This window comes from Chenopodium quinoa, unplaced genomic scaffold, assembly GCF_001683475.1.
Source record: "Chenopodium quinoa cultivar QQ74 unplaced genomic scaffold, ASM168347v1, whole genome shotgun sequence".
Taxonomy (NCBI): Eukaryota; Viridiplantae; Streptophyta; class Magnoliopsida; order Caryophyllales; family Amaranthaceae; genus Chenopodium; species Chenopodium quinoa.
Genome location: NW_018743175.1, coordinates 4,470,813 through 4,604,837, shown reverse-complemented (window position 1 = coordinate 4,604,837; position 134,025 = coordinate 4,470,813). Strand labels below are relative to the sequence as shown.

Sequence of the window (134,025 nt, the reverse complement as noted above, 5' to 3'; positions counted from 1 at the left end):
TTATAAAACCCCCCTTAGATACTAAATTAGAGGGATAAGAGCCAGTTTTATCCTTATCCCCCTTCCCTTCACAATCCCCAACCCCCTTAAACAAACAAAAGATTTTTCATATCCCTTACCTTCCTATCCCTATCCTTCCCATTTTGTCCCTTTAGACAAACAAGTTGTCATAGTTTGAACGCATTGTTTGGCTTGTTTAGGATATTCTTTCTACTATTTTTGAATTTTCGGCTTGCTAAATATGCAAGATTTCTCGTGGTTAGGTTGAACATGCTCACTAGTTGGCGTTGAAAGCTTGTCAATGACAATTTCATTTTTAGTCCTTTTTTTTTCTTTTTTTTTTTTTCTCGTGTTTCTTTGATAGTTTGAACATATTGATATTGGGGGTGTTTGATAATTGGCTTTTTGCCTAACTTTTGACTTTTTAATTTAGTCAAACAGCCAAAAAGTATGTTTGGTAGTTGGCTTTTTTTAGGTTTTTAAGCTGGCTTTTCCGCCAAAAGCTAATAGGATTAGTTTTTTCTATTGGCTTTTGGCTTGTTGGCCTACTTCATCACTAATAAACAGCTAACAACCATTAATAATTTTACCAAACACTTTTGTAAACAGCTGCCTTAAACAACTAACTTAAAAAAATCAATCCATACAGCTAATACTTCCAACTAATCAAATAAGCCAACAACCAACCGCCGATTGCCAAACAACCCCATTGATTAAGATTGATCATTAACATGTCCGGTCAATATCATGTGCAAACATGCCTATTGCACATGGTCTCATATTTTTAGGTGTGTTAAATTGTGGAAATCATGAATGAAAGGCTTGTTTTGTGTTTGGTATTTCCCAAAAAGGAGAACCTGTTTATAAATTTCACAAAAACTATTACGAGTTAATGGTAAGTATAGTACTTGCAATGCGTTTAATAATTTGTTTTCATATGTCATGATTACATTTCACTAATTTGTAGTATAAATTGGCCTGAATCCAAACAAATTTGTTGTACTTATGCAACATGTTTGTTTAGGGGTATAAAAGGAGAGAGACAGAGATTATAGAGCGGGATGGAACAAGAATAAAAAAAAAAAAACTCTTATCTCTCAAATTCTATACTTAAAGGGGAGGGATAGAGAGTTAGAGACTATATTTGAAAGAACATTATTAACCCCTCAATGAAAAAAAGAATAAAATTAGTCGGGGGTATATTACTCCCATCGTTTTTTTAAGTGTTCCATCAGGGATTTTAGCACTATTCACTAAACATACTTTGACTAATGTTTGTGAATTATACATAAGAAAAAATATAGTCTTGTGGGTACTTGTAAGAATTGTCTCAATGAGTAGATAATTAATATTCAATTGTTATAATTTATAGTTAATAATAATTAAAAATATTATTATTCAAAATTTTGTATCGGCATGCGTGTTATGTCACTTTGGGGCATTAAAATAAAATAAAATAGAGGGAGTAGTAAGTAACTTTGTTAATTACCCTACACTTTATTTTGTCCTTATCCCACCCAATAATTTTTGTTATCCCAATTCCTCTTACCAAACGCTTCGATAGAACAGACTCTAATAGCTCATCATCTTTTGTCTATCTAAGAGAAACATTAGCAATGTCTTGGAAATGACCATTTTTTTTTTTTTTTAAAGAAAATGACCCCTTCATCTCAAATAAACAACCTCAACTCAATTTTTTTTTTTTGTGAAAGCACTCAACTCCCATACTTTGTTCTTGTTCAGTGGCAGACAAAATCTCTGCACTCATCACTCTCTTTCACCTAAACCATTTACTATTTACCATACCACCCATTTCAAATTTCCAACTCCCCCCTTAAACCCTCACTCTCTCTCCTCCATTTCATCTTCTTCCTTTCTCCAAATCTTCCCCAGAAAAACTTCAAAATGCATGAATCTCTCAGAAGAAGATCTCCCAGACTCTTTCTCTCTCATCCCAAATCCCAGTCCCACCACTTAGCTCTCACATTGCATCATGATTCTAGATCAGACCCTGTTCTTGGATCATTCCAGAATGACCCACATTACACTCCTCAACCTCTCAAAGTTTATCACCCTAAAACTACTAAGCTTCTCTTGCTTAAATCTGCGTCTTCTTCGCCTGTAAGACGGTCACCGAGGTTCAATGGTGTTGTTCAATCTGGGAATTGTAGTGTTTCTGCTTCTACATTGTCGAAATCGAATGGAAAGACGGTGAGAAATTCGGAATCGAGGAAATTAGCTTTGAGTTTGAGCTCTGATTCTGTTGTTAATGGTGGTAAGAGGAAGCGTAATTCTATGGTTGATCGAGAGTTTGTGAGGCGGTCGCCGAAGTTTTCGGCTTCGAAATCGGAAACAGGCGATGGAATTGATGTGAAATTAGGGAAAAAGACGCCATTGAAGTTGATTGAATCTCCGAGATTGTTGCTATTGCCGGGAAATTTGGGGGAAATTGAAGAAGATAAAGTGTTAAGACGATCACCTAGGTTTTCAGCTTCGAATCCGGAGGAAGTCGTTGAAATTGGAGGTAAATTAGGGAAGAAAGCAGCATTGAAGCTGGTGAAATCGGTGGAATGTAAATTAGATGATAAAAATTCGGGGGTGAAATCTCCGAGCTCATTAATAGCGGAAAAATTGGGGAAAATTAAGGAAGATCAGGTGATGAGACGTTCACCTAGGTTTTCGGGTTCAAAATCGGAGAAAATAGTTGGAATTGAAGTGAAATTGGGGAAAAAGGCGCCATTGAAGCTGATAAAATCGGCGGAATGTGAGGAGAGTGAAGGAGAGTTGGGGACGGAATCTCCGAGCTTAGTATCGCCGGAAAATTTGGAATAAATGGAGGAAGATAGGGTTTTGAGACGTTCGCCAAGAGGATTGCCGTCCTCTTTGGCGGTAGATGATGAATGTGATGAATTTGAATTTGGATTTTCTTTGAAGAAGGCAAAGAAAAAGAAGAACAAAGCACCAAAAGAAGAGCCGAAGGCGAGTAAAGTGAAAGTTAAAGTGTGTGGTAGATGGGAGGATTGCTTCTTCGTCGGGGAGCCGGTTCCTGAGGAGGAGGCTCTTAAGAAATGGGGCTGGCGATACCAATTGAAGGTCATCTTCACTCATTATCTATTCTTTTGCTTTTTTCCTACTTGCATGATTCTAATGGCATGCTTTAAGAATCTTTTGAGTTTAACATGGACCAAAGTTATATGTATACTTAGTGTATGTAGAGTATTTTCCTTATCTAGTGTATCTCTTGACTTCACTATAGCTTTCGTGCTACTGGGATATTAGTCATACCAACATTGGAAGAAAGAGAATATTCTATGTTCACTAAATGTACATGCATTGTGGTCTAGCTAAACAATAGCCAATTCGGCAATTCCCTATAATTGGGATGGACCAATGCCATTGTAGTTCTCTAAATCCCAAAAAGAAAGTAAAAAACCCTTTAATGTTTAGAGTTGGATTTAGTCATCCGACTTTTTTTTTTTTTTTTTTTTAACTAGTCATCAAACCTTTAGTTGGGATATATTGGTTTCGTTTCTTATTCAATATTCAACTCTTAATTTACCATAATATCCCTAATAGTTGATGACTTTTTTCGCTAAAGAAAAAGAAGTATACCCAATTCTTGAAAGTATAGTTAAACAAGAACGGGTGCAAATTATACCAAGTCCTTAAGATTATAGGTATATGAGTTAGGTTATAAGTATATACTTCCTCTTGTTTTTAATTATTGCAACAATTGAAGTTTCACGCATACCAACACACAACTCTAACTTTTAACATCTTCAATTATCTAAGTAAAAATTATAAAACGTTAATAATGTGAAAATATACATCAATATGAATCTAACAATACCTTATATGACTACATTTTTTCTGGCATAAAAAGCACAATTGATTGTCAAATGGTATTGTGTGAATAGTGTTAAAAACCAATTGTTGCAATAATTAAAGAACAGAGGAAGTATATTCTATTCCAATAATTTATAAATACATCTATTATTTTTAATTTGGATCATGGATTGAATTTAGATTAAAATCATATAAAACCCAAAATTTACTCCAACCCTATTCTAGTAATCGAATTTGGATGGGTGATTAATGGGAGTGGATCCTTTACATTGCATCGTATCATGCTGTGCATAACTTTGTTAGAAGAGAATAAGACCATAAAGTTTAGCTCCACTCCTTTTCCCACAATGCCAACATGGTGTTGTGTAGAGCACGTGATCATGGCTTGGTGACCATTAGAGCTCATGTGAAACAATCTAATGGGGTCGATGATCGACCAGTGTACATTAGAGCTCATGTGAAACAATCTAATGCACTAAAGGGAAAGGTTGAAGATAGACCAGTGTACATTAGAGCTCATGTGAAACAATCTTCTAGAAACAAAGATATGATCCATTTATGCCATGTCCCCACACCTGTGTCTAATTTTTGGACAATTTCCTGTGTCTGGAATTATCAGCCTTGACTTGTCCAACACTTGGATATGTACCAACACTTGACACTCATATAATCATACCCATGTCTGAGTAACATAGATGTAGACAGGTGGTAAACTGGTAACACACATTTTTGGATAGTTTGTGACTTTTTGTATGAAATGTGGTAAAAACTATTTTTCATGATTTTTGTTTAGCATATTGGGGGGTTGCACTTCATTTCTAACCTCAAGCATCAAGTCTTGAGGTTCATCAGATAATTGAGAATTCTCATGTTCTACAGTACCTGAGTGAGTAAGGTTTTGTGTCTGATAATGGATCCTGGTTTGCCACAGTTTAGCAATTGATTTCTTTTATCCACAACGAATAGGTTGCCCTTTCTCTGGTCCAATAACTCTGTGGAAAGGTTTGCATGCACTGAAGTTGAAGTGTTCACTCCTCTTTTCACTTGTTGCCATATTTCTCCCTCCCTCCTTTTCCTTTCTATTTCTTTTGGTTTGGGGGAGCAGGGATATTAGCTTAGCAATGTGTTCCTAGAGTAAGAATTCTGATAATATTAACTGGGGGCTAAGTACCTTGACACAATGGAGATTCTTGTCATTCTATTATCAGTTTGCTTCTTAAAAGTAAAAATACCTCGTTGTTGATAAGTTTGTGAGAATCCTTCTTCTATCTTAGCTTATTATGACAAAGTACACAACCTCTTTACTTGTCTAGAGTAAGCCTGTGTGTGACTTAAAACATTTTACTTTCCTAGACTTTTACTTTGGCCAACAAACCAGTAGTACCATTAGGAGAGCATGCTACAAAATGTAATTTTATGATTGTAGTCAACCTTCAGGCTTCAGTCATTACTTTACCATGCAGTGGACATCAGGATCCCGTGCGTGGTCTTTTTGATTTGCGAATAACCTTTTTTTTGGAAATAAAACTTTATCTTCTAAAATATGACTTGATTTGTTAAGTTCAGTGATAAAATTAAGTCGTGCACTTGTGCATAATCCAAGTAGATGCTTTATTTGCTTTTCATGCTTATTCATATTTAGCATTTGCACCCAGTTCTAAAATTTGGATGCTTTGAAGCTATGCAGAATAGAAGAATTAACAGCCGAAGTTTGACAGGAAAGTGCGTGACTATTTGAACTTGTTTCTGTGATTACAGTCTCCTGTTTTTTCTTGTATTCTGTGGTTGCATTAACTTTTGTGCTTCTATGCTCAATATATAATGATTTTTTCGATGATGTTATCTTCTAATTTTGTTGATCCCTGCAGCGATAAGGAAGAGGATGAACCAATGCTAGAAGTGAAATGCCATTATACCCAAGCACAAATAAAAGGGTGCATATTTCATCTAGGAGATTGTGCTTTAATAAGGGTGAGCTTCTGATTAATATGTTTATCTTTTTTCTCTTCTATTCCTGCTCTTTTGAACACAGGCTATTCTACCAGAGGTGAGAGGGTGTTTTCACAGTTGCAATTAATAAATAAAAAAATGACTGTTTGCACAACAGAAATTATTTATGCTGAAACTTAATTAGATCATGGACTTTGACTGTTCAACTTTCTTCTGTGACTGAAAACGTGCAAGATCAAGCTAAAAACCACCTGCAATTTGGATAAATTTATTCCAAACTCCATGGTTTTTCAGAATCAGTCCTAGGCAAAATTTTATTACTCCAATTGCCACACGCCAAGGGATTTTTGGATTAAACAGTTACCAACTTCATCCCTTAAATAAATGCTACGTAGAGAAATGATGCGGAGATTGCAATAGTTGAGAGAAATTAGTTGGTGGGTGTGGTGTCCAACTTTAGAGAAATATTTGAGAGGAATACCACTTAATATGGGACATCTCAAATGGGTATTATGACTTATGTAATAGTGCCCCCTCTTGAATGAACTTAAATGATTTCACCCTTAGGTGGGAGTGAGACCGCTCTCTTTGCATGGTTGCATATATAATGAATGAGGAGTGAGGGTGTTGTAAGAATCAATTGTTTGTTTTTAGCAAACCCAACTAATATATAGGAGGTATGAAACAAAAGGGTCTTTAGAATAGGAGAGTTCAATAGTCTTGAATTGCAATTTCTGTAATTATGCTTTTTGTCGGATTATTGTGCACTAAGACGTTGAAACTTGATGTTGCAATCAAAATTTGGACTTACATTGTGCAAAGAATAAGGTTAACATTTATTTATTTTAGGAAATTTGTGCAAATCATCGTACTCCATGTGAGCAATCAGAATTTTCTGAGGAAGGAAACTAGTTTCTGGTAATTCATGTAATTATGTCATGTGGTATCGATAAATTGTGTACATGTTGGACCTCTTTTCAGGGTGAGGGAACACAGAAACATATTGGAAGGATTGTGGAATTATTCCAAACAACAGAAGGAGAAGAATATTTCAGGGCCCAGTGGTTCTACAAACCTGAGGATACGGTGGGTATTACAATCATTTTGGTGTACATCATGTATTTTTTTTGGTGTAAAGTACAAACCATCTGATCTCGGTATCTGTTCCAGGTGATGAATGAAGCCGCTAATTTCCATGACAAGAAGCGCATATTTTGTTCTTGTATTATGAATGACAATGTGTTAGCTTGCATAATCTCTAAACTGAATGTGATACAAGTGTCATCTCAGGTAATCATCATCTCCTTTTTTATTTACTTTTCTATATTTAATAAAGTATTTTACTACCTCTATTTTATTTAACTCACTGTTCATTTTGACACTCTTCACACACCCCTTCGAGCTTCTTTTGTGATTTATAGATAAGGTTGTAGTCATATGAGATCTTATTAGAGTGTTATATATATTATTTTATTATAGATAATTAAATTATTTTATGGTCAAAGTTGTGCGTTTAGCCATTGTGAAAGTCAAACTGAATAAACTGGAAAAAACAAAAGGAGTATTGTAGTATTTAATTATCTGTATATGTTTCATTTGTCAATATACTTGTTTCTCAACATGCAAGTTTCTCGTGTTCCTACTTCTCAATTTTGAATCTTACATTTACCCCTTTACTTTTCTATGGCTTTGTAGCTAAACTTAAATTCAAGTTCCGTTGAACCATCAGACTTCTATTATGATATGGAATACTGTTTGGAGTACTCAACTTTCCGCAACTTGCCTAGAGGTAAGATACTCTTTTTGGTCATATTTTTTAGTTGAAATTTCTGACTTGTTGTACATACCTATATCAAATAATAAAGCCAGAACCAAGAAGTTATGACCTTTACTTTGACAATGTTAAAAATTCAGTTTGTTAAGAGGAATATCTGCCTACGATGCATCAAGACTCCAGAAACCCTATGGATCTCTCTCTCCCAAAAAAAAAAAAAAAAAAATAAAATAAAAAAAACTGTGAGACTGAGTTCTGAATATCACTTTGCATACTACCTTATTTTGCTGGTAACTTATTCGCTTTGTCCTATAGTCATATTCCTGAAGTTATAGCTATTGATCATCGTTAGGTTCTGTTGGAATGCCATTTGGTTCAAATGATACTGAGTTGCTGATCAGTTATGTTGTGTTGTTTCAGAAAATTCTATTGAGGGCTGTGTATTACAGCCACTTGGCTGCAATGAATCCGCCCTGTCCCTTACCAGCTCCCCTGTAGTGGAGAATATGTCTATTTGTGAAACATACAATGGTGAATTATCCATGTTAGATCTTTATGCTGGTTGTGGGGCAATGTCGACTGGGCTATGCATTGGCGCTGGACTTTCTGGTGTTAATCTTGTAACGGTAATTAATCAGCATATTTAAGAAAGGAAGTAAGAAATTTTAATGAAGAATAAATAGGGAAAAACACTTTAGCATGAAAATGACTAAATATTAATTCCTTACTTATGCATTGATATTGCTGAACTTTGTGTTTTGAATCAGAGATGGGCAATTGATGCTGACAGCTTAGCTTGCGAAAGCTTGAAATTAAATCATTCTAATATACAAGTAAGCAGTTTCTAATTCCACTTCCAGAAATATGGCTGCTGCAGTGCCTACGTGATTTAGTTATTGACATGTTTCTTCTTGTAGGTTAAGAATGAAACAGCTGATGACTTTCTGGAGTTGTTAAAGCACTGGGAGAGCCTGTGCAAAAAGTTTGTCATTGAAGGGACACAAAAATCATTTCCTTCTGCACAAGAGGTTTCAGATTTAGCTGAAGTCCATTCGGATGTGCAACCAGACACCGACAATGCAGCTGATGAATTGGAGGTTTTAAGCTTGGTTGATATTAGTTATGGCGATGCTGATGGATCAGGAAAGCAGGGGCTGAAATTTAAGGTTATTGATGATTGATAATTAGACTTTCTAAATACTCATAATGGTGAAGTAATCATGTAAAAAAGAAGAATTGAGGCTGTACCAAGATTTTCCGCTATTCAAGCATTTAGAAACATCATTTTTGTGGGAGAAAGTTACTGATATCCTTAGTCAGAAACGTCTGCACAGCTAGTCAATTTTCTCTCAACTCTTCAGTGATAATTCAACTCTAGAATCTATTTTGATTAGACATTGTTATTAAATCATTAGATGAATGAGCCTAAAAGAGTTCCCTGTTTGGTCCACGGATTAACCTGACAAGCTTTTATTGAAGGCTATACATATATTTTAAATGGTGTTTTTCCTTCTGTTATCCTAGGTGCGTTGGAAAGGATTTGGTCCAAGTGATGATACATGGGAACCAATTGAGGGATTGAGGTATCTTCATGACCATGTTTGAGTTTGAATATTGTTTGGGTATGACTTTGAGATACACACGACTTATTTATGTATCTTTCTTCAGTAATTGTCAGGAGTTAATACAAGAATTTGTCATAAACGGGTTCAAAAATAAAATATTGCCACTCCCAGTAAGTTGTTTGTCTAAGCATTTGAATGTCGTTCCTTCACCCATTGTTTGAAAAGTTTTGCTCTGATATCCTAATTTTTTATGACATAATTTGCCAGGGTGATGTAGATGTTATATGTGGAGGGCCTCCATGTCAAGGAATTAGTGGGTATAATCGATTCAGAAGTGTTGATGCCCCATTAACTGATGAGAGAAATCGTCAACTAGTAGTTTTTATGGACATAGTGGAATATCTAAAGCCTAAGTTTGTCCTTATGGAAAATGTGATGGATATCTTAAGATTTGACAAAGGTTCACTTGGAAGATATGGATTAAGTCGTTTGGTGCATATGAATTATCAAGCTAGAGTTGGCATTATTGCTGCGGGTAGTTATGGTCTTCCTCAATTTCGCTTGCGTGTCTTCTTTTGGGGTGCTCTTCCTAGTGAGGTAAACTATTTTAAGCACCATAACACCGATCTTCATGGAATCTTTTTTTTTTTTTTTTTTTTTTTTTATATATATATATATAATGAGAATCTTATTTGCTCCATCAGATGTTTTCTGCTACTTAAACAGTGCTATAGAAATGCGATAACAGCAGATTGGTTTGGTCCTGTCCTGAAAAAGCTTCTCTATTTGCTTTTCTTTTGCAGGAACTTCCCCAGTTTCCGCTCCCTACGCATGATGTTGTTGTCAGATATTGGCCTCCATTAGAATTTGAGGTATTATTTTTTTCACTTAGCTTGGACTAATATGTTGGAGTGCATAAGGCGTTAAATTTTACAAAAATACATTGCAGCGGAATGTTGTAGCTTATGATGAAGGTGCCCAACCTCCTGAACTAGAAGATGCTGTTTTCCTGGGTGATGCCATCTCAGATCTCCCGACAGTAAGTATTCATTTCATTTCTGCATTTTTTATATTGTTCTTGTAATTTATATCATGGAATTTGATGATAGCTTCAATACCGAATATTGATTGCCTCAATTTGACATTGCAGGTTACAAACTATGAATCTTTGGATGAAATGCCATATAGTAGGCCTCCAGAGACTGAGTTTCAGAAGTACATAAGGTCAACAAAATATGGTAAATTTCTGTTTATTTGGAACAGTGCACTGTTATGTAATTTTTTTTTTTCCTCTTTATTTTCTCCCAGACTATGTTTCACCTTCAACGACACTCAGTTTTCTGTTTTTTTCATAAAGAGATACTCCGTATGTAGTTTCTACTTAGTCTCATTGTGAGGACACCTTGTCCTTGTTCTGATTACCCTTTTGGAGTTGTACTATCGTGTGCATATACATCTTTTTATATATGAAAGTATGTGCTTAGATTTTGAAAAAGGTGTTCCCTTAATTATTTATTTAATATTCTTTTTATATTGGTACTTTTTTTTTTTTTCCTGTCAATTAGATATGATTTGTTCTGCACCAAAAGCAGAAGAAGCTTTACTCTATGATCATCGACCCCATCAGTTATTTGAGGATGACTATATACGAGTATGCCATATTCCACGAAGAAAGGTTTGATCTCATTTACAATTAGCTTTAAACCATGTCAAGATTGTCATAATTTGTAATGCGCTTCTTGATTCTAACGATCATCTTCATTAGGGAGCAAATTTTAGGGATCTCCCTGGCATAATTGTGGAAGATGACAATGTGGTTCGGCGAAATCCAATGCTAGAAACTGTGATGTTGCCTTCAGGAAGGCCAATGGTAGATAAACTGTTTTCTTCGTTAATGATTAGTGCTAATCTAGTTTAGGCCTTGTTCTTTTGACCATAAAAAGTATCAGTAATGAGGGTTACAAAGTTCTTGTTACAATAGATAAAAGAGTTCTAATGGAAAAAATTAAGTTTAGATAAATTCTGATAAATGTAATATGGATTTTTTTTTTTTTTAAAAGATATATAAAAATCTGATAAATTTGTAAGAAAGACACTGAGCTATAGCTTTGATTCCCTTATACTGTTCTAGGTTCCAGAGTATGCATTCACGTTTGAGCAAGGAAAATCTAAAAGGTGAGATATGTCTCTTGGGAACTTGTTTGTCTCGTCGCTCAATATTTTGTTGTAAATATGAATTTGTGTAGCACCTCAAATACTTTCTGGCTGTATCTGCAGACCATTTGCGAGACTTTGGTGGGATGAGACGATGCCAACAATAGTCACTTACCCCAATTGCCACAGCCAGGTACCTTCTTCTCCCTTGTTCTTTCACGCAAAATCATTTTGGCATTCTTATGACAAATAGAAATTACAGGCAGTACTACATCCTGAGCAAGATAGAGTGCTTACAGTACGTGAGTGTGCAAGGCTGCAAGGTTTTCCTGATAATTATCGCTTCTGTGGTACTGTCAAGAAAAGGTCAGATTGAATTTATATGATAAAAATGCTTAAAATAATTAACATCATATTTAAGCCCATTTCTTAATTGAACTTTATTCTCTCGATCATGATGTGTGGAGATTATTGATTAATAAACACGATTTGTGTACCAGGTGCTAGTATATCTATAAGTAACAAGTTAAATATATGGATAGCCTGTATATGATTTTGGTGTGTGGGGAATTTGGGAGGAGGAGGGTTTTAGGCTACACCTGGCCCTTTGGGGTTCCCTTTCTATGATACGATCTTGCAAGCTCAATGCCCTCACTAATTCCCCCATGTGAAGACTCGGAACTCATGAGTGTGAGGTTTGCAATTGTCAGTAGGAGTAGGGGTGAGCAAACTGGGTACCCGGTGAAAATTTTAGGAAACGGACCCGGAATTGGTTGGGACCGGGTCCTAAAATTCGTAATTGGAATTGGAACCACTTCAAACGGATCCTAAAATATAGGAATTGGAATTGGAACCACCGGATACCGGTTCCGGTTCCGGGTACCTACTTATGTTCATAATTGTTAAAATTTAATACAAATTATAATACTTGTTTAAATTTATTTTCATTTTTAGCGTTTAATACTTATATTTATATATGCATGAAACTATTTTATTTTATGTTAGGTATTAATAATATATTTTTTTATTTTACTAACTAGATACATTTAAACATATTTTTGTTTTAAAATATATTTAGTTTAATACATATTGGGTAACCAGGTGCCTAACCGGTTCCGGGTCCAAAATATTGAGAATTGGAATTGGAATCGGTTGTAAGTTGTAACCAGCTCCTTGATTTATTACCCGGAATTGGAACCACCGGGTATAATTCTGGTTCCGGACCCGCCGGTTCCTAACCGGTTCCAATTCCAATTCCGGGTACCCGGAATTTTTGCTCACCCCTAGTTAGGTGGTTTTGATAACATAATATCATTAACCCCCACCCAATCCACCTGTGCTTCTTAATTCTAATATCCTAATTGATGAGCTCAACTTGATAGTTTTCCCTTTTTTTCCCAAATATTTCACTGATTTTCATCATATTGGATGTGTCCTTGTGTTAGAATCCAACTCCTTTTGATGTATTAGATTCCATTTAAGTGCTTTCCTAGAGTTTAGGTTATGTTTTCTTAGCTTGAGGTCCCATTATTGTGTTACTGTCAGATCAGTGTTCACTAGGGATTCTCCTTGTATGTCATTTAAAGCTCTTTAGAGGGCGAATGATTAATGAAATCTTAAAGCCTTCTACCAAGTGTTGCCTTGCTTTTATGCTTGTTTGTTGTTAGACCTTTATAGATATTGTGTCTTACTTGCATATTAGCTCCCCTCCAACCCAACTTGATGCGCTAAGGACTCGTGGTTCGGACCCGCTTGTGCCCGCTTTGAAGTATCGGCCGTCACAAGCCCCGACCACCCGCACTCCGTCGCCCAGATAGACGTGAGTGCTCCTGAGATTCTATTGCCCGCTTGTGTTGCTTTGTGCTCACAAGCCCCTCTTCCGCTCAAGGCTAGCATTCTTGCCGCCAAAAGGCTAGAGCGCGCCGCACGTTTCGGGGTCCAAACTCCCGGACCGTGACACCTTGTCTTCCTGGTGAACAATTGAACCATTCTTTGTTAGCTACTTCTTTAATTGCCCTGTCTTCATCCCACCCTTTATTTGGGGTTGAGGGTGTGAGGAAGTAGGAATGTAGGATCATTTTGGCTCTATGATAAATTATCCCTACTGTCATGCATATAAACTTCCGTAGAGCGATTTGGAAGAGAATCTTGTAAGTAATATGTTTTTAACCAATATTCTATGTTTCCAACAGGTACCGGCAAGTGGGAAATGCAGTAGCTATTCCAGTTGCTAAGGCCTTAGGTTATGCTTTGGGGATGGCATCCCAGAAGCTTATTGGCAAAGAACCTCTTCTAACCCTCCCAGCAAAATTTGCCTATTCAAGCCATCTCTGATTGTCATGTTGATAAAATCAGTGAAGCACTCAGAATTTGGCATAATATTAGTTACATCATGTATGTTTCTGTTATTTAATCCAAGTGTTCCTTTGTGACAATGTAACATATTTGCCCGGGCAGCCTTTTCTGTGGCAGGTAATGGTAACGTATGCAGTGCCTTAGCAAAAAGATTAGTTATATCGTGTAATTTAGCTCTCACTAGCAGCGTTCCTTTGTAACATATTGCCCGGGCAGCTTTTTCTGTGACGGAATAATAATAATAATGTATGCCTTGCCTCAGCATTTTCACAAGCTGGCAGTGATATACTCTTTGTAAGCTGGCAATTTACTTGCTTTCACTTGCTTTTTTCGATATATTGAAGTAGTTTCAAAAGGTAGTCAGGTAGACGTATTTTAAGATCACCCACTAGGGTAGGTTCTCGAGTCCACTCATCGAGATGATTTTTTCCATTCCCTACACCTACAACGTGTGTTCTCTCATGATTGAAGTTTCTCACTAATCATGACAGTAAAACTTGAAAAATTAGTGTAGCTAATCAAGCCTTCCTACATGAAACTCGACAAATATCAACAAGCCTTTACAGATGAGAAGTTAAAATACAAAAAGAACTGATTTAATCGACATTGATAAGTAGTAACCAAATCAGCCTTAGCCTTTTAAGCTTTCTGGGCTTCGCATACCTCAGACATACATTTACACAATGTTACATACACATGATTCATTCTTGCCTAACAACATAAGGAGAAGAACTCATGTCAGTGCTATAAAAGGAATCTTCAGCCCCGCCAAAATAGTTCTCATCCTTCTCTTCATCCCACCTCAGAACCTCCCTTACATATTTAAACGCCTCATCCACGTTCACACGATCCCTTGCCTTCGATTGCCATACAAAAAGCTTCCGACCAGTAACTGACGCATAAAGGTCCTTGAACTTCATTGCCACATAAAAGTAAGCCTGGTTGGCTAACGACTGGTTAGAATGGCTAGTTCGAACAGGGCAGAAGTCATTAAACCATTCACATGTACGTAAGGGCACCCTGCCAATCTTTTCCTCAAAGAGATCATATTTGTTCAATACCAGAATAAAAGGGGTATCCCTGAAGCATGGGTGTATAATCATCTTCTCAAAGAGCTCTTTGCTTTGTATTATTTTGTTTTGAAGGAGAGTTCCGCTGCCAGTAGCATCTGGAGCAATCCATGTTTGGTCATAGTCACTCAGAGCCACACAGAAGACCACTGCACGTACATCTTCAAACATTTCCACCCATTTGCATCCCTCACTCATCCCCTTAGCATTCAACCTGATCAATTGGTACCTGTATGTATGTAGCAGGATTAGAATCGTATTTCACTTCACAGTAATTACATGACTAAAAGAAGAAAATGAGGGTAAAGACTAGATAAGACAATCATCTTTTTTTAAAAGCTCAATAAGACCATCCAAAATTAATAAAAACAACCCTTGTAATGCAAAGGTAGTAATGAACAAATTATATGAGAAAGACGTCAGCATCACGTTTTGTAGGAATTCTGCATGATGAGACATAGAAGTAAGCTTTTGCTCATTGCACTATGCACACAAATGTAATAGTGCAAAAGGAAAAACACTTGCATTCTGTGATAAATCTTTACCCACTCCTAAAATAAGCTAGGACACTTGAATTTATTAGAAGCAAAGGACACTGTCATTTCTAACCAAGCTTGAGATTTAACCAAATTTTGACATAGCCAAGCTTAGGTAGCTCACAAATCATACGTAGAGTAGGATAGGCTTATCAGGCTTACTCATAGAAAAGACTATGCATTTTCATACTTAATTATTAAGCATAAATGAAGGAGATAAGATTTATAGTTGAGCGCTTATTTATCATGCTCATAAAAATAATAAATATACATGAAATGGCTCCAATTGTAGCATTTATAGGAATTGAAAAGGTAGGGTAAGAGGAAATCATTCTCCTTTATTTCAAATACAAAAACCTCCTTATCTGTATCATGAAACTGATGCAGAATGTTCTTATGCTCAACAAATTGAGGCTCAATAACTAGCTGGTAGAATTCAAGTAGGATTCATCCCAAAAGCTATTGCAAACAAGGCTAACCAATCATAGTCATAAACTGAAATCAGAAATCTAGGTTAGAGCATTTACTTGGTCAAAGGTGGGGGTGCATCCAGATTTTCTGTATAAGACTCAGACATTGGGCTACGGTCATCAAGGGAGAATTCAAGAAAAGCCAAACCATTTCCTTGAGTCACGCCTTCTGCATACAAAATGTCTCTCTCTGAAGGTTCGTATTCATTGCTTGACACCTCAACAGCCTGAAAGGTTGATCACATGAGCTAGATGCAACACCAAACAATACAAAGATTACAACCAATAACACATAGAATTTTCTAAAAAGAGGTCATGTCTCATGTCACAATCATGGTCCAACAATGAGCAATAAATTAAATACAAACATGTAAGAGTAAGACCAACAACTATGTATGAATCTTGACTCTTGAGTTTCTAATTAGCTTAAAATTTCAATGAGGGAACACGGGAAATCTATAACCTAATATATACAAGTATGTAGACAAAAGATCTGCTTTTTGTAAAAACCTACATAAAAGGGATTGAAACTCTTTAAGAAAGAAAAACGGTGATCTATCTTTCATCTATACATATATTGTCTAACTTTCTCCCTTTCCAGCTGTTTTCTTTTACAGCTCAGAGCTCACAAGGTGCTGAAAAGTTCATGTTTCACAAAGAAACAGCATCTGAATTGATATAGCTGCACTGCCTGCGCATAATTGAACCCCCACCATAACCCACCAGACAAGGCATTAGTGCACATAGTCATAGAGTGTTCATAGTTTCGTACTACAAAGTGAATTCTCATATATTTCTAATCCTCCGCAGCATGAAAGAGACAAAAAGGAAGTCCTAGTACAATCAAATTTCCTATTGTATAAAGATAGACAGAAAATTTTAGATATGTACCCGGCTTAAGAAGTAATCAGCAACATCCGGAAGAAAGTGGAGCCCATCCTTTCTTTTATATGTTTCTTGAATAGCAGGATCCTTCCAAACTTCTTCAACTAAAGGAGCATACTCCCGTGTTGCAGCAGGGAAAAACGCATCCAAATCACCAGTCGCAATGATGTCCAATAGCCAGTCAGAAAAATGCTTGATTTTAGGGTTGATAGAATAGATGCTTTGACTAGTCCCAGTGGACTCTAAATCTGAAGTCCCACCTGAAAACATAAGCAGAACATATCACTAAATGAAGAACTACTCTATAGTAAACTCATTCTAGTTTCTAATTTCAAGCTTCAAAAGTGTTAATAATGTTAATGTGCTTATCAGGCAGGTAATATCTCAGTTGCCTGGCACTACCGCCTCCATTAGCATAGGACTTTAGGTGGTAGTGCCAGGCAACTGAGATATTACCTGCCTACATTAACATTCATTTTTTTTAGAAAAAATCAATACATTGACATAAAGGGATCTGTTTAGAGCTCTATATGGCTTCAGAAAAGATAAAATTCCAAGGCTAAAGAGCTGCTGCAGCATTGCCTATAAGACTTGCTCTCTGAATAGTCCAAATCTAAAAGCAAAAACAAGTAAATTACAAAAAAAAAAAAAAAAAAAAAAAAAACTAGGTGGAAAAATGTCATCATCTTGATTGTTAGATCTTGAAGAAAGAGGTGCGAAAGAAATTATGCCTTTTGGAGATCTTCAGGCCTTGTGGCTGGAAAGGAACCGTATAACTTTCGGAAACATATCGGCCGAGCACTCTAGAGGTTTCTGGCTGGTATCCTAATCTGATAGGTGTTAAGCTTAAATCACTAATTATTGTTTAAAAGTTTTTTTATTGTTATTTTTGTTGATATAGAACGTTTTTTTTTTTAAAAAAATTACAAAATTCATTGAAATATTTCGAAGAATATGATTTGAAGAGCATAAAAAGAATAAAATGAGTGAAAAAAGTTACTACGTATATTTTCCATCCATAGTTCACAAGATAACGGAAGGAAGCAAACAGCTAAATGTTATTTTTACCTGCTTCATTATTTTTGTCATGTGTCCCTTGTGTCTGCATCTTTGCCATGTCTTCTTCCTCGAACCGCTCTCTTGCATCAAGTAATATACTTAGATATTTATACATATTGCTCTGAATCATCAATTTGATATCTTGAAGTTCTTCTACAGTGAAAGTGTTCCCATACAAAAACTTGGCCTGTCATGCATAGTAACATGAGCTCAACAGACTGATAAATTGCAAAATCATCTTAAAAAGCCTACATCTTTCATCCATACATATATACAAAAAATTAACTCCAGCAAGTCATCCATCAAAGCAAAATAGCACAAGTGGTGAAGTATAAGTACAGATACATTACAGATAACAGCAAACTAGAAGATATATTATAATAAACTAGCCCTACAATCACAACTTTTCCTTCAACCAAAATACCCGTAAAGAAAAATACAGGTGTAAGTGTGGGAAGGAGGGGGAGTATAAATTGCAGTAGGAAATGAAGGGGCAGAGGCAAGCTGAAGAAAAAGGAAATCTTGCCTACTAAAACCTCTTCCCTCTATCCCCAACTCCCACCAAATAAAAAATAAAAAAGGAAAGTCAGTTTATGGCAAGCTCATGCAAATGCTACAATTAAGAGAATAGATCATACAAATTGCAACAATACGCATGTTAAGCACTGATATATCAATAGCCCACTAAACCAAAAAACTAAATTTACAGGTGTCATGTGCAATCAAACAGAAAAACTTCCTCCAGAGCAAGAATCGCTTGTAAATACCTGCTTGAAGATTGTGCTAGTTCCAGAACCCTCAATTCCGAGGAGAAGAAGTTTCTGTACTCTTTTCGGTTCAAAATAAGTTGGCACAATAGTAGCATAATTGCTTGCCTCATCCCTCACTCCAGATTGGCCTTGGGGAAATGGCAAAGAGAACAATGCACAGACAAAGCGAGTTGATGCCTGTGTCAGAATGAATTAGTAAATAAACTTTTGTTTGAAATTTGAAATTGTATGGACCCAGAAACTAGACAAATGACAATCCATACCTTCTCCCAAATATTCCCTCTGATATTGTTTTGACCTTCCTCCTCATAGCGGCCATCATCATAGACCCAAAAATGAGTTTCACGGGGACACTGGACATTGGCCAACTGTGTTGATAACGTTAAGATATTTCCATCAGATTCAAAGCATAGTGATGCATAAGGAAAAGCAAATAAAAGGTGAAAACTCTGTGCACTAATCAAGCACTTACTAACACAAAGCAACAAAACATAATAGAAAATCAGAACACAGCACAAAAATGCAAACAAATTTTAAAAAAGCCTTAAGCACCATAGGGAAGATAGGAAGAAAGTTGTGATCACATTAGAGAAAGGGGTAAAAGAGGCCGAGAGAGAGAGGTTAGCAAGAACCAGCCATCACCCAAAGGACATAAGTCTCTATGTGGGCACTTCTTTTTAGCATGTCAAGGCTCACACACAAAGTTTTCTTCCTTTATTCAGGATTTATAGATTCACTTCCCTCGAAGATATTCCCTTATTTTTTTGGGTGTTTAGAGAGAGCCACAAGGGCAGGTGATGAGAATCGATCCCAGGATCACCTGGAATCGGTAGGTGAGCTCTAACCACTTGAGGCCTTGAGCTATTCCTCACTCTCAAGATATCCCCTTATTTATTAAACAATCAAATTAATATGAATGTTCTCTAGTCCTTTCCAAGTCTCTCCAGCTTTAGTCCATCTTGTTAAGTGTATCCCACCTAAAGTTCTAAACAAAGTGGAAATCCTGAGCCAACTATTGTCAGTCACTGTTTTAAGTTCTACATTTCCCCCACACTTGGACCAATAATAACCAACTTACACTGCACCTCCAAAAAAGCTCTCTACTGAGTCCAAGGAGCCGTGTATTATAATGTCTGTAAAGTACAAACTACTATAATGAGAATAGAACAAACCTAAAATCTGAGAAATGACCCAGTCCCAACTTATTCAGCCAACAGGCACAAACTTAATATTGTTCTCCTAGCTTGATCTATGTATTCAAGCTATTTTCTTACAAGACTTTACAGTTTTACCCATTGCACCACTAAGGCAATAGCAGGCAATAGCCATCATTTTGTCCATTCAACTGGTAGAGATCAACTCTACTCTATTCATTTTTTGGCAGTTTTTTTTTTTTTTTTTTTTTTTTTGGGGTTTTCAATATAAAGCTGGGACCAAGAAAACCATCTATCACTTCTTAACTGTACATCCCCACCCCTGTTATTTTCTTTCTGAGGTATCCCCAGTATCAGCATTGCCTTCATTATTTTAAACTTTAAATCTGAATAGATAGAATCAATTTGGAAAGAAGACGTTGATTTTTCATGATACACTATAAAATGAGAACAGTGAACACATTCACTTTCTCTGCAAACTAATCATAAAGCAGAAATTTGAGGCAGTTACAATATGTGGCCATATTGTTTCCAAAATAAAATATCAAGACCATTATAGGGTTTTCTTACATGTAATTTCGTTCAAAGAATATTTTATGGTCTTTTGGGGAAAGAGATATTCATGTTTCCTAAATAAAGAACAAGATTTCAAAGACTCAATCACAACGCACTAAACAATTAGATTTACATTACAATTTCAGAATTAGCCTATATGCCTCACCTTTAGCACTCTTAACTCAAGCTTTGTAATCTCACGGCCATTTATGTAAACTCCGGTGTTTCCTCTGCTGGCATCAGGGCTCAATTTTCCACTGAAACTCAGATTTGAACTTATGATTCTGTCAGGCTTCTCTCCCTCCTGTTGCATGAGAAAAGCATGATCAGTAAAATTACATTATTGCTATGGTGCGTGTAACTACGTAAAAATCTCCAAGGGAAAGAAAAAAAACTGACCTTTCCCCAGAGGCCAGACTCTTTGTCATACCAATATTTCCCAGGCTTCAACTTTTGAGGTGGCAAAGGACAGGCAAGTAGCTCAGACATTTCATCTGGCTTCAAAGGATATCCATTGACGATCAGCTGCTCTGGTCGTAGCTGATTGGCAGAACATTCCCTCTCAGCTATCATTATCTGCTTAACTTCCAAGGGACTCAATAACCGAGAAAGTACCCTAGAATTCTTTCCAAGTTTTGGCCGCTTCCATTCATCAATTGGCTTACCAATGCAAGTAACACATTTACGCCCCTCAGGCATAGAGCCCATAGCTCGAAGCACACAGTTACTACAAAACTTGGCATCACACACCAAGCAGGCCTCTTTTGTTTCCCACTTTCCCTTTCCACATCGATAACAAACCTTTACATTTTGCTTTTTCTTCTTTTCTGTAGAAAATCCAACATACTCAGGATAAACTGGAGGTTCAGCATCAAGGTCTTTACTTTCAGATCTATCAACAGTATTAAAGGTGACCACGGGGACCCTTCTCCCTTCATTAGCTGTCTGATAACTCTGATTTACAGAATTACTTTCAGCGTTATGAGCTGAACCAGGAGAACGAGAAGGAGAAGCTGAAGAATAATCAGGATTCTGCAGGACAGACACAACCGATTCTGAGCTTAACGATACTCTAGGACTTTCAGGGAGTGAATCCACAGCCCTTGCAATATGAGACACAGGTAAAGGGATTGGCTCAATGACCGGAGGATCGGAATCAAAGAGTTGTCTCTGTGACTCTGAAAGTGGTTCCGCAATGGACGCAGTTGGAATTAACCGTGCACTTACATCCAAAGGTTCAACTCTAGGAACTTCTTGAGAAACTGCTGGACCTTTATACTCTATAGCTATTGAATAATCTGGATTATCTACTTCCTGAGGCAACGATGCACCCGGCGGAAGCATCTTCCTAAGCATCTGCTTCCAATCATCTCCATTGTTATCCTCCATCCTCTCCACCAACCAATTCCCAGATCAAATTTACTTATAATCCACAATATGTCCTTTTATTACTCAAAAGTTCCTAAACATCAATTTAAGACTAAAACCAATGTCATGTTCCAATAGGATATTCACCATCAACCAAAAGAAGACTTTTCCAAATGTCTACCCCTATGAAAGTAAAGTCTACACCAATATTTCTCTAGTTGACAACCACAAAACAATCCACAAATAATGAACACAAAAGTACCAAATTATCCTTCAAAATCAACAAACTGAGTAGACAATCTTGACCACTAACTGAAAACCCAGATCAGATTATGAGTGCTGAGCAAATGCAATCAGAAATTACTTCACCTTACCCGCCGCCGCGTCGCAATAGGACCATCACCATTGTTCTATCCACACCTTAGCAAGCTTCATCTTTCCAAGCTACACACAAAGCAACATTTTAGCAATCTAATTCAATCCAATCCGAATTGTGAGGCAAAATTCAAAGCTGACCAATTCTTCTTCTACTCAAATACCCCACCTCAAACCCAATTAAAAAAACAGAATTGAAGGTCAAACCCAGAAATTCAAATCAACTATGAACACCTCCTGAAAACAAAAATTGCTAATATTTTAACAATTAAATGCTGGAAATAGAAAAAGGGACTTCTGGGTAGTTGGAATTTTGCTGGGTCAAATAAGAACACAACAAATAAAAAAAGGGGAAACTCCAACCAATTTATTTTCCAGAAATTTAACTACACAGCATAGCAAAAGTGGGTTCAGTGCAAAAAAGAGAAGAATAAAACGAAATTTCCTTTTAGGTAAAAATCCGCAAACCCCCCTTTTGTAGAGAGAGAAAGATAGTCAAAATACCTAGTGAAAGGGACATATTTGTATTGGTATTCTTCTCAAAACGAATCTAATTTAATCAGACTTTGAGAATTAGAAAGTTTCATGCTTTTACATTTTACCAACTCAAAGATTTAATTTTTTTTTATTAACCCATTAAAAAATCAAATCTTTTCACATGAAGATGAAGAAGAAGACAAGAAGATGAATGGGTAAATAATACAGTATGCTGAAAACAAAGCAAATGCAGAAATATGGAGTTTTTTTTTTTCCTTTTATCTTTTTGTGGAAATTAACTGTTAAAAAAAAAAAAAAAAAAGAGAGGTTATTATGTGGGCCCACAAAACCCACGAGAAGAAAGGGAGAGAAAGAAGATGATGGGTTGGGTTTGGGTTGGTAGCTGAGAGAAGGAGCATGATGATGATGATTAATTAAGACAATGACTGTTATTAGTAGTAATTGGTGAGAGTTTGACTTTCTACTCCATTAACAAGCTACTCACTTTGGATTTCTTATTTTGTTAGCGATACTCACTTTGGATACTTAGGCATTTTCAATTTTAATTTTTACACTAAAAAGAAATGTAATATCGAGTAATTGTGCACCTCATTTGTGTTATAACTAAAAAAGGTCGTGGTATGAATGTGATAGATTTTGTAGGATAGACTTTTGTTTGTAAGAATATTTTTTTTTGAAAAGTCTATATGTAATTCAAGATGTGAATAAATATGGGTTTAGGAGTGTTTAATACAAAGTGTGATATGTTTTCTAGTTTGTAGTGGGTTAGCTAGTAGATTTGAGATTTACTACCGGGACAAGGCGACAAGCTAAGGTGAAAAAAAATGTCCAAGTTCAACATTTTGGTGAGTTTGATGATTTGAGTTATTTATATCATCAATAAGATTACGGACAACTATATTTAGAGTTTGAATTAAATTATTGAGCTAAACAATTTAAATATTCGCTATCACTCAAGTGAACTTTTCTAAATACTCCATTTTGAGTTTAAAAGATAGAACTTGACTCAACAACAAACGATAACATAAATTATAATACCTTAGTAGTCTCAATTGGAGTGGAAATATATTTTTCCTATGGGCTCTTATCATTGTATTGAAAGAGGCTTTTTATCAACTTTTTGAATAATAAAATCAATATCATCATTTTACAAATACTGATACATCATTTCACAACAAATTTACCATATTGATTATTTGAAACATCTAACCTTGATCATGCATCATTATTTATATGTAAAAATTTATGTAATTATTTTAATTATTGTTGGCTTACTCTCATGTATGATTTTAAAATAATTTTATTTTATAACATGTAACTAAAATTATTAATGATTAAAGTAGTTTTATAGATAATCATAAAAGTCAAAATGGTGCATGTATTGCGAAACAAACGAATTATTATTGATTATAAAGTACGAAATAATTTCTATAGACAATCATAAAAGTCAAAATGATACAAAGATTGTGAAATAAAAGAAGTATAACTAAACATTTTCTATCTTTACACTAGTATAATTTTACACTATTAACATTTTTTTTTTCAAGAAAGAGGATGTACGAGTTTGTAATTATACACTCGAATGTAAGTTGGATTGCGAATTTGCAAATTGCGATACCCCATTATGGGGCATATGTGGGCATCAAATAATTGTAGAACAGAGAACAGACCATATGTGGGCATGGGCTGTGGGAATACCAACTTGAAAAAGGTATGTAAACCCAAACCCAGAAAACATTATCCTATCTAATTTTACACATGTCCTGTTAATTGACATCATTTCTCTGGCTCAAATTATCCCTCCTAATTCTTATGGATCACATTCAATCCTCATTTTCCAACCTTTTTTCATGGAGAATTTTTTCTTGTACCCTGATTTTTTTTTTGAAAAATCAAATTCACTTGAAACTTGAAAGTGATTTTAGTCAACTTCTTCTCCATTCATTTATAAAATGTTGTATTTTTCCTTAGAAAAAGTTCAGCTTTTGCTACATTAAGCAATTTGTTCTTGCTTCAAAATGTGATTAAAAAGAAAGGATGATTAAGCTACCAATTCTTCATCAACCCCAAATATTATTACCATTAGAAGATTGCCCACAAATCCCAGATTGCAATTTAAAGAGGAGAGTGAAAGAATGTGTTTCCTTGTTGAAGAAATGCAGAGCCATGGAAGATTTGAAGCAAATTCATGGGCAAATGAACAAATTGGGATTGTTTTGTGATTCTTTTTGTGTTAGTAATTTGCTAGCTACTTGTGCTATCTCAAATTGGGGAAGTATGGATTATGCTTCATTAGTTTTTAGCCAAATTGATGATCCAGGTACATTTGAATTCAACACCATGATTAGAGGGCATTCTAAACATAGTGATTTTGAAAGTGCACTTAAACTGTTTGATGAAATGCTTGAAAGAGGAAATTCACCTGATAATTTTACTTACCCTTTTGTTTTAAAGGCATGCGCTGGTGTGGGTTTGATGAAGTTTGGAAGAAACATTCATGGGCAAGTTTATAAATTTGGTTTTTCTGATGATTTGTTTGTGCAGAACAGTCTGATCAATATGTATGGGAAATATGGGAATATAGTGGACTCTTGTGCTGTGTTTAAGGAAATGGAACAGAAAAGCGTTGCGACTTGGAGTGCTCTTGTTGCAGCTCATGCTAATTTGGGTATGTGGTGGGAGTGTCTAGAGATTTTTGGGGATATGATGGAGATGGGAAGTTGGAGAGCAGAAGAGAGCACTTTGGTTAGTGTGATTTCTGCTTGTACTAATCTGGGTGCCCTCGATTTGGGAACGTCGATACATGGGTACTTGATGAGGAACTTGAGTGGCCTAAATGTTATAGTTGACACCTCTTTGATTGACATGTACATAAAATGTGGCTCTATAGAGAAAGGGCTCGGCCTTTTCAATAAGATGAAGGCAAAGAACCGATTGTCTTACAGTGTGGTGATTTCAGGCCTTGGGATGCATGGGCATGGTCACAAGGCACTTCTGCAGTTCTCAGAAATGGTTGAGCCAGATGATGTTGTGTATTTAGGTGTGCTAAGTGCTTGTAGGCATGCCGGCCTTGTAGAAGAGGGACTAGAATTATTCGAGAAAATGAGGCATGAGCATAAAATACAGCCAACAATCCAACATTATGGTTGCATCTTAGATCTCCTAGGCCGAGCTGCCATGTTTGATGAAGCTTTTGACCTGATTGAGAAAATGTCAATGTCACCCAATGAAGTAGTGTGGCGAAGTCTCCTAAGTGCTGCTAGAATTCATTGTAACCTGGAAGTTGGAGACAAAGTAGCTAGAAATCTGATGCAACTAGGCTCAGACAACGCTGGAGATTATGTAATGATGTCAAATATGTATGCTCGAGCTCAGAAATGGACAGATGCAGCTTCTGTTCGAAGTATGGTGTCAAACAGGGGATTGGATCAAGCTGCTGGATTGAGTTTGGTCGAGGTAAAAAGAAAGATGTACAGATTTGTATCACAGGACAGATCGCGAAGCAATTGGGAAGAAATCTATGAGATGATCCGCCAAATGGAATGGCAATTGAAATTCGAAGGGTATGTGGCAGATACTTCAGAAGTTCTTCACAATGTAGATGAAGAAGAGAAGAAACAAAGGTTGAGATATCATAGTCAAAAGTTGGCCCTTGCTTTTGCACTTCTACTTACCCCTGAACATACAACTATCCGAATAGTAAGAAATGTCAGGATGTGTAGAGATACTCACACATACACAAAGTTTGTCTCTGTTGTCTATAACCGCAAAATAATTGTAAGGGATCGAAATCGTTTCCACCATTTTAAAGATGGAAATTGCTCTTGTAGAGATTACTGGTAAATAAATCTTCATTCTTCTCAATTTTTTCTTCTTCTATGAGCTTAAATTTCAAATGATATGAAATAAACAAAAAAGACAATGGAATGCATCGATCTTCGAAAGTTAAGACCGAAAGTAGCTCAAAAGATGGAAGATAGACTAATAGAGTATATGTAAAATTTAAATTTTTTGGCTAATTGGGCAGTAGAGTGTTACATTAAGCACTAAACAGTCAGATGGGGTTTAGGGGTATAAAAATTGAGTGAAAAGACGAAAAGATACAAAGTAAGGGACATTAGGAACATTGTGCAATTTGCACCCCTCCTTAAGCTGTATATGGCGGAAAAAAGGGCTCAAATGACCGCCAAAGCTTTTCAAAATACAAGTACTATATTTTCAATTCAAAAGTATGAAGGAAATATGAACCCTGGAACACTTACAAATTCAGGCCTTCCAATTCAAATATTCAAATGCTATAACCAATCGAGTTTCAGTGCCCACACCAAAAGAAGCAAATACACTGATTTTTAGCCCGCATCGTAATGCTACAGTTTACACATATACATATCTTGGATTACTGCATTAGCCCATGGTCTGCTAAAGCAGACAATTTTCAGCATCTACAATATGAAGTTGGACCAGAATAGACAAGCACATTGTTATTAAAAAAATTAAGAATAGACCACGCACGTGAGGAAGCAGGTATTAATTATTTGGGTGAACAGCAACTTGGTGAATGTCCATCTCTTTCAGCATAACCGAACGCCCACAGGAATCACATGGTGCAGTTCTAGAACCACAAACACTCTCATGCTCTGTAAGTCCTCTAAACCTATCTCGCATATCCATAGGGGAACTCCCAGCTTGAACTATGTCTCCGCAGAACCGGCAAGTAATCATTCGCATAGGACAATCTGAGGATTGATGTTGAACCTGCACAAAAAGATCAATTACAGGTGCAGCGAATCAGAGAACATGCTCACAAGTGAACCACCCAGCAGAGTGTTCAATACCCAACCTCAAATAATATTAGTTCATGCTAGCGTAACATAAATAATACAAAGTAGTACTTAAAAAGCTAATGTTCTAATATCTCCATATGAAATTAATGTTTCAATTAAATGTAAAACATTTGAGATGAAGATAATATTTCAATACTAGGCATTCCTTAATTTAATGGTTTGATGATTAATTGCCATAATCTATGTCGAATCACTGGTAGATTTACTAATATAATATCTACATTTTGAAAAACTCACCATTTCTTCCTTTTCAAGAATTACGCCGCATGAACAATGAAGGGGCTCATGGAACACGATCATGTGCTTCTCCATCTCTGCTTGTTGAAAAGCCTTTCCACATTTATTGCAATGCACGTGGTTCTTAGCATCCTCCAATCTTAGAATGACACCGCAGCCTGCATACTGGCACGCAACATTGTGTCTACGGCAATAAGCTTCATGCAAAGCTATACTTCTACTAGGTATATAGTGCTTGCAATTCCCACATTCTACAGAGTCCACATCAATAGATGAAGTGGACAACCCAGCTTGCTGACCACAGTTAATACTATCCTGAATATTCACCAATACCTTGTACTTTGTTGTTCCCTTGAAGCCATAAATACCAACACTATAAGTACCCAACCCGAGATTCTGATCCTGAGAGTTAAGAATCAAAGTCTTGGAACCCATATCATGGGAAGACCAGTGGTGCTGATGGTGTGTGGGAAACATCAGCGGATGTTTGGATATGTACAGATCAGTATCCCCAGAGTCTGTATCAGCCTCCAACTTTACTTCTATTCTGGCATTGCCAGGAGCAATTGTGGTCCACATATCATTGTCAAGCGAGAATTTGTAATACATATATACCCCTTCCTCAACAACTCCAGATTCTGGTGCTCCAAAAGTGAGCGGTATCAGGACCTTTTGGTTACTCTTCTCAGAGGCTGCATCAGGATTGACAATGTCAACCTCAATATCTGTCTCCAAGACAGAAACACTTGGGGAGGGCTTTAATTCAAGGACACGTATCTTGAATGTAAGCTCTCCATGTCTAACTGTAATCACCTCATCTTGAGAAAGAGTAGCATGCTGGCGAAGGCTTGTTTCAAGGACAGCCTTGTGATTTGGTAAGTCCAAAAAACTAATATCCTCTGGTTGAAGTTTTGCATATGATCCTTTTGACAATCGAACATACTGGATCTCAATCAATGGGTGAGCTGGTGCTTCTGAGGGAAATAAATTACTCCATACATGTGGAGGAAGAGCAACAAACCCTTCTTCTGCTGTAAACTCCAACACACCTGAATGTGTCACTCCATGACTATCGCTATTAGCAGAGGTGTCAGAGGAGCTCTCTTGACCAGCGATGGACAACCGGAAGTATACAGGCCCTTTGTCAAAAGCACCTTGGTCAGACAATCCAGTGAAGCAGGATGGAGGCAGCTTAATCTTATCTCCAACACCTGGATAAAGAATGGCTTCTAAGATGCGATGAAACATGATTCCTCCTCCAGACAATAAATTTTCGGCTATTTGCTCATCTGCCTACAATACATAATTAGATAGAGTTTAATAAATATGTGCATGTCAATCAAACACTAAAACTAGAAGAGAGGACAGAGTAGAATCTCTGCAGACTAGCCAGTAGACGAAGTGAAAGATTGTAATTACATTGGTTATATTAACTTTTGATGATTAAATTCATCAGCAAACATTAACACATATCAACTACTCATCTTTTTAAGTCTTAATTACAAATAATCCTCTTTTTCCTATCAAGGTTTTGAAGCATTTTGAAGCCTAAGCTTATACTTTCTTTGTCCCACTAAGATTGCCTCATATCCTGCATTTTTTAAGAATTGACCCAATTGAAAACACATGCTTTCCAAAAATTTCCCACTTTATGCCAGTACACTAAGATATTGAACTGCATCATTAACAAAGTATAGGCACAACAATGGCAATTAATAACATCACATCCACAAAACCAAAACTCGTAACCAGAAAAGGTCCAAATGCTGGGGAATCAGACGTTCAGACCCCTAGATTGACAAACGGATGGCAAATTCTACGGTATCTTCAAACCTTAAAACCTAATTAAAAATCCGTTGAGGCGGTACACGAGATTACAAGCTAACCAACCCCTAGATTGACAAGCGAATGGCAAATTCTACAGTAACTTCACAACCTTGAAACCTAATTAAAATTCCGTGGAGGCGGCACGCGAGATTACAAGCTAACCAACCCCTAGATTGACAAACGAATGACAAATTCAATGGTACTCTCAAATAGCATTCTTCATCAAAGCTGATGGCACCAACAGAAGCAAGTGAACACTCTAGAAACATCCAACTTCATATACTACACCATTCTCACACCTTAAGACATCTAATCAATCAAAAAAAATGCCTAAATTGATTCCATTTGTTCTTCTATAACAGAATTTCACACCTAACAAACACAATCTCATTTTTTCTGTAACTTATTAATCAATTGAAATTGAATTCAATCGATTCAAACAATCCACAATTTCTTCAACAAAATCGCACGCCAATAAATTCCGAATAAAAATGAAATTAGGGCAAAACACAAACCTTAATCTGAGCTTCGGCAGCATCAAGACGACGAGCTCGCTGAACTTCTTCAACGGCTTGACGTTGTCGAGAAGCTTCTTCTTTAGCCTTCCTTTCTCTTTGAAGCTTCAATTTGGCCATCTCTTTCCTCTCCTTTTGCTCTTTCTGCAACTTTTCTCTTGCTCTTCGAAGCTCATAATCCATATTTGAGGTTTCTGGTTCTTTGAGTCTTCTGGGTTGATTTTCGATGAAGAAGAAATGAATGGATTAGATCGCAAGAAATGAAGCTTGAAGAGAAAGAAATAAGAGAGAATTGTATTGTTAAAGATGTTTTGGTGGGAGAAATTAAGAAGATTCTACAACTATTTGTTTGTATTTACCACCTTCAAAGGGGAAGGGGTAGATTTTAACGAGTTTGCCAATTCATTGCTTACATCACTTGGAATTTATACCCTTACTCCCTCCATTTTGTAATAATCGCAACACTTTGACTTTTAAACTATTTATATGCTTAATTTGACTATACTTTTTATCTATATAAAATACATATATTATCAGGTAAAATATTTTTGAATTAGTCTTATGTATATTTGTATTAGATTAAGCTTTAAATACTACGTATTAATGGTCAAATTTGTGTATTGGCATGTGTGCCACTTAAAGAGTTGCGATTATTCTGGAACGGAGAGTGTATAACTACTCCCTCTGTCTCAAAATAATTGAGTGATGAGAGAGTCAAATTTTGCACATATACATGTCGATGCATTAGTTTGACCTTAATTATATACGAATTATAATTAAATATTAATAAAAACTATAAAAACGTTAATATTTTGAAACTTTATATTAATATATATCAAATAACATAGTTTATGAAAACATTCGTGTTTAATTGATTACCAAAAATTTGTGGTCAAAGTTAGTATATGTTGTGAAAAAAGTCAAACATGTTAATTATTCCGAAACAAAAGTAGTAGTATATTGCTCGCATAATTTATACATGTATGGAGTAAATCATTGTGTTAATTTTGTAGGTAATTTAAAACAAACTTAGGCCCTGCTCATCTATTCACATATTCCGTATTCACAAACGTTCAGACTCGTTACACTATTCGCATATTCCGTATTTTATTTACATTAGGAGTACCCCTCGTGAGGAGGGCATCCTAATGTTTTTTTATCTTACCTTCAAAAAAAAAAAAAAAAACCGTATTTTACTTTTATACGTATAATTTAAATCAAATTTAGTTTAATACGAAGTACCAAACACTATCCCAACTAAATATAACTTCAAATTTATGGAATTGAACCCTGCACCACTCTTTTATGGGAAAACATGCGGTTAGATTTGAGTGCTTAAGATATGATCCATATTCATATCAGAACTATATCACATTATCACTAAATTTCTACTACTGCAAATTTATTTTGAAGTTTCATAAACAATAATGTATCTTTCATTTTTAGCAATATTCTACTCTTTATTTGAGGTATTATAAGCAATCAAATTTAATACTCAGGTAAGTTGATTAACAGAGTATTACAAGTAGCTAAACTCGAGTACATGTGAATGGATTTCACCATCGAGGCATCGAGCACAAACCCAAATCCTGTTCAGGTTAAGTTAAGATTTAGTTGATATTTGCTGAAGAAATTCTTGATGTGATCTCCTGCAACCGTGGATCACCATTTTCCAAACTCACGCCATTAGGATCTTCTCTAATCGGAAGAGCCAAAACATTGAGTGAGCTCCATGCATTTGCAACTTTGCTGCTTATATCACTTAATGTTACTGCAAAAACTGCATCAAATCCACCTGCTCCAGGAATTCCAGCCAACAAGACACCCTCTATATCCATGGTAGTATCCAAAAGCCGAGTTTGTGAATCTGGTTCAATCTGTAATAAGAAGAATTATATAAATACGTGTACAATATAACCAATACAACTGAAATTTTATATGTTTCTTTCATTGAGTGGCTTTGTATGCAACCACATTTAAAGAAAATGTTTAGGAAATGAGAGCCCTTTGTCCATCTAACTTGATTCACCCTGAGGGACATGGAGCTTCTCATTAGCAATCAAGGCGATATACAATGTATTGAAGGCATGTCAATTAAAGACTAAAAGTAAACATAAGATCATGATAGTCAATTAGATAGTCAATTAACACTTATTGGTTCACTTGCACTTCTGAGAGGCAGAGCAAGGAGGAAAAAAATGTTACACATTAAAAATAAATAACTGGATAAAATCCTCACCGGGACACCAGCAGCTTCTCCCATCCGACGCATATGACCTCTAATGTCAAACATCGCATTCCTAGCTCCTAGTAGTGCTTCAACAACTGCTTGCTCACTTGGGGCAACTGATTGTTCCATCCACTGCGTTCAGAAACTGTTAGATTCTTTTCTTTTTGGGTAGAAAGCAAACTACAATGGTAAAATCACAGTATTGAAGCAAAAAAGGTTTGGTATGCAAAGATAAGAGAAATGCAGAAAACAACAGAATAGATAACAAATCCACATGCCATGCACTATTCATTCCCATACAACCAATCTTATGAAGGCATGTCTAACCAATTGATTCACAGAAAAAACTTATGTGAAGAAGTACGCCATAAGGCCCCATAACCATGAACAACAGATATCCACTGCGAAAAGTAAATCTATCGGAACTAATGTGAACCATGCACTTCTGCACCACTCAGCAATCATTAAATATTCACCAGGGGTTACCTTTTCTGATTTATGCTGGCAACATCTATCAATGATGCTGTCATATCCCATGCGTTCTTCCTCTGCTAGTTTCTTCAACTTATTTAACTGTTTCTCAAGCATTGAATTTGCTTCTGACAATTTTGTGAACGTGTAAAGAGATTTTTCAGGTTCAGATTTCTGCCACCTCTTAACAGCACCAACCATTGATGGTGTGGAAGATCCGCCACTTCCTGGCTCTCCAAGCAACTGCAAATGACAATAATAATCAAGAAGAAAATACACATAAAGCCTTATAATGTATAGCATGCGTCCAGCTGTCCAGAGTCTCCACACAATTCCTCTTCCATTAGAGCTTTTGGCCAACTATATATAGGTTTAGGTTTAATGAAGATGAAGTTGAAGTCACCTATGAGGGCTTTACATGCAAGAATTGTTTTGTAGGCTAGTGTGGAGCATGGAAACCACTTGGTACAGATTGGCTGGTGACTCATGGCAAGATTCAAGCCAAGGACAGTCAACAACCACTAACTCACTAAGAAGGCCCGACGAGAATTGGGGAAGCAAATCCATAAAAGTCTCAGTTAAAGCAAGAGACTGCAGGCCTCCGTAAACAAATTGACACAGACACTCTTCACATCAAACGTTTTTCATGATTTTTTTTTTTTATCGAATATGAAGTCTAAATGGATATCAGTTTCTTCAAGCCCTTATTCATGTAGTCCTTCTTTAAACTGATGTTATTTTATACATAGTATGAGAGGATTGAGCTGATGTTATCGAGCATCTCACAAGGAAAACGGCATAGGATAGGTCATTTGTGCTCCAGTAGAATACAACATATCATAGGTGCAAAATAAATCTATCAACTGATCCAGTGTGGAGACAAGATCCAGTAGTAGCTTATAAACAGATAAAAAGAGTTGAGCTACCCAATTATCAATGGGGACCAGCCTTCACTAGAAAGAAGTTTAATAGAGAAACCGGAGGGTTTGCACGCTCATAAGGGCTGGAAGGGGAAACCAAAATAATGGGAGAAGCTACTTGATCATACAAAAGGAGCAAAGCATATCACCCCCTTATTTAGTATGTTTAGGGTGTGATCAACATACTAAATGACTATAAAGTACAAAAGAAGAAACACTATTGTATAGTTAAAACACATTTAATGTTAGAACTCATTTTGATGCTTAGTAGCTGGGGTGGGGGAACAGAGATTAAGGAGGGTGGAAAAGCAGGGAGAAAAAAGTGGGTGGATGGGTATGGGTCTAAGGAGGAAAAAGTTATAGCAGAAAAAAATTTGGAAAACAGAAGAGTGTTAAATATGAGTTTAAACATTCTCTTTTGGTATATGTCAACCTTGAGCTTACAGAAGAAAAAGGATTAGAAAATACGAAGTATATGATAAGTGCGGGTAGAGTAGGCCAAAGACAGCCGCTAGTGAGAGAAGTACTTCCCCTACACACCCAAAGGGAGACCACACAATAGCAAAACATCTATCTATATACAGATCGAAATATTACAATGTGCTCATGACCATTGGTTTCCTACCAAAACAAAAACTAGGGACAGTAATTGCCATATATGCATAAAATCATATATCTTGAGGAATCAAAACTAGCTATTAGTTCATGATGTACAGGAAACTGATAAAAATAAATCAAATGTCTCAAAGAGGTGGAATAAATGAGATAATGGGTGAATCAATTTATTGATGGAGAAATCTACAACATGATAGTGAAAAACAAAGGAACAGAAAATGACGTTTTTGCTTTAAGTTTTTATCAGCTAATCTGCCATGCAAAGAGATGAAGTCTCTACTTACAAGAGTCATTCGTGGTGGCAAAGCAAACCTAGTCATCTCATGATCCCACTTTCCTTCCATGACATCAACAATGACTTCACGAAGTAGTGCTCCTATCCCTGCAACCTAGAGATTCATGCAGACACTGTCATTTCTCCATTTCCCCTTTTATCTAGGATCAAAATACAATTCTATGACACAGGTGCATCAATATATATAATTCCATTAGAGAAAAAGATTGCATGCATAAATTCTTACATCAGCTTCAACATCTAGAACCTCAGCACATTTATTTACAAATGAGCACTCGATTTATATTTTGCTACTCCAAACCGACAAGATATTTTTACCTATTACATACAAGAATCTATGGAGAACATAAAATGTCAAACTCGCATTCTTATGATCTGCCCATTTAATAGTCCCTATTTTAAGGGATGGTTTGGAAGAGCGAATCTTTGAAATTCTCACTTGCCAAACTGAAATATGTCACTTTAAACTGCTAGACGACCTGCCTAAAGTACAAGCGTTCACTACGAGTCTAGTATAGTTCAAAGAGGCAGTCATATTGTATACAGCTAATTCGTTCAAGGAATAGCACATACATTCAATGAATGTCTATTAAGAAAAGTTCAAGCCATATCCATGTCAAAAACAGAATACACTTTCATCAACAAATTTGTCCTCTAGAAGTCTCAATATACATCTCAGGTCTCAACCAATAGCAAATCCTATCTACCAATTACTAACATCTAATAATTATCAAAGGAATTAATAATCACTAATCCAAGAAAGGAGAGTATGAGAGAGCAAAAAGGGACCTGAGCAGATGATAGAACTTCTGGTGAAAAGCGGACATAACGTTGACTTCCATAAACTGCACAGCTAACATCAAACCCACTGCCAACTTTCCCTTGGGCAATGCAATGAGAAGTTTGAGCTATCATGTGCACTAGATCAAGATCAGCATTATTACTTTCCTGAAGATGACATACACCAAGATAATGAAGGAGAGCAGCAACCACTGCAGTCGTCATTGCTGCAGATGAACCCAATCCAGTTTTAGCAACTTCAGGTTTGCAATGTGCACCATTTGCATTGTTTGCATTGAAAGTAATTGAAGAAAAAGGAGGGAGTACAGACAATGATTCAGGGGTGAGAGGCAGTCCACGAGCTTCTAACTGTCAGACAAAAAGGAGTATTATAAATGTATCAGATGAGATTTAGCACCCCCCACCCCCACCCCCGCCCCCCCCCCCCCCCCCCCCCCCCCAAAAAAAAAAAAAAAAAAAAAAACACACGCACACACACACCAAGACATCAGCTAAGCGAAACGATAGGTAGCCTTATCTCATGACTTTCACTTTATAGGTCTGCATCTAAAGACAAGCCAAAGCTTGAATGAAAGGCAATGCTCCGATAAAAAATGGATATTCTTTTCAAATTATTTCACTGTTGTCCATTAGCTCATTGGGAACAATTTGGTCTAAAATAAAAAAAAAAAAACCTTTGTTTCTGTCATGAGTAGAAGATGATAAGCAGTACTAGAATGTGGAACAAAGTAGCTATGGTACTTAAGATGTACTTTTATTTATCTCTCCTGTTAGCCTTGTTATCCAATATATATCAGACATCGACAATACAGGGATTCATCAAACTACACCTTTCTCTTTATGTCGGCTTACATCAACAGTTCAACACGATGCTCAGCTAGAGATCACAGCACGAAGAAATTCCTAATGCAATTTGCTAGAATATTGAGATTAGGCAGCTTCAACCTCTTTATATAGTCCATCAGTATGCATAGAAAAGAAAAATTAAAAACCATAACTATAAAACCAGCTCAGAAACATTTGTAAGCTGTGAAAACAACTGTCTCATCGAATGTAAAGTGTATAACTTTGCAGATAATTGTGCTTCACCTAAAATGACTCCCACAGAGAAGGACATGTGACATGGTTGCTGGACTTCTGCTGCAGGTTTTTTTTTCTTTTTTTTTTCCCCATTCTCTATATTATATCTGACATAAAAATCTTAGCTACTTGTTCTTGATAGTTAAATCCTCCTGCCTAGATCAACCTGGTTTCCTGCATATGACACTATACAGCTGGTTTCTTGCCCAGATCTGCTTTAACATGGTCACCCCGATTTAAAAGTATATGGAAAGCTATCACTTCTAGGCCAAACGATGCACTATGTCACTTTTCTAGATAGCAACATTATGCACTCAAGTATTTCCTTTGATTCTCACTTTAAAATCACTAATTGCTAATCGTGACGTACTTAGGGACATATGATTTTATTGAGAAGTCAAAATAAAACAGTAGAACTTGATAGAAAAATATTTTATACCTGATCCCGATATGAATAAAACTCATTGGCACCCATAATAGTGATATCAAGACCTGCATCACTAAGCCACTTAAGACATCACATTCAGGAAGCCCGAACTTTATTCCAATTAAGCATATCAAATATTGATATCTAATTTATCACCTTGTAAAAGGTGTTTCTGCAGTATATCCTTTTTATCTTGGTCAATCCTAGCATGGGCAGCTGCTATAGCATACTGCACAGCTTGTTCCACAAAAGGGTTTCTTGCATCACTGAAATATTAGAATGATAAATTCATACAGTGAACATCACGTCATTTTTATTTATGTTCTTGCTTCCTCTGGCACTTAATATGGCAAAAGAAACAGCCAAATCACATCAAGGCAATTCTCTGGCTCAATTAAAATTAATCGTGTTTTTGAAAACTTATCAGAGGAGAATATTTAAAAAAAAAAAAAAATTGTCTGAAGCTGCATGTTGGTAAATCAAAACAAATACAACTCTTACGGATATAAATTCATCCGGTTATCTACTAGATTTTAATTTTTTAAAGAAAAATAAGGTGCTATCCTAAAATGAAAACACATACATCAACAAACAACCACACATACAGACACCTTTTACTCCTTCAGTAAAAAGAGATTGCTGGTAAAATCTGCCAAATTAAATCAGCAAAAATTGATTCAACACAATGATTCACCTCTGCACCTGACCCGTCATATTTCATACACAAACACAAGTAAATAATTGTACATTTAAAGCCTGAACAATGATCTGTCATCTTTCAGAAGTTCTCATATGTTATATTCCCGTAAAACATAATGAAGCCCAGACTAAAGTGTTGAGCAGTATATACTTGGCTGCATTGCATGCTAGTATTCCCAGTTTTACTATTTGATTGGGACACATGCCATCATTCTATGATGCCACAATAATGTCAGCATCAAGTATTAAGTAATATGTTTTCTATCTAGTCAAAATAACTGTGAAGCTGTAAGAGAGCTACTACATTGGTTCCCAAAAGTTTTCTTCCTCAATATTAGGCTACTAGCTAATAGCTATTTTACAAAACATAAGCCACTATCGGGAAGGAGCTGTGAACATAAGATATAGCTCAACAATTGAAAAAGCATGGCACAATGAACTATGAAGTAGATAAACAAAAATGCATAAACACAAGTGATATAAATCTGAAGCGCCAAAAACAAGGAACTACTGCCAACATGATGTGAAATCCATAGTAACTGCAAAGAATACTTGCCTTGATGAAACACAATGGAGAGTTAACTTCTGCATTGAAAATTTATACATCGTTTCCCTTGCAAGTTGAGGAGATGTTAGCTTCACATCCATCCATGACTGAAAAGGAGCAAGGAAAGACTTATAAGTTTGACAATAAAAGAAACAATTAAATCGTTCCTCAATCCAGTAAGGTAACAAATTTTGATATAAAAGACATGACAAGCTCTTCCATATGCAATGTACTGACTTTTAACATTACAGATTAAAGAATTCATTAACTCACTGGTATTGAACAACTAGAACAAAAGCCTTTTCATAAACAGTGCACTTTATTGCTTTATATACATCCAAAAGAATATCACATGAATCTCTTTTAGTATGATTTTGAATTCAGCTATCACAGTTGATGACCCTCCTCCCCTTTCCGCAAAATGTAGAATACTAGAATAGACAACAATACCAACTTGAAGAACAGGATAAAACTTTCCATTTGTCAATTGTAAAAAATGACAACCAGTGTTATTAGAACTCTTCATTACAACTAACTAAATGTGTATAGGTACACAACAGTTGACATTCCAACATTGCTATTAACACTCCATGTTTCATACAGATTGGATTAAAAAAGGCAGCAAAAAAATCAAATTATAAAAGACGAGTTCTACACTCATCTACAGTCCTACTCTGACATATCCATAATTCATGTATAATAGGACAAAGAAAATACGTAATCCAGCCACCACATAGTTAACCAAGTACTTAACATGAACAAAATCCACATACCCATGCCCAACTATCAGATTTTACATCATCATAGATAGGCTTCACGATAGCATAAAACCGAGCATTGGTACTCAGCACCAGTCCGGCATTTGGTCTCTCCAAAACAAGATAGCCCCCAGTCATCAAGACTTTCCCAGGAGCAGAAGCAACTCTGTATATCACAAAGACATCAATCATAAAACCACAATCAACAAATCGATGATGTCAATAAATTTACCTATAGTTCCAATTAAGATTTAGCACACAATATGAAATCAACCCATTAATCCACCAGGGTAACTGACTGATTCTAATGAAAAGCATAAACCATCTCAGATGGTGCAAGTAAATCAATGTAGATTTAATAGAAAATCACTTACACTTCCATCACGCTGTTGAGCTTCTCGACTTTCACTACAAGATTTGAAAATTCAACTGCTAAGATAATCACCATTAATCAGAGGCAGATTCATACAATTCAATCAAAAAAACAAAATCCAATCCCACAGTCCAAATTGCAAATTACAATGAATTTGATTACTTCTAATTCCTATAACGTTATTTGAACTTATTTTTCCTAAATTGAACTTATTAGGTTATGTGATAGGTTCGTCCACAGTAAATTCATGTAGTTCAGACGTAGGTAAAAAAAACAGAAGAAATAATTTATACTCTGTAAGTAAGAAAAAACATACTACTTGCATTTAATTGTGCATCTTCATACTTTCAACTTTTAATAATTTTTTAGCTATTGATACTTTGAGAATATTTTATTCCATACTCTTTTCGTATATTTTATTACTTCATACGCGAAGTTGAGGAATAATAGAAAGTAATAAACATAAAAAGGGAAATAATTTTTTAGCTATTGATACTCTGAGAATATTTATTTTAGTTGAGGAATAATAAAAAGAAAATGAAACAAATAATAAAATACGCCCGGAAAAAAAAAAGAAAAAAAAAAGTAATAAAATATGAAGAGAGTAATAGTCAAAATGACGTATAATTGTACGTCTGTATCGAGTTTTACGTGTCAATTATTCGAGATGGGAGGTATCATATGGACTACGGAGTAGCTAAGTTGGGTGGGCGGAAGCCATGTTGCCACGTTTGTGAGGTTTCGAAGCATATAGCGGACATTCTCATATTCATTCATAGCAACGAATTGGAATCATCTTGTGCATCTTCCATGGCAGCTAACTTCCTCAATCCACCAAACGTTGGTTCCTCACTCTCTCCCCTTAATATTGTTGCTTGTTTATTTATTTTAAATTTTAATCAATCGATGAATTCCATCGTTCCATTTTTGCACTTTCAAGTATTCTGTTGTGTATTATATTTATTGATGTGCTTTAAATTGCTGCTAATTTGTAGTTGAGATTTATTTCATGTAATGCTCTTTTCAATTCTAACCTCATTACTACAGATTATAGCTAAATTATTAGCAAAACCTAGCTTTAATTTATGGGAATTTTAACTTTCTGACATTTGTGTGTATTTTTTTGGGTTAATAAGACGTGTTAAGTGGAATTGATGGAGATTCTGAGTTAGGAACATTAGGGGAAAATGTGTTTTTTTTATTTTTTAATTTTTTTATAAGTATACCACTCATAACTGAGCCCGAATCCGGATTAGCCCAAAGGGTGAATCGGGTGGAACACCAAAAAAAAAAAAAAAAAAAAAAAAAAGGTATGATTCGGAATTACTCTAGAATTCATGTGTTCGAATACTCTAGAATTTGATGATGAAGTTGAGTCAAGAGGGAGTTGGGTAAGAGGGATATAGGTAGAGGTGTAGAGGGATTGCCAGGTTCAATTTCCTGATTTGCAACAAAATCTTTGTCATATATAACATGCTAATTTTGGGGCCTGTTTAGGTGAAATTTAATCCATACAGTAGAAATGGCAGTTTTAAGAGAGTTCTTTGCTGACAATTTAGGTCATAGTCGGACACAGGTATGAAGGTTTTATTAAAATTTGAGAACTATAGAATTTTTCCTTGGATTGTAATATAGTGTGCTCTGATGCCCATACATGAACCCTGCTGATGGACAACTAATATAATTGGGGTTTGCTGGCCAACTTAGGAAGTTAGGAAGAGGAGAGGGCAGGTTAAGATGAGTAGTCGTGCAAACCAAGTTGTATATGTGTTTGAAGGTAATGAGTATGCTATTCATTACTCGTACTTATATTACCTAATATTCAAAAATTGAGGAGTATCTTGGAGTATGTGCTAAGAGAGTGCAATTTTCTGGTAACATTTGAGCTAAATTTTTGGGAATTTAGATTTTAATAACCTAAGAGTAGTATTTGTATGTGGAAGGTATAATCTAGGAATTTATTCTTTAATTACTGCAGAACTATACCGTAAGAGTGGTGTTTTCTATGCATGCCATCAAGATAAAGGGTAATTTTTTTTTCTGAATACAGGAAGTTTGCAAGTTGGTATTTTATATCAAAACCCAGAAAATTGAAAGAGAACTGTGTGCTCATGTACTACGTATTTTATATGATATTTTACAATTTTTCCCTCCTGAAGAACCATGAAAATTAACACCACAAGCTTTTTCTTTCTGCTGCAACTTGCTAGTCCTAGTATATACATTTACAACTACAACATATAAGCTCGTTAGATATTTTTTGGGGGCAGGGTAAGACATGGTGTTGTTGTGGCTTAGAGTGCTTCTGAAATGTGACCTATAGGACTATGTATCTTAAAGATCCCTGTCCCTTACAAACAAGCCATGGGACCCGTAGGGCACACGCTGGGGTAGCTTCACTGAGGCAACAATATCAAGGTTAGGTGACTTAGCATCCATGACTAGGAACCTTGACTCTCCTGTATTTTCATCATGAACATATGAGACAAGGTATCCTTCGTCCTCATCCGCGTTGGGATCATCTGGATTAGTTGCCACAAAAAATGGCTCACCTCCATAGCTTCTTGGACCGAACATCCGGCTAGCCAGTATACATTCCCGTCGATCTTGTGTCACCGACACATCCATCTTCACTACTCCTGTTATCTTTGGCATTGGATCTCCAATTGCTGCATAAACATACTTGTTCTTCTTTCCCAAATAGTTAGGATTTATGACTGAAAAGTCAAGGTTTCTAGCTGACATTGGCTGCCTGGAGACCACCCCTGTCTTGAGATCAATCCTGATCATCTCAACTAATGCATGGATAAGATCCATTCGTTCTAACGTGTGTTCAGCAGATATTATGTTTAGAGCCACTATGATAATGGCTTCGTTTCCATCCTCGTTGACCTCATCCCATGCATTGGTGGCATGTATAAGATTTAATCCTGGCACATCAAATCATCTCATATCCTTCTCATCATTGGCATACCTTGGAATCACTCCAATTCTTGATATCTTCGTGGGGTCCAAACCCACGGGAGATCCACCTCCTAGGATCATTTCAGCAGGGTTCATTGTAATTTGGATATCTGGGAATATTGCATACTTTTTTGTGATAGCAAAGTCGTGAAGGAATGAGGGACGCAGCATTGAGAAGATTGGCACATCTGCTTGTTTATTTCCCTTGGAATCAAATCGGAAGTAGGTGAGAAATGGTGGCATAGGACCATAACGGAAGGCAAATGCCTCCCCTGTCTCTAAATCAACCTTAGGGTGAGCAGTCATGCTCATGAAGAGCTTTCCTTCAAAATCGTTGCGGCCAACTGTTTGAATGTCTCCATTTGGAGTCAATTTGACCTCATATGGGAGGTCTGATTCACCCAGAGCATAGAGCCTGTTGCCAAAGAAGGCTAGGCTAGTGTTGGCTAACCCAATTCCGTTGCTTGGGTTAAATTGCCCAGCAATCATTCTTGCAGCAGCTAGTGATCCCCGAGCTGCAGATCCTAAAAGGCCATTGAACCCTGAGAAGACATTGGGTAAAATACTGGATCCTGCTTCTCGCTCAATTTCGTACTTGTATGTCTTGACATATCGACTACAAAAGATGGCCTTGCCATTAGAAATGCGAATGCTATGGAGCATTCCATCCCCGTCAAACAGGTGGTATGGCCCACGGGGAAGAAACTGCGGGTTGGGGCCATTGCGGATGTAGGCCCCATCAAGGCACGAGGGCAGGGCACCCTCTTCAATCTCACATTCTGTAGGAGGGAGCTCTTCCACCGGAGCAAAGTTCTCTGAGAGGATAAATCTCGGGTCAACTGATGGTCGCGTGGGAGGATCAATGAACTGATTGATAATGTCATCTAGTGTATTTAAAAATGTTGATGGGAGTGATTGTTGTGTTTTATACCTCCTTCCGGAGGCTGGTGGCAAGAGGGTGCTTTTAGGCCGAATTTCAGTGGTAGGTGGAGGCGATGATGATTTTGGAGCTTTGGTGTTTTGAGATGTTGGTAATGAGGACGGGATGGTGGGTGTAGGTGATGAATTTATGGCTCCCTGAGGCTTATCTTCGATCCGCACTGAAGAAATGTAAATTCGAGGGGGTGATGATGGGTGTCTAATTAGAATATTAGGGACCTTTGTATGTGGTATTGATGAGAGGAAGGAAGAAGAAAAAGAATCCATCAGGGTGAATATACTTAAGAATTATTAAAATAAAAAAATTAGGGAGAGCTGCCCCTTCCAAGGATGAGGAAGTCACTTGTGCTCATAGAGCTTTTATAATGTGGAAGAATAGTTGAGCTTTTTTTTCTCTTTAAACTTCCTAATTCATGCATTTTTCATCTGTTCAATTATTCCCAACTGCACTAGGTATGACAATTGACATGTTGAGAAACAATGTCCTCTCTCTCATTTCTGTTGCTTCTGAAGAAATATCGTTGTGGGGGACCAATATCATGATTTTCTCAACTTTGGTTATTTTGCTTACTTGTTTGGCTAGCATAAAGCAGTGCAAGAATATCTAGCTTTTGTGTTGTAAAATCAATTCCTTGTCAAATTATGTCCACCTTAAATCATATGGTTTATCTTTAGTAAATTGACGTGTTTTCAACCGGGGACCCATTTCGCAATGCCTTTCAACCATATGCATATGATGTAGGTGAAAGTTTAGGTTAAGCAAATTAATTGAGAAAAGGACTGTTTCTTGGAGCTCATTGATCCGTCTATCTCTAATGTTATGGAAAGTTAAAGCTCCTGAATCCATCTTATGGTTTCCTAGAACATAAATGTTATATTTTGTATTTCACAAGGAGATCTATTAGTGTCTTGTTACACAAGCGTGTTTCTCTAGGTTTAGTAGCTGAATCATTACTCATTTGCGTCTCCCTTTTTTTGGGTTTGCTAATTTTGTAAATTATGTAGTATTTTCCTTTTATAGTTAAAGCAGCCACTGAGAAATACAGAGTACTAACTTGTATCCTTAATTAAGGTGTGAAAATTAAATTTATGGAAATGGTGATACTGAGTTATGATGTCTATAGTAGAACATATATGTTACTAAGTTAAAAATAAAAACTGTTTGATGTTCATGATTAACATGTCACTGGTACCTTTTAGCTTTTCTGTGTTACCTTGCTTTCTTGTAATATCCTGTATTTTTTTTTATTTTTTTTTATTTATTTAGTTTATTAATGTATATAATATGCTGCCTTCTTGCTATATACATTTTGTAAGAATTTTAATTTCATAAATTTTAAGATTAGTCAATGTTTGACTGATATGATATTGATCACCTGAAGAACACTTGTGGACATAAACCAACTTTAGAATGCTTTTTCCTGAGAATGTACTGAAAAGTCTGGTTCCATAGTGTGTGCATCCTTTTTTTTCAATCTCTTCTTAGAATACATACAATTACTGGATATTTCCATTAACATTTTATGGTTCCGGGAAGTTTTTGATGATACATCATTTTTGTGAATGGTATGCAGCCTCTCTATTAATGCATGAAAGGGATAGTGTTGTTACTATATCAAGTGATGACAGGGGAATTAACAATGTCCTCTCCTCCGAGTTTGTTGCCCTCCAGAATATCATATTGGGGGACCAGGAATTTGGTTTAGCCAAATCTTCAGTTATTTGCCTAATTGATTGGCCAAATAGCCCAACACAGGCTTGAAGAATTTTCAAAGCAAGGATGTTAACCTTTTCAGGTTTTACCTGTTGCAAATCATCCCCAGCTCTTTCCGGTAGAGTCGTTGTACTGGATTGCACTAGCCAAAGGCAACGTGGTAAGCCTGTGTACATATGAAACTAATAAGTCCTTGTAAATTTATGAAAAAAGGAGATTTGCTGTGTACTTTTTTTCCACCATTTTTACCAAATACAGTGGTCCATTACTCATTCTTTAGGTAATGCTTATTGTTTTGTAACTAATGCTTATTGCTTTTTAATTCGCTGATTGCTTGCTGTTGCAGGGACGCAAACAATATGTAGTGGCTTGTGACTCGCTGATTGCTTGCAGTTACAGGCTTGCAGCGACACAACCTATACGGAGAGAGTGGCTTATGCTTGCAGCTCTAAGTATTGTGATGGCATTTGTAAATTTCAATTTTGCATAGCAAAGGGAAATTTACCAATGTCCTAATATTTTACCATGATGAATTCATGATGATATCGCATCACCATCAATATAATGCAGTTAGCACTATGGACAATGTTGTACGAGAGTGGGGTATTCCTTAGCTTATAACTTATGTGGTTGATGCACTCATGCATATGAACCATTAATGTGCTGCAAACGCAAGAGATATTTATAATTTGTTGAAATTTTGCTACCGTGAATAACATTTTAACATGTAAATGATTGTCCTTTGAATAGGGATAATTATTGTTGGTCCATTTTTATCTAATTTTCTTACTTTTAACAAGTACTCCTTGTCAAAAAAAAAATACTCAAAAGTGAAGACTGTCACGAATCACATGGTTCGTGTATTGGAGGCCCTATTCTTTGTCATCAATTGAATTGAAGCGCATGGCTATATTTCTTTGTACGGAGTAAAGCTAACCGTTGAGAATGACTTCAAAATATGTGGGCAAGACATTATATTTGCACCTATTGTCAATTAGATTTGGGATGGAATCATAAAATTCTAGTAATCTATATTAGACTTATCGGAGATTTTATGTGCTCATAACTATATAGTCTATGAAATATCTTTTCCGTTGTCAATTGACCGGAGGATATGCATGTTTAGTATAAAAACGTAACACATTATCGAACTAATGTCTCCAATTATTTAATGTAAACCTATCCGTTTAGGATAAGTGACTAGTTTGAGATTATTTCATTTCTGAAATGCATCATTTTAGCTGACCTTAAAAAAAAATAGCATTTATCACCTATTGCTCCTATCACATCACTCCCATCACCTAGTATTTAAAAAATTGAAATAGTAGTTTTGGATAATAAGGAAATTATTGAGGTGGTGATGGGGCCTAAAAACGTTTAGAATAAAGTCATTTCGTTGCTTGGGTCGTCTATTTAAAACTTGAAAGCAAAGGTTATGTCTTACTTGGTTTTGATTTTTGCATCATAGGGGAATTCATAAATTACAAGTCACAATTCACAACCATAGATGGCATTGATAATAGAGTTTAAGACGTTTAGGCTAGCTATCCGAAAACACAAAGCCAAGAAAACTTATCTATCTCAAGTTCTTCCATTCTTATTTAATTGAAATTTGGGAGGATGTGGGATATTATACGAGAAGAGAGAGGGAGACGGAGAAAAAACACAACCATAGATGACCTAGGATTGATGACTCATATATTTATTTTCTTATGTCTAAGCATTCCCATTATAGTAACTAGTTTCGTTGTGGAAAATGTTGTTTCAAATGTAATATCCTACATAGCATGAATACATCATCCAACTAATGTACTTGTATTAGATAATGTGTGCTGACACTGACACATATAGCCATATAGGTAAAGGAAATGTGTCCTCGACTCTCGTGCAATTATTAATATAATATGGATCGTATTATGGAGATAATAAGTTCGTTTAGTTGGGTCGTCTTTACGTCTTGCTAGAGACCAATATTGATCATTGGGTCAAACCAATGCCAACTAAATGGATATGAGGTCACACGTTACAATGTTAGGTCGAACAAGAAAATCGAGTCCAAAAGTTGGGCTTTGTGAATAACCGGCCATAAGGAGTAGAAGGGAAATAAGTATTACCCTAATTAGATAATGTGATTATATAATTAAGGATTTAGGGAAAAATAAACTGACGTTCATCTTTCACAAAGAAACAACGTAATATTTTTCCCTTCCTCTCTCTCTACAACCGGTGAGAAACTCCATAGAAGAGGAGATTAATCTCTCCAATCCAACTAGCATTGGTGGAGGTTCGATCTACACTTGTGGACCAATAATAGAGGAGCAACAATTGGGGCTCTAATCTCCGCAAGAAGGTTGAACCCTAATTAGATAATGTGATTATATAATTAAGGATTTAGGGAAAAATAAACTGACGTTCATCTTTCACAGAGAAATAGCGTAATATTTTTCCCTTCCTCTCTCTCTACAACTGGTGAGAAACTCTCCATAGAAGAGGAGATTAATCTCTCCAGTCCAACTAGCATTGGTGGAGGCTCGATCTACACTTGTGGACCAATAATAGAGGAGCAACAATTGGGGCTCTAATCTCCGCAAGAAGGTTGAAGAAAGCTTGGGATTCCACGCATCAAAGGTTAATTCTAAACTATTATGTGCTCCTTTATTTGTGTATGCATGAGATCCTGTTTAGGTACGTATGAATGAGATTCATGAAATTCTGCTCTTAGATTACCTTAAAACCTTACAATAGGAGACACCTAAATACGTATTTGATACACGAAAAAACCATGTTAATCCGTTTGGAGTTTGGACACCATGGCACAAATCGTCATGTCCTACCTTGACATGGTTTTTGCCGATCATTAGACACGCCATATTTACAATTTATAGGCTTTTTTTTTTTAATGGTTTAAAATTCTAGTGTATTTATTCTCTTACAAAAAATCATACTCTCTCTGTCTCTCTTCACTACTAATTCTTCTCTTCATTATTGTCTTTAACTTCTTATTTGCTTGTTTTAAGTAACTTGAATGTGTGAATACTCCGTACCATTTTAGAAGTAATTTACTAAAGGAAAGGTCAAACAAATATAAGCAAATTTATTTGTACAAAGTTCAAGTTCACATCAATAATCAATTAGTAAATTTTATTGACAAGTGAATTCACAATCATTTATTTTTGTAAAGAAACTAATGGATAAGTAAATTAATTACGGAGTACTAATTTCCTTCCAAATAAAATTACTACACATTTATTTTCTTCTACTATATTCTTCCCATGTTCTTGGCGGTGGTGCTAGGGCTTGTCACACAGCATCAGCTTTGCAGGCAAAATTATAGGTGTGTCTTTTTCATCATATCCTTATGTATACTGATTGTTCTACTCTTTTTGCTCTTATTGTTTGGTTCGTGTTCGGTTCCCGTTTCTTCGAAATGGTTGTTTTGCGATATTCAGTCTGTTGTTTTGAAGCTTACCGTTTGCATTGTTAGAAAGGTTCCTCTTGTTTGGATTAGCCCGGCTCATTGGTTGACTACTAATGCACGCCGTCGTCAATTTTTGAATTTACTTTTATGTCTTGTTATTTTGTTTTTAGCTCTTTTTGTCCAAAAAAAAAAAATATATTTCGTATGACTCTTAGTTATCCAAATTTTACTACCTATCATACTATTGCTAGATCCATGATTGTTGTAAATTAATTGTATACTAGATGAAAAACCATGCGATGCACGATTTTTCATACATATATCTCACAGAAAAGATATTTTCCTATATACTCTAAGTTTTTTTTTTTTTTTTTAATTTTTTATTATAATTATTTGATTTATTTTACAATTTAATAATTTCAGACAAAAAAACAAAAAAAAACAAATAATAATTTAATCAAAATGATATTGCCAATTACAAAAGTATAATTTTTTTTAATGTAATTTATAATGCGAATTTATTTATTGTTGTTTTGTATTTTATTCGTTGTTGTTAGTTATATGACAATAATATGATATCTTAAAAAAAAAAAAAATTGTAAATATGATATTTCATTGATTACATATTAGGATAAAATCTTTAATGTGAAAAGATAATAATTTTTTATTTTTAAAATAATTTAAATCCTAAATCATTATTCGTTGCTTTTTACACTTGAAACTAAACTCTCAAATCTATATATCATTTTGTATATTTTTTGTGATCTCTTGATCTCTAACAAATTATCTGTCTTTTCAATTTTTTAGACATAAAATGTTTAAAGAAGGTAAAGTTTTTTATTGCGTTGTAAGTTTTAAATTTTTTTTTATGAAAAAAACATCTTATTAATCGGGTATTTAGATAAAATCATTAATTTCATAAGATAATTTTTATTGTTTTTATTAATTTAAATCCTAATATCCCACGGTTTTTCTTTTACTCCGTATCAACTTTATACAATGAAAAATTAATAAAGTAACCCCAAAACTATAGGGTTAAAATAAAGACGGTGGGAGTAATAGTAAAAGATATGACTTTATAAATTTTTAAATAGTTAAATGAAATATATACTCTATATACTACCAAGAGTGTTGCACTACTAAAATTAATCTAATTGAATAAAATTAAATCTTTATAATAAAAACTTAGAGTATATAGGAAAATATCTTTTCTTGAGATATATGTATGACAATTCGTGCATCACACAGTATTATTTTAACCAATTAAAAGTTAGATTTGTATTTTATTTTAGAATTAAAAAATTCACTTGCCACATAAGCAAAAGTGACGAATGAAATTTTAAATTTTTGCCACGTAGGTAAAAACGACGAATAAAGATTTATTATTTAAATTATTTTAAAAGGAGAGCATTCGGCGCGCCACGTAAGAAAAGGTATTGTTTCGACCAATAAGAAGAAAGATTTGTATTTTATTTTTGAATTAAAAAATTATGTCGCCACCTAGATAAAAGTAACGAATTAGATTTGATATATCTAAAATTTTAATGCCACGTAGATTATAATCCACGAATTAAATTATTTTAATGAAAAAAAATAAAGTAAAAATATAGGAAAAGATAAATTTATTAATTCACTACTACGAGTATAAATCCAAAAAAAAAATATACTAAGAAATATTTAAATGATAAACGCTTATAATAAAATTTGATACCTATCATTACAAGATAAATTTTGATAGTATTTATGATAAGAAATACAAATTGTTCGTTAATTATAATTAAATTAAAATTTGTGATACCTACCATTATAAATTAACACATCATACGACACAAACAAAATTTCGTATCAATAAAAAACCCCATCAAGCGAATTTTGTGTTAGTTTTTGGTCATCAATGGCCGGGTAATTTTTAGCTTAATTTTTGAAATCCTATGTTTAGATTAGTATTTCTAATTATTACTTACATTGTATTAATTTGGGATACTCAACGATTATATGTTTATGTTTTATTTACTAAATGTTTTTTTACATGCAGATCTAACACATAATACGACACAAATAAAATTTCGTATCAATAAAAAACCCCATCAAGCGAATTTTGTGTTAATCTTAGGTTATCAATGTCCGGGTAATTTTTAAAATTTATGTTTAAATTTATATTTTTAATTATTAGTTACATTGTATTTATTTAGGATACTTAACGATTATTTGTTTATGTAATTGCATATGATTAGATGTTGTATACTTAATATATGGATGGCTTTGGTTATTTTTTGAGATGATGAAAAAATTCCAATGCATAGGTTTGATTTTATATCGCAACAATTTTTCATTTATTGGTAAATATATTGTTTTATTTTATATAAATGTAAAGATTTAATTTATATCAATTTCAGTTTGGCTAACATTTCACGGTTCAATTTATCCATTGATGTAGTAGGTTGGTTGTGGACGAAGTTGGTGATTCTATCGAAATAAAAGATATGGTTAAACAATGAATAATGATTTAGGATTTAAATTATTAAAAATTTATCATTTCACATTAAACATTTCATATAACGGAAAAAAATATCATATTTACAATTTATTTATATTTAATAAATTCATTATAAATTATAGTAAAAAAAAATATTAAACTTTTGTAATTTTGTCTGAAATTATTGAATACAATAAATCAAATAATTAAAAATCTTAGATGAAAAAACCCATAAAATTTCATAAAAATAATTTTTGTAACTAGATCATACTTTTGTTTAGGTGGCAAACGAAATTTTTAATTCCAAAATAAAATAGAAATCTAATTTTTAAGGGAAATTCTCAATGGTAGCCCCGAACTTTTGGCAATTCTCAATGGTAGCCAGTTTTTTAAAAAATTCTCAATGGTAGCCCTGAACGTTTTAAAAAGTTGCTTTCGTAGCGTTTATTAGTAAAAAACGTTAAGGTTCTGTTATTAAGTGGTCATTTCGGTTTGATAGGTTAACTAAAGCTAATTAAGGTTATTTTAAAAGGTCAACTAAGCCTTCTTTCAAAAAAAAAAAAAAAAAAAAAAAAAAAAAAAAAAAAAAAAAAAAAAAAAAAAAAAAGGTTAACTAAGCCTGGGCCACGAACGCAGCAGCAGGCAGCATTCAACGCAGCAGCAAGGTGTAGCAGCAGTCAGCGTAGCAGCGCAACCTTTGCACGCACAGCCACCGCAACCAAAGTAGCCGGAAAACGTCGAGCCACCGCAACCACCGACGTCCCAGTTGAACGTCGCGCAACCCTTGCACGCAACCACCTACGGTGGTGCCGCGATGAAGAAAAAGAACAAAAACGTCCCAAAATTCGAACAGTTTCGAATTAAAATCAGGATTTTCTAGCGTTTGATGTTCGAATTTAATCCCAAAACAAGATTTTGGTATCAATTTTCAATCTTATTGAATTAATTTGATGATTTTCATTCAAAATCAAATTGGGGAAAAAGTTAGGGTTCATAAAAACTTTTGAATCAAACTCTTTGATTTCAAAACGAAAATAACAATTATTTACATGATTTTTCAATTCAAATCAAAAGAAAACAAAGCCCTCAATCAATTTCAACACAACTTGTCGAATTAGAGATCAAAATTTCGATTTTGTTTCCCCTTTGTTCGTTCTGTTTTTTTTTTTTTTTTTTAATTTTATAATTAAACGAATTTAATTAAATATCAAAAAGTTAATTCCAATCAATTAAACAGTCTTAAATGCTGACCAACGTCAAATATTTAACCATAGTTCAAAGTTAACGGAAAGTGAACGGTTTCAAAGTAAATAGGCTACGGAAGCAACTTTTTAAAACGTTCAGGGCTACCATTGAGAATTTTTTAAAAAACTGGCTACCATTGAGAATTGCCAAAAGTTCGGGACTACGATTGAGAATTTCCCAATTTTTAATCGGTCGAAAATATACCTTTGCTTATGTGGCGCGCCAAATGTTCTCGAAAAATGCCTACTTTATTTATATATATATTAGATTAGATTAGATTGTAAATTATTGTATTTTTTAAAAATTTAACTTTTTTGATACGAAAATTTATTTTTTGTTAAACAAATAAAAAAAAAAAAAATTAGTCACCGAGCAAATTAGAAGTTGAAGTTCATCAAAATTTCAAGATTGAAAAACTAGACAACTTTAATTCCACGGTTTCGCCTTTTCACTCCATTATCACGTTAATCCTTTTTCCGGCAGATCGGCGGCGGCGGCATATTCGTTCTTTAGGTATTTCAACATCATTCACTTCTACTTACTCTTAAATATTGTAAAACCCTAATCTAAGCTACTTTACATTTTCTATTCAATTTGCAGTTTTAATTGTGAATTTATGAAATTAAAGTTAGTTCTATTGTTGGGAATTATTAAGCATTGATGATTTTGAACAATTCTGATGGTTGAATAAATTTTAGTATTTGATTTTTCTTTCCTAATTTAGGTCCCTTAATGTTTGATGCACTTGTTATTATTTGTATTGATGTAATGCATTGATTATTGAATGTGTATGAATCTAATAATGTATCTGCTTTCACGCATTCGAGGTTCGGGTCATGGACACTTTGTGATTGATAAAAGTCAGCTTGGCTATGATAATTTAGTGATTTAGCTTAGTGATATAAATAACTGGTTAGTGAATAAAAATTGGCTCACCTTTTAGACCTTTAGTAGTTTGTAGAGCCGTGTGCGTCTCACCTCCCATTGCTTCAAGTTCGAGGAGACGTTCCCCCAATTAAATGATTTATGGCTATTCCATATTTACACAGTTTGTTGAGGAATTTTGTGCTTGGTAAATTTTCTGCGAGTCAATTTGTTCAGTCATTGTATACCATATGTTTAAAATGTAGTATGGTGTATGTATTTATCCTTATCCAACTCAATTGGGGCAGGTCACAATACGAAAGAAAGTAGACATGGATATGGTTGAGGGAAGATCGATGAATGGGCAGAAGAAGGGAATTTCGGAATCAAAGAGGAAGATGGGTAGCTTAAGTGAGGTTTTGGGGAGGGAGAAGTCTAGGAGAATTGTGGTGCCAATTGGTGGTGAGTCAAAAATCGATGAAAGGAAACGAGGAAAGAGTGGTGTAGTGGAGGAACTGGATGGAGAGAAGTCAAAAAATGGCTGTAGAAAGCAACATAGCAGTGGGGTTTCAGAAGAATCAGAGACGGAACTGACTTTGGCGGAGATTAAAATGGGGGCATTGAAGAAGAAGTTGAAAGGGAAGAAGAAAGTTAATATTAGGGAGGAGAGAGCGGTGTTGGAGGAGAAGAAGAAGAGGCAGCTAATGTTGATCGAGAATCGGTATATGGAAGTAATGACTGTTGAGGATTCAGACTTTTATGATTTTGATGAGGATAGAGTTGAGAGGAGCTTCAAGAAGGGCCAAGTTTGGGCAATATATGATGATGATGATGGGATGCCTAGGCATTATGGGGTGATAGATGAGGTTGTCTCATTGAATCCATTTGAGGTGAAAATGAGCTGGTTGGACTTTCAGAATGATGGGGATGAGAGGCTGACATCTTGGGAGAAAATGGGATTTCATATATCTTGTGGAGTCTTTGTGGTGGCTAGGAAGGATACTACAAATTTATTGAATATCTTTTCACATTTAGTTAAATGCGAAAGAGCAGCCAAAAAGTTGTACAGGATATACCCTACAAAGGGTTCGATTTGGGCTCTTTACAATGAAAGAGCATTGGATGTAGGGGGCAAGGAATCTTTTAGTAAGGATAAGCGATGTTATGACATTGTTGTGTTTTTAACAAGTTACAGTGAAGTGCATGGATTAAGTATGGCATACCTTGAAAAGGTTAATGGTTTCAGAGCAGTTTTTAAGAGGCGAGAGATTGGGTGTGATGCTATTAGATGGCTTGACAAAGGTGACTTCAGGCTCTTCTCACATCAGATTCCTGCTAGAAAGCTTTCTGAAGAGGAAGCTCCTAATATTTCTGGCTGTTGTTGGGAGCTTGATCCTGCTTCACTCCCACCAGCTTTAGTCACAATTTGTCGGAGAAAATGAAGTTTTTTTGTGATCTAATGCAATGCCATTCTTGTGTTAATGGTAGTAACTAGTATTGGGTTGTATTTGGCAGTTGTGGATCTTTTTCACCTTTTTGATACTTTAATCTCATTGGAAATTAGAATTTTATCTTAAGTTGATGCTCTTTGTTCAAGTGTTGAATAGTTTATGCTTAATCTTGTCTGCTTTCTTAGCCTAAGTTGGCGATGGGCTATTTAAATTACAGAATAATGTCACAATTTGTAAATCACTGAATGTTAAAATATATTATAATCAGTATTTGCTTTGGGATGGAAGAAACTTTATACAGTATATCATTTGCTCATGGTGGATTTGGAAGAGGATATAGTGTTTCACATGTAGATGGACAAAATTTGAACAAAGGTCTGTTATATTCTTTTCAACTGGTTTTTAAAAATTTGGATGATTAAATCTTCCAACAGTTCCTGGTTTCTACTGTAGGTTAGCAAGAGTGCAGGACAGAGTGATCTTTGTTTCAGCTCGAAATATGATGTTCATGTGTTGTGCACAAGTTTGAGAATATTGAGGTATAAAATTGATAATAGAGTATTGTAGTATAATAAGAGTTGTGCTCTTTTCCCTTTAAAGAAAAATAATACAGTTAAGTTTATCACATTTTTACTTACTGTGTGTGGCTTCAACATTAGTAACACCTTTACTTGTCTGTGTTTGTTCCAAGATTATCAAATGATTTAAATTCTTGAACTGTAAGTGCTTTTAGTTTGCTATTGTCAATTGCTTGTTTAGCCTGATTCATCTATGAATTACATCTCTTGTCAAGTTTGGGAAGTTTTAGCTTCAAGTTTATGATAATTTCATTTATTTAAGGAGTAAAGGAGGGTTCTCAACTGTTCCCTTTCCCAGGTACACACATTGCAGATTTTGGGGAAATTAATTAGTACACATACTCTATTTACTTTGGTAGAGATGCAGAAGTTGGGGGATTTCAAGCTTCCGAACTTCTTCAACTACCCACCATACTTCACGTAATTTCTTCTCCCAAGTCATGTTGAATTATCTATTTCAAGCATGCCCACTATATAAAAGTCCTACTATTTCTCTTCTAACTAATGTTTACGTCCTTGTAATAATTTTATTAAAATGCTTTCTTACATATGTTTGTTGGATGATTCTAGATTGCAGCCAGTTAGGGACACTCGAGAGAAGCAGATACAACTCTGGAAGGAGCTAATTCTTGAATTTTGCAGAAGTCAGAAGATATTTGTTATCTCTCTTGAAGAAGACTTCTCTTTATTCTCAAATCCAACTATTGAGAGTAAGGTCCTCTGGTCCTCATTTGCTACATTCTTTCTTTCTTTTTCTTTTTTTTTTTTTTAAAAAAAAAAAAAAAAAAAAAAAAAAAATTGATTTTAAGTTTGTGGGTCATGCCACAGTTCTAGTTCTTCAGTATTTTCAGCTTCTAGAGTACACCACTCGTTACTTTTATTCAAGTCTTTCTGAGACTTTCTCAAGCTTCCAATGCCCTTTCTTTATTACTTTGTAACTTGTTTCCATAATAACCTTTTATTTTCTTGCCTGCTTTACATGTTATTTTGCTAAATGAAAGTTGATAAATTGCTTATTTTGCTTTGTTTCTTCATCCATTTTGAATATTTTGGTTGAATCATTTGTACTTTGTATTAATTATGATGAATATGTTAAATCTTGCTAATTTTTGCTCAGTGTTGAGAGCACGAGGTTATTTCCTTGTTTGATTTTATATGCTGGGCATGCTGCTGAGAATGGCTTATTTTCCTAGAGGCATAACAATGAGAGATTAATATAATTTTTCTTTAAGAGCTTAACTAACAAATTTTTTGGTTAGCATTTTTCTTGTTGTCCATGTAAATGTAAATGTTCCAAATTGCCCTTTCATGTCAAGTTAATTATCCTTACTTTATAATTTGGTGAGCTCACCTCATTATGTTTCTTCCATTTTTGGTCTAACATTAACAAATAAAAATTACTAATTCTCATTTATTTGTTTGTGCAGGATCTCTCAGCCATGAAGCTAAGGAAGCATTTTTGTCAGCATTAGTTGCCGAAGGTTCTACTACTGATGCTATATTAAAATAACAACTGTTTTGAGTGAGTGTTTATTGATGTATCTCAAGTTTTACATCTTACTTTATAGGACGCGTTGAATGGATGGACAAAGGTCATAAAAAATGTCTTGTTCTTTGGCATAGGATTCAGGATTGGGCAGACATAATCCTAAATTTTGTCAGTAAACTTTTTTCGTTATTTTCTCTCTGTTATCTACTCATTTTCTTCAAATTTTGTAAACAGTATGTGCGTCCTTTTATTTCAGGTTAAGAATAATGGGTTGGAAGATAGTGTCATGACTGTTGAAGAGCTGCGTAGCGGTGTTGAATCTAGGGGAACTGGTAAAGAATGCTTGATTTTCTATTTTTGCTCATAGGGGATGAACCACATTAGTGAACTCAATTAGACTATAGTTCTTTGAATGATCACAAATTCTAGGCCGAACTCGCGTAGTGTGAACAAGTTTATTTGATCAAAATGATAGGTTGCAAAATTTTTTGGTTCATAAATCTTATCCTCTTTGCTTTTAAGATAAATTTTTGAGCAATTCCTTTGATCTCTTTGTCAGAGCTTCATGGGATTGACCGCACCGTTCTGATGCGAGCTCTGAAGGTTCTAGAAAACAAAGGAAAGCTTGCAATATTTAAAGGAACTTCTACTGACGATGATGGTGTAAAATTTTCTGTGTAGCTTCTATAAAAAGGGAGTGGGAATGTTATCATACTGTCAAAATATGCTGCTCTGTGAAATTTTGATTGATGATATGAATTTTACGTTTTCAATATTCAAGAATTGAAGTGTTATAGTGAATATATTTATTATGGAGTATAATACAAGGGGTACTGTTTTTAGACAATTTTGTTGTCGCTCTTTCTTGCTATCTTGCCTTCCTCTCAATTCCGTATTGTTGTCAACGATGTCGTTGAAATATTGTTGTTTTTGAAATAATACTCAAGAATGTAATGTATTGTGAACATAGGAATTCTATTACGTAGTAGGAAATATGTTGCTTGTATACAATTATTAAAGCGCTAAATCCAGAAACAACACAAGGTGACAAGGGTAGCAGTTTTACTTTTGCTTGGCCTAATACTTGTATTCCTAACATAAGTTTATACTAAAAACAGTTACTAGAAAAACTGACCTCTATAAATATGCTGCACAGGCCAATTTTGTTAAAGAGCTAAGGCGTTCGTTTAAAAGCATCAGTATGACTGTATTATACATGTCTCTCTACATTTTCGTGAATTCTAAAAGAATATAAGTATGGTACATGTCTCTTCAGATAATAGTTATTTCAAGGAAATTTTCATTTTTACCACCTTCAAATAATGACTTTGTCGAATTTACCACCTCCAAAAAAAAAACATTTACTTTACCACCTCATAAAAAAATTAAACATCAGTTTTACCACCTCATCTGAGCTCAGGTGACGGAAAACGCTTGTGGGGCCCAGCATAACGGCTAGTTTTTGATTTTTTCCCAAATTTCTCTCGATTTCCCTTTTATTTAAACCTAGTTCTTCATTTGTACACCAAATTCTTGCAGATTGGAGATTAATTTTTGCGATTTTCTTCACAAATCAGTATTTTTGGGCAACCTTAACAATCCCAAACCCTCTAATTATCAAACAATCAATTGAACTCCTCGACAACAAGCATAAAAAAGGTAAGCCATTGTCGTTAATTCTCTAGCAATTTTCGTGATTTCAGTTGTAATTTTTTGGCAATTCGTTGCGTGATTATGTTGCATTTGCTAAGAGTAATTGAAATTGGGCGTTTTGTGAGGTCAATTAAACCCCAATTTCAATTAAAATACTTAGGGTTCATGTAAGATTAAATTAGATTGGGGTTTTTTGTTATGTGAATTGGCTACTGAAATTAGGGTTATATTATGGTGATTGTGTTCAAATACAATTAATTTCATTCTTGTTCTTACTGAATTTCAGAAGGGAATGTCTTCAGTTAGCATGTCACCCTCAAAGGAGAAAAAATGCCAATGTGGAGTTCCAATGTCTAGGCTGACTGCTTGGACTAGGGAGAACCCTGGACGCAAGTTTAGGACCTGCAAATTCTATGATCCTGTGACTGAGTCAAGGGGGTGTAAAGCTTTTGAGTGGGTGGATCAACCAGATGGAACACCTTGGCAAACAGAGGTGATTAACAACTTGCTGCTGGACAAGAAACTAATGAAGGGAGAGCTGAATGACATGAAGAGGGAAGTTGATGATGTTAGTGGACAAAGGAGGTGCTTGCTCAATGAGATTGACAGCTTGAAGATGAAATGCAAAGCTCTTAGCTCAGACAGGAAGAAGATGATCAAGGAAGTGCATGGCAGCAATGCAACAACAAAGAAAATGCTCACAGTACATGCTATTGTTGTGTTTTGTTGTTTTGGTTTGGTACTGGCTATGTATTTTAGATCTTAGGTTCATTTAGGAATGCTTAGAAACAAAAAAAATCCCCAACTTATGTTGTGTTTTGTTGAATTATTATGTGTGGATGTTGGGATGACATTTCTTGTACTACTTTTAACTAAATCAATGAGAAATGGAACTTTTTGGTAGAAACATATCACATTTCGTATTAGTACTTGCAACACAATGTTTTTAATTGTTTTACATTGGCTGAGACAAAAGTTAAGGCACCTTTGTGCAAAATCATTGTTCAACTATCATTGTTCAACTACCAAATAAACTTGGCTGTCTATTACAAAATACTAATGAGTAGACCTAGGGTCACAGTTGATTGAGATCCTTGTCCTTCTTGCTTGTCATTACATGAAGCTTGGACCTGGTCTGTATTTTGACTTTGGGAGGAGTAGTTGTTGGCACTCTTGTGGGCTGACTCAGGCTCCTGTTGCTCCTGGTAACAGGCTGAGTTGGCAAAGGCTCTGTTCTTGTTGCAGGCTGGCTTGACACAGCAGTTGCAGGTGCAGCATTACTTGACCCAGCCTGTGCTGTTGTTGGAGGCTGATATTGTGGCAACTTCAGTGCAGCCTGCAATCACAGTATGACAAGACTCAGAAACAAAGCCACTAAATACACTCAAGTCACAAAATACACAAAATACCTGTCTTGCTGCTTTCTCTTCACTTTTCTTTCTCTGTTCTTTAAGCCAAGGAGTCTGCATCTGTGGCCTCCCACCCTTTGGATTTGTTGCAGGTGGGTTAGGCTGTTCTGGTGCTGCTTCAGCCTGGCATGTTTTGGCAAAGTGGCCAAACCCACCACAGTTCTTGCATTGTTTCTTCACCTTTGGCTTCTTGCCCTCAGGTGCTGCAGAAGTGCCCTCCCCTGGTTCAAGCTTTCTCTTTTTTGCCTTAGGTCTTCCTGGCTGCACTTTCAGCATAGGTGGCAAAGGCTGTCTGAGCTTGACCTTTTCCCAATTCTTAGGGCCAGGCATTGGCTGTATTGGGTTCTCATATGCAGCCAAGTATGTCACCCTATAGTAATGTGGGTGCACATACAACTCAGGATCATCCCTTTTGTCCATTATGCAAGCAAATGCATGGACACAAGGTATTCCTGTCAACTCCCATCTATAACAAGTGCATTTTCTCTCTTGTAGATCCACAATGCACTGATCATCCTTGTATTTCACCTCATAAATTTCATTCCTTGAAGCTGTAACCTCACATGTCATGTCATACTTCTCCAACCCATCAAAGACTTTGTTGACAAATGGGGTTAGTAAACCTTCCCAAGACTTTGCTGCCTCCCATTTGTCATTACTCCTCTTCATCATATATCTTCTAAGCCATTCCATTTGAGTTAGAATAGGCTTGTCTCTGGCATCTCTAATCACTGCATTAAATGTCTCACACATGTTGTTTAACAACATGTTAGACTTGCAGTTTGTAGAGAAAGCATGCCTTGACCAGTGCTGGGGGTCAATGTTTGACAGCCACTGGTATGCTTCTTCATCCAAAAAATTGATATTTTCCATAGCAACTTCAAACTCAAACTGATACAACCACACACATGACAACCATTCAACACAACATAGACACATGGCATACAGTTTTCACAAAATAGAAAGACATGCAAATATGTGCAAAACTAAATGTTCCTAGCATACATTATAGTTCACCATAAAACTGACATAAAAGAACCTAAATAGAAGCTTACCAGAGTGCTTGCCCTAGCAGCAGCCCTGAACAATTCCTTGAAAGTTGCACCATGAAATTTCAGTTTGAAATTTGACCAAATATGCCTCACACAAAATCTGAGCTCAGCTTTGGGGGCCACATCTGCAAATGCTTCTATGAGACCCTACACACAAGGCAAAACTGACAAGTTAGTGTACAGAAAATTCAAATAAAGCAAAGTAATTTAAACACAAACACAACCCACTTACTTTCTGTCTGTCAGACATAAAAGTCAAGCCATCTCCTTGGTCATACACACAAAGTGCCTTGAGCAAGCTCTCCAGAAACCAGCACCAGCTGTCCTTGTTCTCAATCTCTGCAGTTGCCCAAACAATTGGGAAGATGGCATTATTGCCATCTTTTCCAACTGCAACCAAGATCTGCCTAGGGTATGCCCCTTTTAGATGGCACCCATCCACCCCAATTACTGGTCTGCAACCAGAAATGAATCCATCCCTAAGTGCAGCTAAGCACACAAACATCCTCATAAAAATTGGTCTTTCAATTTGATTAATATCATCCACCACCACATTACACTCACTCCCTGGGTTCCATTTCAGCAGTGCCTTCCCATAGTCCCAAACCTTTGAGTATTGCTCTGATGAAGAGCCATATATTATAAGCTTTGCCCTGCTTCTAGCCAACCAAGCCTTGGAGTATGTAATTTTGATCCCCAAGTCATTCAAGGCCCTGTCCTGAATCTGTTTAATCTTCCATCTGGGGTTTCCCCTGAACTCCTCCAAGTACCTGTCAGCAAGGAGCTCTGATGTCACCTTGTTGTTCATTTTACTCCTAACACACCTATGCTTCAGCCTTAGTGTCTTAATTTGCAAGCCTCTGATTTCACAAGCCTTGTTGCATAAAACTTGAACCTACACCTAACACCCTTACTACATGTACACTTCACTATCCTACAATTGTTCTTGTTATACACACACTTGCATTTCCTTTTGCAATATGTTGTTAGCCTCTTTGAATCATTGTGAAGAAGGTAATACTCATACCTATTTTCAATTGCATGTTGTCTCAAAGCTTTTCTCATTGTTTGCACATCACTGAACCTTTGACCAACTACAAATTTGATAGCCCTTTCAAAGTCTGTCTCAGGGTTAAACCAAGTAACACTACCCTGATCATCATCTGAATCACCTTCCACACTCTTTAGCTCATCAGAATCACAAGCCGCCTCCTCTTCAACCCTCACTTCAATTTTCTGTAGATTTCTTTCTATGTCAAACCCTGTGTCCTCATCATCACTTTGATCCCCTCCTTCAGTAACTCCCCTCAAACTGCCTTTCACCTCATTGTTAATATGGTCTAAATTTTTCTTCAACCACTGTTCATCATCATCAGAGTATAAGTCCTCCTCTCCCTCATCAACTTCTAACTCAATATCACTCAACTCAGAATCAGAAGACTCTGTATCACCATCCTCATCACTAAACACATCACTGTCATCCCTTAAGCTCCTCACTCATTCTTTTATTTTTCTCACTAAAGTAGCAAAATTTCCAGTCTCATCCCCCACCTTAGCCTTACCCTTATCTGCAGCAGTGAGTTTACCCTTCCCTTTATGTGTATTAGCATTCACATTCTCTGCCCTAGGAAGCCTCTCCTCAGCCTCTCTGTCACGTATAACAATGCCTTTTAACCTAGGGCTTCTCCTAAATGGCTCTTCTTCAGTGGGCTTACTAAGTTCTGGGCTGGGTTTATATACTTTAGGCCCACCAAACCTCTTTTTCAGTTCTTTCCTTTGTGCAGGGGTTAGCTCATTCCCAGCTATACATTTGAAGGGTGTTTTGTTAGTCCCTTCAATTGGCTCATGACTGGTAACATACATCTCACATGCCCCCTCTTTGTTCACAGACTCTAGGAAACCATTCACCTCACCATCAACAAGCTCCCTTTTACCATTCACCCAAGACTTGCCCTTTTGTTTATACCAGCAACTAAACCCCCTAGGAACCTTCACATTCACATACACAAACCCATGTATAGCTGCTTGCCTCAAAAAGTGTACATCTATCTTATTTTTTTCCACTTTTCTCATCCAATAAACCCACCCACCATCCCAAGTTAACACCCTCCTATTTTTACCAGCTAAAGAAGGTATAAAGGCACCCCCTACTGTAATTTTTAAGTCCACTGTGTCCATTCTGTAACAACACCAACAAAAGCACACACAACAATAACCAATTTCAGTAATTACAGTAAACAACAACAACCAATTCACCAATTACAGCAAGTAAAAGCAATTCACATTGACTATGCACTAAATTAACAGTAAACAAGTAAATCTAATTAACTAATTATTTAACAAATGCACACTTTAATTCAGTCAAAGATTCGCATAATTAGGGTTTATAATACTTTAATTCACAGATTCCCAAAAAAGGCATACTTTACCCCAATTGACAACCATAAATCCAACGAAATGTACTAATAAAGGGTTTAAAGTACCTCTTGTAGTCAGGAATCTCGATTTCTGTCAGCAAATTACCAAGCTTTTGGTCCCCTCACCCTGTGGAAGATGACAAGAGAAGCTGATGTGTTGCAATTTTCTGGTACCAGCTCGATTTCAACCACCCAAATTGATCTAGGGTTTCAGTTTTTACAGAGAGAAAGAGAAAAATCAAAGGAGAGAGAAGCAGTTACAGTGAGAATCAAGAAAAATCAAAGGAGAGAGAGACGAAAATTGATGAGGAAGTGAGAAATTTGGTGAGACATTGATTATGGAAGGTGGAAGGTGAGAAAAGGAGGAGACAGAGGGAAATCGATTTTAAAAGAATTAAATTGGAGGGAAGTGACAATTAACTGGGCCCCACAAGCGTTTTCCGTCACCTGAGCTCAGATGAGGTGGTAAAACTGATGTTTAATTTTTTTATGAGGTGGTAAAGTAAATGTTTTTTTTTGGAGGTGGTAAATTCGACAAAGTCATTATTTGAAGGTGGTAAAAATGAAAATACCCTTATTTCAAATAATAAAATAGATTTGATTGTAGCACAAATAGAAGGCTCAAAAGCAATGATGAGCACTGAGCAGTCTCAGTAAAACAAATGCATCAACTAGGCAACTCTAGAAGGAAACTACCAAAAAATCAAAATTTTGGAGACATTTACAACTAGTACAAGGCAAAACATTCCACAGTACTACACAATATGGCTTCAGGCGTATGATGGAGCTAGACACTCATCAACCATATCTACAAGGTTTGGATTTTCCAAAGCAGCTGCTACGCGCTCCTTGTCATTCAGCTGTTTATTAACTGCACAAACAGAAGCAATAGTGTTACAGAAATACAGAGTATGCAAGCAACCCAACTACCCAAGGAACAAAAATCTGTGAGGAAGTGCGGTGGCTCTGCAATTTTCCATCTATCATCAGGCTATCATGAAAGGGCATTCAAACAGACCCCCAATTCCCAAAATATTATGCTGGTAACAAAATCACCAATCTCTAATACAGACATACAGTACATACCTGCAGCTTCAGTGGCATGGGTCCCTGGAGCCACTCTAATGTCCACCTGGCAATTGACATAAGCCAAACGTATAAATGACTAACAGATGTAATTTCACCAAAAAGACAAACATAGTTTAAGGTGAATCAGGAACAATCTGATCTCATTACTCTCACAAACGACGGAAAAGAAAAGAATGCATCAACAAAAGGATATTATATCTCCTTTAAAAAACTAACGACAAAAAGAAAAAATTGGGAAGTGATACTAATACATAATCATGAATATTTTAGAACCAGCATAGGAAAATCTAAGCCTACTTAAGAGTTTGGAGTTCGAACTTGATATTATCAGAGATCGCATGCCCTAACCAACCCTTTAATCTGATACTATCCAGCACATGGACAAGTTATATAATCTGAGAGGGTTTCATCGTTTTTTCTCCACCAGTTTAAAATGACCATCTAATTATATATGTAGGTATACATCTATAAGTAAGACTAATTAAGTGGCGGATCTTGGGACAAAAAGTTAGGGGGCCAAGGTTTGATCCTCCAACTTTTTGCTCAAAAAAATAACAATACTTAACCACTATGCCACAACTTTTTATATGCAGTTATTAAACATCATATTACTTGTAACCAAAACATAGATCCTGACCGCCATAACCAAGATCCGCCCCTGGATCAAAAGACCACCAAACACAGAGTATCTATATTTCCTATGCATGCCATCAAATTTCAGCAAAAGGACCTAAAGTAGGCTATCTATGATATATTGATATTACAGTCCATGGGTATCCCTGGGAAAGGGGAGGGGTCATACCAAATCATAAACAACTATGATGCCAACTAGAAATATAAAGCCACTAATCATAATGTCCCCTTTGCCAACTGAGCATTTTATTTTATTCATGCATTTTTAATCAAAGTAAGCTGACAACACTAAATCCTAAAGAAAGTAAGCACACAATCCCAATGTGGTTTAAATCTCCTTGCATCCATCCCAATAAAACCAAATCCTTCTGTATATTGGATAAATTCAGTTCCCTCATCACAGCAGAGTATTATATGTTTATGCAATTACACCTGTCCTTGAACCTCTTGTACCCCATTCTCACAAAATCACAATCACAAAGAATTACCTCTCACTAACTCTAGAAATAATACTAGAGAAACATAATACATTGGTGTTCTTCAAAATTACGGTTCATTAAAAGGAAAATAGAAATTTCAGCCCTAAGGACCTTTTTCCAACTCACAAGCATGATTATTAAGTCAACCACAGGTGGTAAACAACTCCTCCCTTATTCAGCGGAAACAAGATTCCATCAAGTCAAACTTATAGCCACCAGACCAATCACTTCGCTCCTTAATTAGCCCTTCTACTTCTAACTAGCAGGTGTCACAACCTCACAGATCTTTGCCGTGCCCTTGGAGTAGGGGAAGCTTAATTGAAAATTGTTTAAGCTAAATTGAGTGAATGTGGATATATACTTATATTAGCTGCAGTACAGCTGTACAGATAAGACTCTGATCCTATGGCGGTCTACTCAGGTCCCACTAGCTGAGAACTCTAAATATTGGAATGAGAGTTCTGTCACAACCTACGACTCTACTAGTACTTCCTTGGTCGATTAAGTTTATAATACATGATTCTACACAAAACAAGTGAAAACCAATTGTATCCTATACAACTGACAATCTAACATTCATTAAAGTTTCAGATAAATCAAACTATACTTGATAGCTACAAAACTATGATCAGGGTGTGTGATTTGAGGATTAAGGTCAAAGAAATAAAATACACCATCCAAGAAGCCACAATTGCTTAGATAGTAATGAGATAAACAAACACTAGGAGAAAAAAGTACAAAGAGTGATACGTAATTTAATAGTTACATTTCAGTCAGGGATCTTGATTTGGTGTGCTTTTATAGTAATATAGTTATTATGTTTCAAGTATTTCTCCATATACCTTGGAGAGTTGGAGCATATGCCCTGCCTCAAATAGGATCACATATTGAGTAGTATTGCACTGTTGCATGATGAGATTTATTGAATTGACTTACTCCTATTTCAAGCCTTACCAACATAGATGCTGGATTCTCCTATTCTCAATCTGTATTTTTGCACCCCAACCTCATACCACGTTATTTGTTGCCCACTAAGGAATCCTTATTAACATATTCAAATTCATGATTTTCTTACTAGTGCGTTAAAAGATAACTAACAAACCATTCATATTTCAGTTCACTATCCATCTTATACAAAATCACATAAAATAAAAGTTTCTCCGATAGGACAAGCTTATCGAGAAGCACCTAAGAAAAATGACCACAAATGCCAGAAATAATAATTGACTCGTGCAAATGCTCATACCTTGTAACGCGAAGGCAAACTGCGCATAAGTTTCACCCTCAAACAGAGACCAATAACTGTTGCCATACTACAATGTTCAACTGTTGGTGTGAATGTTACTCTGCAATAAGAAGATAAATATAGAACCAAATCATTTACTTGGAAAAATAAAAGAAAGACTACCCAGGCAGAAGTTAAACAAATAACACGTATTCTGTATTCATCCTTACCGAACATGACTACGTTTATCATCAATTTCAACAGATTCTTCTGTTAGCACTTTCAGCTCTTCGAGCGAATATGGATGCTCTGGATCTTTTATGTCTCTAATATGATGTAAAAGCACAGTTAAGTTAAACAAAAATGATATGAATGGCTGCCATCTTGTCAATCCTTTAGATTTACGTATTAGATCAACGCCTAGACTATGGACCCGAATGCACAAATTTGCATAGATTTACAAATTACTAAATTATACAAATATAAACGCCTTACTTATATAACTCAAAACTGTTGAATCAACGAAACCCTCGATTTTGACACCAATATAGCATCATGATCAAAAAACAAGTATACAATTAAACTAGTAATCTCAACAGCAATATAAACAAGCTCAAAGTGCTCAAGACCAATAATTGGCAATACCCACCTCAATTTAAAACCTAAAAAAAAAAATCATAAAATGATTAAAATCAACTAAAACCCCATGATTTTAACCTAATCTAGCATAATGGGCAAATTTAATTCCAAGTTCCAAACTTTAAATTTCCCAACAAAAATTAATAAAAGGATATCAAAAATCTCAAGCTCATCAATAGGTTCAACCGCATACTCATCGCCGACATCGGAAGGTTGGTTGCGAACCCGACGTTCTGACTTCTCGTAAACCGTAGGATTTGCATTTATCAACCCATTTACCATCTTGCTTAATTTGTTGAAATTCTAACCTGCCCACAATTCAATTATAAAACTTTAGAATATAAACATATATTAATTATATATACTTATTAGTATATGATACAAAAATGGACGCGCAAAATCATTTCTTGTTAATCTGAAGAGAGAGTAGTGGGGGATTTCGAACTTCACCTTGTTGCTGCTGCTGCTGAGTGAAGAAGGATGATGAATTTTTGAGGAAATTAAGGTGGTTTATGAAGGGGTTTCTTGTTTTTCTTTTTCGTAGAAAATTTTGTTTATTTTAGGTGAAATTTTTGAGGTGAAAGAACTCAAAGAAGAACCGGCAATCTCAATTAATTTTAAATTATCTCTTTGACAATTGACACAAGTAATAATAATTCTAAAATAAATATTGACTAGAAAAATAATTACATATGAATAACGAAAGTTATGTTTGTATGATGTAGACGAGATTCAATCTCCCTTGGGTATAAGTATCACCCTCAAGATTTTAACAAATAAACTACTCATAATTAACAGTTTTACACCCACTAATAAATTGATACTCTGTATTGTTTTGAAAGCCCTTGACACGACACCAAGCTTAGAATTATTGCATTTCTTTTTTTGTTTTTTTGTTTTGATATCAATAACTAATTAACGAGTTCATTCACATATAACAAATGATAAAAAGTGTGAGATCGGTAAAGTGGTGGTTTGGTTTTGACCAAAACAAGAAGGCATATTGAGGAGGGTGATACATTACAAAAATGGGATTGACACTTAATTATGAGAAAACCTGGTCTAGAGAGATGAACAGGAACATTGGAAGGGACCATTGACAAAACATAGAGGAAGATGCACTTGGTGTATCAACAAGATTTCTTAACCCACCAAAAATATGATCACTGTTTGCAGCCATGTATAGAGCAGTATGGTTAATATCAGAAGTCTTGCTCAGAGTCAAGCGAAGCATGCTTTACCTCCAAACTAGAAGCATGGGCATATCGTATTACAAATATGGGAAAAAGAAAGGAGAAGGGGGGGGGGGGGTGTGGTGAGGGAAATACACCTGTTCTTAGGCATATCTTGTACAAATCTCTCGCTTATATATCACATTACATTCCACCACAAGATAAACAAGTGAAGAAGTCTGCTTACATAACATTCAACAAGATTACAAGAAGACATCAGCCTAATGTGAGAGTTAGCAAGAGCCTCAGATTTTTTTTTTTTTTTTTTTTTGAGGGATAGCAAGAGCTAAGATACATATGAGTACAATGTTAATTTGTGAAGCATCCCAAATATAACGATTTGCCAAGATAATACATGGAAATATTTTCCATGTATCAGAAAATTCTTCAGAGATTCAGGAACTTGAACTTTGTAAAGAAAGTTGCAGACCAAATTGCACATTGCTTTGCTTCTCTTCTACTGTATCATGATTTCAGAACTTCAGTAACAGATGCAGATCAAGTCAGTTCTTCAGCGCTCACTGGCTCATGCAGCTGCAAGTGCAAAGAGATGTGTTAAATTGGAACCATGTATGAAGATCAAGGAGTTGAAGTAATTAGGAACAAATATTTACTAAATCATAAATTGAGAAGCCTTCATGTTTGAAACCACAAGCCATAGTGGCAAAGACCAACCAATAGAACTGAAAATTTCAACAAAGAAATACTTGTATGCAAAATTACTGGACCTTCTCCAAGCACCTTACAATGTGAGAAGCTTAATCTAGAAAGACAGTTGTCAAACAATGAACTTACCGCCTTAGCAACAGCAAACCAATGAAATACTTGTATGCAAAATTACTTGACCTTCTCCAAGCACTTTACAATGTGAGAAGCTTAATCTAGAAAGACAGTTGTCAAACAATGAACTTACCGCCTTAGCAACAGCAAACCAATGAAACACACGCATAGAGGCATCATCTTGGGAAGGAAGACTATCATGGTTCCAAAATGTCATATTTCCACATTTAGCTAGCGTCTCCCAATGGTTTTCACTGCTGTTGGAAGAAATTTCGGGAGCTTTCCCTGTTCCCGCTGTTTTCTTAGTCTTATCTTTATTAGAGTTCTTCTTTCCTATTATAAAGCCTGAAGATCAATCATATAACATACATCATCAAATAAAAAAATCTCTACAAATAGTAACTCTTGTAAAAGCGAAACCCACACTAAATTATCCTCACTTAACTGTACTCCAAATAAGGTGATGGATATCAGTTCTAATCAAGCACTCTAACAGATTTGGATTTACTACGTATAATAATAGTCTGGTAATTACAGAGAGTAATACATGTAAGATTATAATTGTTGGAATGATTTTTAATATGTCAAAGATACCGGGCACAGCCAAAACGGTTACGCAAATTTTATGCCACAAAAACTTATTCAAAATTGAACCACTTAAGCTATGCACTCAACTACAATAACAACTTTCCCACCCATAAAATGATGTGGTATAAAATAGCAAAAGACATCGACAACGAAGCATGAGAACTCCCAAAACACGAGTCATATCAATATATCATGTTACATAGCATAAATAATCCCCCAACTATAAATTTTACATAAAAAGGGGTCCAAATTGAACTATCACAATTCAATTATATGCAGATTTTGACCACCTTACATTACATAAAACATACCACCAATTTGGCAATTTATCAAAAAGACTATACTTTTAACATAATCATCAAATTACTGGAAGTAAAATGTAAAGATAGAAGCTAGAAAGAGGGAGCAAATACCAGAATAACCCTCAGGAAGAGGAACAGTAAACCCTTGCAAATTCCTGCCCCTATAAAATGCTTCTTTCAATTCTAAACCACCATCAACTTCAATCCCTACAAAATTCAACAAAACCCCATTATTTAAGAATTAAAAATAAACTAAATCAAAACAATAAGGATAGTCCAAATTTAAAATAAATAAATAAATAAAAATTGGGGGAAAATAGAAATTACCGGAAGATTTGGGTTTGAAATAATTAGAGACGTCGGAGGGACCATTGGATTTGATGCAACATGGAAGTTGATGAACATCTACTGTTTGTTGTTGTTGTTGAGGAGGAGAGAGAATGACAGTTCCAGAACTTCCTATTAGTGCTGCACTTCCTCCGCCATTGTTGCTCTCCATTTGCAGATAGCGGCTGCAATAGCAATATTGCCTCCCAATTCCCGCCCTCCTTTATTTATTGCAATTGCAATAGCAATTAGCAATATTACCGCCCATTTCCCCTCCCTTTCGGCCTTTCTGGTCTTTCTTAAGGGTTGTTTGGTTGTTAAATTGTACTTTTACTTAAGAAAAAAAAAAAGGACTAATATCATCTCTTAATCTCACAATCTCACACCAAGGATATAACAATAGAAATATGTCATGATAGCAAAAATGTTGTTGTAGGGATGATAGCAAAAATGTTGTTGTAGGGATGTGTTTCGATTAAGGTCATTTTAGTTTATTTCACCTTATTTCATCACCTTATTACTTACATAGTATTTTAGATCAGATTAAAAAATTAAGTTTAAATTAAAAAAAAAAGTTCTACCTTATTGTTTTATGTGCAATTTTTTATTGCTGAATTTCGTAAATAAAAAAATTATGAAAATTACATGCTAAGAAAACACGCGTTATTACGAATCTAGCAAGACCAAAAATTCAAGGATCGATCAAATTAAACAAATAGATAAAATCAGATCAGATAAAAACAAATAATTTTAAATCAAATCATATAAGCAAAAATAAGATGAACTAAACGTTGACTTTCACTCTACCTGGAGACGGAGGAAGTTCTTCTGGGCTTAAAATAGCCCAGTGGGCTTTTGGTTGAAAGAAAATGGGCCGAAATGGGAGTTAATTTTTCTCTCTCTAAAAACTTACGCGACAACGACTTGCCACAACGACAAAAACTTGATTGACCCCCGTCTGCGTCTCCCCCAATTTTTGTCAGAAAACGAGCCCTAATTTCAATTAATTCAATCAATTTTCCCCCTTTTTTATTTGATCTAATTCATTCTCTCAATTTGTCTTTCAAACACAAAATTCACATTGAATTAATTGCCCAATTCATAATTATACCTAATTTTGTTTTTGATTTTACATTAAAATTTGTTTTTTGTGTAGCTGAGTTGATTTGTTTGGTTTGATTCTTCCGACGAGTTCAGCTAATTTTTTGGGTAAGTTTCTTAATTTTTTCTGTTAATTTTTCTGACAATTGAGTTTAATTTTGAATTTGTGGTGGTAATTTGATTAATTTTACGTTTATAGAAAGAAATTGTGGAGTTTGGTATTATAATTGTGAATCATGGGTGAAAGTGAAACGGATAAACCAGCCAAGGAGCCGAAAACGCCGGTTGCGGTTAGCTCGCAAGTAAGATTTTCCTGTTAATTTTTGGATCTTGATGGTGGTTTTTGTTTGTGTGTAATGTGGGATGTTGTTGTGAAGCTGACAATGCTGTTTCATACCTTACTTAATTTCCCAATTGCATTGTCCTATTTAATTGTTGTTATAGGAGCAGACTTCGGCTACGAGCACCGCGGCTGTGAATCCCGAGTGGTCCGGGTTTCAGGTGTGTTATAGAATCATAGAATGTGCCTCCCTTTTTTGGTTTATTTCCCCCCTTTTGTATTCAATTGTTTGATTTGGAATTTGATCAATCAAAAGATGCTGAAACTTGAGTTTTGAACTTATCTTGTAGCTCATCTTGTCATCTGTTTGTACTGTTATCATGTTGTTACATTCCTTGTCTTGTTGGGTACTATTTCAACTCATTTTCCTGTGTCGGATCTTGGAAATTATGGCATGGAAATGGTTACTTTATCGTTTGTTTTGGATTATTAAATGTATAGATTATAGAATATCCATGAAATTGCTGAATTTGACACCTGAATGCGTAATCTTGTCCAACACTTGTAGTTGAGTTTGAGTGACATGGGTTTGGTGTGTAATGCTGATTTTGAGTAACACTAGTTTTTTATCTTGATCGTTTGTTAGCTGAAGAAGCCGTTGTTTTATTATTGTTGTTAAACAGGCATACTCACCTATCCCACCACCACCTGGCTTCTTGGCATCTAGTCCCCAAGCGCACCCCTACATGTGGGGTGTACAGGTATTCCGATCAATTCCAATTTTTGATTGATGGGTCTTATATGTTATTTGTTGTCATGCCTAAACCTTTTTTTTTTTCTCTTTGATGTTGCTTTTGCAATTGCTGTTGTTTGTTGGAGGTCTACTTTAATATGAAAGAATTTTTTTCTCTTTTAAGCTTTGGGGCAGGGGCCTGAGCTGTATTGAAATATGTAAAAGATCATATTGATTGGCTGAGAATCTCATTGTTTTAATTTTTTCTTATATGCTGGTTATAGCCGAGATTCTAATATTGTTTGTTCGATTCACTTTTCGTAGCACATGATGCCTCCATATGGTACTCCACCTCATCCGTATATGGCCATGTATCCTCATGGTGGCTTATATGCTCACCCATCTATGCCGCCGGTAACTATGGTTTATGTTTTTTTCTCTCCACATCTACATTTATGGTTTTGGCATTTAAGTATTTGGATGTAACTTAGTTTTGTACCTCAGGGTTCTTATCCTTTTAGCCCATTTGCAATGCCGTCCCCCAATGGTGTGGCTGAGGCTCCTGTGAGTTTTTAGCATTTTTATTATTTGCTGCAAGTATGTTCTCTCAATGTACGGTGCTCTTGTCTTGATTGGGTAAGAAATAAAAGGATGTTTCTTTTGTAGGGAAATACTCCTGCAAGTGCTGAAGTGGATGGTAAACACACCGAGGGTAAAGAGAAGTTGCCAATCAAAAGATCAAAAGGTATCCTGGGCAGTCTAAATATGATCACAGGCAAAAATAACGGAGAAGGTAAATCAACAGGCCCTGCTGGTAACGGTGCCTGTTCAAAAAGGTATGGATCATCTAGCCTTGGCACCCTTTAACTTTCCTCAAAAATTTCGTCTTCGGATCATTTTGCCTTTTCCTCTCCTGCCTTCTTCTTTACCTATTTTTGTGATGGTATCTTGGAAGTAACCTTTATCAGCTTTCATTGTTTGTCTATAATTCCTTGAAAGTTCAGAGGCTAACACTCATTTAGCTTGTCTGTCTTATTCTTCTTTTTCTTCTTCCATTTTTTTCGGCTGCAGAGGTTTTTAGTGTTTGAGAAAAATAAAAACCATAGCCATTAACTAACAAGATTTCCTGGTGACTTTCTATTTGTTTCATTGTTTTAATTCATGTATTGATCACTTTGTGCATGACAGCACTGCCTGAAATTTATGAATAGTAACTTCAGCTAACTATAAATGCATATGGAATTGCAGTGCAGAGAGTGCAAGTGATGGTTCAAGTGAAGGAAGTGACGCAAATTCGCAAAATGTAATAGATCCTTTATATTTCTTACCATGCAAGATGCACACTTTAAGCTCTTTTATTGACAATTAAAATAGATAGCTATCTTGCATGGAGCAGACAATATATTGATGTAGAGATATTAGAAAACAGATTTTTTGCAATACTGTGGGAGTATATACTTTTGAATGTGCTGCTTTACCTTCCCATATAAATACTATGTAGTAACTTTTATTATACGTCTTTTTCAAATCAAGGTGTGGCTATTATTTAATACGCAGTCACTTGATGCATCTCCAATGGAATCATTATGGCATGACTTTTTTCTGTCTAAAACTAATTGCTGTGGGGCTGTTACATTTGATTTTAGTATTTGTGAAATATGATCAAAAAATGGAATTTGTTTTAATTGATGTATGGTTTGCTCACTTCAGCCTTTTTGTTGAGATATAATGAGTATCTTCTTACTTTTCTTGATTATTTTACTTAGTCCTGACAAGTTTTATGTGAACTTTCATCTTCACACTTACTTTTGATTCTGAACTTTTTCCTGAAGACAAGATATAAATAGGCATATAGCTATGTCTTGTTAGGCTGCATAGATCTATGGTCTTTTATATATATATATATATATATATATATATATATATATATATATATATATATATATATATAATTTTTTTATTTTTTTTTTGTTTTTTTTATTTATTTATTTAATTTATTTTTTTTTTTTTTTGGGGGGGGGGGTGGGACGTGTAGTATAGTTTCTGATTTTGAATTGACATCAATGGACGTACTTATTTTCTTGTATATGTCATATATGATTTCAAATGCCTCTTAGAGACTACTTGTAGAGTATCAAATCACTGTAGAATATGGTCTTATTTTTCCAATAAACTGTATGGTCTTATTTTTTCCAATACACTGTTTTATCTTTGTTGATGCCTGCTATGTTATTTGGATGCTTAACATATTTTGGTGTATCTGTGTCGTACATGGGTGTGCTCCTAGATTTATCCTGGCCAGACACTGTAATACTGTATCCATGTCTGACACTATTGAATGTCCAGGTAGCATAGAATCCAGTGTTTATTACTTCACACTTCATGCAGATCATCAAAGTCAGTGGGTAAACGTTGTTGTGTTTTTCAAATGAAAATTGGTATCTTCATGAATATTGGTGTATTTTGCTTTAATGCAGTTATAGGGGGTCAACTGTGGCCTGTTTTTGTATTGGCCTCTTTGATATTTTTCCTTTTGTTCATGTCTGGTCATACGTCTGTGCCTCTTCTTGATGGTACTCATTTATTGCTTGTATAGGTATTAAGTATCATGTATTAGGAAACTTATTTAAGGCTTTCTGTTTCCTTTTCCATGACCTGAGACTGTATGTGTGCCTTTCTTTTTCTTTTTAAGCCTATGTGAATTATTCAAAGATGCAAAGTATTTATAAACGTGGTAATAAATAACCAACCTTGGCTATTGTCATTTATGTTTCCTCATATGAGGTTTTTTTCTTAATTCATAAACGTATTGCAAGTTTTTTGTGTCGATCGCTGATGCTTCTTTATTTGAGAATTTATTTAACGTGTAACTTAATTATTCCTATTATGATATGGTTTTTGGGCCCATATTTTAACTTTTAGCTTCCGTATTTTTCATTTTGTACACCAATCACATACGAGGAGAAAAAAACCCAATATTCTGTTAGGCGAGTTAGAAAAAAATGAGAATATTAATCCACAACTTTGTATTTAATTCATTAGCGTCTTTCTAATCACTATTCCTGACCAGGCTATTTTACTTTTTACAGGACTCTGGAGAAAGACAAGAAGCTCAAGAAGGTAAAACGTAGCCACAGTTTGATTCTTTAGTTTGACGCATGCTAGTTCTTTGTTATGAAATAAATGTTCTATTTTCTTGCCTGTTTCTGCAGCTGATGTATCTCAAAGTGGAAATTCTTCTGTTGCTGCTCAGAATGGTGTATTAAATGCGCCTCATACAATGGTGAATCATGCATTGGCTATGGTGCCAATGACAGCACCTGGTGCTCCAGCGCCTGTTCCAGGACCTGCTACGAATTTAAATATTGGAATGGATTATTGGGGTGCTCCTGCTTCTTCTCCTGTTCCGGCTATGCGAGGAAAGGTTCCTTCAGCTCCAGTTACTACAGGAATTGTTCCAGCTGGATCACGGGATAACTTACAGTCACAGCTTTGGTTGCAGGTTTAGGTTATTGTTATTGCTTGCTAGTATTACTGTTATATTTTGTTTTTTTAGGGTCCGTTCGGCATCACTGTGGTTAGTTTTTTGGTTTTTTGATTTTGAAAGTCATGATATATATTTCATAAAAAAGATTAACAAATTAGTCGAATTTCTTAGAATCATCATTGTTTTGAAAACCGACAATAAAAAATCCAAACCAACGACTTTGACGAATGAGCCCTTAGCCAATACATGTTCTGACAATTGCTACGAACTTACTATCACAGCACTGTTAAGTAATGTATTGTAGGCAATGTTTAGATGTGCAAGGGTTCCTAGTATGACTTGTTTATCTTAAAATCTGTATATTTATGCAGTTAAGAGAGTTGGGCCATCAAAAGAAGTGTGTTCTGTGTCCCTTAGCCTCCTTGCTCTTTCAGCTTGTTCAAGAGTTTGAATACTATTTTTAAAGGCTAACAACAATTGTACTAGCTACCCTTGCATTTTGCTTTGTTAATTATAGTGAGGCTTGGCATTATTTTGCTATAGCCACAGTAAAACTCCGAGGCTTGTTAACTTGCGCAAAGAAAATCCAAACAGATTATATCTAGAAAAGTATAAGATCCCAGGTTCTCCTATATTGAATTTGAATTAATAATACGAAGGAAGCAATGGGGATTTGCCCTTAATATCTTTTTTTAAACAACCTGCTCAGTGCACAGTTATGTCATACAATTAGAGAATGATATCATTTAGTATTTGCAGGGATTGTATTTTCTTGATATATTGTGTAGATTGTGATCTAATTTTCTGCTACTTAGAAACTTGCCTAGTTGCTTGTATATTTTTTCTTTTTCTTGTTGTTTATATCAATAGGTAGATATAACTCTAACTTTGGGAGTTAATATTCTAAAGTTATTGGATAGTATTTCATTTTATCTAGCTTAAAATGCCTTGCCAAACGGTAAGCTGCCTCTTTTCCATTTACTAGAAATACATCTTCTGTGTTTCTAAAGTCTTTACCTTCTTTGGATCAACTCAAAAGGCCTTTTCAAACTTGAAGTATGAAGTCTCATAATGGCCAAGTATTTTCTGTAATCTCTTTAAGTAAAGTCTCTGAAGTGCGGGCACCTTTTGTTTTGGTCCTTTTTGTACTGGAGACAAGGATGGGTTGGATATGCTTGGAAATTGTCCCCAAAACATCTTGAAATGATTGGTTACTGTCAGTCATAGTGGGTACTGTCAAACCTGTACTTGGTGACATTTTTGGGACATGAAGTATGGTAAACTGGAGTCCGATTTTTTTTTGAAATTTCATCCCAGAAAAATTGAAATGAAACCATATTTAGATCAAGGGCTTAGGAATAAAAAGAGCAACTCTTTTTATCTCTAATAGCTGCTCATGTGGTCACCCAGAGTCCAAGAGACAACTAATACAACAATTGCTTAAATCTAAAAAAATCAGATCTTGTTTTATTTAATAGTGTTTTTCTGGGATTTTGTTGACATTTCTGGCTGTTATTTGTGACTAATTGTTTGGGTTATATCACTGTATTCAGAGTTAATATATTTTAATCATCTTTGCCAAATCCATGCTGTATTAGTTTCTTGAAAGTTTGTTTTCCTGTTTCCTGTCCCCGTTGGAGCTATATATAGGAAAAAAGAAGTTATACTTCCTTATTTGTAAAGGTAGAATCAAATTGCTAAAGAATCTCATATTTATAGGTAATAAAATCGAATTGTTGTTTCAGCATTTAGACTTTTAATATATTCTTGACTGTGAGAGAGAACTTTGGATCTTTTTCTAGAGGGAGGAAAATTAAGCCTGCTAGTGTAGTAAGATTTTCGTTTGGGGATAGAGCTATTATCTTATTTACATATATTAGGATTTGTTTTCGGGAATATTATTTCTTAGAGCTGGTGTCTGGTATTTTAGTTTCTGATTTTGTGAATGCTCACTTTAGTTTCTGCTTTTCTCTATGACTTTATTTGGCTTTTGTGCTTAAACCTGAGAGACCTAGTGATGTTGATGACAGTAACATAATTGAATTGTTGGATGGACAGTGGAGCATAATAGAATGGATTATTGATTTTTCTGATACTGGGTCCCAATAACATAGAGATTTAGACCATTTTTTTCCTCCGTGTTTGGCCTTCACTAGATTGTGATGGTATGTCAACGTATTATTGGTATTGCCTTTAGGGAAAGGGGGTTGTTTTTCATAAGGATATCTCTGTTTCCATGTGGGATGCCATGACTTTAGCTGAACTACTTTATACCTGCTTGTCTATGGGTGCTTGAAGTATCCTGGAGTTCTGCTATTTATCTAACGATGTCTAACTTGCATGTCTCTTTTATCACTGTCCATTCTGCTGCTGTAATGGCTGTTACTAGTATTTTTGTTGTGTCTTTTTTTTATCGACTCTGTTGTTTAACCGTTGACCTCATGATATCTTACCTAAATTGTTGTTTTTCCCTGTAGGATGAGAGGGAACTGAAGAGGCAGAGACGTAAGCAGTCTAATAGGGAATCTGCTCGTAGATCCAGACTGCGTAAGCAGGCAAGGGCATTGCTCATCATTTTTTATAGTGAAATGGCCCAGTTTCTTTCATGATGGATATAACGGTTTCAAAGCTTACAAAATTGTTCCTTTTTTTCTTTTTCTTGAAATTGGAATTCAGGCTGAATGTGATGAGTTGGCCCAGCGTGCTGAAGGATTGAAAGAAGAAAATGCTAATCTTAGATCAGAACTTAATCGCATCAGGAGTGATTATGAGCAGCTCCTGGCTGAAAATACTGCACTTAAGGTGATATGTCACTCTCATATGTTTCCTAGTGATTAGTTGATAATGTTTTTTAGTATATCAATTATTAAGTCATGAATGGTGTGTGACTGTGTGTCACTGTGATTTCAGTATGGAGACCGTGTCTTTTTTGTCATCATTCTTTCATGTGTATTGTCAAGGTGATCAATTGTCTATATCGTGTATCTGTCTTCCCTTGTTTCAATTTCAAGGAACTTTCTTAAAAAGCAGGGAACACTTTTAGGATCACTCTCCATGCTTATTTTCTTTTCTTCTTTTGCTGCTGGCATTGTTGAGGCATATTAGTTCATCTTCTTGAACCTCCTTTATATGACTGTAGTAGACTGATTTTCTGATTGTAAATATTGTATGAATTCTAAGGATAGATAAAGATAAAGGCTTGATAATTGGATTGATAATGGCTGAAATAGGTTTAGCCTACAACTCTCCTATCAGCAACCTGAGGTTGCTACTCTTTATTTCCAATAACCCAATTCATGCTACCCTCTCCTTTCCCCCCTCTATCTATTTATACTAAAGCTAAGGACTATTAACCTAATAATACTAGACTTTCCAAATTGCCCCTCCTAAGATTAGTCTATTACAATGACATGGTTCATTATGTTATATCTAGTGACTAGAAGAAATTTTACTTGAACTGAATTAATTGACATAGTTCATCTTTCAGAAATTTGTAGCCTGTTCATTTCTGAGTGTGAGGTTTACTTGCACCAAGTATAATCCTAGTGCCAAATAGATGATTGTATTTAGTATTTGGCTAGTAGGGAGACTATCCGCTTGAATAACAAGACCACTTTGGACTTCAATTTCAAGAGATCATGTTACTCGTTTTTTGTGTAGAATGTAATGTTCATTTTACAGATGCCAATTATCTGTTGAAGCAAAGCTGACATATTATGCTCTTTAATATTAATATGTTATATTTTTTCATCTCACCTCAAATAACCGATCATATCCTCGACACTGCAATATGGGTCTGGTTATTTAGACACTTCATTTTGGGCCAAAATCATGGGAAATTTCCAAATTAGCCGAGTTGCACACTTTTACACTTACCCGTATAACAAGTACCCAAGCTAAAGTACCAAAGATGATGTATCAGTTGTGGTTACGACACTAGGAAAAGGTTAATGGGGTAGGTCATTTTTTTAATTTTTTTTAATTTTATTGTTTTTTCGGGTTTGAAGTGTTCTCATGTACCAACTTTTAAGTGGGCTTCTGAGATTTCCACTTAAATTTCGCTGGGATTGGATTGAGTTCTTAGTTTATGTGCTATTTGTGGTTTTTTTGCAGGCCGGGTTGGTCAATCTATGTTTTTAGGTTTGAAGTGCTGTTTTGACAGTCATGTGGCTTTGTGCATGTACTCTTTCATTGTCTATGCCATGAATTTTAGAAGTTGGCTTTTGGAAATCATCATATAAAAAATATGATAACTTGGAACCATGTAAAGCTGTTTACTTTCCCCTGCCTATCTTTAGTATATGCTTCTTAGGAAATAATCATCTTTTCACTTCTGCAGGAGAGACTTGGTGAAAATCCAGAAGATTTAGGATCTAACCGAGCTGAACGTCATATGATTAGTGAAACTAAGGAGAGCAGCAAAACAGATCAAGTTTAGAGTGGTCGCTAAGATCTGAGTCATTGCCCTTCTGCTTCAGCAAAATTTTATGAAGCATAAGCTAACATAGTAGTTACTTGAAGTCATTAGCATACCTCTGCAGTCTGCATACAGTCAAATGTGCCAAAATCTGTCCTTTTTGTTACAGATCATTTATGAAATCCTATTTGGCAAATCTCAAATTTTTGGGATCAGTATGCAGTTGGTGATATTGTGGCATGCCGAGGTTTCCATTTGTATCGTGGTAGAAGACGTAGTAATAGCGATACTGCAAGAGTTGATTGCCCTAAATGCGGCTTACAGAAAATATAATTCTGAGGAAGATAATGTACCATTAATGTAGCTGTATATGGAAGATTTTTTTGTCTTGTTTGCCATGCCCTTATTAGTTAAAAGGGCATGATTCTCTCTAGGATTAAATAGTTATAGCTTCAACTTTTCACCTTTGCTGCTAATATTTGTGGCAATTTATGGCAGTACATGAATGGTTTTTAACATTCTGTCTTGTTTACTGATATTCTTTTTGGGTGGGATGGGGTAACCTGGTCAGCTTGCCAATATTATATCTGAACATGAATCGCCAACCTCTAACTTGGGGGTGGGAATTCCCCTGTCCTTCCTCCCATTTCCAAAGGGCCTAGCTTGTGAGAGATGTCTGGTTAGATCCTTCTCTTTACCTATAAAAAAAATAATATTAATACTCGCTCTCTTTACCATCTCCATACCTAAGTTTTTTTTTTTTTTTTTAATTTTTTTTTAATTTAATTGCAATAATACTTAACACTATTTTATTTGTATCTCTACAGTTTCTTAAATAGAAATATTCACCTACTCCGTAGTAAACTCCTAAATCCGCGGTTTTATAAATTGAATATTCCTATTATATGTGTCTTGTTTCCATTATCATATTGAATAATATTGGGAAAGCCAATCCTCTTTGCTATCTCGACCAATTGATTCTATAAAATACACACAAAAGCTTGTAAGAATTCACCAATTTTAGATCATGTTCGCTTTACCTTTAAAAAAAAAACACTATTCAATAAAAAATAAATTTAGTTCAATAAAATTAATTTCGGTGCAGTAAACTAAGTTCAGTTAAGTAAAAACAATTTAAGTTTAGTAAATATAATTTTAGTTAAATAGAAATCAATAACCAACATGTGAGATCATGTGGTCTTTATGAGCACTTCATGTTTTTACGTATTTATGTCAAATAATTTTATAATCTAATACTTAGCTAAGAAAGTTACCTCAAATGTAGGTTTATTTATTTTCATTTTTTCTATTATTAATAATAAAACTAGTATTTACCCTGTGCGTTACACAGATTAAACTTTTTGATGACATGTTTTTTAGTGAATGGTTGGTTTAAGAATTATCGTATAAAAATTAGTTTTCGTATGAATTTTGAAAGAAGAAACTAATTGTTTGGGAAGAAATTTAAGAGAAATAAAGTGTCATTTGAAAAGAAATAAATTGAACATTAAGATGTAAAGACATATATTTAAAAAAAAAAAAAAATGACATGTGGAGTTTTCCTGTTATTTAATATCTCCGTAGTATAGATGTTTAGATAATAATATAGGAGTAACATGTTTTTTGCTTACTCTATGAAATTGTGATTACATTGCCTATTGGGTGATAAAGTTACACTGCCTATATAAGAGATTCTCATTTCATCCAAAAAAAACAAAACGAGATTCTCACACAAAAATCCAAAACTTAAGAATTTTCTACACTCCAATAAAATCTTCACAAATTCCGACGCTTTCTCTCTCTCTTCCCTAGGAAAAATGGCGTTTCCCGGTGCAATTTGCGACGCGTTGGTAGCTTTACCATCAACTGCTTCTCATCGTTCACTTGAAGTCAAGAAAATGTCAGAATTCAAATATTCATTTCTTCCTATTTCTGCAAATTCTAACAAAGTAAGTTAGTTTTTACAGTATTTTTCACTAATTCAATTACCCCCATTTTAACGAATTTGATGGCATTTTAATTGTTCTTAATTTAATATTTATGCATGTTTAATATAAGTCTTTCTGGGTTTTCTTTCTGTAATAGGAAAATATAAAAATCTTGTGATTAATTTTTGTAGTTATTTCTTCCTGCTATTGTTTTAGGTGATGTTTGTTAAAATTGTCTTTATTTGGCATTTTTCGCACTGTAATGTAGTTCAAAAGAATTATTTCTATTTTTTGATTGAAAATGTTAGAATCTTGTTTTGTATTATATTTGTTACACCCTTCGCCCGAATTCTATGTGACATTATGAGCTTAAATTACACTATCATCGTGACTATTGATTTCGTGTCGAGGGAGTGTTTGGAATATACGTGCAGAAGCTAGAATGTGCAAAGGTTATGTATAATTGTATCATGATTATGGTGGGTAGTATTACTGGTTTTTCTGTTCATTGAGAATTGAACTTAATTTTCGCTTTCTTGGTATCGAATTCGTGTTGTGGGTATGACAGGAAGCTTGCATTAGTTGATTGATAGTAAACCTTGAACCACTATCTTGTAATCTTGAATTTAATGGGTTTCTTGTTTTATCTATTATTTCCATGCATTTGTTCATTTCTTTCATCATATGGTTATTTTTGTCTATTTTTGTTCTTTTTAGGACTTCCTTTATAATCTAGCTATAAGGAAGTAAGATTTTGTTTCAACTAATTGTCTTTTATCTAGGTGGAATTTAGATATTGCTATTTGATAATGTTAGCTGGGTTTTTTTTTTTTTTTTTTTTTTAATCATTACAGTTGATAAGAGCGACTGATAAGGAGTGTGAAAGCAATCGGATAATATAATATCCTTGAAGTAGCATAGAAATGTATAGTGGTAGGGGATATAACTTGGCTGATTGAAGCATATTCATAGATTCTAACTTGCAATTGAGATGAGCGATGAGTGGAGGAGAATTTGTTGTGTAGTAGATTTGGGTTAAGGGTTATGAGTCTAATGACTTTTGAGTACAAAATCATGTCTTTGAGACTAGTTGTATGGGGAAACTATGGTGCATTGTCTAGTTTTGACAAATCATGTGGTATTGGTGATGCCTGATCAATTTAAGCTACTCTTGTTGAGTTTAATTTTTAGAATAAAGTTTTGAAGTATATACCTGCCTACCCCATTTCTCTGATCACCATTGTGAAAACTTTTGACGTTCACAATGTCTTTAGGAGTGTAGAGAAATGAGGGAGTAATCACTGCTAGCAATCCATCATGTCAAGTGTCTGTTCCAAAACTCGATCTTAAGGTTCTTTACCTTAAAAAAGTGTGTTCATTTGGTCTTAGTTATCTAGAACTTGTTTGCAACCTCAGGTTGCTGTTCATTGTCATGAAGAATCTTTATGCTTTTCTTTTAATTATGTAATTAAGTTATCGATGGGTTGCAGGCCACTTGCACATAATTGAGGCCACATGATTTCTGGTGATCAAATTTTGCTTCTACTAACTCCTGTTTATCAGTTAGGCTGTTTCAAAATCCGTTTCTTCTGGTTTTCTTAAAAACTGCAAATGCTGCAAATCTAATTTTCTGCATCCTGTCATCTAGGCTTCCAATTTTGTTGCAAGGTTTGATTACTATTTATTATTAACCTCAGTTCCTTTTAAGTTGGGTTACATTTTCCGTTTTCATCCATTCCTTTGAGTTGATGACATTACCTCTCTCATCCATTTTGTTAAAGGATTTTACACTTTTCACCTTTCCTTGCCCCTCATGCATCACTTTCTTTACAACTTTTTCTTACACAACCCACTTTGCTACACTTGCTCTCCTACCCTCCTTAATTTCTGTGCAAATAGTAACTGCAGCCAACTCAAAGCAACGCTGGTTATATTATGTGCATAGCTTTTTCTACATGTCCATAAAATAGATACTTGTAACATGTGGGAGACTGAATGGTCGAGGAACTAGCCGTCTATGATTCTTGCCTGTGAGAAAAAATCATAAAAAAAAAAAAAAAATGGTTAAAAGGGAGAGGCAAATAATTGATATTGTTCAAATAAATTGTATTTCGTAGATGATCCTTGATTTAATGCTTTGAAGATGATGAAAGACTGAGAGCAAATTATTGCTACTTTGCTGTTGCAAATGGGCATTCTGAGTTTAATTGTAAAGTGTGAATAAAGCAATTGTACTGGTTCTATACCCATATCGATCTGAAGTTAGCAGGCCTGTGTACATTTTGTTTGTGGAGTGGTGGAGAAAACATTCAAAATTGCATGACTACATGTAACATTAGAAAAAAAAATTCTATCTTAGATTAGCTTAGTTTTGTAGGCTGTTAGTTTCTTGTTTGGAAACCCATAATCCTAAATTTTCTGCTTAGTTGAGTAAATGTTAGTCTCTCAGTGACTCCAATTATATCATTTCTTGGATCATTATATGCAGGGCTGTAATTTGTTTTACAATGGAAAGATTGCCACAGGACTGGACAAGAGCAAGTCAAGTGGAATTTTGGTGAGAGCTTCCGATCATTCTGGAAAGAATTCAGAACCTATTGCTCCTCTTTCCTTGGAGTCTTATGTTGGGAAACAGTTGACAGAGATATTGCAAGCAAACCCACATCTCCTCCTTGCAGCTGTTGACCAGGAGCTTGTGAAGCTGCGAAATGAGAGAGCTGACGTATACAAATCGATTCCGCCATTTTTAGCTGAAGAAGACCTGCACAGGTATATTTTTCCTTGCCTGTCATCTTTGAAATCCTATCATCTTATAATTGATGAAGTGGAGCTAACATCATCCTCATAAATGCTAAAATAGTATCTTTTGGCTTTCATCTTGTGATATTCACTTTCTTTTGAAATCCAAAATCGCCTACTCTAAGAGCATCCTCAATGCAAGGGAGCAAAGGTGCCTAAATGCACTCTCTCTTCTCTTTTGGGGCTCTCCATCATTGTGGATGTGTTTCCCTCCCCAAACAAAAGAAAAACAAAAGAATGGTGGAAAACAATGCTTGAAATGTGGCATGGAGAATGGTTGTCATTTTTTTTGGGTCCAGTCAATGCTTGACAAGTGGTGTGCTGGCCTGCTGGGGTCTAATAAAAGTAGGAGAAAGTGTTTTGGAAAAGCCGAGCATTGTGGGAAGCAAAAAAATATTATGGGGAGGGTAGATAGTAAAGTCATTGGAAAGTGAGGTGGAGGAAGGAGGAAAGGTATTGAGTATATGAAGAAAAGTACATTAGGATGTTATTCACCTAAAGTCATTTTCATTTCAGCAAATTATAACAGGTTATCATATACTTCGTATTTAATATAATGACATCATTTTAAACCCACATCTCCACCTTGCAATTTGTATGTTCCCTCCTGGTTGTAACTACTCAAGATTTGGAATTTTAAATATTTCAGAATTACTGACATCATTTCAGCGATAAGAGTATTAATATAATGAAGTCTGTTCGCAAGAATAATTTTTACATTCATTTGCATCAACCAATTTGGTTTTTCTGCTTGCTGTGGACTGTGGTAGTCACCTACAGAGTATACTATTTTTGCATGGGACTACTTTAACTTCCTTTTACCCTTTCACCTCACTTATCTCTTTTTCCATTGTGTTGGCCGTGTAATATTTCATGCAAAATGTACCATGAGGGTTAATTGTTTAATACATTAAACCGATTTTCGTACTAGAACATCTGGTAGCATTCACACTTATGTCTTCAGCAGGCTTAGTTTAGACAATTTTTTGCGCCCTTGTGACAAGGTTTCCAAACCTGTGTACGTCCCTTTCCTCTCTCCTCATCCTTCATTCCTTTGTTTCGTCTTCCTGGTTCTTTGTTCATTCTGCATTTTTTCCTGGCATTCCCACCAGGTTAGACCAACAGGAATCTTCTTATCTCAGTATTAATACTGGTGCTTTTCTTACATTGATGTCCCATGCTTTTCAGATGAATGAACAAGTCTACAATAGACATCTATAGCAACTCCCAATAACTTTTTTGTTTGAGTGCTTTTTGTGCAAAAGTTGATGTATTCCTTCGTTTGATCTCTAATTTTGATCTGACTAGACATAAGTAAACTGAGTTTTGTAGTATGATGATTTCAGGAGACTAATTGAAAGAAGTGAGAAGCAAAGGAGAAGATATTTAGTGGACATAATGTACTGCTTAATCGTACACAGATTTGTGGAAAAAAACATCTCAATGTTTTCAAAAAGAACCCCGACAAATTCAGTTGGCAATGTGGCATTCTGGCCATTGCAAGATGACAAACTCAGATCTGTACACTCTAAGGGATTACAAGATTTGATAGTAGGCCACTTGTTCGCTGTGATACATGACCAACTTCATGGTCCCACGTTGACTAATATTGAGATCAGCATTATAGAACTTGGATTGCTGTATGCTGATTCCATGATCTATGGGTATGTTCTTCGAATGGCTGAACAGAGATACCAACTTGAGAGAGCATTGAATACAATTCCTGAGGACTTTAGTAATTGGACCAGGTTTGAGAATCCATTTCCAGAAGGCTCTCCATGGGATTCAGATTCACTCATTCAAGTCGCAGCTGATGAAGATGTACAAAAGCCTAGTACGGTTAATGGTGAGTCCTACTATAACCTAAGGTCATATGTCGAGGACATGGATGGAGAAACTTTTCAGAGCTATGCAACTTCAATATCAGAGGAAGCTATGTCATTGATAGAAAAGCAGATGCAAGTCTTGTTTGATCTACCAGATATCAGGATTGCCGACGTGGTAAAAAAAAGTTGCAGACAAAGAATGATGAAGTTGTTTCGGTTACTCTCCTTGGATTGAGATTGCTGATTTTGGAAGCACTCGCATTTGGTTCATTTTTGTGGGATGCAGAATACTATGTCAACGAGAAATACTATAAAGTTGATAGCTGAGAAATGTTGTATGGTTCATCATATAAAACTGCACAGAACTAACACATATTCTTTGATTTCTTGTACATTGAAGTTCGAGGAGTTACAACACTTGGGTACGAAGGAATGAGGATTCAACCTCAAGCAGAATGTCTGAATGTTGAGTGTTAAATTTTCTGTATAGGAATGGATTAATTGTTCATATGAAGTTTGAAACTTAGAGTAAAAGTAGAAACCAGTTTATATATTTCTGTAAAACTGCAGAGTGCCATATTGGTATATAGCAAGCACTCGTTATTAGTTTGTTTGTACACATTTTATGCATGATTTTATTTCTGAGTAAGTGATTAGCTAAAAACTTATTACAGGAATACAGGACTACAGGAGTACTGTTTCAGGGATGTTTGGTTGAAGTCTTTTTTTTTTAATGATATGGAATGGATGTAATACCATTCTAATGTTTTGTTGGGATTTCGATTTTCTTTATGAAATCCGAGAAATCATACCTCGTATGGCTTGTTGCTAAGTCCATCGATAGAATTAAGATTGTAAAATTAAGAAATTTCAACCCCGGAGTGTGAATTATTATTATTATTATTATTATGGTGCAAGTTGGAGTGTGAATTATAAGTATATGCTGCAGCTGAACTGCTGAAGTATATGTCATACATGTTCACAGTTTACTAATAGTACATTACAATTGGCATTAGCTAATATTATAGTTTTTTTATTTTTTATTTTTTTTTTTTTTTTTTTTTGAGGAAAGCCGACCAAATCGACTAATTATTATTAAAACTCGAAACAAAATCCAACGCAACTACATCTTCAACCACACTTGGACAACTCCCAACCCACACCACAGTAGAGTACTCTAGTGGGGTAAGGTGAGCCATAGCATGGGCTACACTATTAGCTTCCCTAAAAACATGAGAAAAAACAATACTATAAAAAAACTCAGCAATAGACATGATTTCTTTAGCTAATAAGCCTAGAAAAGAACCATCACTCCCTATCCCATTTACCAGCTTCACCAAACGCTCACAATCGGTCTCAATAATCACCCTTTTCGCGTTGCATTGAACAGCCAACTTCAACCCAAGTGCCATTGCCTTAGCTTCAACGATGCTGCATCCCATACCTGACTGACTTGCTGGCAGCCCACCCTCACAATCTCCCCTAAATGGTCTCTAATAACATTTACTTTCAGCACACCTTCCACTTGGTATTCACCGCACGTTGCCTGGGATTAGCACGCGGGACAACAGCAGAAGTACGTGCCTCATTGAAGGCGTTCAGCAAAGAATCAGCAGCTGCAATGATCTCCTCAAGGACTCTTGGCACAGCACCATTTGCCACAGCGTTCCTTTCGTTCCATATTTCCCACGCAAGCATCATAATCCTACTCCTCTCCTCTACACCTCTCAATCCAAGCACCCAATCAGCCACATCAGAGAAATCCGGGCAGCCAAACACCGCACCCACCTCCTCCCACACACCTTTCACCAAGTCTGAAGTCGCAACCCCAAATAGCATGCATCTCAGTTTCAGCAGCCCTATTACACCTTCTGCATATCGGTGATATACTCTCTATACGCCTGTCAAGACCTTTGCTAGTAGGGAGAGCCCCACAACATAATCTCCATACAAACACTCCCACTTTACTAGTTACTACAATTAGCCTTTTTAACTTTTTTTTTTATGGGTTACACTTCTATTTTTGACAAACTACTACATTTTTTTTAGCAAAGACAAACTACCCCCATTCTAATACCAGTATTATGAGTATTTGTTTTTCCTAAAATATTAATTACTCCCTCCGTCCCATAATTTCGTACTTATATCTCAAAACACACGGTAATTAAGGAGAATGGTGGAAGTAGGGGAATATTCTATTGGAAAGATAAAAATTAAAGAATATTGAATGGAATAATAAAAAGTAGAGAATATTGTATGAAAAGAAATAAATAAGTAATGATTTTTTTGGTATGTGTATTTTGTATGGGAAACATAAAAAGTAAGTAATGATTGTGTGCTACTTTTAGAAACAGGCACAACATTCTAGGACACCCAAAAAGGAATACATGCACAAAATTATGGGACGGAGGGAGTACATTATTATATATTATTTTTTTTTTTTTATCGGTAAGGAGAAGGACCCTACCGGGCCGGAACCTCTCACAGGTTGAACCCAACCTAGGTTAGCGGGCTAGACAATTTGGAGGAGGGGGGGGGGAAGAGTAAGGGAATCCCAACCCTAAATTGTCTCTAGTGGGGTTTGATCTGTGGTGACAAACCTTACGGTCTAGACCAAGCTTTGCTTGGTTTTATTACGTATAATTTGATTAAAGTGTAACACTTATAAAAACGAAAAGAGTATAAATATAAGGAGTATAATATATTTCGTATTTAACAAGTGCCACATTATTTTTAGACTGGTCAACAATTGACAATTGTACTCCTTTTTTTTTTTTTTTTTTTTTTTTTGTGTAATACTCCTGCAAAATTGCAAATATTCGTGCTTGTAGAAGAAAATCTCGCACAAAAGATAGAGCAATAAAACCAAAATTTATACTCGTAGAATTTTCGACACCCCAAAAAAATTCTGACGCTTTTCTCTCTCTTCTGCAAGGAGGATGCTGGTTTCAGGTGCAATTAGCGACGTTTTGGTAGCCATACCATCAACTGCTTCTTATCGTTCTCCTGAATTCAAGAATTTTTTCAATTATTCCTTTCTTCCATCTTCTGCTAATTCTAACAAAGTAAGTTCTTTTTTTCTTTTAATTGAATTACAATTTTTAGTTTAATCAGATGCCAATTAATTGTTGTTCTTCTTAATATCCAATGATTATCTTTAATTTATCATATCTAGGTTTAACACATAGAAAGATTAATCCTTTATTCGAATTTGATATCTTAACAGAAAAGAAAAAGTGGGGTTTTTGTAGTTGCTTCTGCCTGTAATTTTAGGTAAAATTTGTTGAATTTAGGGTATTGTTGTTTGTTAGTGCCACCTGTATGTGTAAATAGTTAAGCGGATATAGCTACTGAATTGAAAATGTTTTGAATTTTGTTTTGTGATTTTATTTACTCCCTCCGTCTAGATTTAGTTCTGACATTACGAGTTTAAATTACACTATTGACGTGACTATTGATTTCGGACCGAGGGACTATTTGCCCTATTTGGGAATTGGGATATATGTGTAGAAGCTGGAATGTGCAAAGGAGTTATGTATCATGACTCTGATGGTAGTATTACTGGTTCTCCAGTTTTTGATAGGATCTTGCAAGTAATTGCAAGATCTAATTAAGGGATTGTAGTCTTTTTGGTATTGAATAGTTATATCTCTCAATTATTGTTCGGTTCTTTTTAGGACTTCTATTAAAATCTAGTAATAGAAAAGTAAGATGATTATGCAAGTAACTGTCTATTACCTAAGTGGACTTCAGAAATTGCCAATTTGATAATGTTAGCTAGTTTTTATCCTTATACGGAGTACTTGATAAGAGCAACTGATAAAGAATTTGAAAGCAATCAGATAGTATGATATCTTTGTAGTAGCATTGAAGTGTATAGAGGTAGGTAATATAACTTGGCTGACTGAAGCTTATTCGCACAATCTAACTTGCAATTAAGATGAGCGATGAGTGGAGGAGAGCTTGTTATGGAGTAGATTTGTGTAAAGGGTTTTGATTTTAGAGTATAAAATCAATATCTTAGAGACTAGTTGTACATGGAAACTAGGGTGCATGGTTTGGTGCATTTTCTAGTTTAGACAATTCATGGTATTGGTGTTCTCTAGAGTTTTTCTCGTTTTCTACTTTGGGGATCTTTTAGTGAATTTGAAAAATGATACCTGATTAAATTTACTCGCTTAGAGTTTAGTTTTTACGAATCTTTGATGAAGTTTTGAAGTACTCTGTACAAAATAACTTTTAGAGCACCCATTTGCCAACCCCAATTCTTAGATTGCCATAGTGAAAACTCTTGATGTTCACCATGTCAATAGGAATGTAGAGAAATGAGGAAGTAATAGCTGCCAGCCTGCCAGCAATTCACAATGTCAAGTGTCTGTAACAAAACTCTTTTTGTTCTTTACCATACAAAAGTGTGTCTATATGGTCTTAGTTACCTAGAATTTGTTTGCCACCTCAAGTTGCTGTTCTTTGTCATTATAGATCTTTATGATTTGCTTGTAATAAGTATGACTCATGATTTTAAAGTCATTAAGCCAGTTGCTGATGGATTGCATGTAATTGTGGCCCCATGCTTTCTAGCAATCTAAATTTGCTTCTACTTACTCCAGTTTATTGGTTAGTATACTTCCAAATCTGTATCTTCTGTTTTCTTAAACCCTAGCAAATGCCGCAAAACCATATTTTTGAGTCTCGTCATCCAGAGGCTAGTTAATGTTCCAATTTTATTGCAAAGTTTAATTGCTACTACTAGTATTTACTTCCCCAGTTCCCTTAAGTTGGGTTAGTGTTTCATTTTCGTCTGTTCCTTTGAGTTGGTTACACTTCCTTTCTCATCCATTTTTGTAAAAGTTATTTTACGCTTTTACCCTTCCCTACTCTACATGCAACACTCTCTTTACTACTTACAACCCCCCTTACAACACTTTTTTTCCTAAAATTACTCCACTTACAGTATCATCCCTTTTACATTTTCTTACATGGAACCCACTTGCTACACTCTCTCTCGTATCCTCCCTAATCCTTGTGAAAATAGTAACCGTAACCAACTCAAAGGAGCAAAAGTAGTATTTTTGTGGAGAACCTTTGCTACAAGTCCAAGAAAAAAGAAACTTAGTAACTTGTTGGAGACTGTGATTGGTTGAGCAACTGGACAACTATGATTCTTGCCTATGGTTAAAGGGAGAGGCAGAGAATTGAAGGGTACATTTTGTACAAATAAAGTTGTAGTGTTTCTGGATCGTATAAGATCCTTGATTGCTTTGGAGATTATGAATAAAAAATACATTCAAGGGTCCTTTTCATTGGAAGTGACTTTGTGCACCTTGTGTGTTTCAAGAGAGATGGAGATTGTATGTTACACTATGTAGTTGCAAATGGGCCAGTGTTTCCTAAGTCGCTAGTATGAGATTTGGCACTGGTTCACAATTCGCATTAATGAATTTGATTGTAAAGTCATGCTTTTTTCATGACACACGTTGTCCACTTTATCTGATGCTTTAAAATTGTAATATAAGAAATCTGTAAATTAGTGATGAAGAAATATATACATTTTGATTCCAGTCCTCCTTTGATGTGATGATCTATTTTCTTTATGGAAGAATAGAATTTGTTTTGATAGATTTATAGACCTTTATGAGGGGCTATCTGATTTCTGAAGAATATGCAAGTCTTCTTTGATTGGCTGTGAATTCTGATAGGTAGATAGCTAAGTTATAAATATCTGCCAATCTCTAAAAAAGTTATTAGTATTTGCGCTGGGTATAACAAATGTAATATTTAATAAATTGAAAAAAAAAAAGTCATCACCTTTATTGGGCCTAAACTCATCCATGTAGTTTGTAGAGCCATCGACGTTTTGTTGGCGGAGTGATTGTGGAGAAGCAGTTTGAACTTTGAATTGCATGATTACATGCAGCACTAGATTTTTTTTTTTTTTAAAAATTTTTTTTCTTAGGTATACTTAGCTTGTCTCTAAAAAAGTTATTAGTATTTGCGCAAGATATAACAAATGCTAAATAAAATTTTCTTAAAAAAAAAAATCAACAGTTTATCGGGCATTCGGGCCTAAGCTCATCTCTGTAGTTCGCAAGTCCATTGACATTTTGTTGGCGGAGTGATTGTGGAGGAAACAGTCTGAATTATATGATTATATGCGACACTAGAAAGTTGATTTCTAACTAGCTTAGATAAGCTTAGCTTGTAGTAACTTTGTAGGCTGTCCTTTTGTTTTTTTCTTGCTTGGATGCCCATAATTCTAAATTGTGGGGCTTATCTGAGTAAATATTAGTCACTCAGTGACTCCGATTTCATCAATTCTTGGATCTTTATTTGCAGGGTTGTAGTTCGTTTTACATTGGAAAGCTTGCCACAGGACTGGACAAGAACAAGTCAAGGGGATTTTTGGTGAGAGCATCTGATCATTCTGGAGAGAATTTGGCACCTATTGCCCCTGTTCACTTGGAGTCTCCAGCTGGGCAACTGCTGACACAAATATTGCAAACACACCCACATCTCCTCCCGGCAGCTATTGACCAGCAGCTTGAGAACCTGCAAAATGACAGAGATGCCCAAAAGGAAGAAACTCCATCATCAACTGAAGATCTCTCCCTATACAGGTAGATTTCTCCGTGTCTGTCATTTTTAAAATAATTTTTTTAATGTACTCTTCATTGTTCATTAGTGTTTCCGTACTTTCCTTCCTATCATCTTTGTTTGATGAAAAGGAGGTGACAGCATCCTCATAAACACCAAAGGAGTATCTATTGGCTTTCATCTTGCTTTATTCACTTTCCTTTGAAATCCAAAGTTACCTACTCTCGGCCTGTTTGGTAAGTGGTAGTAAATGGTGGTAATGGTATGAATTTGTACATAGATTTGTTTGAGAAATCAATGTCCATATACTAATGGTAGTTCACCCCAAATTATCTGTTTTTGCTCACTTATTTCCTTAACCATCCATTACCATTTGGGGGGTAATATTTGGGTAAGGTTATTTTGCGTGTCAAATTGCACTTAAATTAATTCTCATCACCATATCTATAACCAGCTACCAAAAACGGTCCGTAAAAGCTATATATATAGCCTTCACATCTTTGGACGATCTCTCTTGGTTTTGACTACTCAAGATGTAGAAATTTAATAGTTCATAACTTCAGAATTACTAACATCATTTCAGTTATAGGAGAATTGATACTATTGAACTCTGTTTGCAGCACTAACATTTAGATATATACTTGTGTAAAATATAGTAATAAATCAATATGGTTTTTCTGCTTGCAGTAGTAGTTTACTACGAAGTATACAATTCTTGTGTGGGATTTCCTTGCTTTTTCTTCATCCCTTTGTTGCTGTTCTAGTGTTTCATGCAAACTTTAACTTGACTCCATGAGTGTACTTTTTCTTATAAGTTAACCAATTTTAAATACAAGAACAAACTATCTGGTACCATTCACACATCAGTCTTCAGCAAGCTTAGTTTAGACAAATTTTTTTATTACTGGTGTTTTTCTTAGGCTGATGTCCCATGCTTTTTAGATGAATGAACAAAATTCTACACTAGACATCTGAAGCAACTGCTCATTCTTCATCCAGAATGTCTGCCCTGCTTCTTCTTCTTCTTCTTTTTTTATTTTTTATTTGCACCTAAGCATTTTGGGAGTAAGGCTTTGTTGTTGCACCTGAGCAGTTGACAACTTGACACGCTATTCATGCAAAAGTTGATGTATCCATCCAGCTGATCTGACTAGACAAAGTAACCTGAGTTTTGTAGTATGATGATTACAGGAGAATAGCTGAAGTAAGAGAGAAGGAAAGGCGAAAAGCTTTAGAGGACATTATATACTGCTTAATTGTACGCAGATTCGTGGAAACAAACATCTCTATGATCCCAAATATATCCCCGAGTTCAGATCCAACTGGCAGGGTGGATTTCTGGCCAAACCAAGAACAGAAACTCGAATCTGTACACTCTGTGGAAGCATTAGAGATGATACAAAGCCACTTGTCCCTTTTGCTAGGCGAGCGTTTTGTGGGTCCCTTGCAGACTCTTGTTGAGATCAGCAAAGTAAAACTTGGAAAGTTGTATGCTGCCTCCATAATGTATGGGTATTTTCTTCGAAGAGTTGATCGGAGATACCAACTTGAAAGAGCTATGAAAACTCTTCCGGAAGACTTTGGCAAAAACCCAACCAGGCTTCAGGATTCGTTACCTCAAAACCCACTATGGGATCCAGATTCACTAATTCAAATCCCAGCTGATGGAGATATAACAAATTATGGCCCTTACGAGGAACCTATGGATATTGGTGATGGTGAGAACTACAAACTGAGGTCGTATGTCATGTACTTGGATCCTGAAACTCTTCAGAGCTATGCAACCATAAGATCTAGGGAAGCAATGTCGTTGATTGAAAGGCAGACCCAAGCCTTGTTTGGTCGACCAGATATCAGGATTGCCGATGGGGGTGTGTTGGAGACACAGAACGATGAAATTATTTCGATTACTTTCTCAGGACTGACGATGCTAGTTTTAGAAGCAGTTGCGTTTGGTTCATTTTTGTGGGATGCAGAAGACTATGCTGAATCCAAGTACAATTTTGTTAATAGCTGAAAAAAGTTGTATGGTTCATCTTCATTATACAAATTTGTAGAGAGCCAACCCATATTGGTTGTTGTTTTCCTTGTATATTGGAATTCTCAATGAAATTACATAACAGAGGGAGGTTTTTTTTTTTTCTTTTCTTTTTTTTTTTTTTGGGGGGGGGGGGGGATGGGTTGGTCTCTCTTGGTTCTCTCTGATTTCCGGGAGGTACAATCCTTGGGGGAAGATTCGGCCTCGAGCCGAATGCCTGAGAGCCAGTGGTGGATTTCGTTGATATCACATTTCACGCTAGTCATAATTATAGATACAATATGATTTACTCCGAGTATGTATAAGATTAGAACTTTAGAAGGAAGATCAGTATTACATCAACTTTATTGTTGAAACAATGTAATTAAGGAATTTTGCTTTAAGAATATAAAAATACACTCGCAAGAAAATAAGTACAAAATATATAAGAATTACTACCTCCGTTTCATATTAGTTGCAATTTTGGAATATTTTATCTCTTATAAATAATACTCTAAAGTTGCAACTAATATGAAATAGAGGTAGTAAAAAGAGTTACAAAAGTTGACTTCCATATTAGGAGAGTACAGAGTATAGTAGAAGTTTAAAGGTCATTAAGATCACAAAAAGAAGTTTAAGGATACATTTAAATTATAGTAGATGGATTTGGTACTTTATCAACTTTATTTAGCTCATTAGTTGCTAATTAGTCAACCCAAGCAATAATGTTAATGTTTAGATGAGATTTGATGTAAAATTTAGATTTCAACAGTATCAACAAAAACTTTGTTTATTACATTTTTTTAACTAGTGTCAATTACCTTATCAACTTCCGTTTTTATTCCTACTCAAGATCTTATGCTAATGACAATGCAATACTAAATCGTGTTATCAATATTTAATTATGCATTTTTAAACTTACCCTAATAATCAATTAAAATAAATTAAACACACGATGTATAAACACCCCATTAAACGATTTTTGAAAACAAAAACCAATTATAAGAGACCAACATCACATTTCACAATAATAGCAAAATTGTCCAAAAATCTTATTGTTTTATATAAACTCATAACAAAATTTATATAAACCATTTAGTGGTACAAATAACACCAAAAAAATCAAACTTTAGGGTTGGGGGGTCCATATTACAATTGGGTGGCAACATCAAACACATAAAGTCGTTAAGTAGACAACTGTTGAACCTGGTCATAGCCAACCAAATAAATTTGTTTTATATCCAATCTTATCCATTTTATTTGTAATGCCATTAAATTCGGGTTGTTAATAACATGCAATATCACTTGGATTATCCAAATTCTTCGGTCACCATCATCTACTCGGGTCATTTCTACCCGCATGCATTTCCGTGAATTTTTGACGTCGACTATATATTCATATTATAAGCTATACATTTAAATTTTACAAGTTATTGTTTAATCTCATTCTTCTCTACTTTTTTTGTCCCTTTATTTATTTCGTGTGAGATGCTTACATAATTTGAACATTATTGTTCAAAATGGAAAGCCAAATTAGTAACGATGACTTCTTAATTGCTTTGCTTTGCTTTCTACGGTAATATAACATCTCTAATCATTCACACGTACACACATGATTGACACACGTGCAGATGCAACTTTGGGAGGAATTTAATTGGGTTCTCAATTTCTAAATAATTAATGTTCGAGTTAAATAAAGTGCGTGTATTCACGAGATCACACAAAATAAGTTCAATTGACTACACTTACTTAATTTTTTCCAATTTTTAATAAAAACAATGCATTATAACAAAAAAATGAAAATCATAAATATATTTCAAGTATATATAATGAGTTTAGGGTTGCGTATACATTATATCATGACCGTCATATATTCTCATAGTCACATGCTATGCCGAGATTACATTTACATTAAAAATGACGATTTAGTGATTATTAGAGACGAACTTCAAAACATAAAAAGTTGTAGAGTGGGGAGGGGGGGAATTGTATAGTCCATCCAGTTAAGTTTTAGGCTGACCTGGAGGCATTATCTCATAGTATATCCTAAGTTCCTAAGATCCCCACAATATAACTAATAAAAAGCTTAATTGTAATGCCATGGACATGGAGTGCTCTTTACTCATATGAGTTGTCAGTTGCAAAACGCAGTACAACGACCATTTTCAACAATTTGACATTCTCGCTAGATCATTTAATGTAACAAAAACAACCCCTAAAAGGACATTTATACCTTCAACATCAACATCAACATCTATCGTATACTAATTATTGCACTCCATTATAAGATACTCCTTTTTTATAAAAATAATAAAAATATATTAAATTGCATGTGTATATAATACTTAATGTAGAATCAATTTCATCCAAGGCTATTTCGGGTAAAGCAACTCACATTTTCTCTTGTCAAGAATTCAAGATTAAAGTTTTTAGGCATTAATTAAAACACATCAATGTAATCCTTTAATCGTGTTAGCTTATTTATTTTGTCATAAAAGGTGGCAAAATGATTGTTATGATTCCTAAAATACCCTTGGATTAGAGGTCTTTTTTCACAAATTAAAGATTTATTTTGAAAGTATTACTCCATAGTGTTTATATATACCAAGGATTTTTCTTTAATTTAGAGTTGATTGCTTTTGAAAATTGACCTTTAATAAGGACTAGTTTGAAAATCTTGGTGATACGTGTAATGTTAAGTATTGGCCTGAGTGATATCATAATTTAACATAATTAATTTAATGGATGATATCATCTGAGCTCAAAAAGTGTGCATCTCACTAATGGTTATTAGTTGCACCCAATACTTTATGATTAAAGATATCGTTATTATTCAATGTTATGCATTAACGATTGTATTTGATCTAATAAAGTAATATCTACGAAATTAATGTCAAGATGTAGGATCCAATTAATGAATTTGGAGAAAATAAAGATTCGTATGATTGTTATATATCTATCATTAGTTACCATGTATTAATCTTTCCATTGTCACCACGTACATATTCAATAAATCAATAAATATAATATGGAAGATTATAGAGGATAAGAACTAATGTCTTCTCATAACTATAAGTAGTCATAATCACTAGTTACGTGAATAACCAGCTTGTAATGTTGTCAAATGCAGGGTAGCTATAAACTTATACAACTATGTATTTTAGATATTATTATTGGTTGTTTGATGTATTTATATTATAATATTATATTTTATATTTAAAGTCTTAATAATTTTATAATACGGTAGGTGGGTAATAATAAGCATACACCATGCATCACATTTTATTTCAATTTAACCTAGTGAAAAAATTACATTGTTACATAATAAAATCATCAATCGTTTTTTTTTTTTATCGAAAAGACTTAGCTTTCATCTATTAATTTTGCTAATATTCTTGCAATAATTTATAAATTGATGCCAACTTTGATTGCATGGAGCATAAATAAAGTGACTAAGTATCTCTGCTTTTTGACTTTGCATCCCATGAATACCTTAAAGAAGTAATAGTATGATAATTGGCAAATATACCTAGCTTACAACAAAGGAGATTTGAATCTTAGCCAAGAGGTATTAAGTTCAACTCTATCGACTACTTTATTTTGTGAATAGTAGTGGTACAGACTAGCTAGAGAGCAATTTTAATTTTTAGTTTCGATTTATGGGATTGATATCGGAGGTTTTTCTAATAACAATACTAGTTAGATTGTTTCACATACTAAAAGATTTCGACTTTTGACATATAGAGTCACGATATAAGACAACAAGACTTAAATATCAAACGGCTAATCAGCATGTGGCAGAATTAGCACGTACAATATTATATATACTTGTAGTATACTAGTATATAGCGCTCGTAGTCAAAAGAAAATGCAATTATTTTATGGGCTCAATTTGTTAATTTTATAAGAACGTATTATGTTTAAAGTGAGACCGGATCAATTGATCTGATAAATTATATTTCGTGGGAGAATATGTAAGACCATGTCATCCCGTGTTACCATCATCGTAACTAGAATAAATTTGAAGAGTACTAGTGTTAAGTTATACTGAGTCATATACGTAACTTTCACATACATAGATTGCTTGAAGAAGGAGAATACCAAAGTTGAAAAAAAGGATTGATTCCATATGTATAAGTATACAACATAGTAGTACAAAATAATAAACTCTAGTAGGAGAATAACTCTCATACATTATTCAAGAAACGCCTAAATTATTAGAATAAAATTCATTCATCCAATAATTTGATTTGTCTACTAATTTTGTGACTACAATATAGTAAGACAGAGACTAAATTTGTCGGACTAAATTCATATAAACTGTTGCAACTAGTCTTTTCAATTCCCATTTGCTAATATTCAAATAGAAGATATAATTAATATTTTGTCTAGTTTATGGTGACATACACTATTTGTTAATTAGAAAGAAGGTGCCAAATATTTTAGGTGGAATATAATGCTTACAATAAAACTATAATTTATATTATTAATATTATTATTAATTACAAGTTAAATAATTAATGTTAGGAGGGAGGCTCAACCAACCTTATCATTAAAATTATATTTGTGGTTTTTATATAACAAGGCAAAACAAAAAGGATGATTAGTACTATTATTATAAGCACATGGCCTAGGAAAGTTGCTTATTAGCCAATCCATATTATGGAGGATATGATTATATGGACGACTACTAAATAGAGTATGAAATAATTAAATTAAAACATATAATTACAATATTTTAGATAATTATTTGAAAGACCCCTCTAAAATTAATTATTTGGTCTCCACCTCCCCAACTTTATTCTAAAGTTCTAAACAGTTGGCCCCTTATTGCAATTATTGTTTTTCAAAGGTCTACTCTTTTTGTTTTTGTTTATTTTTAGGTAACGCTCTTTTGGTATTTGTTGTCAACTCGTAAGACAACTCCGAGTGAGATACCATTCACATGTACTTTTTTTTTTTTTTTTTAAGAGAAGTAGTGATTGAATTAAGGGTATTTTGGGAATATTTAGTAAAATTATTAGATACATATATGAAAATAATAAATAAATGAATAAATAGTTTATCTTTCTTTATGAGTCATCAAATAGGAAAAAAGAGACAAAACTCACAAAAGCTTAGAGTATAGGAGATTATATTAATAAAGTATATTTTTTTTTTTTTTTTGAGAAATAATAAAGTATATTGTAATAATGAAATTTCTATGCATGACATCTTAACCTAGCAATAAAACCAAAATATTAGGTACATAAATCACACATGCTCGGTTGCTCACTTGCTTTGTATAGGCTTAATACAATTCACAGAATTATGTTCATTATCAAATAAATGATACACCCACCCTCGTAAACATTTTAAGATAAGTGTTAAAAAATACTTTTCAGTTTCACACTTATCAAATCATAATTTTAACTATTAATATCTTTATTTATTACAGTAATTTATAAATAAAAAAAAATTACTTACTTTGAAAACATACACATATATATTGAGATGATCTTAACAAAATTCCATAACTTTCTTTTTCTTATAAAAATTACCAAAATTTGAGAATTTCAAAATATATAATACTCCGCATGGTAAATAGAGTAAAAATAAATGTATTCCATTTAAAAAATAACGAACAAAATATGAATTATATTAGATACAGAGTAGTACTTGTATTCGTATAGTCGTATCTATACAATAAATAATTTTAAAAAAAAAAACCTTCATGAAATAATTAATACTGACCCTAATCACCCAACATCCTAGTTAAAACAGTGGCAAAATCGTAATAAACAAAGAATTCATAACGGCATAATTGGCATTATAAAACAATAAACGTTCAGCATATAAAGACATACATACACATTCCAAATAGCTAGCCATCTTTCTTCTCTTCCTCTCATTCTCTTTCTCTCTCTTCATTTTTCTCTCTCCTCTTCTTCCTTATATCTCGCTTACTTCTGTATAACCTTGTACAATACGTAACAGAAAATTAAAAAAATTAGAGAGAGAAAATAAAACTCCCCCATTTTATTTACTCATTTTTCTATCACAAAAATATAAGAAAAGAACAAAAAAATGTCAGGAGGAAGAAGAAGAAACAATAATCTCCTCCTTTCTATTACTCTCTCTCTCCTCTCCTTCTTTACCGTCGTTTCAAACGCTTCGTTTAATCTCCCTACCATCTCCTTCGACGACGGATACACCCCTCTCTTCGCTGATTTTAATATTAAAAAGTCCGAGGACGGCCGTAGTGCTAACCTCCACCTCAATCGCTATGCCGGTACGGTTCTTTTTTGTTCGTGTCTTGTTGTTATGTGGGATTTTGTTTTATTTTGAATTTTCTACCCTATCAGTTTGGGTTAGGTTCGTGTCATGTGAAACGAAATTTTGTAACATACATACCCTTGAAGTTGGAACTAATATTGTTATTGTATTAATTTTATGTTTTATCTAATTAATATTAATGTTATGATTATAATTTTCAGGGTCAGGATTTATTTCATCACAATATTACGATTATGGATTTTTTAGCTCAAGGATTAAGCTGCCCGGTAATTACACGGCTGGAGTCGTGGTGGCCTTCTACGTAAGCACACCTTCCATGAACAATATTATTATAATAACGTGTTTTCCATTTGGTAGTTAGTAATAAATCAAACAGTCGTAATATTATAATAATCTCGATGTTGATTTGTATTTGAATTATGTTATACAGACGTCTAATGGAGATGTATGGGAGAAGAATCACGACGAGTTGGACATCGAATTCTTGGGAAACTTGAAGGGGAAGCCATGGAGGTTTCAGACTAACATGTACGGAAATGGAAGCACAAGTAGAGGAAGAGAAGAGAGATATCGTTTATGGTTTGATCCTACTAAAGAATTTCATCAATATAGCATTCTTTGGACCCGCAAAAACATCATGTATGTTCCTCTTCTAACATTTAAGCTTATTTGATTTCGTTTTTGTATCTGTATTGTATCCGTATCCGTGTTCGTACAGGTAAAACATTTTCATATGCTGACATATTACTGTTAGGCTAATTAAGGTTATGTCAATATGGTATTAATGTTCGTGTTTGGTCATTAAAACGAAGGTTACAAATAATTCCAATTGTATTCGTGGTCGTTTGGGTAGAACATATGTGTTGACACGTTTGGTGGGTTAAGGGAGACTTTTAGTAGCTGGGTTTTGGCTTTTACCAACTAGGCAACAACTTTTTGTAACGCGGAATTTTGAAAAAAATAAAAGACGAGAGATTTGTGGTGGATGATTATGGAATGGAGGAGAGCGTTTCAACGCCAAAGATTTTATTTTCTTCCTTTGGTCATTTTTTGACCATATTTTATATTTTTAGTTTCATGCGCCTCTCTTTTTTCTCTATTCTTAGGTAACTTTTCATATTGGCTATTATTCGAATTTTGACGTCTTCTTTTTTTCTATATTTTGATGCTAAAATTATACTTTCTCTGGATAGAATCATAAAAATCTTTTCCTATTTTAAATATTTAATCTGTTATTGGAGAGCTTTCCTATTTTATGGGAATTTAGAAATTGGGTTCATATGGTGCCCAATTTACTACTCGTACTTTATATAGTGGTTTATTTTCATAATAATAATAAAATAAAGGTGTAAATAGTAATAAAAAAATCTTAGCCATTAAGTTGTAATCTTTGCTAGGTAACATAACGTTGTACCTAATATTTGCTAGCTAAGCATATTATAATACTCGGTATTTCATTTAAGTATGAAATCATTTTCCTTATTTATTTCATTTATTACAAATATACATTTTTTGTAATTCAAAATTATTAATGATTTGACATCTTCAAATATTTCAACGCAACTAGGATGTTCAATATCTCCATACCAATATATCATTGCTTAAGAGGAAAATATGATGTCTCATGATGTTTTATATATATATATTCGCTCATTAATAGGTGTAAAAATACTACTCGTATAGATATCATGGGCCATTAATAATCTAGTCCCTACTGACCCATACATTCATAATGTTCTTATGACCGTAGTTGATAAATTCATAAGAGTTATCCTTAAGAAGGTATTGTTATAGTGTGAGGGTATGTACTCCTGGTTATTACTAGCTAAACCGTCCAACTTAATTAAATAAAGATAGAGGATGATTACGTGAAGGAAAATCGTGATTGCGAAACAACCTCCCTTATACATAGATAGTCTAATTTGAATAAGTTGTGAGCTCCTTTTACTAAAATTGATAATTTGAATAAGGTGTGAACATAAGTGATCATTAAATAAATTTTGACTAATAAAATTTGTACCACAAACATGGAAGTATGGAATATATCCCAGCTGTGGTGCACTATTAAACGGGTCATTTTCAAACAAAGCAGCTTGCCTAACTGTAAACCTTATTTAGGTGATCCTTATTTAAACATTAGCTAGCCATCCCATGATTTTAAGTAAACAATATCATTCAACTTTTATGTTGGTTACTACAATTCCTACTCAAATTCATTAATTATTTTGTAAGATTTAAATTCAAAGTGATGATGTATCATTCATTTCTTTTGCAATGACATAAATGTTTTGAATTTGCACGCTCCTTTGCCTTCAATCATTATTTCTACATTTATAGAGTTTCGTTTTCAAAATTCATTTTAGCCCCTATGCAATTAATCATTTTTTTTTATGAGGGGCAAATTTGTCATAAATTTTTTGACCAACTACTCTTTTCCACTATTTGATTTTTTATAATTACTTGGATATAAAGACAATTTCAATATTTTAATTTACATTATAAAGTTCTTATATGGTTGGCTAGAGCAACCATATACGAAGTATGTAGTATAAGATATTATATACAAGTATCCATTAGTTTAACTGCTAAAGTCTTGAAGATGACGTATATTTCTTGACAAGTTGACATTGCTTTAAAAAACCAAAGATTGTGCGATATATATTGTATGAAGCATGTATGTAGTAGTATCGTTTTTTTTACGTATTTTAGAGTTGATCACTCTTAATTATTAATATAATCATTTTGAGATGACTTAGAACTATCAACAGTAGATATTCATATTCTTAACTTGTATCTTACTAAACTGTTACATATTTTCATGCAATGCAGATTTTACGTAGACAACGTCCCAATCAGAGAAATAGTCCGCAATGAAGCAATGGGATCAGACTACCCATCTAAGCCAATGTCCCTCTACGCCACCATATGGGACGCCTCGAGCTGGGCCACCGCGGGTGGTAGATACAAGGTTAAGTACGAGTTTGAACCCTACGTGTCCGAGTTCACTGACTTTGTGCTAGACGGGTGTGCTGTAGACCCTATTGAACAAGTAGCGGGCACAACAAGCTCCTCGGACTGTAACGCTAAGAAGGAAGAAATCGAAAACAAGGAGTTTTCTCAAATTACTCCTAGGGGACAAAAGGCCATGAAGTGGTTTAGGGAGAAGTACATGTACTACTCATATTGTTATGACACGCTCCGATACCCGGTCCCACCACCGGAGTGTGTGATCGTGGCGTCCGAGCAAGAGAGGTTCAAGGAGACGGGAAGGCTCAAGTTCGGGTCTATTCCTAAGAGGCAAAGGAGGAGGAGAGGTCGTGGAAGGAAGCAAATTAACAATGTTGAGTCTAAGGAATTACAAGCTAATATGTAAGTTTGTGATGTAATAATTGGTTTATTGATGTAAATTAAGAAGAAATTAGGTGATGAGGGTGATTGTGAGTGAATATATATATATATATATGTGTGATTTATTCTTTTGGGGTTGTTTTGGGTTAATATAAATGATAAAGAGTTAATTATGTGGAAGCATAGTACATTTTACACATATATAAACATGATTCTTTCTATTCTTTTATTATTTCTTGAAGTTATTATATGACAAAAAAAAAGACTTACAATTATTATGTGGATGCTATATATTTTACTAATTGAATTACCTTATTATTGTTTTGATTCATAAGAAATTGAAAGTACATTTGTGTATTATTAACAATTACTAGCTACTATATATAAAGAGCTAAGGTAACTTAGAAATCAAGGCAAACACATTTATCCTACAATGCATACTATGGCTTGAAATTTGCTAATCTCGCTTGAACTGATCAAGTTATAGCATTAATTACACTTTCACAGTATAAGAATATAACATTTGTTTATTCCGAAATCACTTCCTTAATTACACAAGTCAGGAGATCTCAAAACATCTATTCGTATACCCTCAGAACAACACAAAAATGCCACCAAAATTGAGAAATCCGATAAGTCATTACGATGGATTAATCACTACTCGGGAGTAAATTGCATGTGTGTTATCCTAATAGTACAAATATGTACTCTGTAGTAACTTAAATGTATAAAGAAATAAATGTTGAGTATACATAGTCAATCTCTACTTCAAAAAGTACAAATGTACAACCAAAATAGTGGCATAGAAATATAGAATAAGCTAAGCAAAGGCGACACTTTGTATCTTTCCAATTACAAGGCCTAATAAAATACCGTTGAAAAAATTGCTTACAACTTAAGTAGCTCACTAGTTAATTGATAACGAATTCACAGAAAAAGAAAAAAAGAATCAAAATTGCTAAAAAGAATAGAAAGAATATAACTTAATAGTTCAACTTACTATTGCACTTGTGAACCCAGTGACCAATTAGAATTTAGATGGAATAAGCCAGTATCGCACGTAGAATAGAACAATTTAGTAAACAGAAAGTTCACATGTTATTACTTTTGTTTTCGATCTCTAAAATCATGCCGCAAATTAGAATTGATATGTTCACAAGAAGTTTAACAGATTGTGCTTTAAGGAAGTGTATATCATATTTTCATACAATAAAGTCTAAAAACATAAAGATTTTGCTAGCAAAAGTGACGACATTATCTTATTGATATTATGATTTATGCTTAAGTTTAATTAGCGGGATAATTTCACTCCCAAATATTAGTAGTTTAGCCTGATTAAACTAGTATATTAAGAAAAAGAAAGGATATGATTTATAATATTGTACATAGGTTCGGACTTGTAAAAGAGAGACAAAATATTAATAATCCTTTTTAACGCATATCTTATTAATGAAGCCATGAAGATAGCCGACATATTACGTAAATCAACTAGATTAATGACTTCAATGTGTGATGATTGATGAGCTTAAGAGTAATTCATACCCTTTTTTTTTGTTTTTTTTTTTTTGGCATTCCAAACTTTAATTGAAAAAATAAGTAATGTAGTGTTCTCTAAAATTACCCATTGCATGCATGATAACCATCCATTAGAAATTACGGAGTATGAATTTATGATCATTTCTTATTTGGAGAATAAAGTTTAATGGTTGCTAATTAATGATACTCATTTGCAATATTTTTTCCATTTTACAATCATTTTTGTTAACGTTGTTGTTTTGGTCACCCATTATTCTTCATAGTAAAAATTAAAAAACACAATACAAATATAATATATAATGTATATATTAATGTATTATTAGATTAACTAAAGGATTAATTAATTGTTGGTGGTAGTTAGAGTTGCCATGTTCTTAACCTGGTTGGGTGAGCTTCTTATTATTCCATCGACCGGCCAAGCTGTATAGCATGCAACTATTTTAGGCAAACTTTTGTAATGTAGCTCTTCCCTTAAAAAGTAATCCGTATTACATTCATTAGCTAGCTAGGTGGCGCGGTTGTTAATTGTCCGCATATATTCCTTCATGACTCGTTGACTTTTCCAACCCAAACCCTTAAAATAAGTTTGTCTAAAATAATTGAGCATCTGGCTACATATACTATGAGTTTCAATTAGTTAATACTAGAGTTGATCATGGATCGGATTCTAATTTCAAAAAATAGTTGATTATAAGTTGAGAAGTTTTTTCCTAACTCCAAATTTGAGATCGAGTTAAACCAATCCGAGCTATACTATATATATGGAAGATTATAACTAGATCGAGTCAAGATTGATCAACTCTAATTTAAACACATTGTTCTCTTTTTTTTTCTTCACATTACCATGCATTCATGCGTCATTACTTAAACAAAAAGTAAGGAAAAAAGTAGCTTAGTTAAAACTTCTGTGAACAAAATTTGCTATTCACGGATACACCTACTGACCTACTAAGTGGCTATGTTCAAGTAATTGTCTATTGACTCTATATTCATCCGATTTGTTGCAACTTGCGAGTAGTTATATTATCATCTACCCTAAGCAATTAATTAAACCAACATAATTAATGCAAATTAGAGAGCAAAAGGTCAAGAAGTACGTGTTATACTATTCAATTCCCTCCAAATTAAGAAAAGGTAGTGCTTATTAAAAGTCTAGTAGTACAATCTTCTTTTCTTTTAATACTACTCCCCAAGTTTAATGTTATTTGACCGCTAAATATATGGACATGATCCTCAAATTCATTAATTATTGAAAATTTTGACATTTACTACCACTAAAAACACCATGTTTCACATTTGCTACCTATTTAAATTTTTTTTTTACTATCACCTAAATAAGAGTTTGTTAAAAATAACTACCAGTTAACGATTTTCGTCACTGTAGTTGTTAGTGGGCCCCACCCAAAGTAACTACCACCCTTTAATACTTTCTCTCTCCCCGTATCTACCCCCCTCTCTCTATCTCCTCCTATTCAATTCTCACAACCTCCATTATTAACCACATTGAAATTTTTTTATTAAATTTATCCAAATATTCTCTACTTTTTATCTTTCTAATACAATATTTCACTACTTCCACCATTCTCCTTAATTACTGTATTTTTTGATAAATAGGCACGAAATAATAGGACAGAGGGAATAGTAAGTTATTTGTGGACCAATCGTGGTAATGCTTAAGTTGAGAAAAGGAACAAATATATGTTACGTCACTACGTGCATTGGCTCCACCACGCCGCCCTTCTATAAAAAGTTTGACGTTCTTAATTGGCTACCTAATGGCTAAGGAAGGGTCTTATTATCGGGGCGTTCAGTTCCGAAAATGGAAAAGGAGTGGAAAGGAAACAAATATGAGGGGAGAAAGAAATTATTAGCTATTACCTTTTCATTTATTTGGTTTAACCATGGAAAGGTTATTTGTTAAGAGAAGGGTAAGGGTATTTGTTACCCCAAGTTTTTGAGAGGTAACAAATGAGGGGCATCCATTACCCTTAGTTAATGGTAATTGTTACCATGTCTTCAAATCAAACACACGGTAACAGTATCGGTTTAATCGAATCCATTTCCAATCCAAAAAATACACTAACCAAACGCCCCCTTATTTGCTACCCAATACTACGGAGTATAAAGCATAGGGTGTTATACATCTTACGGTTAGGGTATTAAATTACATCATTACACATACTCTTTCAATTTATTTATTTTTTTAAAAAAAGGATAAGAAATTGAGATACATATCAATAGAACAATTCTTAGGGCCGTTTGGTTTGGGGTAATCAGGAAAGAAAAAGAGAATCAAGAAGGATGATTACCTTAGTTGTTGTTTGTTATGTCAATTCAATCATTCTCTTTCCCCACTTAATTACCCCAAAGTCCTTTACTCTCATTCCCCACCCCCCACATGGTATTTGCATTCCCTTTCCCCTAAGCCACCAACACCACCACTGCTCCACCTGCACTAACACCCCACCATCATCGGAACCCTTTCCACCACTGCCCCATCAGTACCGCCACTCTTCTGGTCTTCCCACCACCGTCCCGTCAGCACCGCCACCGCTCCACGACCCAAAACCATCGCTCGGTAGAAACCCCCTCCCCCCTAACCACTCATCCACCGACTTAAAATCTCATGAGCCACACGAAATCAACCACCCTCCACCTTAAAAACACACCACCCGCAAGAAATTAACCATCCACCACTCTAAAAGTACCCATTCCAACTCATGAAATCAACTAGCTTTAGAGAGTCGCATCGGGTCGAGCCGTCGAGGTGGTCGGCGCAGCAACCGGAGGGAGAGTGTTAGTGGGTAGCGGGTAGCAGGAGGGTCATGGGTTGGCATATGTGGAGAGATGCTTGAGGTGTGGTGAGAGTAAGGTTGTAGAGGAGAGATTTGGTTGAGGTATGGTGAGAGGAGGTTGTATGAGGTGTGGTTAGAGAAGGTGGAGTATGAATGTCAATCCAAACAACAATTATAATCAAACACTTTTACATTCCTTTCTCCTCGTTTTTCTTTGTTGATTCCATTCCGATTATCCCGTACAAACCAAACAACCCCTTATTCTACAAATATACAAGTAATTCTTAGGAGTTATGATGCATAAGGGTGACGGATGATCAAGAGAAAAATATTTTATTCATCGTTTTTTTTTATAAAAAAAAGCATAATATCGAGTACGAGACTACGAGTTTGAGTGGTTTATATCTAGCTAATTCATTATTTCTCAATCTATTCCTAAATTATACAAAGTAGTATCATATAAAGAAAAATAATTTTGATTGTCATCATAATGAACAATCAATTAATTCTCTATCCACATCCAATCTCTTATGCTACAAAATTGATATGAGATGTTTACAAATAATTACGGAGTACACATTTTACACATGATGAATGGAGGAAGAAAATATTTGAATTGCAACATCTTAGAGATTAATTATTGACCCTCAAACCATTTAGTTATTACTCATATATAAAAAGTTATATGGAAAATGTACTTTTATAATGAATGTCATTGAACTACTTTTACTAAAACACCTCGATTTTCATTTTTTACTTTTATTTTCACATCCATTTTTGAGCTAATACTCGTATCAAACAAGCTCGACCAAAACCGATCCTCCTAGCAGATGGGTCTTCTTAGCCAGTAAGATCGTTCCACCAAGTGGAACAGTCATGGCCTGGGCAAGTGATTGATAGATATAACCGTATAACCCTATTGCTATACGGATAAGTACCGATTCCAACCACTTAACCCGACCCGAATCCAGCCCAATGGCCACCTCTACCTGTAATATCCATTACTTCGATTATCCAATATTAGATACTTGGCCTTTTGGACTTGGTCGTCTGATAAAAATATTTTGGCTTCCAAGCCCACCATTACCCCATAAGCCCGTTTAATGGCCCGTTAATACTTGAGCATGAGAGTTCACAGTTTTGCCTTTGCTTTGAATTTGCAGTCTCTCTCCTCCAAACAGAAGGTATTCCAATTAACTCCTTTGATTTCCTGTTTATAAGCTCAATTTGAATTAAATTTAGTAATTTTGAATGTTTTTCTTTAATGGGTTATTATTATTATCATCAATTTGTTGAAATAGTTACTGGGTTGTTAAGTTAATTCTTCAAATTTGAGTAAAAATGCATAAAATTTCAACAACAACAAGCCAATGTCTAATATTGATGCAAAAATTGGTGAAAAACCCTCCTGTAAAAGCGTTTTTTCTATTAAAATCTTCAGTTTTACATGAAATGGAGCACACCCATGATTCCATTTATTTGATTCTGAATTTCCTAATTAGCTACAATTTTTTGCCCCAAGCCCAGTTTTTTACCCTTCAACTACTTTCTGGTAGAATTAAATCATCTTCACCATTGAATGCTGCATCAATTGTTCAGAGTTTCACCAAGAATTACCCAATTTCACAACCCATTTGTGTTCGTCTTCAAGAAATTATCTTTAATGCATATGTTGAAGCTAAATTGCCTGAAGAGGCTTTGAATTCCTTCATTGAGATTATTAATCACGGTTTGGTACCGAGGTCGAATTTGTTTAATTCATTGTTGATTCTTCTATTAGAAAGCAATAATCTTGAAAAGGGTTGGTGGGTTTTTAATGAATTTAAGGGTAAAGTTGAATTGGATGTGTATAGTTTTGGGATTATGATTAAGGGTTTTTGTCAAGGAAATGATTTGGAAAGGGCTTTTAATGTGTTGGATGGATTAGATGATGTGGGAATGTCTCCAAATGTTGTTATTTATACCACTTTGATTGATGGGTGTTGTAAAAATGGTGATATTGCAAAAGCAAAGGATTTGTTTAACAAGATGGAGGAGTTGGGATTGGTTGCTAATCAGCATACTTACACCGTTTTGATGAATGGATTATTCAAAAAAGGTTTTAAGAAAGAAGGGTTTCGACTATATGAGAAGATGAAGGCTTGTGGAATTTTACCTAATATTTATACCTACAATAGCATGATGAATGAGCATTGTAAAGACGGATTGTTGGGTCGAGCCTTCCTTTTGTTTGATGAAATGGTTGAGAGAGGTTTGGCGTGCAACATTGTGACTTACAATATATTGATCAGTGGACTGTGCAAGGAGAAGAACCCGTGGGAGGCCGAGAATTTGATTACAAAGATGAAAATCTATGGCCTGAGTCCAAATTTGATCACCTATAATACCCTAATTGATGGATTTTGTAACATTGGGAAGTTAAGCAAGGCTATGAGTTTATTTGGACAAATGAAGTTGGATGGTCAAATGCCAACTTTGGTGACGTATAATACTCTTATTTCAGGTTTCTCGAAATCTGGAAATTCCAAAAGGGCTACCAATTTAGTCAGGGAGATGGAGGAGCGAGGTATCACCCCATCTAAAGTGACGTACACAATTCTAATCGATGCAATTGTTCGTTCTGGTAACATGGAGAAGGCATTAGAGATGTATTATTCAATGGAGAAGCTTGGAATGGCAGCAGATGTTTATACTATTGGTGCCTTGATAAATGGATGGTGTAGCAAGGATAGTATGTTAGAAGCATCGAAGTTGTTCAATTCTATGGAGATGATGCATTTACATCCAAGTGATGTGATTTATAATATGATGATTAATGGTTATTGCAGAGAGGGGAGTTCTTACAGGGCATTGCGGTCACTGAGAGACATGAGGGAGAAGGGGATGATTCCAAATGTTGCTAGCTACTGTTCAACTATACACGCTCTGTGTAAAGACAGGAAATTAAAAGAAGCTGAAATTCTAGTTGAAGAGATGTTGAGCTTAGGACTGAAACCATCAAACGCAGTCTACAATGTGCTATCAAAAGCAAAAGAAGATGATAGATGATTATCCTGTCATGCCACATGAATAGGCCAAATGGAAATTAATTGTTGGAACAAGATGGAGATGGATGACCGAGCTCCTATCATAGGGGAGTCAGAAAGAGGTGACAAGGCCTCTAAATCAGTGTGGAGCTACACAAATGTTCTCTCATGATCGCAATCTTAAAGCTTGATTTCGTTGGTTTCTTGGATCAAATTGGTGAGTTTACTGGATTTTTGCTGTTAAACTGATATTTTGCACATATGCATACTGAATACCTACTTTTAACGTAGCTTTATAGAATTTTAGTCTGTTTTCTACTTTACATTATTACCCTTTGTTAAGAAAATGTTCCTCATAACTTAATTTTGCTCCTTTTTTTTATTTATTTATTCATTTTTTTTTTTTTTTACATTGATGTTCATTGAAGCATCAGCTTAGGTTTGTCATAGTTTGGACTTTGGATAGTTTTGAGCAAGCTGTATAGCATGTATTTTAGCTAATTTGGGCATATTGCATTTTGTACAGTTTAGTTTTTATCAGAGAACACTACTAGACTAAGAATGGTGTGTAAACCATCAAGACATCCACAAATATGAGATGTAGAACTGTTGATGCTTTATGTGAGTGTAGCTACAGCATAAATAGAGTAATGGAAACTGGTTGCAGAAGGTGAATTTAAGAGCCATACATTTTCAGTCTTTGTTATGCTATGGGAAAGATACCGTGGTCAAAAGTAGTTATAAAGCTTAAGAACTATACAAAAAAAATTTCATTCTTAGTTTTAGCATCTCTTCTACCCTGCTACCACACTTCCAAATATTGATAGCTACAAATTCAAGTATGAAGTGAGTTACTTTTTTTTTTTTTTTTTTTTTTTTTTTTTTATTGTTCTCATTTCAGTTGTTATCTTGAAAGGTGTTTTATCATGGAAAGAAAGAGTTTGGTGTCAACTTATTTAATAAATGCTTAAGGCGGAAGTTAGACTCCTCTTGAAGAATCTCTCTTTAAAAAATGCGGCCTCAGTGGCATCTAGTAGAGAAATGTTCTCTGTTATCTGGCATTTAGTAGAGTGATGAATAAATGATTGAGAAAGTCTACCTTCTTTACGGTCTAAGATAACAAAAGGGGTAGACTTAAGGAAGACCCAAGACAATGACTTTACAACATAATTACATTGGAAGGGAAAGAAAGATCAAGACTTTTATTTTATGAAAGATAACTAGTTAAACAATGTCAAGGACAATAATTAGAAGCATCTTTGCACTAAAATATTTTGTATTTGGTGAAACATTAAAAATTATTTTCCAATTATAAATGTTTATAGAGAAGCTTCTGTGTGATTATTCAACCCTTTGAAAGTTGTTCTCAAATTCTTGCCAAGCAGTACGTGCAAATTGGTATTTTCTGAAATTCGTATGGATTTATTACCTCAGTTTGTTAGGTATTGTTTCTGTATATTTGTGTGTTACTGAGTATAGTATTAATCTTTTGTGTAATTTAATTTCAGGTCAGATCAATGGCTAGTAATCTTGCCAATGAAGGTGAAGGCAGCTCCCGATTCAAAAGGAACCTTGATGGTTAGAAATTTCTGAAAATCCCCATTGATCAAGTGTACAAGAAAAGAATTTTTAGGATTTTTCCAAGCTATGCTGTGACCGATTATGAAGAAACCATCACCCTGAAAGCCAATAACCAGGATGTATCCATTAATTTATTAACTAGTGACTTATTTAAAGGCTTCTTAAAGAAGAAACATAAGTTTTTGCACTTGGGTCTGGTCCAAATAGCTATCAAGCCTCTGCTGAGACAGGATAGGAGCTCCAGTGGTAGTGTGCCTTAGAGATGCCAGGCACCTTAACTGGGAGAACTCTTTGTTAGCACTTGTTGAATCTAATCTATCTCAGGGTCCAATCTATTTCAACTGTTTCCCTAGCTTTTCAGTTTCCTTGTCCGATTCTTCTTCATTGAAATCCTTACCTTGTATCTCATGACGAGTGGAATACCTTTGGCAGTGACATACAGATTAGTGTGCAAGGCAATGGTGGATTTAAGATCAGAGGCATTACAGGAGCCGATTTTGGGAGAAACAACTTTTATCCATCCTTTTATTGGAACTCGAAGCAGTACGAAATGGAATGAGCTGCAAGTCCCAGAATCTTGGATGCGTAAAGAAGAGCCTAAAGAGGATGAGAATTTCTTAGAGAGGCTACCAGATGGCCGCCACATATTGAGGTTTTCGTCAGCTAGAGGAACAGATGATGAGTATGATGATGAATAGAGGTGAGTTGATGAAATAAATTTTCAATGCTTGCCTCAAGCTCCTTGGTTTGTTGCATCAAACATTGAAAAGATATTGCAGCCCTTATAATTTGTTGATGTAGCATTGTTGTGTACATGGGCTTCAGACATGTATCACCATTACCAAGCTATGTTTATAGACAATATAACTTTCAGCCTATCAATATTTTGTTCATTTTGAGGTCAGAATGTAACATACATTAAATTGCAATTTTGATGATCACCTTAGAATTTTCATTTTGGCATACATACTATGATTGCTGTCTATTAATTAATATAATCTGCATCTCTCCATGTTGATTATCAAAATCGTGGCTAGCTCGAAATCTCTCAAAATGAATTATTTTTTTTACTCCTTAGGGTCAGTCGGTCAGAGCAAATAGTCTTTGATCCAAAAGCCAACAACTATCTCATATTAAACCTGTTCCAAATTAATATGTCACATTTAAGATTTTGCAAGCTAAAAATTGATTTTTGCCCAGATTACTCACAATGTATATTAGTATTCTTACATAAAAACTTAATAAACAACCCTATGTCGAATGTGGCCTAATATGAAAGGAGTAATAGATTTTATTTTTATTTTTATATCTTTTTCTTTTTATTTGGTGATATCATTTAAATAACAAATGCTGTATTAAGAACAAGCTACATAACAAAATTGATTGCTCATAGAAAATAAATCAAATGTGATGATTACATGCTACATGATTTGAATCATGTTACAGATGATTTTCAGCTATTTTGTCTCTAAAATATAAATTACAAAAGAATGTAAAGGGAGCAGTAAATGTATGTTTGCCTGTTCAATTTTTCCCACATGTATAAACATCTAAATCAAACAGAAAGTTTCCAAGGGAATTGAAAAATCATTCCCCAGTAAAATCCACATCCCCATCTGATTTTCCCTGTATAATTTCATGGGATTCCAAGCAATACTCCTGAATTGCCGGAGGAATTAAAAGGTTTTTTTCGAAGGTTAACAGTTTCGGTATATGCCATAAACAAAAGAAGTTTAGTAGTAAAGTTTAAGGGAAAGTAAAACCCCCACCAATGTCGGCGTTCTGAGCACCACCCGGGGGTTTGATTGCAACCCATAGGAGGGAAATTGTGATGGAAATAAGACCTGCCCAGACGAAAACAATGGTGGGTGTTCTTCCTCTTCTTCCCATGAGCCCCTTAGCGAAAGGATAGAGATGAGCCAACACCCAGAAACTAAAGAACACCCCTCCTAGCAGCTTGCTCCACTGTGGGATGGTGCTGTAAATAGTACGACTAAAACCAACCGCAATGGCGACCAAGTTAATCATAATGATAACAAGAGGAGGAATCATCAGAGAAGTCCATTTGACAATGTACAAGTCAGCATATTCATCATCGAGGTCGTCTCCAGCTGATTTTGATGTCAAAGTGAAAGAAATTTCGATACCAGCAACAACCTTCAGCAGACCCTGAAGCACAGCAGCAAGATGTGCACTTGTGCCTCCAATGAGCCAAAACTGTTCATTCCTCCACCATTCTTCGAGGTTAATGCCTGACCATTTGATCTCCAGAAGTGCAAGAAGGCAGAGAGATAAGGATATAACAAGGAGGTATATGAGAAAGGTTATGCTCAGGGTTTGGACAATGAATTGACCTGAAAATAGGGAGAGTGCAGGAAGGAAGCAGTAGACAATCAAGAAAATCGAGGTGAATGGGTAGATACCAACATTAAGGTAAGCGATTCTCTGGAGAACCTTCATACGGGGGCTGGCTAAGAAGGCGTTGTTTCTAGAGAAGAAAATCTCAACTGAGCCTGTGGCCCATCGAAGGACTTGGTGAAGTCGATCTGTAAGATTGATGGGTGCAGTCCCACGGAAAGCATCCCTCTTGGTAACACAATAGATTGATCTCCAACCTCTATTGTGCATTCTGTACCCTGTGACCACATCTTCCGTCACAGATCCATAAATCCAACCAATACGACCACCCCATTCGGTCTTATCTTCGTACCAACAAGATACGACACTTATGGCCTCAGCAACTGTAGAAGCGTCCAAAAGGTCCCGAGGGATGGTTAGAGCACCTGGTGGTCTGCCATTCCTGATAGATGGGTGATCAGCGAGTGGGCGGCCTTGGAACTCTGCCACTGGAATTGAATCAACAAGAAAGCTTGAGTTGCCAAACCTTTTGGGAAACAAAGAGACGTCCATTTCTTCATCATCATCTCCCATTCTAAGAGCCCGATTCTCTTCAGATGAAGAATCGATTGCAACACGCTTCTTCTTCTTGCGACCAAAGCAGCAGTCACAAAAGCCACCATGCTCCTTGGCTCTAGGTGGATCAAAACCATACAGGGCAATCCTGCGGAAAAGGCAACCAGTTCCGACATAAACTGGGCCCTGAAGCCCATCAAGAGCACGCATGTTGATGTCAAAGAAAACAGTGTTGTGGTTGGCATAACGATCAGAAGGGTCAATGCCTTCAAACCTCTGTGGGAACTGGACATAACAAATGCGATCCCCACCACGATCCATCATGAAGCACATGCCTTCTCTAATGGCTTCAGAGTTGTAGATATAGTGATCACAATCTAAATTAAGAATGAAAGGTCCATTTGACATGATTGCCGAGGCACGAACAAGTGCATTCATAGCCCCAGCCTTCTTGTTGTGGTCATAACCTGGACGTTTTTCTCGTGAAACATAAACCAGCATCGGAAGTCGAATATCAACTTCACTATAGTCAAAAGGAATATCATCACCAACTGATCCTTGAAGAGGTTCATCACTTGGAGGCTTCAACATAACCTGTAACATAAAAATGAAAAATCAGTCTATGACTCGAAAACTGCAGGGCAAAGCAAAAATGAAGTCAAAGAACTTTCGAGTACAAATCCAATGAGAACAAACTTACTACTCCCTCTATCTCTAAATAAAAAGGCCTCATTTGGTTGGAAGTCATTCTTATGAAAATGTGGTATAACCCCATAATGTCCCTTCATTATATAGGAATTTAAACAGCTACCATGCAGTAGTTGCTTTTCTTTCAACTTCTTAGTTAAAACTTAAGGCGTCATTATGGGTACTATGGAAAATCAAAATAAAAATTTAAACTAGAAAATGGTCTATCATTTTGACATGGCCTAATATATAAATGTGGCCTTAATTACGGATGGAGAGAGTATTATTATAAAGTTCTCATAAGAAACAGCCTTCTAAACATGCAGTTGAGGATGTCTATAACCGACACTTCCTAAACCCCGCCCAGGAAGAACACTGTCACAATGGGTGGTGGCGGTAGTTGTTGTATAGGAGAGCAATATTATAGTGACCACCACCCATTGTGACAGTGTTCTTCCAATAACAAAAAATTTTAAAGTAAATGAAAAAGCTGAAAATGAAAGATGCAAGACCAAAATCCAGTACCTGTATGATTCCAGCATGATCACCCTTTGAGTGGTCAGGTGCAGAATTCAGCCAAGTGCCAGGCCAGTGGGTTCCATCAGCCATCCAAGTAGCTTTTTGAATTTTTATAGGTTCCAACGGTTGATCTCCTGCTTGTTCTCTCTGCATCTTCAAAGCCTTAATCTCTTCTCGGGCATTGTAAGCATCAGAACGTCGTCGAATTGAATCAGGAAGACCGTTAACACGAACCTTGAATTCATCATACTCACGCTTAACACGACGGCGATCCTTGACAAAATCTACTTTGACCTTGTTCTTGTAAGGATCTCTTTTCAGACTGAAGTAAGAATCGGGATTCCTTGGCTCAATATTATGTTTCCGACAAAATGGTATCCACAAGTTAGCAAAACTAGCTGCTTCAGCCATTGCTTCGAAGGTTAGAAGGGCACCTCCATCGTCAGAGACATAGCAAGCAAGCTTCTCTACTGGGTAGTCAGCCGCAAGAATAGACAGAATCGTATTTGCAGTCACAAGTGGGGGTTCCTTTTCAGGGTCAGCAGTAGAAACAAATATATCAACACCTGGAAGATCAGATTTTCCAGTAGGATTGTTGGGGCCTGGCAATTCAAACTTCTCTTTCAAAACACCAAGGTCAGTAACACGATTAACTGGGTTAAGCTTAGGGAGTTGATCAAGGACCCAAGAGAATGCAAACCAGATTTCACAAACCACAGACAAGCCCCACAGCCACAAGGCATCATTGTTAGGGTTCTTTACCCTCCACGCGAGAAACAATGCAAGAACAACCAGTCTAATGAACACAAGAAGCCTGAAAAGGATTTGCTAATTAGAACACAAAAACCATCTCATGATCAACGTTTTCCCAATAATCAAAATGCATAAACTGGTTGCAATGAAATTGAAGTGAATAATACCACATTACCAGAAAACCAGACTAAACTTAAAATTTGAGTCTCAAATTCTGTAACTCAGTGCAAATCATATCATAATTACTCAATACTAGTGAAATAACAAACCATCTACTCCTATACTAAATTACTAATGGTATAAGAAATCAGAGTTTTAGTTACTATAATATTCGACACATATTCTTATGACATTATTTGTGTTTTTAAAATAAACCTCACAAAGTGTCAGCTTGTGCTATTTGTCTTGACCGGTTTTTGAACATCTCAAATTAAGGCTAAAACATCATCTGAATGTCAACTTGCTAAAATGGCAGATAATTTTGCCATTATCTGATTGAAATTTAGTCATCATGCAGCAGCAATTCAACCTTTGCTCTTACAACCACAACTCAAGGCACAAAACAAGGTTTAATCAACTGCATACTTGAAAAATATTATAGTAAAAAGTTAATTCAAATTTTGCAGACACGGATAATTTTAAATCGCTCCCCCCCCCCCCCTTCCAACCACCACCACCACAAAAACAAAAAACAAAAAATGAAATAAAATAAAATAAAATAAAGCAAGAAAGAAAAGAAAACAATCTATGCATAAATATTACATACCTGTATGGGCTGATGACTGCTGCTGGTATCTTCAACTTTCGAGTAAGAGGTCTCCATGGTTTGTTAAGCAACTCGAGTGGCTCATGACCCTCACCATCACCACCGCCACCACCATCACCATCGCCATATCCCCCTTCCTTTGGCCAAATAGCATTGCCATAACCATAGGTACCCTTGGTCTCAAACAACCACCTGTTATGATCAAACTCTGCTCCACCAGTCTGGCTCCTCATATACCCCGACTTAGTAGATTTCATCAAAGACATCCGTCTGTCTTGCTTTGAGGGTGGCAATGGTAAAGGGCGTCCAGCAGAATCCACCGCCTTCTCATCCAAATCGGTATGCTTGTAAGCCTCTTTGCACCCAGGGCACATTGCATCACCTCCCTTAACAGAATCAATGTAACAATCCCGGCAAATCTTAAAGTCACATTCACACGGAAGTATATCAGCACCTCTTTCATCACTCATCACCTTCCCATCACAACCATGGACTTGACAAGAAGACCCTTTAGCCCCGGCCATTTGAGGATGGCTTATCTCTGACTCAGTCACCTTATCCATCAAATGTGCACGAGTAGCACTATTGAAACCACCCGTAAATAGAGAATTCGACACATATTGCTCCTCCACCCTTTGAGAGATAGAAGGGTCCATAGGGTTATTATCAGGAGTAGGAGGTATATGAACTGTGTAATTCATAAACTCCACACTCCCAAGCTCACTATCAAGATCATCTCTTGATAGATTATCATGCACATAGCGGCCTGAAGCGGTCCGCCTAGCGAACGTTACCTGAGGTTGACGCATCGGCCTTGCTGGAGGAAGATCAGATGAATCAGACAAATTGGATCTACTTGGTTTAAACATCTTCTAACTATCTCAACTCTCACCCCCTCCCACCCCAAACAATGCCAATTACCAAATATTTCAATCAAATTCTAACAATCTCAACAATCTAACACCATTGAAACAATCATAAAAACAATCTCAATTAAAATCACCCACTAACCCTCCCAATTGCTATTCTTTTTTTCATAAACTAACAAAGAAACACAACCATATATTATACAAACATCAAACCATATAATATATGATACCAAAAACAGAATAATTTCTCAATCATCACATTACAAATTTCTACTCAATATACTCAGACATGCTGCCCATTACTTGAGATGATTCTAAATATTATGCAATTAAACAAAGCAGGCCCCACCTAACACCCCCATAAACTCAAAAACGTGCAACAGTCAATACCCAAAACCCATTAAAAGTAGGAGAGAGAAAATAGTTACCTGTAAATTGCAAAGGTTGAACTCCACGACTGATCAACTATGGTGCAACCTTTGTTAATTATATAAAAAACCCAGAAATCATATATTCCAACAAATTAAATTGTATATAATATAGTTTTAATCTTCTAGAAAGCGTGTCTTCGTTTCTCTGAAATCTTCAAACCCCCAAATTAGTTGCTTTCAATTGCATGACATGCACCCCAAATGTCTTCAACTACTTCAAATTCAAGTAAATTAAGATATCTTAATTACAATTAAACTAAAAATTAGACTTAGTCCAACTAAATAAAACATGAGACCAAGTACTATCCCTCTTCCATAAACTAGCCAGATCTTTAATAAATAAGATACTCTGTTTTAATTAGACTAAAAGTTTCGATCTTTTTAAAAATAATCGAATGATATATAAAAAATAATTTGGGGTGATTGATTAAAATAAGTAAAAAGGTCTGATTGAGAAATTTGTGATTGAGTTGGGTGAAGAGGAAGTGAGCAAGAAAAGACGGCTGAGAAAAGGTGTGGGGAAGAAATTGAAAGAAAAGGAATGTTTGGAGAAAGACACACTTTTACGGCTTCAACGCGGCTGTAATTTGGACATCCTCCCCCTTTAATTGCAATTTTATTTGGATATGAAAAATGTGAACAATGGAGTAGATTTGCTTGGATTGAACTTTGGTAGTTAGTCAAGCTTATGACTTTAAAACATGTTTCATCAATAACATTCAATAGTTTTAAGATATTTCAAACGATAATCGAATTGGTTGAGTCGTGTTCAAATCGATAAGTTGGGCTTGAATTAATTTTTGGTTGGGTTGATTTATAATTTCCGCAATGAGTTTGAAAGTTACAAGTTCATTACATTTTCTTACCCATATTAGTTTAGCAAGCAACTAGGTCAACTTTCTCAATTTCAGGGTTTGGATTATTTTTCCTTCATTTTCGTGATTTTTTAACACGTTAAGTTTTGAGATCTTGAATACAAAGTAGCAAAATACAATTATCTTGACTAACATATTGGCAATAGATGTATTGAAAAAAAAAAAGTAACTTTCTCGACAAAGTATTCCTGATGAAGCAATTATATTAAATGATAAACCAATAAAAGTTTCTAAAATTGTGATTTCTCCTTTCTTTAGTAATTTACTCGACAAAGAATTCCTAAATGAAGCAATTATACTATACTAATTTAAACATTTCAACACTCAATTTTAATTATTAATATCTCTAAATAATTGTATGTTAAAGGCATATGAGTATTTATAATTATATTGAAACAAATCTTACATGATGCTACATGCCCTAAAAATAAATCTAACATGATGTTGCATGCCTAAAGAAAATCTACCATGAAATTACATGACTTTGTTTTTCATAGGCATAATTAATTATAAATAGTCAAAATGAAGTAGGTAAATAGTTCTAAAAGTTAATACAATACCAAAATTTGTAAAAGTCAAATTGTCAACTAACATGCTTCCTTCAATATAGTTCTTTATTAATTGCGACAATTTCATTATTACACATGTTAGCGTATATATAGCTTGCTTTGATCATTTATGTATTGAGAGAATTCATATTTATCTCCTTGATAAACTTGAGAAGTTTATCCAACCCCATTTTTGTCATTTCCCACCAAAAAAAAAGCATGGGTATTTCTGTAATTTAACCCAACAAGGCAAATTGGTACTGACAGACGATCAATGGAAGTTCAACCAAAAATGGAAGAACTTTTTATAGATCTGAAAAAAAAAAATAAAAAAAATCTGGTTTACTGCACCTTCACCATTAATGGAAGTTCAACCGAAAATGGAAGAACTTCAATGCAGAAATGGAAGAGCTTCAAGGGGTTTCAATGGAGGACGACCTAACCCTTCCCTGTAAGGGTTAACCTTGCCCTTATTTTCTCCCTTTACAATTAGGGTTTTCGTTTAATCGGCGGCGGCTATCGGCAAGTTGACGGAGAAGATAGTGGCGGTGATGGGTTTCGTGGTTGATCGACAAGCTGACGATGAAGAGGAAAGGGGAAGATCATACCTTCTCCGACGGGATGACGTTCAACTGAAGGTTGTAGTCGTGGTGCCATGGTGGGACTCGTGACGGAGAAGATGGTGGCGGTACTTGGGTCTGATGGGTAATGGCGGTACTTAGGTTTGACCGAGAAGAGGAAGAAGAATAAATTTTTTTTACAATTTGTTTTTTTTTTTTTTTTTTGTTTACTTTCAATTTATTTACTATTATGCCATGGGATTAACATAATAACATCCCTTGTTTATCTAGGAGATAAATTGGGACAAGCCCTTTATGTATTTGATTGTATATAGCTTGTATTTTCTCGAAAGTAAATACAATATTACACTATTCCAACAACATACCATTTGTAAACTAGTTTTTGGGCCCGGACGATGCCTCGAGTTATTACATATATTACAGTAATTATGAATGATATTAAAGATACATATTAAGTCATGTATTACAATAAATTTTTTATTTTGGCTATTAAAGACACATATTAAGACATAGTTCCATGGTTAACTTCCTACTAATTAACTTTGTGATCAAGAGTTCAAATCTTATACGAAGTATAAATCATGTTACTAATTTATTTATTTTTTTAATTAATGTGTAATAACATGGAGTAATTGCCAATAACAAAAAAAAAAAAAAAAGTCGAGAAAGTGCCACGTCATGTAGACTTGATTCAAAACGTTTTGGAGAGTGACACGTGACATGTGGACTTGATTCGAAATGCCTTTTAATATGGAGTATATAACATAGATTGTAATATATAAAATTAATACGTAGATGATCAAAGTTAATAATGTAAAAGATTTGAAGTCATGGAAGAAATAACATGATGATATGATTAGTTTAAACATTAATTAATTTAGCATGTGGTAGTGTAATGACATGATGACATAAATTGATAAATATGATTAGTATAAAAGCTGAAAAATGTAACGCGGCTTTAGTTAAGCTTTCATAGGCAACTGGACATAAGAGTTTACAAGCTCACACATATTAGCTGTTGCTGACTGTTCTCACGTTAAAGTCTAGTAATGCCATTTACATTCAACGGTCTACATTATTAAATCTAACACGCAAATTAAATCACCTAAATTACGATACAAAATTCATCGTTATATCCCGCGAGTACTATTTTTTTATTAAATTTCTTTTATGCCTTCATTAGTTATAATAAATATACGAAATAGTGAAAAATGTTCGTAATAAAATAATAATACAAATTAAGCTATATAACTTTTTATCATCACAATTCAATGTATAACCTAATATAAGTTTTTACATCCAATTACATTAACTCTACTACAGGCTGGAAATTCAACTATATTTACATGCCGTAGAAATCATCACTAAAGTCATTCAAACATAACCCGACATGTTTTATAGGTCTCACGATTCAGTTTTAACGAGTCACATATTTTAAAAGTTTGAAGAAGGATAGGTATGTTCGCACCCCAAAATATCTACGAAGATTACAAAATTAACCTTTATCATCAGGTCGAGTCAAACCTGATACACAGGATAATACATCGAATTATGGGCATCATGGGCATGTAGTTAAAGAAACATTCTATGGTCGTGCCTTGTGCATGCCTATTTGTTGGATTGACAAGGATATAGATGGTATGTAAAACTTTTAGCATACAAGTTACTAACTAACCTTTTCCTTAAAATTGGGCCTACTTGATAAATATCTGGGCAATTGGCACCAAGAGTGTGATTACTGAAGAAAGTAAGAATCTATGATCAATTCATGGCGGCCTACGTAAGCCGCATATTCAACATCTCATCGGTTTTTTTGTTCCTTAGTTTTACAAAGTATCCAATACTACTTCTCAAAAAAAAAAAAAAAAAAAAAAAAAGTATCCAATACTATGTTACAACTTAGAAAGTTGGAATCTTTGGTTTTAACAATATTCTTTAAATTACCCCTTTTTTTTTTTACATAAGCTTAAAGAAACAATTAAAAAACATTATTAAAGGAAGATAAACTACTATTAGCTATGGTAGCAAGGATATGCGCCTTGTGAACTCGTTCCCTTTGAACACTGTGGATGCTACACCATGTAAAGGCCTTACTAGTTCACCGAATATCATCCATCGTCCATCTAAGGCTGACATTAGTTACAAGATGATTCTAATGTAGTCTTATGACTTTTGACTACTATAATTTTTAAAATGGACGGCTGAGATTATTTGTTTTTTGATTTATTTTTAATTGGTAATTTAATTAAAAATAATTTTTTGATTATTTTAAATATATTTTTATCTTATAGAAATTATTTTTTAATAATTTCGAAATTCTGGAAATAAAAAAATATATATAAATTAATTAAAAAGTGAATTTTTAATTAAAATTACTAATTAAAAATAAATGAAAAACAAATAATCTCAGCTGTCTATTTTAAAAAATTATGGTAGTCAAAAGTCATAAGACTACATTAGAATTTTCATTTCTTCCTGAGCATCTTTACAAGAGAAACAGAGTCCGTGTAATAGCCTGCAATAAACGTTTTGCTCCCCTTTAAATTACTATAAACCAATAATGCAAACCTTTACTGCATTTTCTAACTTACTATTGTTTTATTTATTTTTAATTATTTTCACCTTATCAATTAAAATTTGAATTTAACTTTATTATTGATAAAATTGATTTTTGCAAATGAGCGTTTTTTTATTACATACTTTGTTTTGTTCATTTCATTATTAAAATAAACATTGGATGTACTTTACATGGTGTATTGGTGTTTAGGGTGTATGTACTTTACTGTGTGGTGCATTATTAATTTGTTAGTCCTTTAAAAGTTCTTGTTTTGACTGCTTTTGTTTTTGTTAGACTATCACCGTCCAAACAGAAAGAACTTTTAGGGAGAGTAAATCAATACTAGAAGTCTAAAACTCATAATTTTCTTTGGGTTTGGAGATGTTTATTCCCTTGTATTGTTATATATTTACCGTTTTATGTATTTCGAAGTCCTTACCAAATAGCTTCACATAATATAAACAAAATATTTCCTATTCTATCAAGTATAATATCGAAAACATTTTAAAGATCCTGGCTTCGATCTTGAATAACTCTTGATTTTACTCAGATGATAACCACATATTACAAGTGAACAACAGTCATGTGGGCATCAATTCTCGCTTTTCTCAGCCTGTCAAACATCCAACATCATTCATGTATAGTTTCCCAGCCAAAGCTTGTAAAGATGGCTAGTAATTTTAATTCTAAAACTGAATTAGAGTTTACAAGACAAAGATTTCGAGGGAAGGGGGTGCGAGCGAGGAGAAGGAGGAACCACAATTTGTATAACTTAGGGTGCTAAACTGCACAATTTGGAGAATGAGAACAAGGGAGGTTAGCTAGTGTGCTGCGAATCTGTACAATCCCACATTCACATGGAAAAGAAATACTATAAACCACCCCTTATGTCCTAACTCTCCTGCCTTTGATTCGTTATCTGCCTTTGATCCGTTGTCTGCCTTTGATTTGTTGTCTGCCTTTGATCCATTATCTGCCTTTGATTTGTTGTCTGCCTTTGCTCAGTTATCTGCCTTTGATTTGTTGTCTGCCTTTGATCCGTTGTCTGCCTTTGATCTGTTGTCGAACAACAGCAGCCACAACAAATCCACGAACAACATCCTTTGCATGAACAGCAACCCTCCGAACATTTGGGTTTTGAGCATTTTAAACAACTAGGTATGCAGCAGCAACTTGAGCATTTTGGCCATCCAAAACAGCTGCAGCAGTTCGAGCATTTTGGCAATTTAAAACAACTGCAGCTCAAGCATTTTGGCCATCCAAAACAGCTGCAGCAGCTTGTGCATTTAGGGCACTGGAAACAAGAACAGCAGCTCGGAGAGCAGCAAGATTTAGGCCATCGAGGTTTCCAGCATTTCATCTTACAGGTACAACTACAACAGTTCCAACAGCTACAAGACCGGCTACAGGTCGTTTTGGTGGGTGGATGACGGGGTTTTGGATGGAGGTTGAGAACATCTCGGATTTTCTTAAGCCGAGTTTGTGTGGTCATGTTCTCCATTTCGTGAACAAAGCGGCATAGGTGGCGGATGTAATCAGGGTAAAGCTCCAAGTTGCAGTGCCCACCGCCTTTAATCCATAGGGGTTCATAAGGCTCCCTGGCCCGTTTCCATAATCCATTTCCGTGTAACCAGTTCACTACGTCGTCTTCAGTACCCTGCATTGTGTAAGATCGATACAACAAAAGTGAAGATGCAAAGAACAGAATGCTTACACCCTTTCAAAAGATTCCAACAAAACGTAATAAAATAAAGAATTAATGATTGTTTTAGAGTCGAACTAAGTGGAATTGAAAAAAAGTTGTATATACTCAATTCCATTTCAAAAAGCAAATGCTCTAGCTCTCAGGATATATGTTTGGCACATGTTAACTGGTATGTTGGTATGCTCCTTAGTTGATTGTCACATAGGCCCAAGTCCTCATAATCAAGGATTCACCTCGATGTCACTGCATTACCCTCTTTATTACGAAGTAGTTGTTTGTTTCTTTCCATCCTCTTCTACCACTTCTTTCCAAGGACATTTGACAACTATTTACAGGGGAATAAGTATAACTGATAAATTACAGTGTTTCCTAGCAACAGTAGTCTCTTGCTAACAGCACCCATATCCTAAATATCTCAAGCCTCCAACAGTCCAACCATAACAACAAAGTTCAAAACATGACCTTGGTGCACTTGTTCAAAAATTCACTTTTACTAATCATCAATCTAATACATTAATCCTTCGCATCAATTTGCAACACTAGAAGTACTAGGACCACTTCCTCATAAATTAATCTTTCAATTCCTACCCCACACCCTAAATTCCACACTTAGCTTATACTCCTATTTAAAGTCTATAGATGTTTAATGCTCTTTAGACAACTACATAGAGTCTACAAGTCTTTCACTCTCCTTTAAGTAAAACCTGACCTGAAAAAAAATGCTTTGGCAAATGGTTCCAACCTTCAAAAGACAACCCAAATTATTTTATTCTTTCAATCCCTCGATTCTCAAAAGAAAGGTAACTACTTAGAGTATGTAAGAAGACATTGCTTAAGATTAACCTTCATCTTTAAACGTCACTCACTCAATTTGCATTAAGGCAAAATACTATTTCATTACACTAATTGAATTGGGTTGATTAAAGAATTATTCTTGGTAAAGAGCAATCATCTTTTATTAAGCGACACTTTTGCAACGAAAAGGAGAAATCATACAAATCAAGTCATATATTTCAACCTATATAATAAGTGATTATAATACATAAATCATGCAAATCAGATTCCCTTTCGGCCTTTCCCTCGCTCAATTTAGTCCTGATCTAATAGACAGGTGAATAAATATAGCACTCATTATTTCACTAGTCATTACCACCAACAAATTCTCAGCAGAAAAGCAGACTTGTGACAGCTAATAAATATAAAGCTCGTTATTATTTCACTATTCATGACCTAGTTAGATATTCACATCGCTATATGAAATAATGACACAAAGTCAGCAGGCAAAAGTACGCATTCTGATACATGAAAAAGACAACTTACATGTATCACCAATGCAGGGCACTTCACTTTCCGTATTTTTCTTATATTCTGCATCAAAGAACCATATAGTTAAGTCCAGGAAATGCACGGGGGATCGACACTTAAGTAATTACAAGACCAGCCTACATGATTCACAATCTAAAAAGCCGTAACAACTATAACGAAGCAGGAATTTGTAAAGGCACCAAGCTAATTTGACTAACTTCATCGTCAGTTTTTCTATCCATTTGATTGCACATCACACCAAGCTAGGCATATATATACATGCATATAATGAAAAACATCTTGCAAACCACAGAAGAATGCAGATGAATGTACACACACTAGTGAGAAGGAAAAAGAGGCAGAACCCTAAATTTATAGTTTAAATAAAGATGAAAAAAGAGCTCGCTCACCCTATAAATATCAAAACAGAACGAGAATTTCACATGGCACAGTACACGAAGCCCGGAAAGGATGGCACTGTGCAAAACCACCCCCCTCAATCTTGGCAGTTTTGCTGCAAGGTGCAGTGTGGGCCCACTTCCAACTGACTGCCCGTATAAAATTAAGTCTTCTTGACTTACTCCGTATTCAGTCTGAAGACACTGATAAACAGCCTCTATATCTGCATATGTATTGGCCTCGCTTGGCTGGATCAGAGAGAAAGCATGTGGAAAAGATCAGTATCTAAGATTCTAAGAAGCCTTAGATTTTAAAAATTAAAAAAAAAAAAAAAAAAAAAAAAAAAAAGCCAGCCAATTTGGAGGCCGTCAGGTACGTACAAATATCTACATGTTTGTATATGCTACAATCTACGTAATGAGAAGTTAAGGAACTTCATGGTGGGAAAGTTTTTAAGAGAACATGGGCAAGAAAACAGTTTGAGTCGTGGCATAAGCTCTAAATAATCAACTACTTAATGCAATGGAACGAAGTGATTATTCAGATGACCAAATTTTCTGAACTCGGCTGTCTCAAATATAGAAGACGAGCAGGCTATAAATGCATAGTATCTCTTTAATTTTCACCTTCTTCAGGGTGTTACCATCTTTTAGGGATTGTGGAGGCATTGCTAGCTTGACTTGAAATTACAAGTTATACAGGATTTTTACTTATCGACATATTGAGCAATGTTGTGTAGAGGTGTTTCCAGATTTAAGGGGGGAAAAACATTGTAGCATTGCTATTTACAAGAATTGTAAATTCTACAATGTGCCTATTATGATTCAGGAATTAGGAAATATTGTAAATATATGCTGATGAGTGTAACAGCCTACCTTACCAGTAGACGCACCATACCCAGAGTAATCATACCTACAGATTTGCACACAAAAAATTGATGAACGCCCAATAGCAATGAATACATGGGAAAGATAACAATTTGTGAAATGACCAGTACTTCAGGAAAGACGTGATATAAAGTAAATTTGATACGCAGTATGATCCAAGCTTCAAAGGGCAAAAATGAAATCTCATTGAGCCAATTAGCATATTTGATTCAAGAGGAACCAAATTTTACACAACATGCAAATCAACAAAAACAACTCTCTGCCAAAAAGACGGGTCTCCCACTCTCTCAACAAATATACTCGTAATAGAGTACTTCTACCCTACAAATCAAAACTTACCTACTAACCTTATGCATTACAAATTTACAATGCATGTCCCCTTGTGAGTTGTGACAAGTTTTCAACACAAGTACACATATCTTTGCAGCCAACTATTGTGAAATATTTTCGCATGTTCAGGCTGAATTGAAGAGTCCAAGTGTCCACACCTTTGCACTCAAGGTAAGATGATTACCTCATAGAAAATTCAAGTTTCTCAACATGAGAAACATATTATGTATCTCAAAGGGGTAAATTTATCATTGGGTTAAAATTGTTAAATTGTCTAATAAATGGAGAAACTGTTTTAGCAAAGTAGAAGAGCTTTAATGGAGAAGCATGTATTCAATGGTGAAATTGTACACGGCAATCGACTTCAATGGAGGAGGATAACATTCATACCCTTTGGGGTTAACCATACCATAAATTTCTCCATTATTTTTAGGGTTTTTGTTTAATTATGATGGTGAAAGCGGTGGTTCAGTGGTTCACGAGAGGAGAGCTTGAGGACGAAGATGGAGATGGAGGTTTGTGGGTCGTGGTTTCGGATTGAGGATTGAGGAAGAAGATGGAGGTGGAGGTGGAGGTTTGTGGGTCGTGGGTCGTGGTTTGGGATTGAGGAAGAAGATGGAGACAGGTTGGATAAGAAGATGATAAAAGAAGATGGAAAAGAAGTTCAACAATAAATAATAAAATATTAACAAAGTTTAGTTTATTTACACTTATGCTATTTTGGGATACATGACTTGTTTCTCAACTGAGAAACTGGGGCAGCCACATTACCTCACGTAAAACCCTATTATGTGCGCCTACGAACAAGTTTGCCAGTTAATTTTCCCACGTCAAGATTGAATTTGGTACTCCCTCTATGAGGGCATAATTTTGCAATTCACAAAATGGAGGGACAAAATCAATTTTAATAATCAACTACTAGAGGACAAAGTATGGACCAATTCTGAACTTTTTTATTTTTTGATTATGGACCAATATCAACCTATATATATATATATATATATATATATATATATATATATATATATATATATATATATATATATATATATATATACACATAGACTAGTAAAAGTACCATAATGCAATCAATGAGGCTTACGCTTAGGTGGGGGTAAGGAATGATCGATAAGACACGGAGAAACACTTGATAAGGATTGATACTTCGGTTGCAATGAGGTTTTTTCAAATGAAACCACTGATAAGACACAGAGAAACACTTTACAGATTGACAGCAAATGAACACACCTCGTCGCAACCAATACGAAGTTCAAGATAATTGAAGAAAAAGGTTTAATTCAAATCCATTATAATGAGTACAATCAAAAGATGGAAACTTGGAGGGAAAACAGAAAATTGAAAATAAATTGAACTAAAACCAAAAGAGAAATGTATCACAATTATTAACATAAAAAATGATAAATTCCCAAGAACAATCCCACGCTAAACTAGAGGCACAAAGGCCTAAAACAGATAGTGTCTCACAAACTACCCCCGTGAAAAACACTAAAAATACATGTCTTTACACACAAAGTTATCGAAAATGTAATGCATCAAAAGTTGGGCTTTAACAAATTGGTGTGACCACAAATTTGCCAAAATAATGAAACAATTATCCTTGTAAAAGTTTTTTAAAAAAATAAAGAAAACCTTTTCCATTGAATTTTGTTTAGTAGTTTTCAATTATTATCAAAATATACTCATTATTTATTCCAAAAGTTAATTTTTTTTGGAAAAAAGCTGGATAGTATTAGCTCACAAGGGAGAAAAATGTCATTTTCTAACAAAAGTAAGTCCAAAATTTATGCTTTCAGTGAGTAAAATCAAAAGCTTTTCACCAAAAAATTATGGCCAACGTGAAACAGAACTTTACTGTTACCCTTACAGAAAAAAGTAAAGATTAAACAATCCCCATCAAAAAATTAAAAAAAAATAAATTAGAAATTAAGCTCATTTTTTTCAACTTGCAACCAAACCCAGAAACATAAATCCAACCATGCAAATTTACAAGCACTCAATTTTTTCTTACACCATCACCAATAAATACATAAAATTTCATCCACAACAACAACAAATCCAAGTAGATGTCAGCTAGCTTAGTTAGTAAATCCTCGACTTTCTCGAGGGGTGTTACTTATTACTTAAGACCTCGGATCAAATCCCGTCCACAGGACTAAACTTCTAAACCCAAAAAATACTCAAATCTCTAGAACCCCACATGCCCATAACCCTCAAAAAACAAACAAAACAGGGCAAAACAGAACAAACAATAGAACTTTGTAAAATGAATAATAAAAATTAAAATTAAAAAGGAGAGGAAGAAAGAAAGCTGACCCCATTAAGTTGACTCTAAGATTGATTTTAAGCTGAACAAAGAGATCATAGAGTTGACCAAGGTCAGCAGCATTGCCATGAGAGTAAAGAACAGTAAGTCTAGCATAAGGATTTTTCAAGTAAAAAGCAACAATCTTGTTTCCTCTTTTAGTTTCAATAACATGAACATTCAAAAGTGGGTCATCTCCTTGAGGAATTGGAACTGCCGCAGCCGTCGAAACCGCCACAAACTTGCCGTCGGAATCTCTCTTCTTTACCTCATAAGTTGCCGGAGAAGGTGGAAAGAAAGCAAATTTAGCTGCCAAATTTGACATTGAACAACCCATTTCACCCCAATTTGGTGCAGATCAGAGAATGCCCAACTAATGAATGCATGTGGAGAGTAATGGAAAGTGTAAAGATTTCAACTTTTTTGGGGTTAAAAACAGGGGAAAACAGAGGAGGAGAGAGAAAGTTGGGACTTTTGGGAGGCGGGTTTTTGGTAGAAAGTTGATGGAAATGGGGGGTTTAAGTGAGGTGGGTTTTTTTTCAAAAATAGAAATTTTTTTGGGTTTAGTTGAAAATTAATTTTAATGCCAAAAAAAGATAGTAATTTGGTGAAAATGGTTGAAGAAAGATAATAGCCTAAAATGAAGTTTAATCTTTTTTCAGAAAAAATTAATGAAAAATGGAAAAGGTTGAAACTTTATTCTGGGATTTGGGTTAAATTTGATTGGAAAAATAGGGTTGAATTTTAATTGAAATGGGTGACATTAAAAAGAAGAAATTGGGAAAAAATAAATAAATGGGAAATTTTTTTGGGTGTGAAAACAGAGGTTTTGGTACTCTGATGTTTAGCTAAATCTGTGTAAGATCATCTCAATTATTTTTAGAGAGAGAAAGAAGAAGTGAAAAAAGAGTGAAGCTGAAAAAAGGATTTTAAAAGGAAAAAAAAAATGGGGGAGAAAGAAATTAAAAGAGGAAAATAAAAGTTAACTTAAGAACTGAGTTTTATGACTTCATTGTTGTGTCAGAAGTAACAGGGGAAGAGAGAGAAAGAGAAAGAGAGATTTGTTTAAATTTTATGGTTTTTATGAAGCATGTGATAAGGAAGAAGAAGACAAAGTTGGGGGCAGGGGTTTTCATCATTTTATGGAAGATTTTAAAAGGAAAAATAAAAAAGAAAAAGAAAAAAAAAAGAAGATGGAAAATGGACAATATTATCAAAGTACTTATTATTGATTGGACTTTATATTTGTGCACTTGTACAAGATAAGGAGAAAATCAAAATTGGAATTGGAAATTGTAGACTATAGAGTATAAAGTATATAGACTATAGGTTTTAGATTGAGCAAATTGTAATTTTGGATCTTTTGATCAAGATTACTATTAGGGTGTCACTCTATTGTTTTGACTAGCTATAACTTGTAGCATTATTATTAGTGACCAATAGTTATTTTTGGTCATCAATATTTCATGTCAATTTTGTCATAGTTTGTTCTTTTGATCAAGCTCTAAACTATTCTCACTTTATTTACAAATGAAAATATCAAGCTTTAAACTATTCTCTCTTTAATTAGCCAAACTTTATTTTTTCTTCTCTTATTTTTACAAATTTTTTTTTTTTTTTTTTTTTTGACAAAGGCAATATTTTTACAAGTTAATCAAAAAAACTATATTATTTAAAAAAATAAAATAAAAAATAGTAACCTATTCTTTTCTTTTAAAATATATACTTGTATACACTTTATTTCTCAATTTAGGTCATGTTTGATTCACCTTATTTTTACATATTTTAGAAAAACTAAGTTTAAATTAGAAAAATCTCACTAAAAGCATCAAAGTGTAACAAGTATA

The 134,025-nt window shown here is 34.9% G+C and overlaps 17 protein-coding genes, 1 long non-coding RNA gene and 2 pseudogenes across 26 annotated transcripts; 10 read left to right on the top strand and 10 right to left on the bottom strand.

The window, feature by feature from the left end:
* Nucleotides 1-1,657: 1,657 nt before the first annotated feature.
* On the top strand, nt 1,658-14,066 carry LOC110732631 (annotated as a pseudogene).
* Nucleotides 14,067-14,169: 103 nt separating this feature from the next.
* On the bottom strand, nt 14,170-22,748 carry LOC110732632 (extra-large guanine nucleotide-binding protein 3-like). 2 transcript variants are annotated; one of them, XM_021912597.1, is made up of 9 exons: nt 22,391-22,748; nt 20,543-21,955; nt 20,310-20,447; nt 18,698-18,802; nt 18,432-18,611; nt 17,674-17,851; nt 16,612-16,865; nt 15,778-15,947; nt 14,346-14,943 (listed from the first exon to the last, which is right to left on the bottom strand). In XM_021912597.1, exons 2-9 carry the CDS (start codon nt 21,530-21,532, stop codon nt 14,346-14,348), a joined length of 2,613 nt encoding a protein of 870 aa, XP_021768289.1. In that variant the 5' UTR covers nt 21,533-21,955; nt 22,391-22,748. The 2 variants fall into 2 exon arrangements, with proteins under 2 accessions (XP_021768290.1, XP_021768289.1); XM_021912598.1 differs by lacking the exon at nt 22,391-22,748 and having other exon boundaries at nt 14,170-14,943; nt 20,543-21,532.
* Nucleotides 22,749-24,130: 1,382 nt separating this feature from the next.
* Nucleotides 24,131-26,248, top strand: LOC110732634 (pentatricopeptide repeat-containing protein At1g31920-like). The gene has a single exon (XM_021912600.1). It carries the CDS (start codon nt 24,422-24,424, stop codon nt 26,225-26,227), a length of 1,806 nt encoding a protein of 601 aa, XP_021768292.1. The 5' UTR covers nt 24,131-24,421; the 3' UTR covers nt 26,228-26,248.
* A 329-nt stretch (nt 26,249-26,577) lies between these two features.
* Nucleotides 26,578-30,189, bottom strand: LOC110732635. Its single transcript, XM_021912601.1, has 3 exons — nt 29,808-30,189; nt 27,466-28,758; nt 26,578-27,139 (listed from the first exon to the last, which is right to left on the bottom strand). Exons 1-3 carry the CDS (start codon nt 29,988-29,990, stop codon nt 26,912-26,914), a joined length of 1,704 nt encoding a protein of 567 aa, XP_021768293.1. The 5' UTR covers nt 29,991-30,189; the 3' UTR covers nt 26,578-26,911.
* A 992-nt stretch (nt 30,190-31,181) lies between these two features.
* Nucleotides 31,182-39,208, bottom strand: LOC110732629 (phosphomevalonate kinase, peroxisomal-like). Its single transcript, XM_021912596.1, has 10 exons — nt 39,025-39,208; nt 38,666-38,816; nt 37,902-37,999; nt 36,803-36,912; nt 36,659-36,711; nt 35,128-35,487; nt 34,328-34,432; nt 32,524-32,751; nt 32,047-32,169; nt 31,182-31,684 (listed from the first exon to the last, which is right to left on the bottom strand). Exons 1-10 carry the CDS (start codon nt 39,096-39,098, stop codon nt 31,418-31,420), a joined length of 1,569 nt encoding a protein of 522 aa, XP_021768288.1. The 5' UTR covers nt 39,099-39,208; the 3' UTR covers nt 31,182-31,417.
* Nucleotides 39,209-39,272: 64 nt separating this feature from the next.
* LOC110732630 lies at nt 39,273-45,439 on the top strand. Its single transcript, XR_002513505.1, has 3 exons — nt 39,273-39,863; nt 44,501-44,800; nt 44,987-45,439. It is a non-coding gene; the product is annotated as an uncharacterized LOC110732630 (long non-coding RNA).
* LOC110732628 lies at nt 41,055-44,039 on the bottom strand (annotated as a pseudogene).
* Nucleotides 45,440-52,057: 6,618 nt separating the features above from the next.
* LOC110732627 (vacuolar protein sorting-associated protein 25-like) lies at nt 52,058-57,008 on the top strand. Of its 5 annotated transcripts, none has more exons than XM_021912593.1 (9): nt 52,087-52,292; nt 54,383-54,469; nt 54,548-54,633; nt 54,971-55,092; nt 55,243-55,382; nt 56,100-56,153; nt 56,241-56,329; nt 56,418-56,493; nt 56,721-57,008. In XM_021912593.1, the coding sequence occupies exons 4-9, from the start codon at nt 55,034-55,036 to the stop codon at nt 56,840-56,842; spliced, it is 540 nt and encodes a 179-aa protein (XP_021768285.1). In that variant the 5' UTR covers nt 52,087-52,292; nt 54,383-54,469; nt 54,548-54,633; nt 54,971-55,033; the 3' UTR covers nt 56,843-57,008. The 5 variants fall into 5 exon arrangements, with proteins under 5 accessions (XP_021768283.1, XP_021768285.1, XP_021768286.1 ...); XM_021912594.1 differs by having other exon boundaries at nt 54,363-54,469; XM_021912595.1 differs by lacking the exon at nt 54,383-54,469.
* Nucleotides 57,009-58,121: 1,113 nt separating this feature from the next.
* On the top strand, nt 58,122-58,580 carry LOC110732197. The gene has a single exon (XM_021912119.1). It carries the CDS (start codon nt 58,122-58,124, stop codon nt 58,578-58,580), a length of 459 nt encoding a protein of 152 aa, XP_021767811.1.
* Nucleotides 58,581-58,763: 183 nt separating this feature from the next.
* Nucleotides 58,764-60,105, bottom strand: LOC110732623. The gene is made up of 2 exons (XM_021912587.1): nt 59,224-60,105; nt 58,764-59,150 (listed from the first exon to the last, which is right to left on the bottom strand). The coding sequence occupies exons 1-2, from the start codon at nt 60,094-60,096 to the stop codon at nt 58,890-58,892; spliced, it is 1,134 nt and encodes a 377-aa protein (XP_021768279.1). The 5' UTR covers nt 60,097-60,105; the 3' UTR covers nt 58,764-58,889.
* Nucleotides 60,106-60,157: 52 nt separating this feature from the next.
* On the bottom strand, nt 60,158-63,219 carry LOC110732624. The gene is made up of 3 exons (XM_021912588.1): nt 62,759-63,219; nt 60,508-62,454; nt 60,158-60,422 (listed from the first exon to the last, which is right to left on the bottom strand). The coding sequence occupies exons 2-3, from the start codon at nt 61,081-61,083 to the stop codon at nt 60,237-60,239; spliced, it is 762 nt and encodes a 253-aa protein (XP_021768280.1). The 5' UTR covers nt 61,084-62,454; nt 62,759-63,219; the 3' UTR covers nt 60,158-60,236.
* Nucleotides 63,220-63,261: 42 nt separating this feature from the next.
* LOC110732626 (protein AE7-like) lies at nt 63,262-67,364 on the bottom strand. The gene is made up of 6 exons (XM_021912590.1): nt 67,208-67,364; nt 66,913-67,065; nt 66,349-66,454; nt 66,140-66,239; nt 63,779-63,824; nt 63,262-63,563 (listed from the first exon to the last, which is right to left on the bottom strand). The coding sequence occupies exons 2-6, from the start codon at nt 67,037-67,039 to the stop codon at nt 63,463-63,465; spliced, it is 480 nt and encodes a 159-aa protein (XP_021768282.1). The 5' UTR covers nt 67,040-67,065; nt 67,208-67,364; the 3' UTR covers nt 63,262-63,462.
* A 795-nt stretch (nt 67,365-68,159) lies between these two features.
* On the bottom strand, nt 68,160-70,356 carry LOC110732625 (ribonuclease H2 subunit C-like). Its single transcript, XM_021912589.1, has 4 exons — nt 69,987-70,356; nt 69,771-69,866; nt 68,903-69,114; nt 68,160-68,523 (listed from the first exon to the last, which is right to left on the bottom strand). Exons 1-4 carry the CDS (start codon nt 70,156-70,158, stop codon nt 68,488-68,490), a joined length of 516 nt encoding a protein of 171 aa, XP_021768281.1. The 5' UTR covers nt 70,159-70,356; the 3' UTR covers nt 68,160-68,487.
* Nucleotides 70,357-70,901: 545 nt separating this feature from the next.
* On the top strand, nt 70,902-80,522 carry LOC110732622 (bZIP transcription factor 16-like). Its single transcript, XM_021912586.1, has 13 exons — nt 70,902-71,195; nt 71,287-71,389; nt 71,532-71,588; nt 72,051-72,128; nt 72,425-72,514; nt 72,605-72,664; nt 72,767-72,936; nt 73,349-73,403; nt 75,190-75,220; nt 75,313-75,602; nt 78,065-78,142; nt 78,264-78,389; nt 79,927-80,522. Exons 2-13 carry the CDS (start codon nt 71,324-71,326, stop codon nt 80,023-80,025), a joined length of 1,200 nt encoding a protein of 399 aa, XP_021768278.1. The 5' UTR covers nt 70,902-71,195; nt 71,287-71,323; the 3' UTR covers nt 80,026-80,522.
* An 824-nt stretch (nt 80,523-81,346) lies between these two features.
* On the top strand, nt 81,347-87,234 carry LOC110732621 (UV-B-induced protein At3g17800, chloroplastic-like). Its single transcript, XM_021912584.1, has 3 exons — nt 81,347-81,953; nt 84,421-84,701; nt 86,078-87,234. The coding sequence occupies exons 1-3, from the start codon at nt 81,822-81,824 to the stop codon at nt 86,790-86,792; spliced, it is 1,128 nt and encodes a 375-aa protein (XP_021768276.1). The 5' UTR covers nt 81,347-81,821; the 3' UTR covers nt 86,793-87,234.
* A 2,108-nt stretch (nt 87,235-89,342) lies between these two features.
* LOC110732620 (UV-B-induced protein At3g17800, chloroplastic-like) lies at nt 89,343-95,294 on the top strand. The gene is made up of 3 exons (XM_021912583.1): nt 89,343-89,622; nt 92,894-93,174; nt 94,343-95,294. The coding sequence occupies exons 1-3, from the start codon at nt 89,497-89,499 to the stop codon at nt 95,166-95,168; spliced, it is 1,233 nt and encodes a 410-aa protein (XP_021768275.1). The 5' UTR covers nt 89,343-89,496; the 3' UTR covers nt 95,169-95,294.
* A 5,729-nt stretch (nt 95,295-101,023) lies between these two features.
* On the top strand, nt 101,024-105,024 carry LOC110732619 (probable xyloglucan endotransglucosylase/hydrolase protein 30). Its single transcript, XM_021912582.1, has 4 exons — nt 101,024-101,439; nt 101,645-101,745; nt 101,875-102,083; nt 104,274-105,024. The coding sequence occupies exons 1-4, from the start codon at nt 101,235-101,237 to the stop codon at nt 104,815-104,817; spliced, it is 1,059 nt and encodes a 352-aa protein (XP_021768274.1). The 5' UTR covers nt 101,024-101,234; the 3' UTR covers nt 104,818-105,024.
* A 5,301-nt stretch (nt 105,025-110,325) lies between these two features.
* LOC110732617 (pentatricopeptide repeat-containing protein At4g11690-like) lies at nt 110,326-114,167 on the top strand. 2 transcript variants are annotated; one of them, XM_021912581.1, is made up of 2 exons: nt 110,326-112,366; nt 113,658-114,167. In XM_021912581.1, the coding sequence occupies exon 1, from the start codon at nt 110,465-110,467 to the stop codon at nt 112,169-112,171; it is 1,707 nt and encodes a 568-aa protein (XP_021768273.1). In that variant the 5' UTR covers nt 110,326-110,464; the 3' UTR covers nt 112,172-112,366; nt 113,658-114,167. The 2 variants fall into 2 exon arrangements, 1 of the variants encoding a protein (XP_021768273.1); XR_002513504.1 differs by lacking the exon at nt 110,326-112,366 and adding an exon at nt 112,382-113,547.
* Nucleotides 114,168-115,097: 930 nt separating this feature from the next.
* On the bottom strand, nt 115,098-121,310 carry LOC110732616 (cellulose synthase-like protein D3). 3 transcript variants are annotated; one of them, XM_021912580.1, is made up of 4 exons: nt 120,666-121,310; nt 119,369-120,181; nt 117,856-118,663; nt 115,098-117,237 (listed from the first exon to the last, which is right to left on the bottom strand). In XM_021912580.1, the coding sequence occupies exons 2-4, from the start codon at nt 120,175-120,177 to the stop codon at nt 115,477-115,479; spliced, it is 3,378 nt and encodes a 1,125-aa protein (XP_021768272.1). In that variant the 5' UTR covers nt 120,178-120,181; nt 120,666-121,310; the 3' UTR covers nt 115,098-115,476. The 3 variants fall into 3 exon arrangements, with proteins under 3 accessions (XP_021768272.1, XP_021768271.1, XP_021768270.1); XM_021912579.1 differs by having other exon boundaries at nt 119,369-120,185; nt 120,666-121,309; XM_021912578.1 differs by lacking the exon at nt 120,666-121,310 and having other exon boundaries at nt 119,369-120,415.
* Nucleotides 121,311-125,754: 4,444 nt separating this feature from the next.
* On the bottom strand, nt 125,755-133,465 carry LOC110732615 (protein ABHD17C-like). Its single transcript, XM_021912577.1, has 5 exons — nt 132,190-133,465; nt 129,514-129,550; nt 128,650-128,886; nt 128,255-128,302; nt 125,755-126,886 (listed from the first exon to the last, which is right to left on the bottom strand). The coding sequence occupies exons 1-5, from the start codon at nt 132,513-132,515 to the stop codon at nt 126,122-126,124; spliced, it is 1,413 nt and encodes a 470-aa protein (XP_021768269.1). The 5' UTR covers nt 132,516-133,465; the 3' UTR covers nt 125,755-126,121.
* Between the last annotated feature and the right edge of the window lie 560 nt (nt 133,466-134,025).

Coding starts and splice junctions, on each gene's coding strand:
- LOC110732634 (XM_021912600.1), top strand. CDS start 24,422: ATGATTAAGCTACCAATTCTTCATCAACCCCAAATATTATTACCATTA.
- LOC110732615 (XM_021912577.1), bottom strand. CDS start 132,515: ATGGGTTGTTCAATGTCAAATTTGGCAGCTAAATTTGCTTTCTTTCCA. Junction 129,551..132,189: donor CTTAGAGTCAACTTAATGGG/GTCAGCTTTCTT, acceptor GCAAATCTGTAG/GTATGATTACTCTGGGTATG. Junction 128,303..128,649: donor TCTGTTTTGATATTTATAGG/GTGAGCGAGCTC, acceptor TCTTTGATGCAG/AATATAAGAAAAATACGGAA.
- LOC110732625 (XM_021912589.1), bottom strand. CDS start 70,158: ATGGAGAGCAACAATGGCGGAGGAAGTGCAGCACTAATAGGAAGTTCT. Junction 69,867..69,986: donor TTTCAAACCCAAATCTTCCG/GTAATTTCTATT, acceptor TGAATTTTGTAG/GGATTGAAGTTGATGGTGGT. Junction 68,524..68,902: donor GGTTTGCTGTTGCTAAGGCG/GTAAGTTCATTG, acceptor TTGCACTTGCAG/CTGCATGAGCCAGTGAGCGC.
- LOC110732624 (XM_021912588.1), bottom strand. CDS start 61,083: ATGAACAACAAGGTGACATCAGAGCTCCTTGCTGACAGGTACTTGGAG. Junction 60,423..60,507: donor TTATGTCTGACAGACAGAAA/GTAAGTGGGTTG, acceptor CCTTGTGTGTAG/GGTCTCATAGAAGCATTTGC.
- LOC110732620 (XM_021912583.1), top strand. CDS start 89,497: ATGCTGGTTTCAGGTGCAATTAGCGACGTTTTGGTAGCCATACCATCA. Junction 89,623..92,893: donor CTTCTGCTAATTCTAACAAA/GTAAGTTCTTTT, acceptor CTTTATTTGCAG/GGTTGTAGTTCGTTTTACAT. Junction 93,175..94,342: donor GAAGATCTCTCCCTATACAG/GTAGATTTCTCC, acceptor TGATGATTACAG/GAGAATAGCTGAAGTAAGAG.
- LOC110732621 (XM_021912584.1), top strand. CDS start 81,822: ATGGCGTTTCCCGGTGCAATTTGCGACGCGTTGGTAGCTTTACCATCA. Junction 81,954..84,420: donor TTTCTGCAAATTCTAACAAA/GTAAGTTAGTTT, acceptor CATTATATGCAG/GGCTGTAATTTGTTTTACAA. Junction 84,702..86,077: donor GCTGAAGAAGACCTGCACAG/GTATATTTTTCC, acceptor TGATGATTTCAG/GAGACTAATTGAAAGAAGTG.
- LOC110732616 (XM_021912578.1), bottom strand. CDS start 120,237: ATGTTTAAACCAAGTAGATCCAATTTGTCTGATTCATCTGATCTTCCT. Junction 118,664..119,368: donor GCAGTCATCAGCCCATACAG/GTATGTAATATT, acceptor AATCCTTTTCAG/GCTTCTTGTGTTCATTAGAC. Junction 117,238..117,855: donor ATCATGCTGGAATCATACAG/GTACTGGATTTT, acceptor TTTATGTTACAG/GTTATGTTGAAGCCTCCAAG.
- LOC110732629 (XM_021912596.1), bottom strand. CDS start 39,098: ATGGTGATTATCTTAGCAGTTGAATTTTCAAATCTTGTAGTGAAAGTC. Junction 38,000..38,665: donor AATCTGATAGTTGGGCATGG/GTATGTGGATTT, acceptor GCTCCTTTTCAG/TCATGGATGGATGTGAAGCT. Junction 36,712..36,802: donor GCAGAAACACCTTTTACAAG/GTGATAAATTAG, acceptor TTAGTGATGCAG/GTCTTGATATCACTATTATG.
- LOC110732619 (XM_021912582.1), top strand. CDS start 101,235: ATGTCAGGAGGAAGAAGAAGAAACAATAATCTCCTCCTTTCTATTACT. Junction 101,440..101,644: donor CCACCTCAATCGCTATGCCG/GTACGGTTCTTT, acceptor TATAATTTTCAG/GGTCAGGATTTATTTCATCA. Junction 101,746..101,874: donor GAGTCGTGGTGGCCTTCTAC/GTAAGCACACCT, acceptor TATGTTATACAG/ACGTCTAATGGAGATGTATG.
- LOC110732623 (XM_021912587.1), bottom strand. CDS start 60,096: ATGGAAAATATCAATTTTTTGGATGAAGAAGCATACCAGTGGCTGTCA. Junction 59,151..59,223: donor AAGAGAAAGCAGCAAGACAG/GTATTTTGTGTA, acceptor CTGTGATTGCAG/GCTGCACTGAAGTTGCCACA.
- LOC110732632 (XM_021912597.1), bottom strand. CDS start 21,532: ATGGAGGATAACAATGGAGATGATTGGAAGCAGATGCTTAGGAAGATG. Junction 17,852..18,431: donor CTAGCACAATCTTCAAGCAG/GTATTTACAAGC, acceptor TATGCATGACAG/GCCAAGTTTTTGTATGGGAA. Junction 15,948..16,611: donor CTGATTACTTCTTAAGCCGG/GTACATATCTAA, acceptor TCAACCTTTCAG/GCTGTTGAGGTGTCAAGCAA.
- LOC110732627 (XM_021912591.1), top strand. CDS start 52,976: ATGGATATGGTTGAGGGAAGATCGATGAATGGGCAGAAGAAGGGAATT.
- LOC110732622 (XM_021912586.1), top strand. CDS start 71,324: ATGGGTGAAAGTGAAACGGATAAACCAGCCAAGGAGCCGAAAACGCCG. Junction 72,515..72,604: donor CTCACCCATCTATGCCGCCG/GTAACTATGGTT, acceptor TTTGTACCTCAG/GGTTCTTATCCTTTTAGCCC. Junction 78,143..78,263: donor GATCCAGACTGCGTAAGCAG/GCAAGGGCATTG, acceptor ATTGGAATTCAG/GCTGAATGTGATGAGTTGGC.
- LOC110732617 (XM_021912581.1), top strand. CDS start 110,465: ATGCATAAAATTTCAACAACAACAAGCCAATGTCTAATATTGATGCAA.
- LOC110732635 (XM_021912601.1), bottom strand. CDS start 29,990: ATGGATTATGAGCTTCGAAGAGCAAGAGAAAAGTTGCAGAAAGAGCAA. Junction 28,759..29,807: donor CTGCCGAAGCTCAGATTAAG/GTTTGTGTTTTG, acceptor TATGTATTGTAG/GCAGATGAGCAAATAGCCGA. Junction 27,140..27,465: donor TTCTTGAAAAGGAAGAAATG/GTGAGTTTTTCA, acceptor CTTTTTGTGCAG/GTTCAACATCAATCCTCAGA.
- LOC110732197 (XM_021912119.1), top strand. CDS start 58,122: ATGTCACCCTCAAAGGAGAAAAAATGCCAATGTGGAGTTCCAATGTCT.
- LOC110732626 (XM_021912590.1), bottom strand. CDS start 67,039: ATGGTAAATGGGTTGATAAATGCAAATCCTACGGTTTACGAGAAGTCA. Junction 66,240..66,348: donor GATAAACGTAGTCATGTTCG/GTAAGGATGAAT, acceptor TTCTTATTGCAG/AGTAACATTCACACCAACAG. Junction 63,825..66,139: donor GTTTGCCTTCGCGTTACAAG/GTATGAGCATTT, acceptor GTCAATTGCCAG/GTGGACATTAGAGTGGCTCC.